The sequence below is a fragment of the Coregonus clupeaformis genome, chromosome 12 (assembly GCF_020615455.1).
Source record: "Coregonus clupeaformis isolate EN_2021a chromosome 12, ASM2061545v1, whole genome shotgun sequence".
NCBI lineage: Eukaryota > Metazoa > Chordata > Actinopteri > Salmoniformes > Salmonidae > Coregonus > Coregonus clupeaformis.
Genome location: NC_059203.1, coordinates 26,016,922 through 26,161,100, shown reverse-complemented (window position 1 = coordinate 26,161,100; position 144,179 = coordinate 26,016,922). Strand labels below are relative to the sequence as shown.

General features: G+C 44.1%; 4 protein-coding genes across 7 annotated transcripts; 3 read left to right on the top strand and 1 right to left on the bottom strand.

Moving 5' to 3' along the window:
• Positions 1-59,045: 59,045 nt before the first annotated feature.
• On the top strand, positions 59,046-63,004 carry LOC121578134 (G-protein coupled receptor 37-like 1). The gene is made up of 2 exons (XM_041892255.2): positions 59,046-59,951; positions 60,901-63,004. Exons 1-2 carry the CDS (start codon positions 59,256-59,258, stop codon positions 61,870-61,872), a joined length of 1,668 nt encoding a protein of 555 aa, XP_041748189.2. The 5' UTR covers positions 59,046-59,255; the 3' UTR covers positions 61,873-63,004.
• Positions 63,005-88,954: 25,950 nt separating this feature from the next.
• LOC121578131 (ADP-ribosylation factor-like protein 8A) lies at positions 88,955-101,241 on the bottom strand. The gene is made up of 7 exons (XM_041892251.2): positions 100,775-101,241; positions 91,535-91,615; positions 91,293-91,366; positions 90,996-91,089; positions 89,811-89,878; positions 89,643-89,713; positions 88,955-89,540 (listed from the first exon to the last, which is right to left on the bottom strand). Exons 1-7 carry the CDS (start codon positions 100,895-100,897, stop codon positions 89,485-89,487), a joined length of 567 nt encoding a protein of 188 aa, XP_041748185.2. The 5' UTR covers positions 100,898-101,241; the 3' UTR covers positions 88,955-89,484.
• Positions 101,242-101,490: 249 nt separating this feature from the next.
• Positions 101,491-107,723, top strand: LOC121578130 (bombesin receptor-activated protein C6orf89 homolog). Of its 2 annotated transcripts, none has more exons than XM_041892250.2 (8): positions 101,491-101,810; positions 102,360-102,649; positions 103,011-103,176; positions 103,298-103,446; positions 103,659-103,807; positions 105,785-105,920; positions 106,031-106,197; positions 106,329-106,417. In XM_041892250.2, exons 2-7 carry the CDS (start codon positions 102,461-102,463, stop codon positions 106,187-106,189), a joined length of 948 nt encoding a protein of 315 aa, XP_041748184.1. In that variant the 5' UTR covers positions 101,491-101,810; positions 102,360-102,460; the 3' UTR covers positions 106,190-106,197; positions 106,329-106,417. The 2 variants fall into 2 exon arrangements, with proteins under 2 accessions (XP_041748184.1, XP_041748183.1); XM_041892249.2 differs by having other exon boundaries at positions 101,495-101,810; positions 106,031-106,154; positions 106,329-107,723.
• A 5,430-nt stretch (positions 107,724-113,153) lies between these two features.
• LOC121578129 (zinc finger protein 76) lies at positions 113,154-122,122 on the top strand. Of its 3 annotated transcripts, none has more exons than XM_041892248.1 (13): positions 113,154-113,225; positions 116,375-116,474; positions 116,603-116,686; positions 116,804-116,881; positions 117,081-117,271; positions 117,504-117,689; positions 117,979-118,180; positions 119,525-119,704; positions 120,150-120,353; positions 120,452-120,540; positions 120,797-120,958; positions 121,088-121,201; positions 121,306-122,122. In XM_041892248.1, exons 2-13 carry the CDS (start codon positions 116,402-116,404, stop codon positions 121,393-121,395), a joined length of 1,653 nt encoding a protein of 550 aa, XP_041748182.1. In that variant the 5' UTR covers positions 113,154-113,225; positions 116,375-116,401; the 3' UTR covers positions 121,396-122,122. The 3 variants fall into 3 exon arrangements, with proteins under 3 accessions (XP_041748182.1, XP_041748180.1, XP_041748181.1); XM_041892246.1 differs by having other exon boundaries at positions 120,449-120,540; XM_041892247.2 differs by lacking the exon at positions 113,154-113,225 and having other exon boundaries at positions 115,670-116,474; positions 120,449-120,540.
• Positions 122,123-144,179: the final 22,057 nt, after the last annotated feature.

Sequence of the window (144,179 nt, the reverse complement as noted above, 5' to 3'; positions counted from 1 at the left end):
ATCACTGGACATTAATCACCGGATCGCAACTAGCTAGCCGCAACCGAATGGATGTTGCTGTCTGGCTAATCACCACTGCCCCCGATGCAAGCACCAGTTAGCCTCGAGCTAGCCTAGAGCCAGGCTCATATCTACCTCTAGGTCTACTGGACGGGAGTAGCCAGCCAACTAGCTGCTTGCTATCAGCTACCGTTAGCAGTTTTTCACCATTGTCCGTGGCCTGCACCACCCACCAGCCAGCTCTAGTCTGGACTATTATTCGGCCAGTCTGCACTGTCTGCACAGCGCGTTATCGACCCAGAACATATCAGTTTTTCTGCCGGAATCACTGAATCACTGGACCTTTAACTCCGGATTCATCGCTACCAGCTAGCTGCAACAAAATGGACATTGTGGTCTGGCTAATCATCCTGAGCTAGGCCCATCTCCCGGCTATCTACCTCTATGTCAACCGGACGGGACCACCTATTGTTGACACGGAGCCCCGCCGATCCTACACGACTGGTCTGCCGACGAAATCGTCTGATGTGATTACAACAGGCTTCCCGTTACCACGTCGACCACGAAGATTCCATCTGCTAGCCCCGGCCCGCTAGCACACGCTAGCCGTGGCCTCTTGCTCGCTAGCGCTTTAGCAGCCCCCGAACTACCTCCGAACTATCCTATTGCTGTTCACCGGACCTTATGATAACTCAGCTATACAGCTGATGCCTGCTGGACTGTTCCTTTTTACGGTACCGCATCCTGTTTATGTTTAGCCTCAGCCCAAACTGTGTCGTCATTACCAGCTGTTGTCTTAGCTCTCTCAAATTACACCCGTGATTGCTTTATGCCTCTCTCCCATCTCAATATGGTTAGCTTATTGTTGTTTCGGTTATTTCTAATTGTACTATTTCACTGTAGATCCCCCAGCCCAGCTAAACCTACCTTAGATAGCTCCTTTGTCCCACCCCCCATACACGCGGAGACCGACTCAATTGGTGCCTCCAGTGATGCTATCTCTTTCATTGTTACCCAACGCTTAGGTTTACCTCCACTTTACTCATATCCTTCCATATCGTTGTCTGTACATAATGCCCTGAATCTTTTCTACAACGCCCGGAAAACTGCCCCCTTTATTCTATGTACCCAATGCACTAGAAGACCAGTTCTTAAAGCCTTTAGCCGTATCCTTATTCTAGTCCTCCTCTGTTCCTCCGGTGATGTAGAGGCTAACCCAGACCCTGCAGCCCTCAGTATCACTCCTACTCCCCAGGTGCTATCATTTGCTGACTTCTGTAATCGCAAAAGCCTTGGTTTCCTGCATGTAAATATCAGAAGTCTACTTCCTAAGTTTGAGTTATTCACTGCGTTAGCACACTCCGCCAACCCTGATGTTCTAGCAGTGTCTGAATCCTGGCTTAGGAAGGCCACCAAAAATTCTGAAATTTCCATCCCCAACTATAACATTTTCCGTCTAGATAGAACTGCCAAAGGGGGTGGAGTTGCAATCTACTGTAGAGATAGCCTGCAGAGCTCTATCATACTATCCAGGTCTGTGCCCAAACAGTTTGAGCTTCTACTTCTAAAAATCCACCATTCCAGAAATAAGTCTCTCACTGTTGCTGCTTGCTACAGACCCCCTCAGCCCCCAGCTGTGCCCTGGACACCACATGATAATTGATTGCCCCCCATTTATCCTCAGAGTTCGTACTGCTTGGTGACCTAAATTGGGATATGCTCAATACCCCGGCCATCCTACAATCCGAACTAGATGCCCTCAATCTCACGCAAATTATCAACGAACGTACCAGGTACAACCCTAAATCCGTAAACATGGGTACCCTCATAGATATCATCCTGACTAACTTACCCTTTAAATACACCTCCGCTGTCTTCAACCAGGATCTCAGCGATCACTGCCTTATTGCCTGCGTCCGTAACGGGTCCGCGGTCAAACGACCACCCCTCATCACTGTCAAACGCTCCCTAAAACACTTTAGCGAGCAGGCATTCCTAATTGACCTGGCCCAGGTATCCTGGATGGATATAGATCTCATTCCGTCAGTAGAGGATGCCTGGTTGTTCTTTAAAAGTAATTTCCTCTCAATCTTAAATAAACATGCCCCATTCAAAAAATACAGAACTAAGAACAGATATAGCCCCTGATTCTCCTCAGACTTGACTGCCCTTGACCAGCACACAAACATCCTGTGGCGTACTGCATTAGCATCAAATAGCCCCCGCGATATGCAACTTTTCAGGGAAGTTAGGAACCAATATACACAAGCAGTCAGGAAAGAAAAGGCTAACTTTTTCAAACAGAAGTTTGCATCCTGTAGCACTAACTCCAAAAAGTTTTGGGACACTGTAAAGTCCATGGAGAATAAGAGCACTTCCTCCCAGCTGCCCACTGCACTGAGGCTAGGAAACACTATCACCACCCGATAAATCTACAATAATCGAGAATTTCAACAAGCATTTTGCTACGGCTGGTCATGCTTTCCACCTGGCTACCACTACCCCGGCCACCAACTCTGCACCCTCCGCTGCAACTTGCCCATGCCCCCCGCTTCTCCTTCACACAAATTCAGACAGCTGATGTTCTGAACGAGCTGCAAAATCTGGACCCCTACAAATCAGCTGGGCTAGACAATCTGGACCCTTTCTTTCTAAAACTAGCCGCCAAAATTGTCGCAACCCCTATTACTAGTCTGTTCAACCTCTCTTTCGTAATGTCTGAGATCCCCAGAGATTGGAAAGCTGCCGCGGTCATCCCCCTCTTCAAAGGGGGTGACACTCTAGATCCAAACTGTTACAGACCTATATCCATCCTGCCCTGCCTTTCGAAAGTATTTGAAAGCCAAGTTAACAAACAGATCACCGACCATTTCGAATCCCACCGTACCTTATCCGCTATGCAATCCGGTTTCCGAGCTGGTCAAGGGTGCACTTCAGCCACGCTCAAGGTCCTAAACGATATTATAACCGCGATCGATAATAGACAGTACTGTGCAGCCGTCTTCATCGACCTGGCCAAGGCTTTCGACTCTGTCAACCACCGCATTCTTATTGGCAGACTAAATAGCCTTGGTTTCTCAAATGACTGCCTCGCCTGGTTCACCAACTACTTCTCAGATAGAGTTCAGTGTGTCAAATCGGAGGGCCTGTTGTCTGGACCTATGGCAGTCTCTATGGGGGTGCCACAGGGTTCAATTCTTGGGCCGACTCTTTTCTCCGTGTATATCAATGATGTCGCTCTTGCTGCTGGTGACTCTCAGATCCACCTCTACGCAGACGACACCATTTTGTATACATCTGGCCCTTCATTGGACACTGTGTTAACAAACCTCCAAAACGAGCTTGAATGCCATACAACACTCCTTCAGTAGCCTCCAACTGCTCTTAAACACTAGTAAAACTAAATGCATGCTCTTCAATCGAACGCTGCTGGCACCCGCCCACCCGACTAGAATCACCACTCTCGGCGGGTCTGACCTAGAGTATGTGGACAACTACAAATACCTAGGTGTCTGGTTAGACTGTAAACTCTCCTTCCAGACTCACATTAAGAATCTCCAATCCAAAGTTAAATCTAGAATCGGCTTCCTATTTCGCAACAAAGCCTCCTTCACTCATGCTGCCAAACATGCCCTCGTAAACGGACTATCCTACCGATCCTTGACTTCGGCGATGTCATTTACAAAATAGCCTCCAACACTCTACTCAGCAAATTGGATGTAGTCTATCACAGTGCCATCCGTTTCGTCACCAAAGCCCCATATACTACCCACCACTGTGACCTGTACGCTCTCTGGTCCTCACTACATATTCGTCGCCAAACCCACTGGCTCCAGGCAATCTATAAATCACTGCTAGGCAAATCTCAGCCTTATCTTCCTCACTAACTTCAAGCATCAGTTGTCAGAGCGCCTTACCGATCACTGCACCTGTACACAGCCCTTCTGAAATTAGCCCACTCAACTACCTCATCCCCATATTGTTATTTATTTTGCTCATTTGCACCCCAGCATCTCTATTTGCACATCATCTCTTGCACATCTATCATTCCAGTGTTAATACTAATTGTAATTATTTTGCACTTTGGCCTATTTATTGCCTTACCTCCATAACTTGCTACATTTGCACACACTGTAAATATATTTTCTGTGGTATTTTTGACTTTATGTTTTGTTTTACCCCATATGTAACTCTGTTGTTTTTATCGCACTGCTTTGCTTTATTTTGGCCAGGTCGCAGTTGTAAATGAGAACTTGTTCTCAACTGGCTTACCTGGTTAAATAAAGGTGAAAAAAAAAAAAAGTTTTTACTAACCTGTTATACATCTGCAATAAAAAACAATAGATTTGCCATATAATACATTTTCTCAAATGAAGTTAAAAGTCAATTGAAACCATGTTCCTACATATTCATATTGACCAATGTATTTATTTGGTGCAACATTTCCAGAAAAGAGGGCATACCTTCTCAAATCTGTTGACTCGGTATAAACAGACTCTGTTGGCTCAAATTGTCAACACCTGACCCTTCACAATCTGCCACTTCTACATCAGACATGTCCATATCTTCCACGCTAGGGACTTGACCTGCGCCATCAACTTCCAGAACACCTTCCAGGACCTCTCTCTAGGCTGACAGAATTAACTGATTCACCCTCTTTGCTGCTTTTTTCCTCAAATTACTTCCGGCATTGTAATCCAATTTACTCCCCTCCATCTTATTTATACAAAAATAAAAAATAAAAAGTATTTAGTCAGCCACCAATTGTGCAAGTTCTCCCACTTAAAAAGATGAGAGAGGCCTGTAATTTTCATCATAGGTACACGTCAACTATGACAGACAAAATGAGAAGAAAAAAAATCCAGAAAATCACATTGTAGGATTTTTAATGAATTTATTTGCAAATTATGGTGGAAAATAAGTATTTGGTCAATAACAAAAGTTTCTCAATACTTTGTTATATACCCTTTGTTGGCAATGACACAGGTCAAACGTTTTCTGTAAGTCTTCACAAGGTTTTCACACACTGTTGCTGGTATTTTGGCCCATTCCTCCATGCAGATCTCCTCTAGAGCAGTGATGTTTTGGGGCTGTCGCTGGGCAACACAGACTTTTAACTCCCTCCAAAGATTTTCTATGGGGTTGAGATCTGGAGACTGGCTAGGCCACTCCAGGACCTTGAAATGCTTCTTACGAAGCCACTCCTTCGTTGCCTGGGCGGTGTGTTTGGGATCAATGTCATGCTGAAAGACCCAGCCACATTTCATCTTCAATGCCCTTGCTGATGGAAGGAGGTTTTCACTCAAAATCTCACGATACATGGCCCCATTCATTCTTTCCTTTACACGGATCAGTCGTCCTGGTCCCTTTGCAGAAAAACAGCCCCAAAGCATGATGTTTCCACCCCCATGCTTCACAGTAGGTATGGTATTCTTTGGATGCAACTCAGCATTCTTTGTCCTCCAAACACGACGAGTTGAGTTTTTACCAAAAATTTCTATTTTGGTTTCATCTGACCATATGACATTCTCCCAATCCTCTTCTGGATCATCCAAATGCACTCTAGCAAACTTCAGACGGGCCTGGACATGTACTGGCTTAAGCAGGGGGACATGTCTTGCACTGCAGGATTTGAGTCCCTGGCGGCGTAGTGTGTTACTGATGGTAGGCTTTGTTACTTTGGTCCCAGCTCTCTGCAGGTCATTCACTAGGTCCCCCCGTGTGGTTCTGGGATTTTTGCTCACCGTTCTTGTGATCATTTTGACCCCACGGGGTGAGATCTTGCGTCCCAGATCGAGGGAGATTATCAGTGGTCTTGTATGTCTTCCATTTCCTAATAATTGCTCCCACAGTTGATTTCTTCAAACCAAGCTGCTTACCTATTGCAGATTCAGTCTTCCCAGCCTGGTGCAGGTCTACAATTTTGTTTCTGGTGTCCTTTGACAGCTCTTTGGTCTTGGCCATAGTGGAGTTTGGAGTGTGACTGTTTGAGGTTGTGGACAGGTGTCTTTTATACTGATAACAAGTTCAAACAGGTGCCATTAATACAGGTAACGAGTGGAGGACAGAGGAGCCTCTTAAAGAAGAAGTTACAGGTCTGTGAGAGCCAGAAATCTTGCTTGTTTGTAGGTGACCAAATACTTATTTTCCACCATAATTTGCAAATCAATTCATTAAAAATCCTATTTTTTTTCTCTCAATTTTTTTTCTCTCAATTTGTCTGTCATAGTTGACGTGTACCTATGATGAAAATTACAGGCCTCTCTCATCTTTTTAAGTGGGAGAACTTGCACAATTGGTGGCTGACTAAATACTTTTTTTCCCCATTGTATGTTGCCATTATATCGCAAGCCACAATCGGCTCAAATGTGGCCTGCCATTATGAATACAGAATTGTTTGCTGTATTTGGCCCACTGTTGGCCCACTTAGAACTGGCCGCTGCTGAGGCAAAGCCAGCAGTGCCAAACAGTTGCCGCAAGTGGCCCAGAATCGTCTGCTATCAGGGTAGGCAGTATGTCTACAATAGGAGCATAAGACTTTAAACAGCAATAAAACTACAGCTGCAGTTATATAATACAATGAAATGTGTGGTTTCAAGCAACTATATTAATTTTCTAGTGCATTTCTTTAATATAATTCACACATTACATCAGTCCAGAAATTATGCAAACACACACACACACGCACCAGGGTCTGGCTTTTCCTGTCTCACCATAAACGTTCACAACTGACCACACACCCTTCTTTTAATGATCTTCAAAATTCATTTTGGGGCAGATAAAGGATCCGTTTGCTTTTACTATATTGTATGGACAAGGGAGACCTGGTCAGTGATCCTCAATCTGCCCTCAGGCTTTGAGAATGCATGCATGCCTACATCGTCCATATCATTTATGTGTAAGTGCACCCGGTCATCTGTTTGTTGATCATGCATGTAGGTTTGTAGCCTGGCTGACGCGACCCACGTGACCACACAGCGAGGAAGAGCTGTGACTCACTGGTCTGGACAGGAGGCTGTTTGTTAATGCAATATTCGCTCAGAAATTGTGCGGACTCATTGATTGGTTCTGTCAACATCGTTGTTTGGATTTGAAAATCCAATAGTTGTAATGGAAGGAGGTGGAGCTCAGGGGCTGTGTGTGACTGTGCATGTGGGTGTTTGAGTGAGAAAGACACTGAGGAGAACCAACCAGTAAAAGCACAGCCCCCTTCATTATCAGCGCATCGTGCCGACAACATCAAAACAGCCTTTCCAGGCTCTGAAGCTAGGAGGACTTCAAGTTTAGGTGTTAGACTAGTAGGTTCGAGCCTTTGGCTATAAATCTCTTTCACTCTACTCCATAATCATAAAGAGCTGCAGAAAACCTCTCACATTAGACCTCTTTCAAAAAGGCCCAGTGGGACACAGTTTATTTTAGGTTATAATATATTGTGTATGGTTACTAGTGGCCTACAGGATTAATCTGCATTTGAGGCTAATGCAAACCAGCCCCAAAGAACAAAGGTTCTGTACCAGGCCAATTCTTTAACGGAAGGTGGTAGCACATTACTGCCTTCTACTGGATGAAAATGTGTACGACACAGCGGTATTCTGCACATACACTACAATTCATAATTTTTTTTTTACAATGATGTAACTTCAACATATCTCAGATTTAAAATTGGATACCTTATTGTACATACAGTAACAACACATACAGGTAACTGCCAAAATAATGGAAACACTTGAGGAAATGAGGGATACAAAGTATATTGAAAGCAGGTGCTTCCACACAGGTGTGAGTTAATTAAGCAATTAATTAATTAAGCAATTCACATCCCATCATGCTTAGGATCATGTATAAAAATGCTAGGCACACCATTATTTTGGATACCATGGCTATGCCCCCATAGGATGACAATGCCCCCACCCACATGGTACAAGTGGTCACTGAATGGTTTAATGAGCATGAAAATGATGTAAATGGCTGTCTCAGTGACAAGATCTCAATTCAATTGAAGACGTATGGGAGAATCTGGAGCAGCGCCTGAGACCGCATTTTCCACCACTATCAACAAAACATCACATTATGGAATTTCTTGTGGAAGAATGGTATCTCATCCCTCCAATAGAGTTCCAGACACTTGTAGAATCTATGCAAAGGTGCATTGAAGCTGTTGTGGCTCGTGTTGGCCCAAAGCCCTATTAAGACACTTTATGTTGGTTTTTACTTTATTTTGGCAGTTACTTGTACACTCTTAGAAAAAAAGGTGATATCTAGAACCTAACAGGGTTCTTCAGCTGCCCCCATAGGAGAACCCTTTGAAGAACCATTTTTGGTCACAGGTAGAACCCTTTTGGTTGCAGGTAGAACCCTTTTGGGTTACATGTAGAACCCTTTCCACAGAGGGTTCTACATGGAACTAAAAAGGGTTATCCTATGGGGACAGCCGAAGAACCCTTTTGGAACCCTTTTTTTTAAAGAGCGTACATAAGCATAATAACACAGTCTGTATCATATTTTAACACTTCATCCAAAATGCTTTACCTTAAGACTTACAAACAGGCCAAAAAAAAAAGGTAATGCTAGCTGGATGGTGAATTCATTTGGGCAGGAGTGAATAGATGTGTAAAGAAAGTAAATGTCATGAAATCTAATTTTGTCTTAGCTTGGATCACAGGTAAAATGCAGCAATTATATTCACTTTTACTACTCGTCAAGAGAAGGATGGGAGGTAGGGGGAGAGATAGTTTATTCAACCAAACCCACCCTGATGTGGACAACTATTCACAGGCAAACAATTTGAAAATGTCTAGGACAGGGAAGGAGAGGAGGGTCTCAGCTGAGGTCCAAGCATTCTGATATGTTCTGTCCAGTTGTCCCTCAAACAGGCTTGCAGGTGCCACCAACCAGCCTACATACCATCTGTGAGTGAAGTGTGAGGATGGTCAAGACAGAGAGAAAGAGAGCGAGAGAGAGAGAGACATAGAGAGAAAGAGATCAATAATCACTGTTGAGCATTCCATTTAAAATAGTGTAAAACTGTTCTAGAGTCATATTGTTTCAGCACAGTATGGTACAGCAGGGTTACAGAGATATGCTGACTTACAGTCATGGGGCCAGGCTTACTGCTTCTCATCTTGGTGTTGTAGGAGGCGGTAGTACAGGACCTTGAGAGCATCATGTCCACTGGATAGTGAATGAAACTGTGTGTGTGTGTGTGTGTGTGTGTGTGTGTGTGTGTGTGTGTGTGTGTGTGTGTGTGTGTGTGTGTGTGTGTGTGTGTGTGTGTGTGTGTGTGTGTGTGTGTGTGTGTGTGCCTGTGCATGCGTGCGTGTGTGTGTGCACGTTTTGTTAATCAAAAATCTAAACTATTTTTGTATTCACAGACTTCACCCTCCTTACACCGCTGATTAATATAACTGGAAACCTGTTCGATCACCATGCACTGCAAAATCATTCTGGCTATGGATACGAAGGATATCAACACATTAACACGCCAGAGAATGTACTGATTGAATTTGGAGCTCTGATGGGAGTTTAGCTCATATTTTGATTTTTGAACTCTGCTTTGCCATTAAAATCATAATAAACACTGACAACTAAATGATTGTGTTATTGTTGTTATGCTGATTAATTATAATAATAATGGGGGGAGGGTAAAAAATTAACCCCAAAAGGTTATTCGAGGAACCATTAAAGGGGGTTCTTTGAGGAACCCTTTTAAAGGGTTCTTTGAGTAACTTATAGAGGTTCCCCCACAGTTTCAATTTGAAGAACCCCTAAAAGATCTTCCAAGTACCTTTTCTTTTTAGAGTGTACATTCTGAGAAGAAAGCCAATTGTCTTAGCAATCATTTTGTTCATAACTGAAGAGTGTAGCCTACATCTGTCAGTGAGCAGGAAAGGATGTTTGTGAAGTATACCATACCAATAAAAAGGCTGATTTTAACTTACTGTAACTACATGAAGTTCATGATGATCTGCCCAGATGCCATACTGTGCCCTTCTCCTGTGGGAGCATTGAGAACACACACACACACACACACACACACACACACACACACACACACACACACACACACACACACACACACACACACATCAGCACTAACTAGCTTAATTGGATATTGTTGCATGTGTAAGCAATAGCTACGTTAGCTATGCATTGTGCCAGATAGGTAAAAGTGCCAGATAGTAACTGTAGTTGATTATTACTCAGTCAATAAGCACCATCAGCCAGCCAGAAGGTCTAGCAAAGTAAGCTACAGAAAGTAATGGAGAAATATCACCTTTCCTCAGCAAGTAGCTCTGGCCGGGCAGCTTCATCTTGTAGCATGTTGAGGGACTAACTTTCTTCCACTAGCTACTACTAGCTAGCATGACTATAGCCAGTAGCCAGGTAGAGCTAGCCAGCATGCTAGCTAGTCAGTAGCCAGCCAACTTTGTTCAGTTGTTGTTAAGTTTGTTCTACTGGCATGCCAACTTCATGATAAGTTCTGTATCTTAGCCAACGAGAAATAAAAAATTGAATAAAATGTGTTGTTATTTGTTTTCTGTTATTCCATGTCCAGTTTTGACACAATAAATAAGAAATCAAGGCAATTTCAGATTTTCGTTTTTTAAATGCAGAAACCAAAAACGAAAATCTAGGCATTTTCCACTTTTCCACTTCATCTTTTAAATAAAATAACCAATTATTGGATGATACACAGACCTAAATGACACATGTTGTTTGCTTAGGTAACTAGCTTGCTACGTGCCAAATGGATTGGCTACCCTCACATATCATAATTAGAAATGTGCTCTTCAAGAGGTGGTGATATTAAAACCAAATAGTTATAAAACTAATTTAACAATCCCTTGAAACCGCAAAATAGTTTTAGCGGAGCTGAGGGTCTCATTGCCCCCCAGCAGCCAAAAGATGTGCAATACACCTCAATATACGTGAGTGGTTACTGCCCCAATATCCTGTCCGGCCCACTGGTTACAGATGTCCTTTGCCTCCCTTCATCTTTCTTTATGTCCACTGTGTGTTTACCTGGTATCTGATTGTCCCCCGTTCAGGTCAACTGAATGAGCTGCAGGAACACCCTGATTGTACTCATTTAACTTGGATTGTTGTCAGGAGTAACGTGGCTACTTAAATATACCAAGGTTTCTCCTGATGCTTCATTGAACCCTGACCCCTAACCCTTACTCTAACTCTAACCCATATTGGCACTTAGCTAGAGTTAATTTCCCAACCCTTAATTTACTTGTTCTAAAATGGGCATTCAGGTACATCCGGACCAATATATGAATTAGGTCACGGCTCAATGCCTCCCTTGAAGTCAACAGTCATAAAGTCTGGGATAGAATACAATTACTGGTGCTGTGTGGGAGGGATGAATGTTTGATCAGGCAAGTAGAGAAGGAGCAGCCACTTTGATTTTACACGTGATCCACAGCTATCAGTGGGCACGTGCACAGATAGGGGTCTAGCTGTGCCGAGCACATGCCACTTTGCCTTCCCACTCACCAAGTGCCCTTTTGGGTGGTGGTATATACATTTACATTACATTTTAGTCATTTAGCAGACGCTCTTATCCAGAGCGACTTACAGTTAGTGAATACATATTTTTTTATTCTGGCCCCCCGTGGGAATCGAACCCACAACCCTGGCGTTGCAAACGCCATGCTCTATCAACTGAGCTACATCCCTGCCGGCCATTGCCTCCCCTACCCTGGACGACGCTGGGCCAATTGTGCGCCGCCCATGAGTCTCCTGGTCGCGGCCGGCTGCGACAGAGCCTGGATTAGAACCAGGATCTCTAGTGGCACAGTTAGCACTGCGATGCAGTGCCTTAGACCACTGCGCCACTCAGGAGTGCCTTGATAAAGTATTTGGTGGTGGTAGTGTGATGGTTTGGGGATGCTTTGCTGCCTCAGGACCTGGACGACTTGCCTTAATAGAAGGAACCATTAATTATGCTCTGTATCAGATAATTCTACAGAAGAATGTCAGGCTATCCATCTGTGAGCTGAAGCTGAAGCGCAGCTGGGTCATGCAGCAAGATAATGATCCAAAACACACAATTAAGTCTACATGAAAACATCTAAAAAGCAACAAGTTTGATGTTTTGGAACGGCCTAGTCAAAGTCCAGACCTAATCCCAATTTAGATGTTGTGGCAGGGCTTGAAATGAGCAGTTCATGCTTGAAAACCCACAAATGTCGCTGAGTTAAAGCAATTCTGCATGGAAGAGCGGGCCAAAATTCCTCCACAGCGACTGATCAACAACTACAGGAAGTGTTTGGTTGGATTAATTTCAGCTAAATGTGGCACAACCAGTTATTGAGTGTAAGGGGGCAATTATTTTTTCACACAGGGGCATTGGGTGTTGCATAACTTTGTTTATGAAATAAATGAAATAAGTATGTAATTGTTGTGTTATTTGTTCACTCAGGTTCCCTTTATCTAATATTAGGTTTTGATGGAAGATCTGATAACATTCAGTATTAAAAATATGCAAAAGTAGAGAAAATTAGAAAGGGGGCAAATACTTTTTCACAGCACTATATATATTTTAAAAAATGTATACAGTTTTTGTCCTTGTTGTTCTGAACCCACTGCCCGCAAGTCGTCGTGATGTCAAGTTTGCCGCACTCCACTCCCACCCAGTCAGTTGGTTGTGCCTGTTGGTCTGCCCTGTACGGAGATTGCGCACGCCCAGTGTGTGTGTGTGTGTATGTGTTTGTGCATATTGTGTGTGAGAGTTAATGTGTGAGCAAGTGTGTGTGCTAAGGTGTGAAGAGTCAGTGCAAAGGGACTATTGGTGTCGTACTTAATATACTAATACTAATATACTACATATACTAAATACATGTGCTAACTAGAAGTCGTTTTGGATAAAAGTGTCTGGTATGACCGTGTTAGGAACATGAAGAGGAAGTAGCAGAGAGAGTTGAAAATGTCTGTGCACTGTGAAATACACAATTTTTCACACCTGCAAGAGGATGTTGTTGTAGTCTACACTCTCCACCTCTGTCAATGTGCAAGAAACCAATAGACGCACACTCCCATTTCCAAATCATAGTATACGCTCATGTGAGTGTGATTGATGACACATCCTTGCCATGACACACACACACAAACTATATGGGCACAAGGAACTGCAAAGCCTGCAAAGCCTCGCCCAGTGGAGTTGCTCAATTCTGGAAAAGACAGAAAAGAGTCACCAGAAACTCCCTGACAGTGACATGAGTGACAGACGTGCTACACTTAAAGAGACAATAAAGACAAAGACTAACAAGTTAATTGCCATGCGTCAATCCAATAGAGAATAGACTACCAAGGCAAACAAGTTACGATGAGGCAATACAGATCATAATATATGTTTTAAAACGGTTCTGTGAGGACATGCTAACAAAATGGATGCTTTTAACAGCCCCTGGAGCCTGAAGATGATGACAGGATGATTGACAGCTGTTGGTTACTGTGTGGGACGGAGGGAGCATGACATGTCATGCGTTGTCTTGTTTTTGTCTTAGGATAATAGTGAGTGGTGTTCACTTGAAGAATGTTTCACACACTGATGATATGGTACACTGAATTTCCCTCCACCTCTGCTCTGTGTTGATAATTGTTGTTCTAACGCAGCATTAGGAGTGTGTCAGATAGAGATATGGAATAGATATGGTTCTTTACTTTCCATTCAACATGCCAAATTAACTTTAGGCCGACTGAGCGTATCAACCATTCCCCATTATTTTCCATCTATCACATTTCTATATTTACCTCTCTCTGAGAGTTTGTCTTTAACACATTGTTCCTCAGTCCTAGTGCTGGAGACCCACAGGGTGTGCAGGCTTTTTTTTACAGCCCAGTACTAACTCACCTAATTCAACTATTAATCAAACCCTTGATTAGTTGACTCCAGTGTGTTAGTACTGGGTGTTGTGTTATGCCCTGTGGGTCTCCAGAACCAGGACTTGGTCTCTAGTGCCATGGGTCTCTAGTGAAAGTAACAGATTCTTATCTCTATCCAGTGAAAGTGGGATTATGTTTGACTGTGTAATTTAGTCTTCATACTGCCCTACTTGTTGTACAATTAATGTGCCCTGTGACTGGTGAGCCCTCAAGCCCTTCTTCTCAGTAACATTAACGGTGAATCCCAAACCAGCCCCACGGCACCTACCAACTCGTTCAGGGGGCCCTCCGTTGTCATGTGTTGGTGACGAAACTCTTGAGGGTGACTTCAATAGTGTGGTGAGGAAATCAATAAACCCATCAATTTCTGGACACACTCGTGACTTGAACGATGCTCCACATTTAAATATTAAAACGGGCATGAAATTCAAATTCCCCTGTCGTTTTACAAGATATAAACCTCAGAAATAGTTAAACATTTCATTTGGGAGGTATTTCATTGTTTTATGTGTCAAGCCTCGAAATCAGACACAAACAACACACGTGTCAATTAGGCACGCCACTCTATTATTTTGTATGAAATTGCACAAACTCCAAACATATCGCGGTGCATGTTGGGATAGCACTTCGCTCTGGAGTCTTGGTCCTTGCTATCAGGGATCCTTGGGACGTCCCTACCCCATTGAAGTTGAAATGTAAAATTATTAAAGTAAGGTTAAAGTGGAACTGACAGCGTTTTAACTACTTTGCAGATATTAGTAAAAAAAGATCAAATTCCCAGTTTATGCTTCAAAACCAATTAATAAGAAGTTTTAAAAATAGGTTATATTTGACATTGTTGGCAGAATAAATGGATGCAGTTCAATGCATGATTAATATAATTCACCAATACATTTCTTGGTAGTCCAAAAAATATTGCTATCAGGTTGTAAATCACAGCTGGCCGGGTACATTGTTTGCTGCCTCCACCCATTCGGGATGCACTGTTTCAGTTTCAATGACTCAATATTTTGAACAAAAATGGACGACTGTAACTAAGGCTGGGAATGTCAATACAATCAAACTGGCAAAGGGAAATTATCACAAGTCATAACGTGGCTAATAGGCTAATGCACGTGTCAAACACAAGGCCTGCAGGCCGAATAGGACACACAAGCAAGTATAAATGAGTCAACAGTTGAGTAATCTACTTTATGGAATTACAGCCTGATGCGCTCGTATCTGTGAATTCAACTTCAATTGGCTATTATTATTATTACTTTTTTTATCAAGGGAAGCCAAATGCTTGCTGGCTTCCGTTGCATTCAATGCTACGGGCGGCAACAATGTCATACTCTTTTTAACCAGACAGCATCAGATAGATGGCCTACACATACTGAGACAGAGGGGAGTTTTTTCACTCGCTCGGACGCTTTCTCCGGTGAGATACATTCAGCCTCTTGTGAATTGAAGGAAAATTATGAAAGACAGAGACGAAAGATAATTGTTTATGGGTTTTTTTGTCAAGTTTTTGGGGAAGCCTGGCTTCCCTTAGCATCCATGAATACACGCCACTGTGAGTGACCAACTTTTTTCCCTCATATAATTTTTCGTTGGCTACAGCTAGAGATGAAAGTGTCATTTAGTTAGCTAGCAAGAAATGTGTTAGCTAGATATGCTGAACTTGAACAGTTAGTATATTTCTTAGTTGTCAATCAAATGTACAGTTGAAGTCGGAAGTTTACATACACCTTAGCCAAATACATTTAAACTCAGTTTTTCACAATTCCTGACATTTAATCCTAGTAAAAATACCCTGTCTTAGGTCAGCTAGGATCACCACTTTATTTTAAGAATGTGAAATGTCAGAATAATAGTAGAGAGAATTATTTATTTCAGCTTTTATTTCTTTCATCACATTCCCAGTGGGTCAGAAGTTTACATACACTCAATTAGTATTTGGTAGCATTGCCTTTAAATTGTTTAACTTGGGTCAAACGTTTCGGGTAGCCTTCCACAAGCTTCCCACAATAAGTTGGGTGAATTGTGGCCCATTCCTCCTGACATAGCTGGTGTAACTGAGTCAGGTTTGTAGGCCTCCTTGCTCGCACAAGTTCTGCCCACAATTGTTCTATAGGATTGAGGTCAGGGCTTTGTGATGGCCATTCCAATACCTTGACATTGTTGTCCTTCAGCCAATTTGCCACAACTTTGGAAGTATGCTTGGGGTCATTGTCCATTTGGAAGACCCATTTGCGACCAAGCTTTAACTTCCTGACTGATGTCTTGAGATGTTTCTTCAATATATCCACATAATTTTCCTTCCTCATGATGCCATCTATTTTGTGAAGTGTACAAGTCCCTCCTGCAGCAAAGCACCCCCACAGCATGATGCTGCCACCCCAGTGCTTCACAGTTGGGATGGTGTTCTTCGGCTTGCAAGCTCCCCCCTTTTTCCTCCAAACATAACGATGGTCATTATGGACAAACAGTTCTATTTTTGTTTCATCAGACTAGAGGACATTTCTCCAAAAAGTACGATCTTTGTCCCCATGTGCAGTTGCAAACCGCAGTCTGGCTTTTTTATGGCGGTTTTGGAGCAGTGGCTTCTTCCTTGCTGAGCGGCCTTTCAGGTTATGTCGATATAAGACTCATTTTACTGTGGATATAGATACTTTTGTACCTGTTTCCTCCAGCATCTTCGCAAGGTCCTTTGCTGTTGTTCTGGGATTGATTTGCACTTTTCGCACCAAAGTACGTTCATCTCTAGGAGACAGAACACGTCTCCTTCCTGAGCGGTATGGCGGCTGCGTGGTCCCATGGTGTTTATACTTGCGTACTATTGTTTGTACAGATGAACGTGGTACCTCCAATTGACTCAAATGATGTCAATTAGCCTATCAGAAGCTTCTAAAGACATGACATCATTTTCTGGAATTTTCCAAGTTGTTTAAAGGCACCGTCAACTTAGTGTATGTAAACTTCTGACCCACTGGAATTGTGATACAGTGAATTATAAGTGAAATAATCTGTCTGTAAACAATTGTTGGAAAAATTAATTGTGTCATGCACAAAGTAGATGTCCTAATCGACTTGCCAAAACTATAGTTTGTTAACAACAAATTTGTGGAGTGGTTGAAAAACTTTTAATGACCCAAAACGTGGGTTGGGACAAGCATGCATTGGCAGGCAAGCTGCAGAAGGATGAGCAGGCTACTATTCCCCATCGTTTCAGTGCAATTTTGACAGCCAACTAGCTTAAAAAGTTTGAGAGGGTTTATCTAATGTTCCCTCGTTAGATTTTAGCTTATCTCGCTCTGGCTAGTATTAGCTGTTGATCTTGCTGTTGTTGATGTGCATGGGCAACTGACGGAGAGGGAGCCTACCTTTTCATGGTTGTTTGATCAATATAACTTTGAAGTTCCCAAATGTAAGAGGACCCATGGTATTTATGTATTTGCAGAAATCCATTCAGGTTTATTTTGTTGCTTTTGGCGAATGCGAATGCGTTCTAATGATCTAAAGTCGCGCTGTTGCTACTGCCTGTAAACACACAGTCCAGTTCAAAGTGAATGATGGCAGGCTTGTGTGGCAAATGGCTTATTTGCATATAGGCCTACTATAGCTCTGATTGGCTATGGCGCACTGGTTTGCGTAGACTCAAGTCCTGGACAAGTGTCACGGCCGTCTACGGAAGGAGTGGACCAAAGCGCAGCGTTTGTAGCGAACATGACTTTATTAAAGTTAAAGTGCACGAACGAGAAAACAATAAACAATGACGGGTAGTGAAGTCCTCAGTACACAGACTGAAACATGGAACATCTAGCGGTGGCAGCTAGAATTCCGGAGACGACGAACGCCGAAGCCTGCCCGAACAAGGGAGAGAGGCAGCCTCGGCCGAAACCGTGACAACAAGACAGATGTTTTTATTAGGTTTTATTTACTGCAGTGTCTATTAATTGTCCAAATGCATGGCCGTTTTCCCACTCTATATTGCTATAGAATATTCACAAATGCCATACTATATGTAATTCCCAAACATTCTATGAGTTTATGAAAATGTGAAAATTACCATATCTACAATAAGTGCTCGCTGTCAGTTCCACTTTAAGGTTAGGGTTAACCCTGGAGACTGCAGCCTTGCTGGCTTGGTCGAAGTGGCTATTGGAGGGTCTAATTAGCCACTACACCCTCGATAATTTTCACTCCTTCAGCTTTGGGACACTTATGCATATGGTGAAAGTGCGCGTGAACGTGCAAATGGTGGGCCGAGGGGGAAGGGGATGGGACCGGTTTGGAATTCAGCATAATGCATAATAAAAATTAGAACAATGGAGCCTGTTATGAGGAGACAAAACCATTTCAGCTGGTGTCAGATTATCAGTCATGACCCGACCAGTCGAGAGAAGATCATCAAGGACCTCATTCACCAGAGCCACGTCCTATTCACCCCGCTACCATCCAGAAGGCGAGGTCAGTACAGGTGCATCAAAGCTGGGAAGGAGAGACTGAAAAACAACTTTTATCTCAAGGCCATCAGACTGTTAAATAGTCACCACTGGCCAGTCTCCGCCCAGTACCCTGCCGTGAACTTTAGTCATTGTCACTAGCCGGTTAACACCCTTTACACAACCCTGCACCTTAGAGGCTGCTGGCTTATGTACATAGTCATGGAACACTGGTCACTTTAATAATGTTTACATACTGTTTTACCCACTTCATATGTATATATTGTATTCTAGTCAAGGCCTATCCTATTTAACTGTTGCTGTACATATACTTTTCTATCCTACGTATTCTACAGATATACTATATATTCTATCCATATACATTCCATAATGTCTATACATCCCATCATATACATATATATTTATACTTCAGACTCCGACATTGCTCTTCCTAATGTTTATATATTTCTTAATTCCATTCTTTTACTTTTTAGATTTACGCGTATTGTTGTGTATTGTTAAATATTACTGCACTGTTGGAGCTAACAAGCATTTCGCTACACCCGCAATAACATCTGCTAAATTTGTGTATGTGACCAATACATTTGATTTGATTTGATTTGAGACCAGAACAACCAGTCTGAGAAACGAGATGAGAAGAGAACCTGACTGACTGACACATCTCACCTGCTTACACTGAGAGATGACAATACCACCGCAGACAGACAGACCTACAAACAGACAGACAGAAAGACATGCCACTTCACTCTAATGACTTGGTCTGACCCTCCAAACAATAGCATAGCTGTAATGTTTAAATACTTTTTGAATTTTAAATGTGAGGAGTACAGGGTTTCACCTGTTCCTTAATCTGAGAATCTGGAAAAACTGGATAGAATAGTAATGTTTTATCTTCTATTGGCAGATTGTCCCTATGAGAAGAGATAAAGAGAATACATCCCAACTATAACATGAATGTACAGAACCAGGCCTGACATATACACTGAGTATACAAAACATTAAGAACACCTGCTCACTTCAATCAGTGTAGATGAAGGGGATGAGACAGGTTAAAGAAGGATTTTTGAGCCTTGAGACAATTGAGACATGGATTGTGTGTGTGTGCCATTCAGAGGGTGAATGGGCAAGACAAAATATTTAAGTGCCTTTAAACGGGGTATGGTAGTAGGTGCCAGGCGCACCAGTTTGTGTCAAGAACTGCAACACTGCTGGGTTTTTCATGCTCAACAGTTTCCCGTGTGTATCAAGAATGGTCCACCACCCAAAGGACATCCAGCCAACTTGACACAACTGTGGGAAGCATTGGAGTCAACATGGGCCAGCATCCCTGTGGAACGCTTTCGACACCTTGTAGAGTCCATGCCCCAACAAATTGAGGCAGTTCTGAGGGCAAAAGGGTGGGGGAGGGGTGCAACTCAATATTAGGGAGGTGTTCCTAATGTTTGGTACACTCAGTGTATTGAACTTATTATTTAAAAGAAATGCTTTGTCACCTGATGGATTTTGCCTGACAAGCTGATGTAATTTTGATTAACTAGGTCAGGCCTCACCTAGAGGCATGCAAGCGATCATCATAGTGAAACTGCACTCAGGTCCAGACACGCTCAGAGTGCCAGGGTCCTGGCATTCTGCCCAGATAGAGAGCGAGACATTCAGGAATGCTCACTCAACCTGACCGATGTTGAGTCTCTGTGAAACCAGGTCTAGGTGAAACCAGAATCAGATGAGTTACTTCACACCCCGGTAAGCCCAACTGAAATCCCCTTAGGGAAAGAGCACCCACACACTGTCATTCCTACAGACACATTCTTTTCTCTCCCTCCTCCCACCCTAACTTATATACCACAGGGTATAAGCGGTTGTAAGACGGCAGCCAGCTCCTTGTTGAGATGGGAAGCAAGGCTCGATCCAGAAATCAAATCAAATAACATTTTATTCGTCACATGCGCCGAATATACAGGTGTAGACCTTACCGTGAAATGCTTATTTACCAACAATGCAGTTTTTCAAAATACTCTGAGTGACAAGACTGTCACTGTGTTTGTGTGTTTCCATTATTCATTCACAGGAGAGAGTGAGTGGGCTTTGTATGTGTGTCTGTGTGTCTGTGTGTGTGTGTGTGTGTGTGTGTGTGTCATCAGTATGCATGTGTGTGTGTGTTTTGTGTGTGTGTCTGTGTGTGTGTGTGTGTGTGTGTGTGTGTGTGTGTGTGTGTGTGTGTGTGTGTGTGTGTGTGTGTGTGTGTGTGTGTGTGTGTGTGTGTGTTGGAGTGTCAGTGTAGTACATATGAGTGTGTGGTTAGAGTCCAGTGAGTGTACATGGAGCCTATACAAGAGTGTCAGTGCAAAAAATGTAAATAGTCCGGGTAGCCATTTGATTAACTGTTCCGCAGTCTTATGGCTTGGGGGTAGAAGCTGTTAAGGAGCTTTTTGGTCGCAGACTTCATGCTCCGGTACCGCTTGCCGTGTGGTAGCAGAGAGAACAGTCTATGACTTGGGTGGCTGGAGTCTTTGATCATTTTTAGGGCCTTCCTCTGACACCGCCTGTTATAGAGGTCCTGGATGGGGCCTCCCGAGTGGTGCAGTGGTCTACGGCACTGCATCGCAGTGCTAGAGGCATCACTACAGATCTGGGTTCGATCCCAGGCTGTGTCGCAGCCGGTCGCGACCGGGAGACCCATGAGGCGGCGCACAATTGGCCCAGCGTCGTCCGGGTTAGGGGAGGGTTTGGCCGGCTGGGATGTCCTTGTCCCATCGCACTCTAGCAACTCCTTGTGGCAGCCGGGCGCATGCACGCTGACTTCGGTCGCCAGCTGTACAGTGTTTCCTCCGACACATTGGTGCGGCTGGCTTCCGGGTTAAGCGGGCAGTGTGTCAAGAAGCAGTGTTGCTTGGCGGTCGTGTTTCAGAAGACGCATGGCTCTCGACCTTCGCCTCTCCTGAGTCCATACAGGAGTTGCAGCAATGGGACAAGACTGTAACTACCAATTGGGGAGAAAAAGGGGTAAAAAATAACATTGAAGTCCTGGATGGCAGAAAGCTCGGACCCAGTGATGTAGTGGGCAGTACGCACTACCATCTGTAGGGCCTTTCGGTCAGATGCCGAGCAGTTGCCATGCCAAGTGGTGATGCAACCAGTCAGGATTCTCTCAATGGTGCAGCTGTAGAACCTTTTGAGGATCTGAGGTCCCATGCCAAATTTTTTCAGCCTCCAGAGGGGGAATAGGCATTGTCGTGCCAACTTGACGACTGTCTCGTTGTGTTTGGACCATGATAGGTCTTTAGTGATGTGCACACCAAGGCACTTGAAGCTCTCGACCTGCTCCACTACAGCCCCATCGATGTGAATGGGGGCGTGCTCGGCCCTCCTTTTCCTGTAGTCCACGATCAGCTCCTTTGTCTTGCTCACGTTGAGGGAGAGGTTGTAGTCCTGACACCACACTGCCAGGTCTCTGACCTCCTCCCTATAGGCTGTCTCATTGTCGTCGGTGATCAGGCCTACCACAATTGTGTCGTCGGCAAACGTAATGATGGTGTTGGAGTTGTGCGTGGCCACGCAGTCGTGGGTGAACAGGGAGTACAGGAGGGGACTAAGCACGCACCCCTGAGGGGCCCCCATGTTGAGAGTCAGCGTGGCGGATGTGTTGTTGCCTACCCTCACCACCTTAGGCAGGTTACCAACCCTAACCTCTGAACCCAGCCTCCAGGATGCTCACACCCACATGCACTCCACACACACACAAACAAACATTACCTCAACCCCCCTTTGCTTTCCACTCTACGTATGGTATTGTGTAACAGCATCCTGGCACTGTAAACTTAGACCGCCCCTCCTCATCAATAGAAACAGCCACAACAATTGCTGTCGTAACGCTATTGTTGTCCCCCTATTCTACCTGTCCGCCAGGATTAGCACAGAGTTTGGGGAAAAGGGTTCCTCTTTCATCCCTCGGTTCCCACCGGCAACTCAGAGAGGGAGTAAGATTACAAAAGCGTCATAATTTAGGGGGAGGAATAGTTCTGTGAAACTCTGCGAAGTGTGAAAGGAATGGGTTATTCTAGAGGCCTGGGCGGTGAGACCTGAGATGGAGATACTGAGACGAACAATGTATTATTCCTTGATATGATACGACGGAGCGCTTCTTTTGTGTACTTCTTTGTTATTATATCCCGGAGTGTTTCTTTTTATATCCACTTCTGGGATGCAATACTATAGTGAATAATGACATGGGGTGTTAGATTAGCATTTACAGTAACACACACAACACTGTTGATCTGATTCCAGTCATTTGACAGGCAGGCCACGAAATGTTGTAAGCATTTACACAGAAATGACTGACACAATAGGACAATACTCAAACTTAACAATTCATAGAATGGGACTTATTGATTCTAATGACTCCCTAAAAAAGAGTGGGCTGGACCAACATTAACACTTATGGGGGTGCCAACAGTAATACTTTCAACACTTACCACTGGGCACAGACGTCAATTCAACATCTATTCCACATTGATTAAACCAGTTTGTGCCCAGTGGGTTAACACCTCAGACAAAATGAGAAGCCTGAATTAAAACAGTAAGTAATCACATCATGACAATGATTATGAATGTCATCCACCATGAGCATCTGTATTTTTTACGTAATCTAGCTATCAACTGTTTTGCAAGCGCAACAAAGATAAACAAAACTACCATGTGTACCATTTCCTACAAAACATCGTGTTTTCATTACAACCCATACACAACAGACAAACTGTATGTATTTCTGAATGTCATACCTAATCGACGCCTCTCTACTGAATGGCACCAGGTGTCATGTTGAAATATTGTTCTCTATTGAAACTGGTGTTGAAACTGTTGTAGAGATGGTTTAAAATGGATTCTCATTGTCCTAACCTGTATTCTGATTCTGAAACAGAAATGAGACAGAGACCAAAATTATTTTGTGTGTGTCTGAATAACCCATAAATCACAGTGAGAAACACAAAACGAGCAGCAGATAGGATCACAGTCAGGCCACAGTGTCCAGGAAAGGTCAATGTTTGTCTGAGAGTGTCTGTTCACAAAGCCGGAGCGGAACCAGATAGTGTGGCTTCACCACTGTGAGAGATGGCACATCATACGATTGGAGGACTATAGGGTTATTCATTATTCCTTATGTCATTCACCAGACAGGGTGACAAACTTAATTTGTAGGTACATGACATGACAAATGGGTCTCTAACACAAGAGGCATTGATTCATCTAATGTACCAGGGGTGTTTGGAATTCCATCCACAGTTTTTTTATGAGTGAAGTCATACCGTATCATGACAGCTGTGATGGAAACAGGTAGTTTCGGTACAATTTTATAAATGCTGACAGATCATTTGTAATAATACAATAATATAAATAATTGGTAGAGCATGGCACTTGTAACGCCAGGGTAGTGGGTTCGATCCTGTCACGATTGTCATGAGCCCTCTCACTCCACCGGGTTACCACCTTAATTGGTTTCCACTATCTTCCACTCTGCTCACCTCCCTCTCTCTACTCAGCCTAACTAGCTCCACCTGTCCCTGCTCGGCTCGGCTCTAATTACTCTGCCAGCTGCGCTGCATTACCCACTAACCTCTCCCAGTATTTAAGGCCCTGTCTTTCAGCTCTCCGGTGTCAGATCGTCTGCAAAGCTCACACCCGGAACCTGTTTGCTTCGCGCTTCTGGCTCACCCTGGTTTTGTGACCCCGGACCTGCCTGTTTTTTGGATACTCTTCTGCCTCAGGAGATCCAGACCTGCTTCTGCCATTACGACTCCTGACTACTCTTCAATCCCGGTAACTCTGACCAGCCTTCTGCCTTGCTACTACGTATTTTGGATTTCCCTTGAACTGTACTGCTGCCTGGTTTCATTCCGCCCCGTTGTGTCTGTGTTTCCTCCCCCCAGGACTTCTGGACCACCAACCACCGGCGTCATCGGACGCATCGCTGCCACTGGGGGAGGCACAGACCCAGCACATCGGACGGGATAACCCCTGGAGCCTTCACTCACTCCCTACATCCCTTTCCCTTTAAGTTTAAATAAACTTTCTGGTGTGACGCAATTGTGGTCCTCTTGTCGTCTGTCTGAACCGTGACAGTACGATCTGACCATCATGGACTCAGCGCACACTTCCCCCGACATGGAAACCGAAGAGCCTGAGCAACCCACCGCCATGCTACGCCTGGAACACACTGAGAGAGAGCTAGGCCGCATGAGCGGCGTCATCTCCTCTCTGCTTCAGGTCGGCCACCAACAGCATCAGCAGTTCCAGCAGCACCAGCAGCAGTCCCAGCAGCTGCAACCAACACAAGTCGTTCTGCCAGCCCCCAGCCGGATTGCTGCAGCCCCTGCCTGTGCCCAGGAGTCCGCTGGTCCCTGCTGCGCCTTGTCCTCCTCCTCCACGGCTCGTCGATGGTGGTCTGGTTTACACCGTCCGCCGCCTGCTTCGGTCCAGACGGAGGGGTAGGGGTCTCCAGTACCTCATTGACTGGGAGGGCTATGGACCTGAGGAAAGGACCTGGGTGCCAGCTAGTCGGATTGTGGATAGGACTCTCATCACCGCTTTCCACCAACGGCATCCTGATCAACCTGCAATCCGTAGGGGCCGCCCCAGAGGGATCCCTAACCGTCCTGCCCGCTCGGCTTCCTGTCCTGTGCCTGATCCTGTCTCGGGACCTGTCCCATCTCCCGACCACGGCCCTCCGGCTTCCTCCGAGGATGAGACGTTCGCTCGGACCGTTCGGAGGAGTTCTAGCCCTCCTCCGGCTCCCCTCCTCCCGCCCGGCGTGGTGTTGCTCTTGGGACTTCTGGGGCCGTCCCTTGGGGGGGGTTCTGTCATGAGCCCTCTCACTCCACCCGGGTTACCACCTTGATTGGTTTCCACTATCTTCCACTCTGCTCACCTCCCTCTCTCTACTCAGCCTAACTAGCTCCACCTGTCCCTGCTCGGCTCGGCTCTAATTACTCTGCCAGCTGCGCTGCATTACCCACTAACCTCTCCCAGTATTTAAGGCCCTGTCTTTCAGCTCTCCGGTGTCAGATCGTCTGCAAAGCTCACACCCGGAACCTGTTTGCTCGCGCTTCTGGCTCACCCTGGTTTTGTGACCCCGGACCTGCCTGTTTTTTGGATACTCTTCTGCCTCAGGAGATCCAGACCTGCTTCTGCCATTACGACTCCTGACTACTCTTCAATCCCGGTAACTCTGACCAGCCTTCTGCCTTGCTACTACGTATTTTGGATTTCCCTTGAACTGTACTGCTGCCTGGTTTCATTCCGCCCCGTTGTGTCTGTGTTTCCTCCCCCCCCCCAGGACTTCTGGACCACCAACCACCGGCGTCATCGGACGCATCGCTGCCACTGGGGGGAGGCACAGACCCAGCACATCGGACGGGATAACCCCTGGAGCCTTCACTCACTCCCTACATCCCTTTCCCTTTAAGTTTAAATAAACTTTCTGGTGTGACGCAATTGTGGTCCTCTTGTCGTCTGTCTGAACCGTGACAACGATTGTTTAAAGATTGGTCGAACCAAGGCGCAGCGTGATAAGCGTACATATTTATTTAAGTACTGAACACGACAAAACAACAAACAAACTATACGTGAAGTCTTAAGGTTACACAAAACAAACCTATACAGAACAAGATCCCACAACTAACAGTTGTCAAAAGGCTGCCTAAGTATGGTCCCCAATCAGAGACAACGAGCTACAGCTGCCTCTGATTGGGAACCACACCGGCCAACATAGATCTACACATACTAGATCTCAACATAGACATAACCACAATGAATATACACAACAAGGAAAATCACACCCTGACTCAACAAATAAGAGTCCTCAGAGTCAGGGCGTGACAGATCCCCGGAACCACCCATACGTAAAAATGTATGCGCACATGACTGTAAGTCGCTTTGGATAAAAGCATCTGCTAAATGCCATATTATTATATTATTATTTGGTAGCATTGACTTTAAATTGTTTACTTGGGTCAAACGTTTCGGGTAGCCTTCCACAAGCTTCCCACAATAAGTTGGGTGAATTTTGGCCCATTCCTCCTGACAGAGCAGGTGTAATTGAGTCAGATTTGTAGGCCTCCTTGCTTACACACGCTTTTTCAGTTCTGCCCACAATTGTTCTATAGGATTGAGGTCAGAGCTTTGTGATGGCCACTCCAATACCTTGACTTTGTTGTCCTTAAGCCATTTTGCCACAACTTTGGAAGTATGCTTGGGGTCATTGTCCATTTGGAAGACCCATTTGCGACCAAGCTTTAACTTCCTGACTGATGTCTTGAGATGTTGCTTCAATATATCCACATAATTTTCCTTCCTCATGATGCCATCTATTTTGTCCCTCCTGCAGCAAAGCACCCCCACAACATGATGCTGCCACACCCGTGCTTCATGGTTGGGATGGTGTTCTTCGGCTTGCAAGCCACCCCCTTTTCCCTCCAAACATAACGATGGTCATTATGGCCTATTTTTGTTTCATCAGACCAGAGGAAATTTCTCCAAAAAGTAGAAATGTGCAGTTGCAAACCGTAGTCTGGCTTTTTTATGGCGGTTTTGGAGCAATGGCTTCTTCCTTCCTGAGCGGCCTTTCAGGTTATGTTGATATAGGACTCGTTTTCCTGTGGATATAGATACATTTGTACCTGTTTCCTCCAGCATCTTCACAAGGTCATTTGCTGTTGTTCTGGGATTGATTTGCACTTTTCGCACCAAAGTACGTTCATCTCTAAGAGACAGAATGCGTCTCCTTCCTAAGCGGTATGATGGCTGTGTGGTCCCATGGTGTTTATACTTGTGTACTATTGTTTGTACAGATGAATGTGGTATCTTCAGGCATTTGGAAATTGCTCCCAAGGATGAACCAGACTTGTGGAGGTCTACAATTTGTTTTCTGAGGTCTTGGCTGATTTCTTTTGATTTTCCCATGATGTCAAGCAAAGAGGCACTGAGTTTGAAGGTAGGCCTTGAAATACATCCACATGTACACCTACAATTGACTCAAATGATGTCAATTAGCCTATCAGAAGCTTCTAAAGCCATGACATCATTTTCTGGAATTTTCCAAGCTGTTTAAAGGCACCGTCAACTTAGTGTATGTAAACTTCTGACCCACTGGAATTGTGATACAGTGAATTATAAGTGAAATAATCTGTCTGTAACAATTGTTGGAAAAATGACTTGTGTCATGCACAAAGTAGATGTCCTAACCGACTTGCCAAAACTGTAGTTTGTTAACAATACATTTTGTGGTGTGTTTGAAAAACGAGTTTTAATGACTCCAACCTAAGTGTACAGTGGGGGAAAAAAGTATTTAGTCAGCCACCAATTGTGCAAGTTCTCCCACTTAAAAAGATGAGAGAGGCCTGTAATTTGCATCATATGTACACGTCAACTATGACAGACAAATTGAGAAAAAAAAATCCAGAAAATCACATTGTAGGATTTTTAATGAATTTATTTGCAAATTATGGTGGAAAATAAGTATTTGGTCACCTACAAACAAGCAAGATTTCTGGCTCTCACAGACCTGTAACTTCTTCTTTAAGAGGCTCCTCTGTCCTCCACTCGTTACCTGTATTAATGGCACCTGTTTGAACTTGTTATCAGTATAAAAGACACCTGTCCACAACCTCAAACAGTCACACTCCAAACTCCACTATGGCCAAGACCAAAGAGCTGTCAAAGGACACCAGAAACAAAATTGTAGACCTGCACCAGGCTGGGAAGACTGAATCTGCAATAGGTAAGCAGCTTGGTTTGAAGAAATCAACTGTGGGAGCAATTATTAGGAAATGGAAGACATACAAGACCACTGATAATCTCCCTCGATCTGGGGCTCCACGCAAGATCTCACCCCGTGGGGTCAAAATGATCACAAGAACGGTGAGCAAAAATCCCAGAACCACACGGGGGGACCTAGTGAATGACCTGCAGAGAGCTGGGACCAAAGTAACAAAGCCTACCATCAGTAACACACTACGCCGCCAGGGACTCAAATCCCGCAGTGCGAGACGTGTCCCCCTGCTTAAGCCAGTACATGTCCAGGCCCGTCTGAAGTTTGCTAGAGTGCATTAGGATGATCCAGAAGAGGATTGGGAGAATGTCATATGGTCAGATGAAACCAAAATAGAACTTTTTGGTAAAAACTCAACTCGTCGTGTTTGGAGGACAAAGAATGCTGAGTTGCATCCAAAGATCACCATACCTACTGTGAAGCATGGGGGTGGAAACATCATGCTTTGGGGCTGTTTTTCTGCAAAGGGACCAGGACGACTGATCCGTGTAAAGGAAAGAATGAATGGGGCCATTTTGAGATTTTGAGTGAAAACCTCCTTCCATCAGCAAGGGCATTGAAGATGAAACGTGGCTGGGTCTTTCAGCATGACAATGATCCCAAACACACCGCCCGGGCAACGAAGGAGTGGCTTCGTAAGAAGCATTTCAAGGTCCTGGAGTGGCCTAGCCAGTCTCCAGATCTCAACCCCATAGAAAATCTTTGGAGGGAGTTGAAAGTCTGTGTTGCCCAGCGGCAGCCCCAAAACATCACTGCTCTAGAGGAGATCTGCATGGAGGAATGGGCCAAAATACCAGCAAAAGTGTGTGAAAACCTTGTGAATACTTACAGAAAACGTTTGACCTGTGTCATTGCCAACAAAGGGTATATAACAAAGTATTGAAAAACTTTTGTTATTGACCAAATACTTATTTTCCACCATAATTTGCAAATAAATTCATAAAAAATCCTACAATGTGATTTTCTGGATTTTTTTCTCATTTTGTCTGTCATAGTTGACGTGTACCTATGATGAAAATTACAGGCCTCTCTCGTCTTTTTAAGTGGGAGAACTTGCACAATTGGTGGCTGACTAAATACTTTTTTTCCCCACTGTATGTAAACTTCCGACTTCAACTGTATATGCAGGGGAGCAACTTTGGTTTTACAGGTGGGGGGGACATAATATATATATATATTATTTTTTGGGACTGGATGAACACTCCAAACAGCCTACCCGACCACTGTTGTGTATGGGTTGTTATGAAAACACTATGTTTTGGAGGAAATGGTACACATGGTAGCTTTGTTTCTCTTTGTTTCGGTTGCAAAACAGTTGATAGCTAGATTACGTAAAACACAAATGCTCATGGTGGATGACATTCATAATCACTGTCATGATGTGATTACTTACTGTTTTCATTCAGGCTTCTCATTTTGTCTGAGGTGTAAATCAACACCTGCATAGTGACTTAGCAACCTAACATGGGATGAACATTAACTGTACTTAAACCCTTTATCAAATCTACAGTGGAACTACAAATAATACAATGACTCACCCTTAACTCAGATCTTTGAGTTGCCTCACGATTAGACACTTACCTGTATGTTGACTTGTCCACAAACTCAACAATAATACAGTCACTCTTAGTATCGTGTGGCTCGAGTGACTCTGTACGATGCTTTTTTTCTACTGTACACAACTAGCTGACAGTAAATGTTCCTAGAACATATAAAGGAATGTTTTCATATGGTTACTGATCTCGCCATCAAATATAAGACCTGTTTTTCTGTAAGTTAGATAAGTTCTAACTGAAACACTTTACTCTATTGTTTCACGGTGTGAATTTGAACATTCTATACATTGTACACCTGTGACCGACCCCATGCTACAACAAGCAACAGATTAAAGTGCTACAGATATTGGATCTTAATTTCATCACCCTGTTACAGGATAGCTTTCCTGCAATTCAGGAAATGTCAAACTTGTCGTGTATTTGAGGTTTAAAAACCCCTAGAGTCGATGCCCGCCCCCCTGCTGAGATCTAATTAGCATAATTAAAAAATCCCCATAAGAATCTGTCTGTTTAAGCTAGAGATATATTGGATGTGCTGCGTCTCAATCAACCGCATCCGCTGATGTCGGCCTTCCGCATCTCCTGTGAAAGATGCCGAGTGGCGCAGTGGTCTAAGGCACTGCATCGCAGTGCTAGCTGTGCCACTAGAGATCCTGGTTCAAATCCAGGCTCTGTCATAGCCGGGGCGGCGCACAATTGGCCCAGCGTTGTCCAGGGTAGGGGAGGGAATGGCCGGCAGGGATGTAGCTCAGTTGGTAGACCACTTGTGACCTTCTCTCATTGGGTTAAGCCACAAAAGACGAGTAGCCAGCAGTTAAAGCTTACATGTTTCTGCGTCGGTAGGCCTATTCTGTCTGGGGTGGAAAGGTAGGCCTAACTTTTGAAAGTACCATGCTCAGATTCCTAATTATTTGCAAACAGGGACAGTTTCGTTGAAAACAAGACACACTGATTTGGTATTGGAGAAATATGATAAGATGAACACATAGGCCTATCTCTCTGTCCATTCTTAGCCTGTAATTTCAGTTCTTTGTGTGGTATTAAAACATATTCTGCTATTATGTTAAATGACATAGAATTGCATGAAATGTTTATATTTTCTCGGAACTGCAAATACGATGATAGATTCATACTTTTACTATAAAGGAAATCTTTCCACCCCGACTTGTCCACGGTGGTCTGTGAAACCACAACCTTCTGGCCCACAGCCCTGTGCTCTATAAAAATACCTGCGTTGCTTACAGTACGAATAACAGTTTCTAAAACTGCATATCTAAGGCTATGGTCAAATATATTTTGGAGGGCCATCCATTTTCATTTCAGAGAAGTCCGATTTTCTCCATGTAACCCTTACTATAAATAACGTTCACTCCAGAGCAACAATAGGGCTCCAGAGATGTGGCTGCTCTGATTCCAGAGCTGTGTTCGAATATCCATACTAACATACTGTATACTACATACTTAATGAGTATATACTACATACTATATATATTAGTTCATTTTAGTATACTGTAAACGAACAATATCCTTTCAGTTGAGTGTACTAGCGCTTCGCCTGTCTACCGGAAGTTGATGCTGTTGCTATGCAACCTCTTGCTAGCTTGTTAGCATAACAAATTACTAACTAGACTTCGGGTGTGTTTGTAAATTCAATCTGGAGTGCCAGAGTGGGCTCTGGCCGTTCGTAAAATTCAGGGCGTTGTCAGATTGTCCTTTCGTAAATTCAGTGTTTCACTCTCGGCGCGTTCAGCGCGTAAACTGGACGCTCTGGCCGAGGAGTAGGGTTGATTGAGCGTTCAGACCTCACTACGGCAGTCAAGCACCCAAGCTAACTGGCTAACTTTCTAGCTACTTCCAGACACAAATGAGAGAACACCTCACTCTGACCATTTTACTCGCCCTAGCAGAGCTGGTTAGGCAGTTTATGTTATCCAGAGCGTTTGGTGACGGTAACTGTGCTGCTAGCAACAATTTAATTATGCTTTTTTGATGACGTTTACTGACACCGGCCACATTTAACGGGTGTTGAGCATTCGTAAATTCATCAGTTATTCTGCGCTGTGGCACAGTCAGCGGAGAGTGCTCTGAAATCGGAGTAGATAGCCAGAGCAAATTTATGAACACACCCGAACCACTATACCACTTAGCTAAGCTATGAATGACATGAATAATCACCTCAATAAATGTTGGGTAGTTAGATAGCATAAAGTAAATTTACTGGCAAGTTCGATGTATTAGTAGCCAACTAACGTTACAGTAGGTTTGTCATTTGTATCCGATCTCGTCGGACTTCGGCTGCATATTTTCCACCATTTTCTTCAAATCTGAAGAAGCCACGCCCATTTCTGAATAATTGCATTATGGGCCCTAAAAGTACGGAAATAGTGTCCATTGCTTGTATACTGTCACGTAGTATAAGGATTTGAAGACAGGCGCAGGAATACATAATAGGGGTTTTATTTTCTCCACCCAACACAAGGTACATCATGAACAACGACGGGGATGAAGCCCAAAACAAACACGTGTACATATATATATAACTCAGGGATGTAACCAAACAAAAGAGCGAGGTGTAAACCTCTAAACAATACGCGGGACGAGACCCGTAATAACAAGCACACAATACATGGTACTCACAAGACCAACGGACATGGGACAATAGGGAACAGAGGGCACATATATACACATACTAATCAGGGGGAATGGGAACCAGGTGTGCGTAATGAGACAAGACAGTCCGGGGTTGGTGGTAATGAACCAGATCAGTGACACCTACAGTGAGGGAAAAAAGTATTTGATCCCCTGCTGATTTTGTACGTTTGCCCACTGACAAAGACATGATCAGTTTATAATTTTAATGGTAGGTTTATTTGAACAGTGAGAGACAGAATAACAACAAAAAATCCAGAAAAACGCATGTCAAAAATGTTATAAATTGATTTGCATTTTAATGAGGGAAATGAGTATTTGACCCCTCTGCAAAACATGACTTAGTACTTGGTGGCAAAACCCTTGTTGGAAATCACAGAGGTCAGACGTTTCTTGTAGTTGGCCACCAGGTTTGCACACATCTCAGGAGGGATTTTGTTCCACTCCTCTTTGCAGATCTTCTCCAAGTCATTAAGGTTCCGAGGCTGACGTTTGGCAACTCGAACCTTCAGCTCCCTCCACAGATTTTCTATGGGATTAAGGTCTGGAGACTGGCTAGGCCACTCCAGGACCTTAATGTGCTTCTTCTTGAGCCGCTCCTTTGTTGCCTTGGCCGTGTGTTTTGGGTCATTGTCATGCTGGAATACCCATCCACGACCCATTTTCAATGCCCTGGCTGAGGGAAGGAGGTTCTCACCCAAGATTTGACGGTACATGGCCCCGTCCATCGTCCCTTTGATGCGGTGAAGTTGTCCTGTCCCCTTAGCAGAAAAACACCCCCAAAGCATAATGTTTCCACCTCCATGTTTGACGGTGGGGATGGTGTTCTTGGGGTCATAGGCAGCATTCCTCCTCCTCCAAACACGGTGAGTTGAGTTGATCCCAAAGAGCTTGATTTTGGTCTCATCTGACCACAACACTTTCACGCAGTTCTCCTCTGAATCATTCAGATGTTCATTGGCAAACTTCAGACGGCCCTGTATTTCTTGAGCAGGGGGACCTTGCGGGCGCTGCAAGATTTCAGTCCTTCACGGCGTAGTGTGTTGCCAATTGTTTTCTTGGTGACTATGGTCCCAGCTGCCTTGAGATCATTGACAATATCCTCCCGTGTAGTTCTGTGCTGATTCCTCACCGTTCTCATGATCATTGCAACTCCACGAGGTGAGATTTTGCATGGAGCCCCAGACCGAGGGAGATTGACAGTTCTTTTGTGTTTCTTCCATTTGCGAATAATTGCACCAACTGTTATCACCTTCTCACCAAGCTGCTTGGTGATGGTCTTGTAGCCCATTCCAGCCTTGTGTAGGTCTACAATCTTGTCCCTGACATCCTTGGAGAGCTCTTTGGTCTTGGCCATGGTGGAGAGTTTGGAATCTGATTGATTGATTGCTTCTGTGGACAGGTGTCTTTTATACAGGTAACAAGCTGAGATTAGGACCACTCCCTTTAAGAGTGTGCTCCTAATCTCAGCTCGTTACCTGTATAAAAGACACCTGGGAGACAGATATCTTTCTGATTGAGAGGGGGTCAAATACATATTTCCCTCATTAAAATGCAAATCAATTTATAACATTTTTGAAATGCGTTTTTCTGGATTTTTTTGTTGTTATTCTGTCTCTCACTGTTCAAATAAACCTACCATTAAAATGATAGACTGATCATTTCTTTGTCAGTGAGCAAACGTACAAAATCAGCAGGGGATCAAATACTTTTTTCCCTCACTGTAGAAGGCCGGTGATGTAGACCTACGGAGCTGGTGAACGGAATTGGCAGCTGTACCGGGGGGATCCGTGACATTTACTTTCTTATTTTGGCGAATGTAGTATGACATCTGGGAACTTTTGGCATACTAACTATATCCATACTATGACTAATAAGCATACTACATACTCAATTTACATCACAAATAGTAAGGTTAGTGCGGTTAGTATGAGTATTTGAACACAGCTCAGGGCTCTGTAGAGAACGACACGCTGACACCAACGCTGTAATCAACCAAACCTGACAGGCTGTCCACAGTTAACTCTCTCACACACACATGCTTACACTCACATGCACTCACGAACACACACACACACTCACTCACTCATGCATGCACGCAGGCACACACACACAAACAATTTACTCTGAGTGACAAGACTGTCACTGTGTTTGTGTGTTTATCAATATTCAATCACAGGAGAGAGTGAGTGGGCTTTGTGTGTGTGTGTGTGAGTGTGTGTGCATGCGTGTGTGTTTCAACAGTCTTTTATTTGCATTAATAGTCAAATGGTTCAGACAACATCTGCTTGTGTCCTCTCTAAAGCACAGCCATTTTGCAGTCAGAATTTGGATAGAAAATACATTTTCTATGAGATAGGTCTATACAAAGTGTTACAATGTTGTGAAAGGTACAGTTGTGACGCTTTTTCAGGGCCACTGCCAAGACATGGCGGGTAGATATGCCCAGGTATTCACCCATAGGAATGAGAGCAATATCACACACATAAACACACACATTTTTATCATAACAGCAATCATGTAAAGCATCTTTCCAGTATGTGGCCTCCTACATGGCCCAGTCAAAGGATGCGCAACATGTCAGGAATGGATTTGGGTTGTTGTTTTGGGGTAAAGACTGGTTTGGCGAGAGACTAATTGCTTGTTTACAGTTAACATGGACCTGTTTCCAATCAGGTAATATCTGATCATCTAAAGAAGCAGCCAATCAGCTTCCACACATCTCAGATCAGCTCAGTTCAACCTGATCACCTTGGAGTTCAGTTTAGTTTATTTCCAGGATGGAATGGCAGGGAATCAGTATTATTGTTAGATATTACTGCATTGTTGGAGCTAGGAACACAAGCATTTCGCTACACCTAAATATGACAATGCAAAGTTGACAGATTTTTATGGGGATTTTTTTTATTATCCTAATTTTACTTGTAGAATTGTGCGAAAATGTCGGCAGTCAGACAATGCGCCGAACGATCCGCAGAAGAACGGTAGATCAACGTTTGGTGCGATGTGTGGTCCTTTATACCAACTGGGTCTAGTGGATTTTAGCCAGGGTAATCTGTGTTTTATATGGCACTCAAGCCTCACTTAGGAAGAATCTGTCTTGGTTTGCAGTGCATCCAGAGAGAGTCGATTAGATTACATTTCTTTTCTAAATGACTATTTACAAATGATTAACTGATATTATAAATAAGGTATCAATGATTAACTAACCATTCTTTCATCCAATTCGATCTGCCTCCTAACAAAACCATGTCTTCAGCAACTGTTCTTAATATAGTGCATAATTGTGTGATTTATGTTTAAGGATAAGGAAGGGGGTTAGACATTAGGTGAATGTTAGTGATTAAAAATGACAATGACATTGTTTTGTGATTTATGGTAAAGGTTAGTGATATAAACATATTTATGGTGACAAAATGCCTCTGTCTTCTGTGGCCAGATAATGATGAAAGATATTTAGGTCAGTCCCTAGATAGTGATGAAAGGTATTTAGGTCAGTCCCCAGGTAGATTCCTCTTAGTTGATTAAAACACCATCATGAGGTTTGCTGCATCATGGGACAGCAGGCAGGTCACCCGTGATACAAGTCAGTATTCGACGTCCATCCATGTCTGAGGACATCAGGAGATGAAGTGGAAACTGGCCACTAGGTTTCAGTTTTGCTAGTGCATTTGGGATGGGGATGGGTTTACGCATCTGCCTCTGTTTAAAGGTTGATAAAAAGTGTTTTTGATATTTTGGTTTTAAGCGTATCCCAAACCTTAACCCTTACCTTAACCATTCGGAGTTAATGCCTATCCTTAAGAATTCTGTGTTAATGCCTAAACGTAACCCTAATCTTAAAAATGTGAAGTTAATGCCTAAATTTAAGCTTAAACACTTTGAAATTTGACATTTTGAACAACTTCGAAATTCGACGTTTGAGAAACACGGATGAATGTCTAATTCTGACGTGAGACTGTGAGAGCTTGTAGGGGACAGAGAGATGTGTGTATTCCTTAAACAGACAGATAAGGGATTAGCAAAAACCAGAGAATCCAGTTCTGTCCGTTTCGGGGAAAGTGAAAGACAATTAGTGCGATAAACTGAGGGGGGTGTTGAACAAAGGCATTCTTCTCTGCACTCATTTCTCTTCTAACAAACCTGCACGAACGCACACACACACACAAAGGCCTACACACGGACCAAACAATGCCAAGTCTGTCAGGGTTATCTTTTTTTTAAACTTTAGGTTCTCTCTCCTGCTTCCTGATAGAAGCTGCTGCCTTCTTCTATATGGTTTGATTAATTGGGAATTAAACAGTGGCCAGAACAGTGATACCGAAAATAACATCTACAATAAGCTCCCTTTCATAATAAAAGTTACGGTGGTGGCTATATTTCTTCCAATGCAGTAGTGCATTAGAAAGAGGGGTTTTATCCATGAAATGATTGCATACAGAAAATATTGGAAGTTTGGAAGTCATCTGCCGTAACAAGAATAAAACTATAAATTTTTGGTGAGTAAAGAGCATGACTATCTTTGTCATATCTAAGTAGATGGCAAGTATCCTTAGTTGAACACAGAGAGAAATAGAGAGACGGAATTAGAGAGAGAGGGAGGAGACAGCATCTTACACTGCCTCTGTGTGGCCGTATTGTGTAATTACATGACAGGTGACAGGGGCTGCTTTCAAATAAGTGTGGGGGGGAATACCTAGTCAGCTGCGCAACTGAATGCATTCAACCGAAACGTGTCTTCCGCATTTAACCCAACCCCTCTGAATCAGAGAGGTGCGGGGGGCTGCCTAAATCGACATCCACGTCATCGGCGACCAGTTGTTGTTGTGGGTTAACTGCCTTGCTCAAGGGCAGAACAGCATATTTTTCCACCTTGCCGGCTCAAGGATTAGAACCAACGACCTTTCAATTACTGGCCCAACCGCTAGGCTACCTGCCACCCCTACAATAAAATGTGAGTCACATGATTAAACCATTATAAACCCGGACGCTTATAAGAAATCCCGCTATGCCCTCTGACGAAACATCAAACAGGCAAAGCGTCAATACAGGACTAAGATTTAATCGTACTACACCGGCTCCAACGCTCGTCGGATGTGGCAGGGCTTGCAAACTATTACGGACTACAAAAAGAAGCACAGCCGCAGCTGCCCAGTGACACGAGCATACCAGACAAGTTAAAATTACTTCTATGCTCGCTTCGAGGCAAGCAACACTGAAGCATGCATGAGAGCATCAGCTGTTCTGGACGACTGTGTGATCACGCTCTCCGTAGCCGATGTGAGTAAGACCTTTAAACAGGTCAACATTCACAAGGCTGCAGGGCCAGACGGATTACCAGGACGTGTACTCCGAGCATGCGCTGACCAACTGGCAAGTGTCTTCACTGACATTTTCAACCTGTCCCTGACTGAGTCTGTAATACCAACATGTTTCAAGCAGACCACCATAGTCCCTGTGCCCAAGAACACTAAGGTAACCTGGCTAAATGACTACCGACCCGTAGCACTCATGTCGGTAGCCATGAAGTGCTTTGAAAGGCTGATCATGGCTCACATCAACACCATTATCCCAGAAACCCTAGACCCACTCCAATTTGCATACCGCCCCAACAGATCCACAGATGATGCAATCTCTATTGCACTCCACAATGCTCTTTCCCACCTGGACAAATGGAACACCTACATGAGAATGCTATTCATTGACTACAGCTCAGCGTTCAACACCATAGTAACCTCAAAGCTCATCACTAAGCTAAGGATCCTGGGACTAAACACCTAACTCTGCAACTGGATTCTGGACTTCCTGACGGGCCGCCCCCAGGTGGTAAGGGTAGGTAACAACACATCTGCCACGCTGATCCTCAACAAGGGGGCCCCTCAGGGGTGCGTGCTCAGTCCCCTCCTGTATTCCCTGTTTACCCATGACTGCCTGGCCAAGCACGACTCCAACACCATCATTAAGTTTGCCGACGACACAACAGTGGTAGGCCTGATCACCGACAACGAAGATACAGCCTATAAGAGGAGGTCAGAGACCTGGCCGTGTGGTGCCAGGATAACAACCTCTCCCTCAACGTGATCAAGACAAAGGAGATGATTGTGGACTACAGGAAAAGCAGGACTGAGCACGCCCCCATTCTCATCGACGGGGCTGCAGTGGAGCAGGTTGAGAGCTTCAAGTTCCTTGGTGTCCACATCACCAACAAACTAACATGGTCCAAACACACCAAGACAGTCGTGAAGAGGGCATGACAAAGTCTATTCCCCCTCAGGAGACTGAAAAGATTTGGCATGGGTCCTCAGATCCTCAAAAGGTTATACAGATGCACCATCAAGAGCATCCTAACTGGTTGCATCACCGCCTGGTATGGCAACTGCTCGGCCTCCGACCGCAAGGCACTACAGAGGGCAGTGCTTACGGCCCAGTACATCACTGGGGCCAAGCTTCCTGCCTTCCAGGACCTCTATACCAGGCCGTGTCAGAGGAGAGAAGACTCCAGCCCCCCTAGTCATACACTGTTCTCTCTGCTACCGCACGGCAAGCAGTACCGGAACGCCAAGTCTAGGTCCAAAAGGCTTCTTAACAGCTTCTACTCCCAAGCCATATGACTCCTGAACAGCTAATCAAATGGCTGCCCGGACTATTTCCCTTGTCCCCCCCACACTTCGACTAACCTGTGCCCCCACACATTGACTCTGTTCCGGTACCCCCTGTACATAGCCTCGCTACTGTTATTTTACTGCTGCACTTTAATTTTTTGTTATTTTTCTATTCTTTCTTATTTTTTTATTTTTCTATTTTTTACTTAACACTTATTTTTCTTAAAATTGCATTGTTGGTTACGGGCTTGTAAGTAAGCACTTCACTGTAAGGTCTACACCTGTTGTATTTGGCGCATATGACAAATACAATTTGTCACATGCAAATTGTCCCTGCCTTACACAGGAAGCGGCACAGGTCCTAATCCAGGCACTTGTCATCTCCCGTCTGGATTACTGCAACTCGCTGTTGGCTGGGCTCCCTGCCTGTGCCATTAAACCCCTACAACTCATCCAGAATGCCGCAGCCCGTCTGGTGTTTAACCTTCCCAAGTTCTCTCACGTCACCCCGCTCCTCTGCACACTCCACTGGCTTCCAGTTGAAGCTCGCATCTGCTACAAGACCATGGTGCTTGCCTACGGAGCTGTGAGGGGAACGGCACCTCCGTACCTTCAGGCTCTGATCAGTCCCTACACCCAAACGAGGGCATTGCGTTCATCCACCTCTGGCCTGCTGGCCCCCCTACCTCTGCGGAAGCACAGTTCCCGCTCAGCCCAGTCAAAACTGTTCGCTGCTCTGGCACCCCAATGGTGGAACAAGCTCCCTCACGACGCCAGGACAGCGGAGTCACTCACCACCTTCCGGAGACACTTGAAACCCCACCTCTTTAAGGAATACCTGGGATAGGATAAAGTAATCCTTCTACCCCCCTTACCCCACCCAAAAAATAAATAAAAATATATATTGTAAAGTGGTTGTCCCACTGGCTATCATAAGGTGAATGCACCAATTTGTAAGTCGCTCTGGATAAGAGCGTCTGCTAAATGACGAAAATGTAAATGTAATTTGATGGGCCATTCTGGCTCAGACAAGGCTTACTTGTCCAAGGCATACTACTTATTGATACATTTCTTTAAGAAAGTTAATCATTCAATTTAAAGATAAGCATTTACGCAACTCTCATACCCACAGTGTTATTTTGAGAATTTGTTATTGTCCTTGAACCCTATCGAAACTACAATTATCAGTACTTCACAGATGGAATAACTGCTTCATATTGGGACAATGGAAAAGCTACGTTTAAAGTCATCTTTAACGTAAAGGGGGGAAATCCTAGACGTTGTCAATAGTTACGATACCAACATCTCAAACCCCTCCAGGTTTGAAATTGTAACATAAACAGGAACAGCTTGAGGCACATTGAGAGTTGAGTCACACTCTTTAACTCCATACCATCCATCCTTGCCATACCATAACACGTTACACACGTCACACCATCACATAATGTCACTATCTAAGGTTAAGAATAGCTCAGGGTCAGGGACTTTTTACTCTACAAATAGCAGCCCCACCCTTCTACCTCCACCTGCAGCTGTATGCAGGTTATACTTCGATCACGGAGCTGGTAAATATAGCTACAGGGTATCAGTCACTTAAACTCTCCAGACTTACACAATCCTGCCATGACATAGAGTATGTGGGGGGAAAACCTGTGGGTGTAGGGGTGGGGCGAGACGGGGGCAGGTTTGTGTGTAGAAGGGGTTTGGAGCGGTTTCAATGCCAACAGAAATTGTATTTTAATTTTATAATTTTGAATTTGTGTTAGGATATTGAATTTGAATTTTATAATTTTGAATTTGTGTTAGGATATTGAATTTGAATTCAATATTTTTGAATTCGTAATCCACAAATTGAATTATTAAATTCCTAAATTGAACTTGTATTTCATGATTTTAAACTGAATTGAATTAATATTGCATTCCGTTTTAAAATTCAATTAAAATTCAATTAAATATTCAAATTAAATATTTACATATTCAGTTTCAATATTGTAGATATTGAATTCAGTTTCTGTGTATCAAGTTTACAAACTATAATTTCAAGTTTATCAAAGTTTCATATATTCAATTTCTCAGATGCATTCAGATTCAGTTTTCAAATTCAGTTTTCAAATTCAGTTTCTAAATTGAGTTTATACATTCAGATTCAAAACTGCTCTCAACAACATCCTGGTACCTTACCAGCCAGGAAAAGTAGAAAAACAGTGATAAATCTAACTCCCTTCCAGCCAATCGCAAAGTAAAACAGGCTACCACCTGACCTCATTAATGGCTGTTGCATTGACTGTCTTTGCTGCATGGCAGAAGAAGCAAGATACAGTAGTGATCACTTAGCAGTCATATTAACTAACTCTTCTAAGAAAGGAATCGTCTTTGATATTACACCCAGGGGCGGTGTGTTCATTAGGGCGATATGGGCGACGCACTGCCAAACGGGAAAAGGAAGGGATTTTTTTTCTAATCAATTATATCACGGCAACAGTAGTTTTCAGTGTTCTAATCTAGACGTCTGATCTGCCACTAAATGTCCAATCAGGCTAAAGTCGTGCTTCAAATGGCCCCGCCCCTTTTGGGGCGATTTCAGTCAGGTTGAAAATCGCCCAGGAGTCTCTCATAGACTATCATGTAAAATGTTTTTTTTTCAAATATCAGAGCTTTCAATACAATCTCTATGGGTTCGGGGAGGGCTTGCACTTACGCGCTTTCGTCATACGTAACATAAGTAACCATGAACATAACTAAGAAAAGAGCGGGTAGCAGCGTCAATCAATTCACGTACAACTGTCAAGATGGCTAGCTTTGCGAGGCAAAGATGAAACTGAGGGCTCCACCAACCCTGGTATTTTTCTTGGACTTGTCAACTTTGTGGCACAATTAGATGAGGTGTTTGATGACCATTTTAAAAATGCTAAAGTTTTCAAGGGCACATCAAAGACCATTCAAAACGAGCTACTGGAGTGTATGCTAGCGGTCATGAGGGAACATATTGTGGAGGAGGTGAAGTCGGCGAACTTCGTAGCTATCCAAGCTGACGAGACCACGGACGTTTCTACACAGACACAGCTGGTGCTTGTGCTGAGGTACATAGATAGCAACCACAAAGTGCAGGAGCGCTTTTTTGAGTTCCTTCCCATCTCGGAATCAACCTCAGTCTCAATCGCCAGTGTGCTTTTGGAGAGACTGAACGGTCTTTTGCCGACGACGAGAAAGTCAAACTCATTGCGCAAGCTTACGATGGAGCCAGTGTGATGAGGTGAGAGAAGGCTGGTGTGCAGCAAAATGTGCGTGAGCATTTCAAGAATGCCCATTACGTGCATTGCTATGCGCATCAGCTGAATTTGATCATGCAGCAAGCTAGAACAGTTTCAGTACAAGTAATGTAGCCTCTCTCTCTCTTTGTCCCTCCCTGTCTGTCTCTTTAACACACACACGCCCACACACACGCCCAAATCAGTTCACAGTTGATGTTGTTTAAAAATAGTTATTTTTCATTTTTTTTAAAGTTTAAAAAAATAATAATAATCTGTTCATGTTCATTTTTACAAATCTATACAATTGGCCAGAATATGGTTGTTCATATTTACAAATCTATACAATTGGCCAGAATAAGCCATACAGATAGCTGTGTTTACCTTTTCTATAAATTATTTTCAAATTCTGTTTTCAGGCAAAATGTCTATCACTGTTCATTTTCACAAATCTATACAAGAGGGCAGAATATGGAAGTCTATAAAAATGTCTTATTACCAATAACTCGCATCAATGTTTTCAGTAGCCTCTATCAAAAGCTCCTGCTTGCTTGTTGTGAATTATGCTCAGGTGCACATATTTCCAATTCAACCATGAGGCCTTTTTGAAGCAAGTAATGTGTATATCAGTATTGACTTATATGCTGCCCCTGTCTTCATGTTGTTGCTGGACATATCTTTTTTTAAATGTGTGTAGGTCACCTAAATCATCAGAAAAATTGCCCCACCTGAGAATTTTTTCAGGAGCCGCCACTGATTACACCTGATTATTTTTGATATTACACCTGATCAAGCACAATGACAATGTGGCGCGATGCCACTGTACCACCACTGTCAACGGTAAGTTTTAAATGTCTGTCATACTTTGATCACTTGCGACGCTAATTAGTGGAATGCAGAATAGGGGGTAACATTAGCTAGCTAGCTAGAATAGGTCAAAATAAAATAAAATATTTTTTAAAGCTTGCGATCGCGTAGATAACTTAGCTGCTTGTCAACTGCAATGTAAACTCTTGGGATAACTAAAACTAAGAGAAACTGTAACACATTGGTTGATGTTTAATTGTATTTAATCAGAGCAACCAAAACGGCACAAAACAGGCTTCTTATGAAGGTAGCTAGCAATGCTAGCAACAGTTTACCCCATACCATGGCCTGGTTAGCCAGATCCAGATGTTGAGATGTGTTAACATGCGGCCATGGTTTACCCCCCAGTCTCATACAGTAACATGTGTCTCATACAGTAACATATGTATACTGTTTGTTTGCAACCAGACTGTACCCTGCCTCCTAGAGTTTGTTTAGCAGACAAAGAAAGAAGCCAGACACACACTCCAACTCAGCTTAAAGTGGGCAAAATGGTCAGATGTGAAGACTAATAAACTTGAAAACTTGCTGAAGCTTGTTAAATAATAGGCAGATTTATCTAACCAAGCCAACCCCATATGTATGTGCATTTGGCTGCTGATCCAGCCTCTCCAACTAATGTGTGTTTGTTTGTGTGTGTGTATACATTTCTGTATTGTCCGGATAATAAAGTATTATAATTCTATTTTTTCTTCTTCTTCACAACAGCTGCAGATATAAAGGACAAATTCCGTATCATAGGATTAATCTACAGCAGGCAGGTCAAAAAGGAGGAGGTCTGCCGGCGGTCAGGGGCAGAGGCTGATGCTGCTTACACCCTACGATGGGTACACTTCACCGGGCTGGACTTCCTGGGGGACACATTTAGACCATGGTAAAGCTAGGACAATATGGCCACACATTCATCTCCATCTACAAGACCGGTAAGTGTTCCTTGTAAAAAAATCTGTCTCTCAATCCATTCCAAAACAGTAGTCAACAAATAAACGAACAGCTGAACAGTCAGTCATTCCTTATTTCATTAAAGCTGAGATGTGCAAAAGGTGAATCAGCATCACTGATCGCCCCAGGCTCATTTCTTATTGTTTTGTTAATCAAATGGAGGAGATGAGCATCCAGCGTTGGGGTAAAAAGAAAATGTAGTACGTACTCTGCTGTTCTATCGAGTGTGCATTGATGTCCAAGATAAACATGTTTTACGGTGTTTCTTTGTTTAAAGTAATGTCTTTATTGTTATAGTATCGCAAACGGACGTGGCAGTTTCACCACAACTTATTAAATCCGACCCTTGAAGTCCTCTAGGAATTTATTGAGAAACACTGATTTAGATCATGTGTTTAAACTACTGTTAGCTACTGTTATAAAATGCCTTTGGAAAAAACGTTATTTTACACACATCATTTGTTTTGCTTTTCAGAGAGATGATAAAACGCACAATGAGCCCGGAAGACCCCCCGCAGTGCAAGCACCAGTCCAAGCCCCAGTGGACTAAGCACAAAGTGGGTCAAGTCCCAATGGAGAGACACCCAAGACCTCCAGAAAGAGAGTCCATCCCAGTGTGAATGATCAGGCAAAGAAGGAGGTATATGCCGAAATTCTTGCTTGCCTACGTGAACCAGCACCCACAGCCTGATCCAGCTGCAGTTTTTGGGATGCTACCAAGGGGATGCTACCAAGACTTAGATAGATGGCCAAAAGTGGGCATCCAGCAATTGCTGCTAAAGTATATTTTTAAATATTTAAGTAGTGAGTGAGAATTGAAAGAGCAGAGATATTGAAATGTTGAATTAAATGTTTATTTGTGTTTATGTATTTATTGTGCATACATTAGTAAATTATTAAATCGATTAACCTACAGTTCTGACTCATACTCTATGCTTTAAATTTTTATGATGATGGGATAAGTAACAAAAATAATAATAATGCATGAGATGGAATTCAATAGATTTTCATTTATATAGGCTACAAAAAGTTGACAAACTAGTTTCTGAAATAATTAGGGCTACAGCAAGATGGTGTTAAAGTGTGACAATGATAATTGAAAAGGTTCCACTGCCAGCTGACTGCACCCTCCGGTGAGTTGAAGTAGTCTTTGTTCTTGTCTCTGACATTCTTGGCTTCACTGGCGTAGTTATTGCTGGAACCTGCCGTGATATCCAGCATGGACTCTGTAGCGCCACTGGCCAGGCACCACCACTCCACTCCCCACTTCCTCCCTGTCCAACTCTGGAGGTGAGTAAACCTTTTATATGCTCTTCTGCAACCTCAGGAAGTTGTGAAGAGCTGTTGCGGCCAGGACAAGATCAGAACCGATCTGACCACTCACCACCGGTTGGTCATGATGCCAAAGGCATTTTCCACACAGCGCCTTGCTCTTGAAAGCCTTGCTGGAATAAATAAAAAAACATGACATTTTTATTTTTTGCATTTGGTGTTGTCTTTATTGACAATTATAGGAAAATAACCAAGGTTAGTGCTCATCTGCAATTGAAGATTCTGTTCTCGTCTACCAGCTAGGTTCTTGGGTAGGGCTTCAGAGTGTTGGCTTTCAGGGTGAATACCTTATCGCCCACCACAACATATGCCGCTGGCTTTGTTCTTAGGCAAGGGGACTGGGTCCGGCATGTCCAGGGTCCCATTCCTAAGGGCTCGGGTGATGGGATACAGTCTGCAGTTCGCTGTGCGTCCTCCTCCTTTTTGTGGCATCATTACGTCAATGGTCCCCAAGGTCCTAGCGCCTGTCTCGAGAGAGGAGATTTCCTCTCTCCTTCAAAAGCAGGCTATTTTGGGCCAGAAGTACAGAGAGGTTGGTACAGCCGGTACTTCTTAGTTCCCAAGAGCGATGGAACGTTGCATCCCATCCTGGACTTGTGTGTTTTAAACAAGCACCTCAAAGTTTGCAAGTTCAAAATTCTCACACTTCAAATCAAATCACATTTTATTTGTCACATACACGTGTATAGCAGATGTTATTGTGGGTGTAGCGAAATGCTTGTGCTTCTAGCTCAGACAGTGCAGTAATATCTAACAACTAATATCTAACAATTTCACAACATATACCCAATACACACAAATCTAGTAAGGAATGGAATTTAAGAATATATACATATATGGACAAGCAATGACAGAGTGGCATGGACTAAGATACAGTAGAATATTATAGAATAGAATGCAGTATATACATATGAGATGAGTAGTGCAAGATATTTAAACATTATTAAAGTGACTAGTGTTCAATTTCTTAAAGTAGCCAGTGATTTCAAGAGGCAGCAGCAGCCTCTAATGTGCTAGTGATGGCTATTTAACAGTCTGATGGCCTTGAGATAGAAGCTGTTTTTCATTCTCTCGGTCCCAGCTTTGATGCACCTGTACTGACCTCGACTTCTGGATGATAGCGGGGTGAACAGGCAGTGGCTCAGGTGGTTGATGATCTTGTTGGCCTTCCTGTGACATCGGGTGCTGTAGGTGTCTTGGAGGGTGGGTAGTTTGCCCCCAGTAATGCATTCGGCAGACCGCACCACCCTCTGGAGAGACCTGCGGTTGTGGGCGGTGCAGTTGCCGTACCAGGCGGTGATACAGCCCGACAGGATGCTCTCAATTGTGCATCTGTATAAGTTTGTGAGGGTTTTAGGTGCCAAGCCAAATTTCTTCAGCCTCCTGAGGTTGAAGAGGCTCTGTTGCGCCTTCTTCACCACACTGTCTGCGTGGGTGGACCATTTCAGTTTGTCAGAGATGTGTACGCCAAGGAACTTGAAGCTTTCCACCTTCTCCACTGCGGTCCCGTCAATGTGGATGGGGGGGTGCACCCTCTGCTGTTTGCTGAAGTCCACGATCATCTCCTTTGTTTTGTTGACATTGAGTGAGAGGTTATTTTCCTGGCACCACACTCCCAGAGCCCTCACCTCCTCCCTGTAGGCGGCCTCGTCATTGTTGGTAATCAAACCTACCACTGTTGTGTCGTCTGCAAACTTGATGATTGAGTTGGAGGCGTGCTTGGCCACGCAGTCATGGGTGAACAGGGAGTACAGGAGGGGGCTGAGCACACACCCTGTGATGGCGATTGCATCGTCTGTGGATCTATTGGGGCGGTAAGCAAATTGAAGTGGGTCTAGGGTGACAGGTAAAGTAGAGGTGATATGATCGTTGACTAGTTTCTCAAAGCACTTCATGATGACAGAGGTGAGTGCTACGGGGCGTTAGTCATTTAGTTCAGTTACCTTTGCTTTCTTGGGTACAGGAACAATGGTGGCCATCTTGAAGCATGACTGGGAAAGGGAGAGATTGAATATGTCCGTAAACACTCCAGACAGCTGGTGTGCGCATGCTCTGAGGAGTGGCTAGGGATGCCATCTGGGCCGACAGCCTTGCAGGGGTTAACATGCTTAAATGTCTTACTCACGTCAGCCACGGAGAAGGAGAGGCCACAGTCCTTGGTAGTGGTCCTCGTCGGTGGCACTGTGTTATCCTCAAAGCGGGCGAAGAAGGTGTTTAGCTTGTCTGGAAGCGAGACTTCGGTGTCGGCGACGTGGCTGGTTTTCCTTTTGTAGTCCGTGATTGTTTGTAGACCCTGCCACATACGTCTCGTGTCTGCCGTTGAATTGCGACTCCACTTTGTCTCTATACTGATGTTTTGCCAGTTTAATTGCCTTGCGGAGTGAGTAGCTACACTGTTTGTATTCTGCCATATTCCCAGTCACCTTGCCATGGTTAAATGCAGTGGTTCGCGCTTTCAGTTTTGCGCGAATGCTGCCATCTATTCACGGTTTCTGGTTAGGGTAGGTTTTAATAGTCACAGTGGGCACAACATCACCTATACACTTCCTGATAAATTCAGTCACTGTTTCAGTGTATTAGTCTAAATTATTTTCTCAAGCTACCTAGAACATATCCCAGTACGCGAGATCAAAACAATCTTGAAGCGTGGATTCCGATTGGTCAGACCAGCGTTGAATAGTCCTTAGCACAGGTACTTCCTGTTTGAGTTTCTTCCTATAGGAAGGGAGGAGCAAAATGGACTCGTGGTCAGATTTGCCGAAAGGAGGGCGGGGGAGGGCCTTATAACCATCCCGGAAGTTTGAATAGCAATGGTCGAGGATTTTAGCAACGCGATATGTTGATAGAACTTCGGCAGCCTAGTCCTCAAATTTGCTTTGTTAATATCCCCAGCTACAATAAATGCAGCCTCGGGATTAGTGGTTTCCAGTTTGCATAAAGTCCAGTGAAGTTCTTTGAGGGCCGTCGTGGTATCGGCTTGAGGGGGGATATACACGGCCGTGACTATAACCAAAGAAAATTCTCTTGGGAGATAATACGGTCGGCATTTGATTGTGAGGTATTCTAGGTCGGGTGAGCAAAAGGTTCCTGTATGTTACTACAATTACACCATGAGTCGTTAATCATGAAACACACACCTCTGCCCTTCTACTTCCCGGAGAGATATTTATTCCTGTCTGCGCGATGAACTGAGAACCCATCTGGCTGGACCGATTTCGACAGAATATCCCCAGAGAGCCATGTTTCCGTGAAACAAAGTATGTTACAGGCCTTGATGTCTCTCTGGAAAGAAATCCTTGCCGGAGCTTGTCGAGCTTGTTAACAAGAGACTGAACATTAGCGAGTAGTATACTTGGAAGCGGTGGGTGGTGTGCGCGCCTCCTAAGTCGAACCAGCAGGCCGCTCCGAGGTGCCTCTCCTCCGCCGGCAATGTTTTGGGTCAGCCGCTGGAATCAGTTCAATTGCCCTGGGGAGAGCAAAGAAAGGATCTGCTTCGGGAAAGTCGTATTCCTGGTCGTAATGCTGGTGAGTTACCGCCGCTCTGATATCCAATGTTTTTCCCGGCTGTATGTAATGATCCAAAACACTTTCTGAGCTAATAATGTAAAAAATAAAACATAAAAAAAAAAAAATACCGCAAAGTTTCTTAAGAGCTAGTCGCAAGGCCGCCATCTTCGTTGGCGCCAGTTCAACAGGAAGGCTGGGATGCAGTCCTATCTCTACGGAGTGGAGACTGCACCCCTCAGTGAGATGCCCAGATATGGGACCGGTTCAGCAGGATGGAGACTGCACCCCTCGGTGAGATGCCCAGATATGGGACCGGTTCAGCAGGATGGACGTAGATCTTTACGCATCGCGAGAAAACATGCATTGTCGTCTATTCTTCTCAATGAGGGATCTGGACACTCCGTTGGGAACGGATGCTTTGGCGTATCAGTGGCCTCGAACCCGATCTATGCATTTCTTCTGGCAGACCTGATTCAGGCCACTGTGGAGAGGGTCCGTCAGTTGAACCCTGGTTCCCGAAGATCATCCGCCTGTTGGGTGGGATCTGGTTCCTTGTCATTGGGATCTATTGTCCCAGGCACATGGGAGAGTTTGGTACCCACAACTGCAGATATGAGATCTGTGGGTTTCGCCCTTGAAAGGTTGAATTTAACGGCTAGGAGTTTACCCTTGAACTTGATTACGACTATACAGTCGGTGCATGCACCCTCTAAGAAAGGATTGTATGCATATAAGTGGCGCACATCTGAGGGTTGGTGTCCGGTTAAAGGAGTTTCTCCTTTTCAGAGCTCTTTGGTGGACATTTTGATGTTCTTGACAGAGCTTTTTGAGCAGGGCCTTTTTCCACATTGAAGGTTTATATGGCAGCCATCTTGGCAAGTCATGTAAGGATTGACGACTCTACCCCGGGATCTCATCCTCTGGTTGTGCGGTTCCTAAAAGGTGTGTGTTGGCTCAGACCAGTGTCTAAGCCTATGGCACGGACCTGGGACCTGGCTTTGGTCCTGGACGCTCTGTGTGAGCCTCCGTTTGAACCATTGGAGTCTGCGGACCTGAAGGTCCTTTCCTACAAGACTGCCCTGCTCATGGCCTCCACACGCTATCAGTACACCCTTCCTGTTTGGAGTTCACACCTGGCGACTCCAAAGTGATGTTACATCCTAATGCAGCTTTTTCTCCCAAGGTTGTGCCTATGTCTTACAGGTCCCTGGCTTTTGAGCTGTTCCCTTTCTCACCTCTTCCGTTTGGTTTCAGTGAACAACGGAGGTTGCATGGCCTGTGTCCAGTGCACGCTTTACGCACGTATATGGATAGGACCAAAGATATCTGTGTTTGTGACCTGTTTTTTGTCTGTTTTGCTAATCCAGCTCGGGGTAGTGCGCTTTCTAAGCAGCGTCTTTCTCGTTGGATTGTGAAGGTGTAACGATCTCGGTTCGACAGACGCTGGGAGATGGGAAGCAAGTACAGGGTGATTATTTAATCAATAAAAGACATGGAGCAAAACATGGACAGCGTCTGGACAGGGGAAACGAAACAACATCAATGCAGACACAGGGATCAAACAGGGGAATAGACAGATATAGAAGGGGCAATCAACAAAGTGAAGGAGTCCAGGTGACAGGTGTGCATAATGATGGGCAGCCTGGCGCCCTCGAGCGCCAGGGAGGGGGAGTGGGAGCAGGCGTGACAGGAGGCATATGAGAGCAAAGGACAAGTGTTGCCTAGTGGTTTGCGTAATCACTCCACTAGGGGTGTGGCGGCTTCTTGGGCATTGTTCAAGGGCATGACACTTGGTGATATCTGTGCTGCAGCGAGTTGGGGTTCCCCACATACCTTTGTGAGGTTCTATCGCTTCGATTTAACTGCTCCCATTGTGGCTCATAGTCAAATCAATTTTTATTTGTTACATGTACCGAATACAACAAGTGTAGACTTTACCGTGAAATGCTTACTTACGAGCCCTTTACCAACAATGTAATTAAAAAGTAAGAACATTTACAAATAGATAAAAAGAGTAACACAATAAAATAACACAAAATTATAATAACAAGGCTATATACAGGCTATATACAAGGAGTACCGGTACCGAGTCAGTGTACTGGGGTACGAGGTAGTTGCGGTTATTGATTGAAGTAATACTGTATGTACATGTAGGTTTGGTTAGGTGATTGATTGAAGTGCTATGTAAATGTACAGTCGTGGCCAAAAATATTGGCACCCTTAGACTTTTTTCAAATAATGCACAATTTCTTCCAGAAAACTGTTGAAATTAAGAAATATTTTGGTATCCACATATTATGTCTCCGGTGTGCAGTTGGAAAACATTTTTTACAATCTGATTTATTTACTAAATCTTAGCTTATTCCACAAAGAAGTCCTAAAATGGCCCTGACAATATTATTGGCACCTTCTAGAAGTAGTTAGAAATAATTCAATTTCAAGCAGGTGATTGTCTTTTACTTTGGAATTGAACTCACCTGTGGTGAGTTGCAGGTGCCTGCAATATAGAAATCACGAATTCAACCAGTTTGAATAGAGAAAATGACTAATTTTCCTGTTTTGTGTCACTGTTTGTACTGCAATGAACATGGAGAAAATAAAGAAAACCAGAGAATTAGACACAAGCATGGACAATCTCAAGGCTACAAGTCCATCTCTAGAGACCTTGATGTTCCTGTTTCCACCGTACGTAATGTTATAAAGAAGTTTAAGGCCTGTGCCACTGTAGCCAACCTCCCTGGACGTGGCCGCTAGAGAAAACCTGATGGAAGATTGCAGCGGATTGTTCGAATGGTGGAGAAAGCACCTCGGTCAACTGCCACACAGATTCAAGCTGACCTTCAGACACAAGGTACGACAGTTTCAACTCGCACCATCTGTTGTCAACTCAATGAAAGGGGGTTATATGGTAGGCGACCCAAGAGGACCCCACTGCTTAGAGAAAGACATAAGAAAGCCTGACTGCAATTTACCAAAACACACCTGAACATGCCAAAATCCTTCTGGGAGAATGTCCTGTGGACAGATGAGACCAAATTAGATATTTTTGGTAAAGCACACCATCTCTATGTTTACAGAAAACTAAATGAAACCTTCAAAGAAAAGAACACCTTCCCTACAGTCAAACACGGAGGAGGTTCAGTGATGTTTTGGGGTTGCTTTGTTGGCTCTGGCACTGGGTGCCTTGAATGTGTGCATGGCATCATGAAATCAGGTGAATGCCAAGGCATTTTGGAGCGCAATGTCAGACCCAGTGTCAGAAAGCTGGGTCTCCAGCAGGACAATGACCCCAAACACACTTCAAAAAAGCACCAAGGAATGGTTCAAGACAAAACGCTGGACTGTTCTGAAGTGGCCAGCAACAAGTCCAGATCTAAATCCCATTGAAAACTTGTGGAGAGATCTGAAAACAGCACTTGGGAAAAGGCACCCTTCAAATCTGGGAGAATTGGAGCAGTTTGCACAAGAGGAGTGGGCCAAACTGCCAGTACAGAGGTGCAGGAAGCTCATCGATGGCTATAGGAAGCGCTTGATTGCAGTTATTTTGACCAAAGGCTGTGCTACCAAATATTAAGTCTAGGGTGTCAATAATTTTGTCAATGCCATTTTAATTTTCTGATTTAAACGGATATATTAGGTTCTGTAATATTAACAGTGAAATAAAGAATTGTGGAGACCAAATACTTTGTTCAATTTCAACTTATTTTTTGCGAAAATTGTGAGTTACTTCAAAAAAGTGCAAGAGTGGCAATATTTTTGGCCACGACTGTAGGTAGGGGGTGATAAGCAGAGAGTCCTGGTAGCCATTTAATTAGCTGTTCAGCAGACTTATGGCTTTGGGGTAGAAGCTGTTCGGGAGCCTTTTGATCCCAGACTTGGCGCTCCGGTACCGCTTGCCGTGCGGTAGCAGAGAGAACAGACTGACTTGGGTGTCTGGACTCTTTGACAATTTTTAGGACCTTCCTCTGACACTGCCTGGTATAGAGGTCCTGGATGGCAGGAAGCTCGGCTGTACGCACTTGTTTATGTGAATGGGGATGTGCTTGGCCCACTTTTTCCTGTCTCATGAGGCTCTGACAGTTCAGGCTTCTCGGGTAAGTATTAGGGAAAAAAGTGGCTTCTGTAACCCCTTTTTGGAGCCGGTGGAACCTGTGTGTGCTTGTGCTGCCGTGGGCCTCCTAGTTGGGTATCTTCTGAGCCGGCTTGGGGCATGATTGTATGTCCCCATAATACATGTATGTTATACCGAATGACTGCCTGATAGGGAACATACAGTTATGAATATAACTACTGTTCCTTGAAGGAGGGAATGAGGTATAACATATTAGCTAAAAGTGTTAAGGTTAGGGTTAGGTTGTAAAGTAGCTAAAAAGTAGTAAGTAGTTGAAAAGTTGCTAATTAGCTAAAATGCCAAAGTTGTCAGTGATGAGATTCAAACTCGCAACCTTTGGGTTGCTAGATGTTTGCTTTACACACCTGACCAACCACCCAACTTTCGTATTTGCCTTAACCGTTTGACATGGACGATCACATATTTGTGATCATTGTTGAGTGTTCCCTGCAGCGTACCATCGCAAATATGTGATTGGAACAGTAGCAACAGAACCTATGATCCAACAAATGCGTCTAAACAGCATTGTTGTCTGAAAAACATCTAAACAATGTTTTGTACTGATGGGAAATAAAGGTCTTCACAACTTTATTCCTCAATTTCACCTTTTATTGTAAAAGAGCATCACACGGAACACATCCACAGCCAAACTCATTCCATAAACCAGTCTAAATAACAGGTGCTATGATAAAAAATAAAACATAAATTAGCAACCTAATAGTTAGACTTGTTTACAATGTACCGAATCACTGGTGAGCACAAGGAAGAAATGTAATATTGTTTAGAAAAGAGATGTGTGTCAGCTAACAGCAGCTAAATTCTTTATGATGGCAGCCACGTTTGTTTATGTTTGACAAGCAAAAACTCCCTAATCCCAGAATGCCATTAACTGTAAAATGCAAATAAACAAAGTCAAAGATGGCTGCGCCCATTGCCCAAAAAATATGAACTTAGTTTGGCCACTTTTCAGCATATTACAAATCTTCGATGTACTTGTTACAGTGTATACAAGAACCGGAGCACATGACTTGACAAGTCGTTTACACAAATCACAAAGCAAATAAAATGTTATCACCTCACAGATCATCACCCCAAATACAAGCCTACTACCTAGCCTAACCGTAGCTCGAAAGCTAAACAGGGTTGCCAGATTTGGCTGAAACTGTTTTAGGGGGGTTTGTGGGGGGATTTGTTCAATTTTTGGGGGATTTCAAGTCCATGGGGGGTAGAAATGGGGGAAGGTATCGTGGGGGGATATGATGCAGGAAATATACTATGATGGGGGATTTATCAATAAATGGGGGGCAAACACAGGAGAAGTTTATAAACTAAATAAAAATAAAACCCTGGAAAGATGGATCTGAGCTGGCAAACCTGAGTAACGATAGTTACAATCTAAGTCAGTCGACTGAACCATCCCTTCACCTCGTTTTATTATAACATCTTTGGTCTGACAGACGTTTACGTGACAACCAGAATGCATTGTATGATGTCAACAAACATGGTGCCACACATAGCTGCCATTTAGCTTAGCATTAGCTCATTATAATCAGTACAACCTTCCAAAAAGTATTTTACACACATCATATGTGTACATTAAAATCTATGCAAGAATCAGAATGCATGATTTGTCACAAGCACTTGAAAACATGTGAATAAAACAGTAAATACATTATGCTCCATACATACCTACGGGATGCTACAGTAGAAACAACAACACGATATACAGTGTTGATAGAAACGCACACATGTCCAAGGTTATTATTAGTAAGGAAAACAACAATGAAGGCAATGTGGGCGCCAGCTGGAAAATGTGGCAGGGGGAAAACGTTTGTGCAAGTTCTTTTCTGACTGGAAATACAAAAATATCTGCATACTTGATCTAGGGAAACAATGGGGAAGTGCTTGGGCTCTGGTCGAAGAGAGAAGTTTGTCTGGCTCAGTAAAGCCTCAAACATAAATTGTCCGCAACAGTGAAATGGGCTACTTCTATGTACGCGGAACACGCCTCAATCAAACTGTTGTTAGAAAATAAAACATGGTAGAAAATAATTTCAAATTGACAAGGTGAAACATAGCTTATAGATAATTAGCAGGCACCGTGCCTTGGTTTGAGGGCAGCGTGGTTTAACTGTCCTGTTGTGTAACAATCACATTTTGGAACAGTGAGTGCATTCTGACATCAAACGTACAGTTGAGCGGCCTGTGTGTGTATGTACAGTTGAAGTCGGAAGTTTACATACACTTAGGTTGGAGTCATTAAAACTCGTTTTTCAACCACTCCACAAATTTCTTGTTAACAAACTATAGTTTTGGCAAGTCGGTTAGGACATCTACTTTGTGCATGACACAAGTAATTTTTCCAACAATTGTTTACAGACAGATTATTTCACTTATAATTCACTGTATCACAATTCCAGTGGGTCAGAAGTTTACATACACTAAGTTGACTGTGCCTTTAAACAGCTTGGAAAATTCCAGAAAATGATGTCATGGCTTTGGAAGCTTCTGATAGGCTAATTGACATCATTTGAGTCAATTGGAGGTGTACCTGTGGAAGTACTTCAAGGCCTACCTTCAAATGCACTGCCTCATTGCTTGACATCATGGGAAAATCTAAATAAATCAGCCAAGACCTCAGAGAACAAATTGTAGACCTCCACAAGTCTGGTTCATCCTTGGGAGCAATTTCCAAATGCCTGAAGATACCACATTCATCTGTACAAACAATAGTATCTACAGTGAGGAAAAAAAGTATTTAGTCAGCCACCAATTGTGCAAGTTCTCCCACTTAAAAAGATGAGAGAGGCCTGTAATTTTAATCATAGGTACACGTCAACTATGACAGACATGTTCTAGAGCAGTGATGTTTTGGGGCTGTCGCTGGGCAACACGGACTTTCAACTCCCTCCAAAGATTTTCTATGGGGTTGAGATCTGGAGACTGGCTAGGCCACTCCAGGACCTTGAAATGCTTCTTACGAAGCCACTCCTTCGTTGCCCGGGCAGTGTGTTTGGGATCATTGTCATGCTGAAAGACCCAGCTACGTTTCATCTTCAATGCCCTTGCTGATGGAATGAGGTTTTCACTCAAAATCTCACGATACATGGCCCCATTCATTCTTTCCTTTACACGGATCAGTCGTCCTGGTCCCTTTGCAGAAAAACAGCCCCAAAGCATGATGTTTCTACCCCCATGCTTCACAGTAGGTATGGTGTTCTTTGGATGCAACTCAGCATTCTTTGTCCTCCAAACACGACGAGTTGAGTTTTTACCAAAAAGTTCTATTTTGGTTTCATCTGACCATATGACATTCTCCCAATCCTCTTCTGGATCATCCAAATGCACTCTAGCAAACTTCAGACGAGCCTGGACATGTACTGGCTTAAGCAGGGGGACACGTCTTGCACTGCAGGATTTGAGTCCCTGGCGGCGTAGTGTGTTACTGATGGTAGGCTTTGTTACTTTGGTCTCTAATGATCGGCTATGAAAAGCCAACTGAGATTTATTCCCGATTATTATTTGACCATGCTTGTCACTTATGAACATTTTTGAACATCTTGGCATGGTTCTGTTATAATCTCCACCCGGCACAGCCAGAAGAGGACTGGCCACCCCTCATAGCCTGGTTCCTCTCTAGGTTTCTTCCTAGGTTTTGCCTTTCTAGGGAGTTTTTCCTAGCCACCGTGCTTCTACACCTGCATTACTAGCTGTTTGGGGTTTTAGGCTGGGTTTCTGTACAGCACTTCGAGATATTAGCTGATGTAAGAAGGGCTATATAAAATAAAATTGATTGATTGATTGATTGGTCCCAGCTCTCTGCAGGTCCTTCACTAGGTCCCCCCGTGTGGTTCTGGGATTTTTGCTCACCGTTCTTGTGATCATTTTGACCCCACGGGGTGAGATCTTGCGTGGAGCCCCAGATCGAGGGAGATTATCAGTGATCTTGTATGTCTTTCATTTCCTAATAATTGCTCCCACAGTTGATTTCTTCAAACCAAGCTGCTTACCTATTGCAGATTCAGTCTTCCCAGCCTGGTGCAGGTCTACAATTTTGTTTCTGGTGTCCTTTGACAGCTCTTTGGTCTTGGCCATAGTGGAGTTTGGAGTGTGACTGTTTGAGGTTGTGGACAGGTGTCTTTTATACTGATAACAAGTTCAAACAGGTGCCATTAATACAGGTAACGAGTGGAGGACAGAGGAGCCTCTTAAAGAAGAAGTTACAGGTCTGTGAGAGCCAGAAATCTTGCTTGTTTGTAGGTGACCAAATACTTATTTTCCACCATAATTTGCAAATAAATTCATAAAAAATCCTACAATGTGATTTTCTGGAGAAAAAAAATCTCATTTTGTCTGTCATAGTTGACGTGTACCTATGATGAAAATTGCAGGCCTCTCTCATCTTTTTAAGTGGGAGAACTTGCACAATTGGTGGCTGACTAAATACTTTTTTCCCCCACTGTATATCCACAGTAAAACAAGTCCTATATTGACATAACCTGAAAGGCTGCTCAGCAAGGAAGAAGCCACTGCTCCAAAACCGCCATAAAAAAGCCAGACTACGATTTGCAACTGCACATGGGGACAAAGATCGTACTTTTTGGAGAAATGTCCTCTGGTCTGATGGAACAAAAATAGAACTGTTTGGCCATAATGATCATCGTTATGTTTGGAGGAAAAAGGGGGTGCCTTGCTAGCCGAAAAACACCATCCCAACCGTGAAGCACGGGGGTGGCAGATTCATGCTGTGGGGGTGCTTTGCTGCAGGAGGGACAGGTGCACTTCACAAAATAGATGGCATCATGAGGAAGGAAAATTATGTGGATATATTGAAGCAACATCTCAAGACATCAGTCAGGAAGTTAAAGCTTGGTCGCAAATGGGTCTTCCAAATGGACAATGACCCCAAGCATACTTCCAAAGTTGTCGCAAAATGGTTTAAGGACAACAAAGTCAAGGTATTGGAGTGGCCATCACAAAGCCCTGACCTCAATCCTATAGAAAATGTGTGGGCAGAACTGAAAAAGCGTGTGTGAGCAAGGAGGCCTACAAACCTGACTCAGTTACACCAGCTCTGGCAGGAGGAATGGGCCAAAATTCACCCAACTTATTGTGGGAAGCTTGTGGAAGGCTACCCGAAACGTTTGACCCAAGTTAAACAATTTAAAGGCAATGCTACCAAATACTAATGTATGTAAACTTCTGACCCACTGAGAATGTGATGAAAGAAATAAAAGCTTAAATAAACTATTCTCTACTATTATTCTGACATTTCACATTCTTAAAATAAAGTGGTGATCCTAACTGACCTAAGACAGGGTATTTTTTACTAGGATTAAATGTCAGGAATTGTGAAAAAACAGAGTTTAAATGTATTTGGCTAAGGTGTATGTAAACTTCCGACTTCAACTGTATAAAAAAATCTCACGCTGTGGGTGACCGTTAGAGATATTTGGAACTCATGCGTGAAAAGGTTAATTAAGGATCTGTCTTATGTAACCATACCAAATGTAACAAATCATACTAATTTGGGTGTCCCAGATTTACATTTACTATGTTACATCTAGTCTATGAGACCAGGCTGGTGTAGTTGCTGATTGAAAATACAATCTATCAGGAAATAACACTGATCAAATGTTTTTCACACTTTTACATTGTTAGTTTCATCAGCTGTTGTACAATATGATATAAAACACAGGAACAACATACTTTTGACTGCATTGGGCCTTTAAAGTTAATAAATACCCTGTATAATATATACATGTACATTCTAGTAGGATATAAGAAAGAAAACTGCTCTATTAAATAATATATCTATCTAACATTTCCTGTCCACAGGACATTATGTTTTTGTTTATTTTCCAGCCATTTTAGTGGGAAATATGGCCGATATGGGGGTTCCCAGATAAAGATGAATTGACTTGCTTTGATTGAACTGAACTAGGCGTTTTCTCTGAATACAGGGTTTGAGGTCCTTGCCTCGTCTATCTAGGCCACCAGAGGGCGGCTGTGGTCTCTTCAATCTGCAGAGCATTAATGAATAACGGGCATGCAAGTTTGAGCCAGACAGACACTCAAAATTGTACACCAGGACGGACCAGCCGACGGATGGAAGTTTGGACACTCTTTTAAAACTATTTGTGGATATATTAGACTTAATCTTTTTATACAGACTGGAATGATCCTTTTTAAACTAGCTCAACACTTGCAGAATATAGAACTACTTTGCTCTGAGCATTCTATCAAGGTAAAAGACAATCATATTTAAACTCTGAAAATGACTCCTCTTTTTGCTTTGTTGCTACTTTTCCTGAGCGCTGCGGAGCCCCGACATGTCGGTCCTGGTTACACAGTGCTGAGGACTCAGAAGAGGGACGGGGCTGCAGGTGCACTGACCAAGGGGACCGGGGAGTCAGACTCAGGGGTGAATCTGAATCAGATTGGAGGTGATATGGGATATATAGAACCCCTGATGCATGAATCAGACGCTAACCAAAAGAGAATCCCCCGGGGCGCCAAGGATGGGAGCTCGAGGAAACGGGACCAGCAGTCTCCCCACAGCTACCAACACCCCAGACCGTATGAACCGGAAGGCTACTTCACCACGCCCAAGGGCCCACACCTGGCCAACAGCACCTCGGACAGGGACGGCAGATCCCGGGGAAACTCTTCCAAGAGCTCGGTGCTGCTCCACAACCCGCTCTACCCGGTAACCGACAGCTCATACGGGGCTTACGCAGTGATGCTACTCGCCCTCATCCTATTCGCCATGGGCATCGTTGGTAACCTCGCGCTCATGTGTATCGTTTGGCACAATTATTACCTGAAGAGCGCGTGGAACTGCATCCTGGCCAGCCTGGCATTCTGGGACTTCCTCGTGCTCTTTTTCTGTCTGCCCGTGGTCGTCTTCAACGAGCTCACCAAGAGACGGTTGCTAGGGGACCTGTCCTGTCGGATCGTGCCCTACATGGAGGTAAAAAGTTCACATTGAACGTCCACGCACGTGAGGACATTTCGGCCGTGTGCATTAACAAGCCAAAGAGATGCACCTGTTGCGTCACGCGCAGGTGTCCCGTTATTTCTGCATCACACCTCTAGCTTTCCTCGTTCTCCCATTATTTAATAGTAGGCCAGTCATACACACAAGTTATCATACTTTGTAATTAATAAAAATGATTATACCTACACATATAGGGACGACAGGATGGTGGTTATAACCTACTATTCATATATTTTTGAATATCCTCCCTGTGTGAGTGCACTGGGGACTCTGCCATTAGGGCTGGAATAGTGCACTTGCAGGGTTGATGGTGCAAGCCCTGCTCTGGCTGTTCCCTTAGTCTGGGTATTTCCAATATATTTCAGACTCAACCTGTACTTAAATCACTATGATGTGTGTGTTTTATAGTTGTAATTACACTATGTGCACCACCGTGTATATAGCTGTCTTCATACCGCCCCAGTCTGCCAGCCACCTCTGTGTTATGGTAGTTAGCCTACTGTTATGCTAACGAGCGCATCACGTTAACTCTGTGTTATGGTAGTTCGCCAATTGTTATGCTAACGAGCGCCTCACATTAATTGTCTGGCGGGTGTGTGTAATTAATTGAGGTTCTTAGGAACTCTTATCGAGGAGGGGATCTGGGTCAGACAGACCGTTCTAATGCTAGTCTATATGCTCTTTTCAATCTGGCTGAATAGGTTAATTTGCATATTCCTAGGGGCATTTATTTGGAGCAGTAGTGTTTCCCAAAGTTTTTTTCTTGAGCATCTTCTATTGAAACCAGTGTCACTCAATCCCATTCCTTCTCCTTCTCTCCTTTCCCCTGTCCGCTTCTTTTCTGTCCTTCTTTGCCCTCACCTGTCTCGCCCATCTTCCCTCTCTGCCTTCTTCCCCTCCCTTTCTCCCCCTCTCCCTCCAGGTGACCTCTCTGGGAGTAGCTACATTCAGCCTGTGTGCGTTGAGCATCGACCGGTTCCACGCAGCGACCAGCCCCCAGCCCCAGGCCCCGCGGGTGGAGCCCTGCCAGTCCATCCTGGCCAAGCTGTCTGTGGTCTGGATCGGCTCCATGGTCCTGGCTGCTCCAGAGCTGCTGCTGTGGCAGCTCACCCAGGAGGTCTCCGTCCAGCCAGGGGGCTATGTGGTGGACCTGTGTGTCCGGAGGCCCTCCCTGAGCCTGCCTGAGTCGGTCTACTCCCTGGTGCTGACCTACCACGAGGCCCACATGTGGTGGTACTTCGGCTGCTACTTCTGCCTGCCGCTCCTCTTCACCCTCGCCTGCCAGCTGGTGACAAGACACGTTGTCGCTGAGGAGGCACGGACAAAACAGGGGAGCAGCACAGTAGTAGGAGGAAAAGGAGTACGCCCTTCCTCCTCTTTCTCTTCGTCGTCCTCCTCCTCCTCTCCCAAGAAGCAGCAGCTGAAGAGAGACCGTAGGTTGAGTTCTACAGTCGTGGCGTTGGCCATCGTTTATGCCGTGTGTAACCTGCCCGAGAACGTCTGTAACATCGCCCTGGCCTATGTCGCCAACCCCGTCTCCACGACGACTGAGGCCCTGCTGGCTCTGATTGGCCAGTTCCTGTTGTTTGTCCGTTGCTCGGCGACGCCGGTGTTGTTCCTGTGTCTGTGTCGTTCTCTGGGCCAAGCCTTCATGGACTGTTGCTGTTGTTGCTGTGAGGAGTGTCTACCCAATGGAGCCTCTTCATCATCATCATCCTCCACTACCGCCACCACAGTCTCCACCTACCCCTCCTCCCTTTCATCCCCATCATCACTCTCTCCATCCTCCACCAAGGAGGAGAAGCTGAAGATTGTGTCTGGAACCATACCAGCCATCTTCTATGACAAGGCCAAAGACAGCTCCTCTCTCATGGCCATCGGAACACCCTGCTGAGACCCTCTCTCTGCCTTCTCCCTGCCCAGCCAGGAGTCACCTCATTGGGGAACAGAGCGACCATGCTACCCTTGGACCTCAAGAACCCAGCTCTCTTACCCCAACATCTCTCTGCCCACACTGGCTGTGCTGGGCATTGAACTGAATGAAGATAAAGGATCTCTATAATGCTGGGTCCGTAGAGAGACACTTATTTTACCTTTATTTTACCAAGAAGACTCTTGAGATTAAAGGTAGACTCAGCACTATGTACATCCTGCTTAAAGACACCTCTTGAGATTAAGGTCATTTGTTTTGAGAGACTTGTGGTTACAGACAGACTACTGAATAAACTCTTGGCTAGGGCTTTGGTTGTCTTCTATCCCTCCTAGCTGTGAGATAAGTTATGAAGATCATTACAGATGGTCCATTATGACGAGACAACATATCAATTGTAGTGGCACAGCTGAATGCTAGGAGAGATCCAGAGCTGAATCCACTGACATGAACTTTTCTTGACTTTTTTGTACTAGTTATATTATATATATATATTTTTTTTAATACTCAATTATCCAGACAAAAAAAGCAAACAATTATCTTAGCTGTGAATTATGGTCTGGATTCTTGGTGTGTTTTCTAATTTCCTGTGTTTTATTAGTGGAGATTAACAACAGAAAGAGCTATTGAGGGATCCTCTGTCTTTTCTGTGGGCTAATTGTTCTCTCTCTAACTCCCCTCTAACCCCCTGGCCTGCACTCCGTCTCACAGTGATCTACAAGGGAAGGAATGTGGTCGAATGGTACCCTTCAAACACACATCATAACCCCCACCACCGCTGGTGACTGACTGTTTACATGTGGAGTAAATATTCCTTGTCATTATCTGAGTAAATAACAACCACTACAGTGTAGTCTTCCTACGATTTCTCCAGAAATTGGGTGCAAATCAACTGTCTGGTGTGTTAAGAATTCACTGTTGTGTTGTTGTATTTTTGTGTAGCTCAGGGTTTTCTCAACATATTGCACCTCAAGAACCATGCTATTGCTGAACATCTTCTGCAGAGCTACTAACATTGCTCAGGGCCCGTATCCACAAAGTGTCTCAGAGTAGGAGTGCTGATCTTGGATTAGTTTAGCCTTTTAGATCATAATTGGCCCAGCGTCGTCCAGGGTAGGGGAGGGAATGGCCGGCAGGGATGTAGCTCAGTTGATAGAGCATGGCGTTTGCAACGCCAGGGTTGTGGGTTCGATTCCCACGGGGGGCCAGTATAAAAAATATATATGTATTCACTAACTGTAAGTCGCTCTGGATAAGAGCGTCTGCTAAATGACTAAAATGTAAATGTAAATAATGAATAATATTATATGGCCTGATCCTAGGTCAGCACTCCAATCTGAGACGCTTTGTGGATACGGGCCCAGATCCTAACACCACATCTATTCTACAGATAAACATTATTAATTATTATTAAAAGCTTTTAATGTAACCACTAGTCCACACAATGGCTCGTGTCAATATGTTGATAGAAGTCGAGATAGAACCTAACCAATCCCTATAAAAATTGTGAATCTGTGTACAGTACAATCTGACTGATACAATGCTGATATATTGTGTTTTACTGTCATGTGACACAACAGTGGAACATTTTGACCTGCTCAGATATCAGGACCCAATGAACAACTTTCATTGTCCTCAATATTACCGTGTACATGTATACAATCTGTACTTCTTCGGATAACTTTCCTTCCTCAAAAAGAGATCAGTCAAATCATATGAATGTAGTAAAAAATGATCAATAAATCCATTGTTAGTTTTGGGGGGAATTGGTATGTATTCTCTTGTATTGTGAATATACTGTAATTATGTCTGGTTTGAATTTAACATAGTGTATCTGAGATAGTATTTAGTATCGGAACTGACTGTATTTCAGATGTTTTGTCTTTTTTATTCAGTTGTACCCAATAAACACTGAGACAGTGTCTGTGGTCTTGTTTTTCACTGGAAAATAAATAATGGCTGAGGGAAAGCATGCATCTATCAGTGCATGAACAAGTCAGTGTCAAGTTAAAGAGACCACCATGTCTGCCCACACACAATGCACACACGCATACACATTCTCTCTAACAGACACACATACTCATCCGTCATCCCACTCGCACAAACACACACTCACAGCAGAGGGGATATTGACCGTGAGGATTTTTCGTCTGGTTGCCCCTGTCCTGTGTGTTGCGTCTCTGCTCCCTGAGCTGAAATATTTGTTCTCCCACTTAGTTCTGCCTGGGCCTGAGAGAGGGACTCTCATAAGAAGAGCATTGTTCCTCAGTCCTCTCCCCTCTCCCCAGCCCCAGCCCCAGCTCCAGCCCCAGCCCCCTCACTGCATATCAATGGCCAGCCACCGGGAGAGTTGCCAAGCTACCGTCACATTCAAGTCCCCCTCACAGTCACCAAACAGAAGCAAGAGAGAGAGACGAGAGGAGAGTGGGAAGAAAGAGGGGGAAGAGGGCAGTAGAAGAGGGCACTAGGCAACCAAAACAACCCGCACTTTCCCAAACCCTTCAGTTCCCCTGTGGTTTCCATGACAATGGATGAGGGGCCTTTTTTGTCTGGTCTCTCGTTTGTTCAGGCCAGACGCTCAGTACTGCCCCATACACCAGTCCTCGCCTCATGTACGTTGCTGCACATTCAATTATATTCTGCCTACCAAGCCACCATTGAGTGTCTGAGGCTGCATAATGGGAAGGTTCATTAAAATGAGAGGCCTCTCAGACTGCTTACATTTCTCATCAGACAAGGTTTTAAAACCTGATCTGCATTTGAGATGAAGTGAGGTGGGTTTGAAGTGACTCTTGAAGTAGGTTAAGGTGCCAAAGCGCAGCAATGAATACCTGGCCAGGAGGAGGGCACAGTTATTTAAACTGTGATCCACATAAAGCTGTTGGAGTGTTCTGGTGACCCACCAAGTGAACAGGTTCTAGCCAGCTAGGAGCCAGTCTGCATGGGAAACAGCTTGGGAAAACAATATGGAGATGGTTCCTCCTAGCTCTCCAATAGCTCAGAGTAGAGATTCCACCATAGAGCTTTCATCTAATCAGTGCTTTCAGATTAGCAAGGGTACGAAAGAAGAGCATGGTTTCAGTACAGACTTCTGAAATTGAATAGCCTAACAGGACAGGACAGGTGAAAGCATGGTGGGATGCCAACTGTCAATGTGCTTTCCCCTGTCCAGCTCTTTCTCGTCAGTGCAGATTAAGGAAAGGAGATTAGAAGAGAGAAACGGTTTAGACCATTGAGATGCAGTCAGTGTGGAAATGTGCCATCTGTGTTTAGAAAGGCCACAGATCCCCACTGTATCACAATAAGGCTGCTTCTCAGCTCTGAAGGGAGAGATTGTGACTGAGACACGTTCAATAACACAAGCTGTCTATGAAGTTAAAGCGGGGTCTTTGTTGGGACACACATCTGTCCACTTATTTATGGTCCTACTCACATGTGTATGTATTTTTGGCAAGTTTATGTACATTTATTCATAGTCGTGAGAGAGAACGGATGGGAGACAATAATATATAGAGTGAGAGGGAGAAAAAGATGGAAACAGAGAGCGCAAGAGTGTGTGTGTGTGTATGTGTGCTCAGCCTCCCCCTATGTGTACTGACAGTGTTAAGGCCCTCTGTTTGTCATGTTCCCTCCAGGCTCAGCAGGCTCAGGAAATACATCCTCTGATCAGAGCCCTATCTACACGTTGCCATGGCTACAGCCTAGCAGCCAGCTCCAGAACGCTGGAGAATGCCAACAGAACCAGTTCTGGGGGTCCAGTGCTCTGCAAGCCTGGGGATAGAATCCTGCAGAGAACCCTGGACCCAGTTCCCAGAGGGGGCAGAGGTTCTGGACTTCTCCGTCTCCATGTGTCCCTTCTGTCAGCAGAACACAGAACCAGCCCAGTCCGCTCTGTCACTGTCCTGTCATTGTCACGGCTGGGGGTGGAACCGGACCAGAGTCCGGACAGCAGGGGGGAACTATATGTGAGTGACTGGGGTTGTTTTTCACTTAGGACTAGTACCAGTGACGGACCACCACAGGACACTTCCTCTGTGAGGGTGTTTGGCTTTGGTTTTAAGGGACATGGGAAACATCAATAAACCTCTGAAGACAACACTGAGATCCCTTACTATCCCAGTTCAAACAGTTATTTCACTGGCTCTATTCACTGGTTCACAGGTTTACATAGTAAGGCCTCGGAAAACCAACATCTATTGAGAGAAAATCCAACAAACAGGCCTTTTAAGATTAGACTGTTGTGGATTAAATGGTGAACAAGTGACATGTTTTCTTTGCTAAATGCCTCTACAAGGCATCTCATCAGCACCCATCTGTGTCGGACATTTGTAATCTTGATGTTCCTTCATTCTCTTGCTCTTGGTTCCAGTGCCAACTAGGCTGGACCCATAAACACTACTTAATGAGTTTGGTGAGTCTATTATGTATGTGAATGTGAGAGAGAGAGAAAGAGAGAAAGAGAGCGCGAGAGAGAAAGTCAGAGAGACAGAGCGAGAAAGAGAGAGAGAGAGAGAGAGAGAGAGAGAGCGAGAGAGAGAGAGAGAGAGAGAGAGAGAGAGAGAGAGAGAGAGGGAGAGACATGTTTTCTATTGGCAGTAGTACTGTAGACTACTTTATCACTGACCTCAACCCAGAGTCTCTCAGAGCGTTCACAGTCAGCCCACTGACAGCCCTAACACAGACCATAGCAAAATCACAGTCTACTTGAACAGAGCAATACTCAATCATGAGGCATCAAAGCCAAAGGAACTGAATAACATTAAGAATGCTATAGATGGAAGGAAAGTAGTGTCAAAACCTACCAAAAAAATATTAGGCAATAACAAATTCAATCAATCAATCAATCAATTTTATTTTATATAGCCCTTCTTACATCAGCTAATATCTCGAAGTGCTGTACAGAAACCCAGCCTAAAACCCCAAACAGCTAGTAATGCAGGTGTAGAAGCACGGTGGCTAGGAAAAACTCCCTAGAAAGGCGAAAGCCTAGGAAGAAACCTAGAGAGGAACCAGGCTATGAGGGGTGGCCAGTCCTCTTCTGGCTGTGCCGGGTGGAGATTATAACAGAACCATGCCAAGATGTTCAAAAATGTTCATAAGTGACAAGCATGGTCAAATAATAATCAGGAATAAATCTCAGTTGGCTTTTCATAGCCGATCATTAAGAGTTGAAAACAGCAGGTCTGGGACAGGTAGGGGTTCCATAACCGCAGGCAGAACAGTTGAAACTGGAATAGCAGCAAGGCCAGGCGGACTGGGGACAGCAAGGAGTCACCACGGCCGGTAGTCCCGACGTATGGTCCTAGGGCTCAGGTCTCTCAGTTGGCTTTTCATAGCCGATCATTAAAGAGTTGAAAACAGCAGGTCTGGGACAGGTAGGGGTTTCGTAGCCGCAGGCAGAACAGTTGAAACTGGAATAGCAGCAAGGCCAGGCGGACTGGGGACAGCAAGGTGTCATCATGCCCGGTAGTCCTGACGTATGGTCCTAGGGCTCAGGTTCTCAGAGAGAAAGAGAGAACGAGAAAATTAAATCCCTTTTAGACAACTTCCTGGACAAAAAGTTCCACTGTAATAGTGAAGGTGTAAACTTGACTGTAGAAAACCTAAACAGTATATTTGACCTCTCAGCTTCCCTATCAAATCGAAAAATCTCTAACAGAAAACCGAAGAAAAGTAACAACAATGACAAATGGTTTGATGAAGAATGCAAAAACCTAAAAAATAAATTGAGAAACCTATCCAACCAAAAACATAGAGACCCAGAAAACCTGAGCCTTCACTATGGTGAATCACTAAAACAATACAGAAATACACTACGGAAAAAGAACGAACAGCATGTCAGAAATCAGCTCAATGTAATTGAAAAATCCATAGACTAACCACTTCTGTGGAAAATTGGAAAACACTAAACAAACAACAACACAAAGAGCTATCTATCCAAAACGGAGATGTATGGGTAAACCACTTCTCCAATCGTTTTGGCCCTATAACAAAGAACAAACAGCACAGAAATATACATGATCAAATACAAATCTTAGAATCAACTATTAAAGACTACCAGAACCCAATTACATTGAATGAACTACAGGACAAAACACAAACCCTCCAACCCAAAAAGGCCTGTGGTGTTGATGGTATCCTCAATGAAATGATAAAATATACAGACCACAAATTCCAATTGGCTATACTTAAACTCTTTAACATCATCCTTAGCTCTGGCATCTTCCTCAATATTTGGAACCAAGGACTGATCACCCCAATCCACAAAAGTGGAGACAAATTTGACCCCAATAACTACCGTGGGATATGCGTCAACAGCAACCTTGGGAAAATCCTCTGCATTATCATTAACAGCAGACTAGTTCATTTCCTCAGTGAAAACAATGTACTGAACAAATGTCAAATGGCTTTTTACCAAATTACCGTACGACAGACCACGTATTCACCCTGCACACCCTAATTGACAAACAAACAAACCAAAACAAAGGCAAAGTCTTCTCATGCTTTGTTGATTTCAAAAAAGCTTTTAACTCAATTTGGCATGAGGGTCTGCTATACAAATTGATGGAAAGTGGGGTTGGGGGAAAAACATACGACATTATATAATCCATGTACACAATTGGCAAAAAACACACACATTACTTTCCACAGGGCCGTGGGGTGAGACGGGATGCAGTTTAAGCCCCACCCTCTTCAACATACATATCAACGAATTGGTGAGGGCACTAGAACAGTCTGCAGCACCCGGCCTCACCCTACTAGAATCTGAAGCCAAATATCTACTGTTTGCTGATGATCTGGTGCTTCTGTCACCAACCAAGGAGGGCCTACAGTAGCACCTAGATCTTCTGCACAGATTCTGTCAGACCTGGGCCCTGACAGTTAATCTCAGTAAGACAAAAATAATGGTGTTCCAAAAACGGTCCAGTTGCCAGCACCACAAATACAAATTCCATCTAGACACCGTTGCCCTAGAGCACACAAAAAACTATACATACCTCGGCCTAAACATCAGCGCCACAGGTAACTTCCACAAAGCTGTGAACGATCTGAGAGACAAGGCAAGAAGGGCCTTCTATGCCATCAAAAGGAACATAACATTCGACATACCAATTAGGATCTGGCTAAAAATACTTGACTCAGTTATAGAACCCATTGCCCTTTATGGTTGTGAGGTCTGGGGTCCGCTCACCAACCAAGAATTCACAAAATGGGACAAACACCAAATTGAGACTCTGCATGCAGAATTCTGCAGAAATACCCTCAGTGTACAATGAAAAACACAAAATAATGCATGCAGAGCAGAATTAGGCCGATACCCGCTAATTATCACTAGTGGCCGGGGACTTTAATGCAGGGAAACTTAAATCCGTTCTACCTAATTTCTACCAGCATGTTAAATGTGCAACCAGAGTAAAAAAAAACTCTAGACCACCTTTACTCCACACACAGAGACGCATACAAAGCTCTCCCTCGCCCTCCATTTGGCAAATCTGAGCATAACTATATCCTCCTGATTCCTGCTTATAAGCAAAAACTAAAGCAGGACGCACCAGTGACTCGGTTAATAAAAAAAGTGGTCAGATGACGCAGATGCTAAGCTACAGGCCTGTTTTGCTAGCACAGACTGGAACATGTTCCGGGATTCTTCAGATAGCATTGAGGAGTACACCACATCAGTCACTGGCTTCATCAATAAGTGTATTGATGACGTCGTCCCCACAGTGACCGTACGTACATACCCCAACCAGAAGCCATGGATTACAGGCAACATCCGCACTGAGCTAAAGGGTAGAGCTGCCGCTTTCAAGGAGCGGGACTCTAACCCGGACGCATATAAGAAATCCCACTATGCCCTCCGACGAACCATCAAACAGGCAAAGAGTCAATACAGGACTAAGATTGAATCGTACTACACCGGCTCTGACGCTCGTCGGATGTGGCAGGGCTTGAAAACTATTACAGACTACAAAGGGAAGCACAGCCACGAGCTGCCCAGTGACACAAGCCTACCAGACGAGCTAAATCACTTCTATGCTCGCTTCGAGGCAAGCAACACTGAAGCATGCATGAGAGCACCAGCTGTTCCGGATGACTATGTGATCACGCTGTGTGTAGCCGATGTGAGTAAGACTTTTAAGCAGGTCAACATTCACAAGGCCGCAGGGCCAGACGGATTACCAGGACGTGTACTCCGAGCATGTGCTGACCAACTGGCAAGTGTCTTCACCGACATTTTCAACATGTCCCTGACTGAGTCTGTAATACCAACATGTTTCAAGCAGACCACCATAGTCCCCGTGCCCAAGGACACTAAGATAACCTGCCTAAATGACTACCGACCCGTAGCACTGATGTCTGTAGCCATGAAGTGCTTTGAAAGGCTGGTCATGGCTCACATCAACACCATTATCCCAGAAACCCTAGACCCACTCCAATTTGCATACCGCCCCAACAGATCCACAGATGATGCAATCTCTATTGCACTCCACACTGCCCTTTCCCACCTGGACAAGAGGAACACCTACGTGAGAATGCTATTCATTGACTACAGCTCAGCGTTCAACACCATAGTGCCCTCAAAGCTCATCACTAAGCTAAGGATCCTGGGACTAAACACCTCCCTCTGCAACTGGATCCTGGACTTCCTGACGGGCTGCCCCCAGGTGGTAAGGGTAGGTAACAACACATCCGCCACGCTGATCCTCAACACAGGGGCCCCTCAGGGGTGCGTACTCAGTCCCCTCCTGTACTCCCTGTTCACCCATGACTGCATGGCCAGGCACGACTCCAACACCATCATTAAGTTTTCCGACGACACAACTGTGGGAGGCCTGATCACCGACAACGATGAGACAGCCTATAGGGAGGAGGTCAGAGAGCTGGCCGTGTGGTGCCAGGATAACAACCTCTCCCTCAACATGACCAAGACAAAGGAGATGATTGTGGACTACAGGGAAAAAAAAAGAGAACTGAGCACGCCCCCATTCTCATCGACGGGGCTGTAGTGGAACAGGTTGAGAGCTTCAAGTTCCTTGGTGTCCACATCACCAACAAACTATCATGGTCCAAACACACCAAGACAGTCGTGAAGAGGGCACGACAAAGCCTATTCCCCCTCAGGAGACTGAAAAGATTTGGCCTGGGTCCTCAGATCCTCAAAAAGTTCTACAGCTGCACCTTCAAGAGCATCCTGACTGGTTGCATCACAGCCTGGTATGGCAACTGCTCGGCCTCTGACCGCAAGGCACTACAGAGGGTAGTGCGTACGGCCCAGTACATCACTGGGGCCAAGCATCCTGCCATCCAGGACCTCTATACCAGGCGGTGTCAGAGGAAGGCCCTCAAAATTGTCAAAGACTCCAGCCACCCTAGTCATAGACTGTTCTCTCTGCTACCGCACGGCAAATGGTACCGGAGCGCCAAGTTTAGGTCCAAAAGGCTTCTCAACAGCTTCTACCCCCAAGCCATAAGACTCATGAACAGCTAATCATGGCTACCCGGACTATTTTCACCACCACCCCATATTTTTACGCTGCTGCTACTCTGTTAATTATTTATGCATAGTCACTTTAACTCTACCCACATGTACATATTACCTCAACTACCTCAACTAGCCGGTGCCTCCGCACATTGACTCTGCACCGGTATCCCTTGTATATAGCCTCCCTACTGTTATTTTATTTTACTTCTGCTCTTTTTTTCTCAACACTTTTTTGTTGTTGTTGTTTTATTTTACTTTTTTATTAAGAAATAAATGCATTGTTGGTTAAGGGCTGTAAGTAAGCATTTCACGGTAATGTCTACACCTGTTGTATTCGGCGCATGTGGCAAATACATTTTGATTTGATTATCAAAATCCAGAAAAGAGCCGTTAAATTCTATAACCACTTAAAAGGAAGTGATTCCCAAACCTTCCATAACAAAGCCATCACATACAGAGAGATGAACTTGGAGAAGAGTTCCCTAAGCAAGCTGGTCCTGGGGCTCTGTTCACAAACACAAACAGACCCCACAGAGCCCCAGGACAACTACACAATTCGACCCACCCAAATCATGAGAAAACAAAAAGAGAATTACTTGACACATTGGAAAGAAATAACAAAAAAACAGAGCAAACTACTGACAACTGTGACTGACCCAAACTTAAGGAAAGCTTTGACTATGTACAGACTCAGTGAGCATAGCCTTGCTATTGAGAAAGGCCGCCGTAGGCAGACCTGGCTCTCAAGAGAAGACAGGCTATGCACACACTGCCCACAAAATGAGGTAGAAACTGAGCTGCACTTCCTAACTTCCTGCCAAATGTATGACCATATTAGAGACACATATTTCCCTCAGATTACACAGGTCCACAAAGAATTCGAAAACAAACCCAATTTTGATAAACCCCCTTATCTACTGGGTGAAATACCACAGTGTGCCATCACAGCAGCAATATTTGTGACCTGTTGCCACAAGAAAGGGGCAACCAGTGAAGAACAAACACCATTGTAAATACAACCCATATTTATGTTTATTTATTTTCCCATTTGTACTTTAACTATTTGCACATTGTTACAACACTGTATATAGACATAATATTACATTTGAAATGCCTTTATTCTTTTGGAACTTCTGAGTGTAATGTTTACTGTTAATATTTATTGTTTATTTCACTTTTGTTTACTATCTACTTCATATGCTTTGGTAATGTTAACATGTGTTTCCCATGCCAATAAAGCCCTTAAATTGAATTGAATTGAGAGAGAGAGAGAGAGAGAGAGAGAGAGAGAGAGAGAGAGAGAGAGAGAGAGAGAGAGAGAGAGAGAGAGATAGAGATAGAGAGAGAGTCAGAGAGAGACAGAGTCAGAGAGACAGGGAGAGACAAAGAGAGAGAGAGAAAAAGAGTGAGTGTTTAATGAACAAAGTTCAAGGATGAGAAGAGAGAGTTCCACCCATATGACTTTTCCCAAGCCTCTCCCTCCCCTAATCACGCTGCCTCTCCATCTGAAACCTGATCCTATACCTCCTCCTGCTGGCTCTAGTGGAGAATTACATCCATTGCGCAGTAAAATAACTGTTCTCATCTGTGCAACACATACTGTTGGCTACTGGACAAGTGAAAGCAAATGTAACTGTACTTACCATGGAAAATATATTCCGACAAAGAAACTCCAGATTCATTTGTAGAGGGTCTGCACTCAAAAAATAAGTTGTAAGTTCCCTGCAGTCGAAAAGATGACAAATAGTTTAATCTTGTTGCAAACATATAATACAATATAGTCATATGGCGGGGACTAATGTGCAGATAATGTTGTGTTTCTGTTAAACAGAATAAATAAAAGGGAAACAGGAGGAAACGGTTAAATTTGTCACAGGCGTCTTCCTCTGTTGTTAGGGGAGACACAAACTGTCCTTTTTCACGCTCAACAGTTTCCCGTGTGTATCAAGAATGATCCACCACCCAAAGGACATCCAGCCATCTTGACACAACTGGGGGAAGCATTGGAGTCAACATGGGCCAGCATCCTTGTGGAACACTTTCGACACCTTGTAGAGTCCATGCCCGACGAATTGAGGCTGTTCTTAGGGCAAAAGGGGGTGCAACTCAATATTAGGAAGGTGTTCCTAATGTTTTGTACACTCTGTGTATAGGGTAAGTGTAAGCCATGAAGGTGTGGTAAGGTGTGGATGGTAAGTATGAAGGTGAATAGGGCTTGAAAGGTGGTGGGATGTAGTGACGTGGGAATTCCCAAACTGGCATAGGTGGTGCTCCATAAACCCCCACAGTATTAACTGCTGTGTGTGGTTGGAATGAAGGCTGGCCTAGGAACTGGTATGTCAGTGGCTGAGTGGGCCTTCGGTCTCATGTAGATCTTCTGACTGGGTAAGTCTGAGGGTCATTTGTTGGGGGGATCAGTGTTAGGCTGTATTCCTGTGTAGGTCGGGTATCTTCTCCTCGGTTGCTCACTGGATCGGACAGTGCTCGCTCAGCAGGCAAGTATTCTTCCACTGATTCTCTCCCCTCAGCTTGTTCCAGGATTTCTCTGGATGCTCTTCTAGGGATTGAATTAATCTGTTGTCTACTGGTAGGTTGTGAGTGTTCTGTTCTCTCTTCTCTCCTTGCAGGTATCCTTAGCCAGCACTGTGTGCTTTCATTTTCAGAGTCTGTTGTATCCCTGTTCTGTGTTGTCTCCCTTCCCCTTCTGACTCTCATGTTTCGGTTTCTCGTCCTTCTCTCTCTGGGTGGTGTCTTCGTTGACTGCAATGCAGCAGGCTGTGCAGGTAAGTCAACAGGTAGGTCGTTAGCAAGGTGGTGCAGGTTTCGATGGAGAGTGTGGATCTTCGTGCCACCAGGCTCTGGACATACTTTGTACACAAGGTTGTCACTCACTTGCTCTTTGACAACATAGATGGTTCTTTCCCAGTAGGACCTTACTTTTCCAGGACCACCTCCTTTCGTTCAGGACTCGATCACCTGGGTGGAGCGCTACACCTTTCATCTGTCGGTCATAGTACAGTGATGTTCTTGAGTGACCCACTCCTGTCAGTTGCTGCAGGGTTTTGATAAGATTGTTCTCAAATTCTCTACCCTGGTCTTGGTGTAGCTTCGAGGGGTATCCAAACCTCTGTATGAAGTAGAGACCTTCACGAAATTGACCTGGGGCTTTCCCATCCGGACCCGATATGCATAAATACATAAAAAAATATATAGGGACCTGTGCCGAATGGACCCGAGGACAACTAGACCCGTTCCATATAGATCTGGTTGGATCCAGACACTGTCCGATCCGAGTGAGAGAAGCAACAGGAAAGTACATTTTGAAGCTACTTTATTAACCAGAGCTGATAAAGCGCGAGGGAGAGGAGGTAAAAAGGTGACGCTCTAGCAGGGGCCGTGCTGTGTGTAGGCTACTGTGAGTGTGAGCGAGTGACCGGTGACATTATTTAGAATTCTGGATCCGGACCTGCTCGGTTCCCGGATCAGGTCTCAGTTATTCGTGTAGAGGTGGAGCCGTGAAGACCTCTAGTATGGTTTCGTTGAAGATTCTTTCAGCCGCTGTTTTACCGGACTTGTTGTTTGTCGGATAAGCCTGGGAGAACCTTGTTAAGTGGTCTACAACCACCAGGATGTATTCAAAACCACCTCTGCTGGGTTCCAGGTGCCACATCTTTCCTTTTTGCTGCTTGACTCCCTTCCCATGTTGCACGGACCATTTCACCTGGCAGCTCTTTGGTGCATTCAGCCACGTACTTGGTGATATCCAGGGGACAACGAGAGAGGGTGTCTGCGTCGACATTGACTTTGCCTGGTCTGTATCTGATATCGAAAAGGAAGTCAGCGAGTTCTCCAACCCATCTGTGGCCCACTGCGTTCAGCTTGGCTGTGCTCATGACATGCAGTACCAGTCAAAAGTTTGGACACACTTACTCATTCAATGGTTTTTCTTTATTTTCACTATTTTCTACATTGTAGAATAATAGTGAAGACATCAAAACTATAAAATAACACATATGGAATCATGTGGTAACCAAAAAAGTGTTAAACAAATCAAAATATATTTTATATTTGAGATTCTTCAAAAAGCCACCCTTTGCTTTGCACACTCTTGGCATTCTCTCAACCAGCTTCACCTGGAATGCTTTTCTAACAGTATTGAAGGAGTTCCCACATATGCTTAGCACTTGTTGGCTGCTTTTCCTTCACTCTGCCATCTGACTCATCCCAAACCATCTCAATTGGGTTGAGGTCGGGGGATTGTAGAGGGAAATGAACCCACAACCCTGGCGTTGCAAGCGCCATGCTCTACCAACTGAGCTACAGGGGACTAAAATAGCCCTTACACAGCCTGTTGAAAAACAAATGATAGTCCCACTAAGCCCAAACCAGATGGGATGACGTATCGCTGCAGAATGCTGTGGTAGCCATGCTGGTTAAGTGTGCCTTGAATTCTAAATAAATCACAGACAGTGTCACCAGGAAAGCACCCCCACACCATAACACCTCCTCCTCCATGCTTTCCGGTGGGAACTACACATGCGGAGATCATCCGTTCACCCACACAGCGTCTCACAAAGACACGGCGGTTGAAACCAAAAATCTCCAATTTGGACTCCAGACCAAAGGACAAATTTCCACCGGTCTACTGTCCATTGCTCGTGTTTCTTGGCTCAAGCAGGTCTCTTCTTCTTATTGGTGTCCTTCAGTAGTGGTTTCTTTGCAGCAATTTGACCACAAAGGCCTGATTCACACAGTCCCCTCTGAACAGTTGATGTTGAGATGTGTCTGTGACTTGAACTCTGTGAAGCATTGATTTGGTCTGCAATTTCTGAGGCTGATAACTCTAATGAACGTATCTTCTGCAGCAGAGGTAACTCTGGGTCTTCCATTCCTATGGTGGTCCTCATGAGAGCCAGTTTCATCATAGCGCTTGATGGTTTTTACAACTGCACTTGAAGAAACTTTCAAAGTTCTTGAAATGTTCCAGATTGACTGACCTAAATGTCTTAAAGTAATGATGGACTGTCGTTTCTCTTTGCTTATTTGAGCTGTTCTTGCCATAATATGGACTTTGCCTTTTACCAAATAGGGCTATCTTCTGTATACCCTTATCCCTTTACCATTATCCAATCGAGTGTCGATGAGCCTCTCAAGGAATGTCTGGTGTTCCTCCGTCCATCTCACTGGAGTTCTGGATAGCAACTGGGTACCTTTCCCCTTCTCCTTGTGTGGCTTAACAGCTGACACTTCTGCTGTGTGACCTTTCACTTGGAGTAGTTCATAGAGGGGTTTTGCTACTCTGGAGAAGTCCTGGATGTAGCTCCGATAGTAGCTTAGGAATCCCAGCAGTTTGCGAACACCTCCGATGGTGTTGGAGGTTTGATCTCTAAGGGCTTGAACTGCCTCCATGTCTTTTGGGTCGATCCTGACTCCATCTGCAGACACTAGTTGTCCCACGTATCTGATCTCCCTCCTAAACAGCTCACACTTGGTTGGTCTTAGCTTCACCACATGGCGTTGTAGTGTTCTCAGAACTCTCCACATTCCCTCAACATGATCTTCAAAGGACTTGAGCTAGCAGAAAACGTCATTCGGATAAGGGATACAGCACTCATCTCACAGTGAGTCCAGCATCTCCTCCATGCTCCTTTGGAATGCTACAGGAGCGTTTGTCAGCCCAAAGGGGATCCTCACCCACTCATAGAATCCCCACGGTGTAATGAAGGCAGTGAGATGGTGGGAGCCTTCAGCCATGAAGCCTTGGTGGTAGGCCTTTCCTTGGTCCAGATACAATAACACTCCAGAAAGCCAAAGTTGGGTTTACAGAGTGGGACATGTTTTATTTCATTCTTCATCTCAAGATAACAATAGCCACATATACAGAGTAGTAGACACTGACAGACAGACAGAGATATTTAGGTAAAGTCACTCGTGTCCTCAGAGAAACCTAGACTTTGTGTTTTATCCGACCATGTCGACCACATCGACAGTTATCAAAGAATACAGTGCCTTGCAAAAGTATTCATCCCCCTTGGCGTTTTTCCTATTTTGTTAAAATTTCAACCTGTAATCTAAATGGATTTTTATTTGGATTTCATGTAATGGACATACACAAAATAGTCCAAATTGGTGAAGTGAAATGAAAAGAATAGCTTGTTTCAAAAAATTCTAAAAAAGTATTAACGGAAAAGTGGTGCGTGCATATGTATTCACCCCCTTTGCTATGAAGCCCCTAAATAAGATCTGATGCAACCAATTACCTTCAGAAGTCACATAATTAGTTAAATAAAGTCCACCTGTGTGCAATCTAAGTGTCACATGATCTCAGTATATATACGCCTGTTCTGAAAGGCCCCAGAGTCTGCAACACCACTAAGCAAGGGGAACCACCAAGCAAGATCAAGGAGCTCTCCAAACAGGTCAGGGACAAAGTTGTGGAGAAGTACAGATCAGGGTTGGGTTATAAAAAAATATCAGAAACTTTGAACATCCCACAGAGCACCATTAAATCCATTATTTAAAAAATGGAAAGAATATGGCACCACAACAAACCTGCCAAGAGAGGGCCGCTCCCCAAAACTCACGGACCAGGCAAGGAGGGCATTAATCAGAGAGGCAACAAAGAGACCAAAGATAACCCTGAAGGAGCTGCAAAGCTCCACAGCGGAGATTGGAGTATCTGTTCATGGGACCACTTTAAGCCGTACACTCCACAGAGCTGGGCTCTACGGAAGAGTGGCCAGAAAAAAAGCCATTGCTTAAAGAAAAAAAATAAGCAAACACATTTGGTGTCAACCAAAAGGCATGTGGGAGACTCCGCAAACATATGGAAGTAGGTACTCTGGTCAGAGGAGACTAAAATTGAGCTTTTTGGCAATCAAGGAAAACGCTATGTCTGGCGCAAACCCAACACCTCGAGAACACCATCCCCACAGTGAAGCATGGTGGTGGCAGCATCATGCTGTGGGGATGTTTTTCATCGGCAGGGACTGGGAAACTGGTCAGAATTGAAGGAATGATGGATGGCGCTAAATACAGGGAAATCCTTGAGGGAAACCTGTTCCAGTCTTCCAGAGATTTGAGACTGGGACGGAAGTTCACCTTCCAGCAGGACAATGACCCTAAGCATACTGCTAAAGCAACACTTGAGTGGTTTAACGGGAAACATTTAAATGTCTTGGAATGGCCTAGTCAAAGCCCAGACCTCAATCCAATTGAGAATCTGTGGTATGACTTAAAGATTGCTGTACACCAGCGGAACCCATCCAACTTGAAGGAGCTGGAGCAGTTTTGCCTTGAAGAATGGGCAAAAATCCCAGTGGCTAGATGTGCCAAGGTTATGGAGACATACCCCAAGAAACTTGCAGCTGTAATTGCTGCAAAAGGTGGCCCTACAATGTATTGACTTTGGGGGGTGAATAGTTATGCACGCTCAAGTTTTCTGTTTTTTTGTCTTATTTCTTGTTTGTTTCACAATAAAAAATATTTTGCATCTTCAAAGTGGTAGGCATGTTGTGTAAATGAAATGATACAAACCCCTCCAAAAATCCATTTTAATTCCAGGTTGTAAGGCAACAAAATAGGAAAAATGCCAAGGGGGGTGAATACTTTCGCAAGCCACTGTAGTTCAATGATGTCGTCAAATTGTGGAATATACAGTGCATTCGGAAAGTATTCAGACCCCTTGACTTTTTCTACATTTTGTTACGTTACAGCTTTATTCTAAAATGGATTACATTAGATTTTTTTTCCCTCATCAATCTACACACAATAGCCTATAATGACAAAGCAAAAACAGGTTTTTAGAAATTTTTGCAAATGTATTACAAATAAAACACCTGAAATATCACATTTACATAAGTATTCAGACCCTTTCCTCAGTACTTTGTTGAAGCACCTTTGCAGCGATTACAGCCTCAATTCTTCTTGGGTATGATGCTACAAGCTTGGCACACCTGTAGTTGGGGAGTTCTCCCATTCTTCTCTGCAGATCCTCTCAAGCTCTGTCAGGTTGGATGGGGAGCGTCGCTGCACAGCTATTTTCAGGTCTCTCCAGAAATATTCGATCAGGTTCAAGTCCAGGCTCTGGCTGGGCCACTCAAGGACATTCAGAGACTTGTCCCGAAGCCACTCCTGCGTTGTCTTGGCTGTGTGCTTAGGATTGTTGTCCTGTTCGCCCCAGTCTGAGGTCCTGAGCGCTCTGGAGTAGGTTTTCATCAAGGATCTCTCTGTACTTTGCCCCATTCATCTTTCCCTCGATCCTGACTAGTCTCCCAGTCCCTGCCGCTGAAAAACATCCCCACAGGATGATGCTGCCACCACTATGCTTCATCGTAGAGATGGTGCCAGGTTTCCTCCAGACGTGATGCCAAAGAGTTCAATCTTGGTTTCATCAGACCAGAGAATCTTGTTTCTCATGGTCTGAGAGTCCTTTAGGTGCCTTTTGGCAAACTCCAAGCGGGCTGTCATGTGCCTTTTACTGAGGAGTGGCTTCCGTCTGGCCACTCTACCATTAAGGCCTGATTGGTGGAGTGCTGCAGAGATGGTTGTCCTTCTGGAAGGTTCTCCCATCTCCACAGAGGAACTCTGGAGCTCTGTGAGAGTGACCATCGGGTTCTTGGTCACCTCCCTGACCAAGGCCCTTCTCCACTGATTGCTCAGTTTGGCCGGGCGGCCAGCTCTAGGAAGAGTCTTGGTGGTTCCAAACTTCTTCCATTTAAGAACGATGGAGGCCACTGTGTTCTTGGGCACCTTCAATGCGGCAGAATTTTTTTGGTACCCTTCCCCAGATCTGTGCCTCGACACAATCCTGTCTCGGAGCTCTACGGACAATTCCTTTGACCTCATGGCTTGGTTTTTGCTTTGACATGCACTGTCAACTGTGGGACCTTGTTTAGACAGGTGTGTGCCTTTCCAAATAATGTCCAATTAATTGAATTTACCACATGTGGACTCCAATCAAGTTTACATTTACATTTACATTTACGTCATTTAGCAGACGCTCTTATCCAGAGCGACTTACAAATAGGTGCATTCACCTTATAGCCAGTGGGATAGCCACTTTACAATGTTTTATTTGTTTATTTTTTTTATTTTTTTCATTTTTTATGTTTTTTTTTTGGGGGGTTGGAGTAAGGGGGGTAGAAGGATTACTTTATCCTATCCCAGGTATTCCTTAAAGAGGTGGGGTTTCAAATGTCTCCGGAAGGTGGTGACTGACTCCGCTGTCCTGGCGTCGTGAGGGGAGCTTGTTCCACCATTGGGGTGCCAGAGCAGCGAACAGTTTTGACTGGGCTGAGCGGGAACTATGCTTCCGCAGAGGTAGGGAGCCAGCAGGCCAGAGGTGGATGAACGCAGTGCCCTCGTTTGGGTGTAGGGACTGATCAGAGCCTGAAGGTACGGAGGTGCCGTTCCCCTCACAGCTCCGTAGGCAAGCACCATGGTCTTGTAGCAGATGCGAGCTTCAACTGGAAGCCAGTGGAGTGTGCGGAGGAGCGGGGTGACGTGAGAGAACTTGGGAAGGTTGAACACCAGACGGGCTGCGGCATTCTGGATGAGTTGTAGGGGTTTAATGGCACAGGCAGGGAGCCCAGCCAACAGCGAGTTGCAGTAATCCAGACGGGGAGATGACAAGTGCCTGGATTAGGACCTGTGCCGCTTCCTGTGTAAGGCAGGGTCGTACTCTCCGAATGTTGTAGAGCATGAACCTACAGGATCGGGTCACCGCCTTGATGTTAGCGGAGAACGACAGGGTGTTGTCCAGGGTCACGCCAAGGCTCTTCGCACTCTGGGAGGAGGACACAACGGAGTTGTCAACCGTGATGGCGAGATCATGGAACGGGCAGTCCTTCCCCGGGAGGAAGAGCAGCTCCATCTTGCCGAGGTTCAGCTTGAGGTGGTGATTCGTCATCCATACTGATATGTCTGCCAGACATGCAGAGATGCGATTCGCCACCTGGTTATCAGAAGGGGGAAAGGAGAAGATTAGTTGTGTGTCGTCAGCGTAGCAATGATAGGAGAGGCCATGTGAGGATATGACAGAGCCAAGTGACTTGGTGTATAGCGAGAATAGGAGAGGGCCTAGAACTGAGCCCTGGGGGACACCAGTGGTGAGAGCACGTGGTGCGGAGACAGCTTCTCGCCACGCCACTTGGTAGGAGCGACCGGTCAGGTAGGACGCAATCCAAGAGTGAGCCGCGCCGGAGATGCCCAGCTCGGAGATGGTGGAGAGGAGGATCTGATGGTTCACAGTATCAAAGGCAGCAGACAGGTCTAGAAGGACAAGAGCAGAGGAGAGAGAGTTAGCTTTAGCAGTGCGGAGAGCCTCTGTGACACAGAGAAGAGCAGTCTCAGTTGAATGACCTGTCTTGAAACCTGACTGGTTTGGATCAAGAAGGTCATTCTGAGAGAGATAGCAAGAGAGTTGGCTAAAGACGGCACGCTCAATAGTTTTGGAGAGAAAAGAAAGAAGGGATACTGGTCTGTAGTTGTTGACATCAGAGGGATCGAGTGTTGGTTTTTTTGAGAAGGGGGTGCAACTCTCGCTCTCTTGAAGACGGAAGGGACATAGCCAGCGGTCAAGGATGAGTTGATCAGCGAGGTGAGGTAGGGGAGAAGGTCACCGGAGATGGTCTGGAGAAGAGAGGAGGGGATAGGGTCAAGCGGGCAGGTTGTTGTGCGGCCTGCAGTCACAAGTCGCAAGATTTTATCTGGAGAGAGAGGGGAGAAAGAAGTCAAAGCATAGGGTAGGGCAGTGTGAGCAGGACCAGCAGTGTCATTTGACTTAACAAACGAGGATCGGATGTCATCAACCTTCTTTTCAAAATGGTTGGACGAAGTCATCCACAGAGAGGGAGGGGGGATTCAGCAGGGAGGAGAATGTGGCAAAGAGCTTCCTAGGGTTAGAGGCGGATGCTTGGAATTTAGAGTGGTAGAAAGTGGCCTTAGCAGCAGAAACAGATGAAGAAAATGTAGAGAGGAGGGAGTGAAAAGATGCCAGGTCTGCAGGGAGTCTAGTTTTCTTCCATTTCCGCTCAGCTGCCCGGAGCTCTGTTCTGTGAGCTCGCAATGAGTCATCAAGCCACGGAGCTGGAGGGGAGGACTGAGCCGGCCGGGAGGATAGGGGACATAGAGAGTCAAAGGATGCAGAAAGGGAGGAGAGGAGGGTTGAGGAGGCAGAATCAGGAGATTGGAGGGAGAAGGATTGAGTAGAGGGAAGAGATGCAGAGGAGATCGGAATAAAATGAACTAAACATCTGGGAAAGGAGAGAGCGGGGCCTCCCTCACCACAACTCCCAAATATAACTCTCCCAACTTCCACCTCAGAAACTATACTTGTTGTAAACTACAGCGGTTCAATGTTTTCTAGGAATAGACTAACCTAGTTTATTCAGCTAGCTAACTAGGTGCAGTATTATTCCGTGAAAAACGTCCGGGCACCTCGTCATAAGACGCCACAGCCAGCTAGCATGCCAGTCTCCAACAGCAGGGTTTAGCGCCAATACTCAGCCACAACAACCACCAGTGTATCAACACACAAGCAGATCGTTCGTGTCCGTGTCTAACGTTGTGGGTTAGTCCCGACAGCTTGAGCGAGTCCGTCGTCAACTTATTCAGCCGGTTAGTTAGCTAGAATAGTTAGCAAACTAGCTAGCCATTGCTTTCAGACAAAGAAGAACCCCTCCTTTCACGGCACGAACACACAGAGAGAGCCAAACTAACGTTAACTAGTCACCCATGTCCCGAATTCCTTGAGCGACTCGGGCTATCAATATGTAAAAAACAAAACACAAGTGTAGGTTATGACTTACCCCTAGCAGCTACTGTTAGCTAGCCAAGTGCAAAGCTAGCCACTGAATTGACTCAGCCAGTTCGCGTCTGTTCGCTCAGTCGTTCCAGCTATTGTGTACAAGTAGCTATCCAGGTTGCAACAAGCTTGCTAATTTTCAAGCACAGTAGCCACTTGCTGCCTAACGTTAACGGTTCAGACAATGAGGTTAGAAAACAGCTGAATGGTAGGCAATTATTGTATGTAATTATTGTAGGCAGCCAGCTGGCGTAATTACAGGCACTCTCAGGCGTGAAACAACTATACCGTTGCTAATAGCTACTCGCCAGCTAGTCCAGGTGGTGAGTTAGCTTGCTAGCTAGCTTCGTGCTACACCCGGCACCGCCAAATACAATACTAACCTACAATAATTACATACAATAACTACCTACAACAACCCACGATACCTACCTACAATACCTAACTACAATCTAAATACATAGTTTAAGCCTTACTCGACAAAGCCCAAGCTATGTATAAAGCCAAACTTACCCGACGCCAAGCTCCAAGCTCTAATGCCATTTACTAAGTTGTAGAAACATCTCAAGGATGATCAATGGAAACAGGATGCACAATGCTCAATTTCGAGTCTCATAGCAAAGGGTCTGAATACTTCTGTAAATAAGGTATTTCAGTTTTTTATTTTAAATCAATTTTTTAAAATGTCTAAAAACCTGTTTTTGCTTTGTCATTATGGGGTATTGTGTGTAGATTGATGAGGAAAAAATGTTATTTAATCAATTTTAGAATAAGGCTGTAATGTAACAAAATGTGGAAAAGGGAAGGGGCCTGAATACTTTCTGAATGCACTGTAGATGTTTTTTTGTAGATTCACACTGGCCTTTAGTTCGACTGGCTAACCATGTATTTTGTCCTTAGGACCGTGGTTCCACAAACAGCAGGTTGGAGGTCGGGTTCCAGAGTTAGATGAATCACTCTCTCCTTCTTATGCTGGGAGCATGGAGTAAAGATTGGTTTACCGTGGTTCACAAGGTTTACTGTAGTTTACTGGTGCTGCAGAGAGATTCATGAACCATGATGGGAATATTTTAATATGTAACAATATGAGATTATATATTCAATGTGTTAATGTAGCCTTATTGGTCTTTTATTTGTGAATTGGTCTGTTTGGTTTCATTTATATTGTGTATTAATACATGTATATTATGTATTAAGAAAGAGAGAGGGGAAACAAACAGTTTTGTGCTTCTCAACGGCAGCAGTATTTCAGATGTACTAGCAACTGAGAAAGATACACCATCCACTCATCAAAAATCACAAGTTCACTCACAGAAGACAGACACAGAGACAACCCATCATCTCACCTACTAAAAATGACATACATTTTATCATAATGCCTTTGTAACAATGTCACAATGATGACATAACAGCTATCATAACAGATTATTGTGGTCCCAGACAGCTGCTGTAAGAAAAGTGTTTGTATTTTTGCATTAAAAGAATGATCGTATTCTTCAGGCCTGATATTCAGGAGAGTTGTTTTGGTTTAAAGCGGCTATGTACAACATCCCATCTTAAAGTATTACAAACACTTAATACATAGAGTTATGTTTCTTAGTACTGATTCCAATTCATGAGGAATATGCATATTCTCCCAAAAAGCATTGTCAGGTGTATTATAAACATTAACCTGAAATTAATTTTAGAAAATACAGAATAGACTAAATAAAGACAGAGTTAATTCCAGCAGACAGGAATGATATGAGACAGGGTTGGGGTCAATTCCATTTTAATTCCAGAAAGTTTAGGAAGTACACTGAAATTCATATTCCAATTCTCCTCAATGCTTTTCAATTAGTACAATTTGGAATTGGAATTTGGTTAACTTCCTGAATTGAAATGGAATTGACCCCAAACCTGACTCATATCATCAACCCAACACAACCAGGGCCCAGTTTCCCAAAAGCATCTTAAGGCTAAGTTCATCTTTAGAACATTCATGGGAGCATCGTTAAATCTCAGACATGTTTCCCAAAACCAATCATTATTAACGTTGTAGTTGGTTGTTGAAACGCTCATAATCTAACGCCTGCCTCAGACCACTCGTAGAACAGCTAAGTGCCTCGTTAGATGCTTTTTTGTCCTCCCGCGTCACTTTATACACAGAAGATCTATGCTAAACATAGAATCATATGGTTGATCCGTCTCTCTGTGACTGCCGATAACTTCAGAACAAAGTTAACTACAAATACAAAGTTGCCAATGGCTTTTCAATTGATACAAACAAGTGACGTATAACATTGAAATAAATTCATTAGGCCCTAATCTATGAATTTCACATTACTGGGAATACAGATATGCATCTGTTGGTCACAGATACCTTTAAAAAAAGGTAGGGGCGTGGATCAGAAAACCAGTCAGTACCTGGTGTGACCACCATTTGCCTCATGAAGCGCGACACATCTCCTTCGCATAGAGTTGATCAGGCTGTTGATTGTGGCCTGTGGAATGTTGTCCCACTCCTCTTCAATGGCTGTGCGAAGTTACTGGATATTGGCGGGAACTGGAACACGCTGTCGTACACGTCGATCCAGAGCATCCCAAAATTGCTCAATGGGTGACATGTCTAGTGAGTATGCAGGCCATGGAAGAACTGGGACATTTTCAGCTTCCAGGAATTGTATACAGATCCTTGCAACATGGGGCTGTGCATTATCATGCTGAAATATGAGGTGATGGCGGCGGATGAATGGCACAACAATGGGCCTCAGGATCTCGTCACAGTATCTCTGTGCATTCAAATTGCCATCGATAAAATGCAATTGTGTTTGTTGTCCGTAGTAGCTTATGCCTGCCCATACCATAACCCCACCATGGGGCACTCTGTTCACAACATTGACATCAGCAAACCGCTCGCCCACACAATGCCATCTGCTCTGTACAGTTGAAACCGAGATTAATCCGTGAAGAGCACACTTCTCCAGCGTGCCAGCGGCCATCAAAGGTGAGCATTTGCCCACTGAAGTCGGTTATGATGCCGAACTGCAGTCAGGTCAAGACCCTGCTGAGGACAACGACCACGCAGATGAGCTTCCCTGAGACGGTTTCTGACAGTTTGTGCAGGTATTCTTCAGTTGTGCAAACCCACAGTTTCATCAGCTGTCCGAGTGGCTGGTCTCAGACGATCCCGCAGGTGAAGAAGCCGGATGTGGAGGTCCTGGACTGCCGTGGTTACACGTGGTCTGCTGTTGTGAGGCCGGTTGGACGTAGTGCCAAATTCTCTAAAACAACGTTGGAGGTGGCTTATGGTAGAGAAATTAAGAATACATGTTCTGGCAACAGCTCTGGTGGACATTCCTGCAATCAGCATGCCAATTGCACGCTCCCTCAAAACTTGAGACATCTGTGGCATTGTGTTGTGTGACAAAACTGCACATTTTAGTGTCCTTTTACTGTCCCCAGTATAAGGTGCACCTGTGCAATGATCATGCTGTTTAATCAGCTTCTTGATATGCCACACCTGTCAGGTGGATGGATTATCTTGGCAAAGGAGAAATGCTCACTAACAGAGATCCTGAGAGAAATAAGGGTTTTGTGCGTATGGAACATTTCTGGGATATTTTATTTCAGCTCATGAAATATGTGACGAACACTCTACATGTTGCATTTTATTTTTGTTCAGTGTATCTCATGATGTGTAACCTTACGTGCATAATGCATTTTTATTGGGTAGCCTAAGCATTAGCATAAGCCGTAGGTGGTAATATCTTTCTTGGAGCTGATTCGTCGTCAGTATTGTGAAATAATTCTAATGTCAAGGTAAGATTTGAATGGAGAAAGCTGATCCAAAAACAGTGCTCCCTTTCTTTTAATCCTATCTGTATTGACACATGCTCCAACCACGCACTTATCAATCATTCTCTCAGCGCGGTGTTTAGCCGTTGTAGGAAAGATGCAAAGTTAAAACACTCGTAAGCCTAAATTCCATCGCTTTTGTGAAACTGGGCCCAGGCCTGTTCAGCATTAGGCAAAAGACTCCTGTTTTCAGGCAGAGGAATAAGACGAAGCTGGTCCTTCACTGTCAACCAATAACACTGAAACACATCACTGTCTGTTACTGTAGCAGCAGGGTAGTATGGCAGGTGCATTGTAGAACAAAGTACACCTTTCACTTCATTTTAGAGACAAGACCATTTTTACTTTGCGGGCATCAAGCCAATTCACTCATTGTACATTCTGTCAGGTACAAACATTCAACTTAAAATAACAAATAGCAATACGTCAATGGAGTGGTGTTGAAATGAATGATGGAACTAGGAGGTTGCATCTCAATATTCTGAAGGGGCTTCCTCTACTCATCTCCTCTCCCTCATCTGCACTGATCTGAAAAGACAGCATGTGTGTAAGCAATATGTAGTTCTGTCATGTCTGTGCGGATGAAGGAAAGGAGGAAAGGATAAAAAGAAGAGGAAGCCACTGTAGACTACTGGGAGGCACCCTACAGCTGCATGACACTACACTAAAGGCGAAGCTGAAAACTCAAAATCCAACAGGGAGGAATTGTAGAGGAGTCAATGGCTTGATTCATATTTAGGGAGTGAATTATCAGACAAAACCTGCTGAAAACAAAACAAACAAGTTGGTTATTGTGTGCTTTACATAATCTCTGTGCTCCATGAGATATGTTTAGAACATGATTTTAGTACTGCATCTTTTTCGTGGTTATGTTCAAAGTTCAAACATAAAAACAAAGAAAACCTAACACTAACATAGTTAATAAATATGGCCTTATGAATATTAAACATTGTTATATGAGATGGCTTGTGAATGTCAATGCATGCTAATGTCAGGTGACATAGAAATAGCCAATTAGTTGCAGTTGTCATCTTCAAATATCATTAAATAACATTAGGAATAGCTAGCTAAAGTATCTGAGAAACTCTTTGAAGGTTGCAATGGTTACACTTTCCTTGACCCCTCCATCAATCCTCTCCAATTCCATCAGTTGCCATAAGCAAACATGACTGTTTGACATGGTCATGTAGGCCTTCTAAAGGAAGGTTCAAGTAAAAGGTTGTAATTATAGTTTAAACTGATATTGATAAGAATATGTACAGCTCAAATCAGCGTCCAAATCTACCCCAAATAACACGATATCAATCGTATATAACATTGTTTCAATTCCAAACGAAAAACAGACTGACTCTGATATGAGAAAATATGTTCAAATAGAGCAGCATTAAGGTGAATAATATGTTTGTTTGGATAAGATGACCATCAAATTGTTTTACTTATTGTTAAGGATATCAAACCTGTATAAAACATTATTGATTTCTGTTGCATCAGTATGGAACAATTCTCTGTGATGTCTTGCAAACTTGTGAGCTGACCTCTATATATGTCTTTCATATTGAAGCGGAATGCATTTCCTTTCAGTTAGGTAACATGCAAGAGAAATGAGAAATGACTGTGTTCAATAAAATATCAAATCATTGGTCAGAGCTTGTCACCTGATCAGGTGAAGAGACAAAATGGCAACCACGTTGCTATGGGAACAGCTGTGAAGCTGCAGGTTAGTAGACAAGAGTGAGTGAGTGTGTGTGAGTAGTTTGCACTTTGAACAACACATTATTCATTTAAGCAAGAGAAAATAGATTACCTCCTTGTCCAAAACCTCATCAAAATCAGACCCACACTGTACAAATATAGTACATATATATTTAAAAAAGAAACAAATCTATAACAGTCAATGAAAACAAGAGTTGCTCGATGGGTGACTGTCAAGAGTCCACTTTATCCAGTCTGAAGTACATGGTGTAAAAAATGCATATAGGTAGAATACAAAACAATTTAAACAGTGCAAATCATAGTTTTTCACACACTCTTTACAAGAACGGAATCAGGTAGAGAGGAGGAAGGGCTGTTTTTAAAGAGTAAAATATAGGGATCACAGATGGGTAAGAAGAAAGGAGAGCTGAGAATGAGAGGACAGCCCCTTCTCCTAGTCTCTATCTATTCCATGTTCACAGATCTGAAAATATTAGATATGTATACATTTGATTTGATTTGTATAAGCATTGTGATGATGGGTCCATATTCTGACATATTGCTCACACCTATCCAACCCTCTCAGATCTGTTAACACCCAAAGGTGTAGGAGATAAAGGAAGGGGCTGGAAATGGAACCAGGGTGATAAGAGAAGGGAGGAGAAGAGGAAGAGAGAAGGAGGGGTAGGGTTGGTCTTAGGGTAGAGGTCCTGGAGGGGGAGGAAGGGGAGACGGGGTCGTCCAGGGAGTTGAGCCCTCATGTTGTTGTCTTCCTGGTTCTGGAATGCTGGATCAGCCACTGTAGTGCGATGTCTGCCAGAGGATAGAAAGTCAATTTGTTTCAGATACTCCAAAGAAACAAAAAGTAATTCTCAGGTAATTAGGTAGTTTTGAATTGACCATTTGTTTTCTCACCAATATTGTCTTTTTCCTTACAGGAGATAGAGTAACAGCAGATCTCTCTGTCCTGGATGGCTGACAGGTTCCTAAGTGAGGCATAGAGGGCAGTGTTATAGAGATGAAAACTCCACACACACGGTCAGCTTCATTTACAAAAGGAAACATCAGAGCGCCCGTACTCACATCCTCTCAATCAGCTCCTTCTCATCCAAGGCACCTGGAACATCTCTTTTGTTCCCTAAAACCAGTACCTGAGAGAGTCCAAGGGAAACCACATGAGTGTTGTCTTTGCCAATGTACCTGCCTGTAGGCTTTTCTCCTGCAAACCCATTCCATTTCAACTTTACATTCCACAGGCTTTATAACACACTAACTAGAGGTGATCATTACTGTTGAAGGCCAATATCTGTTAGAGTGGAGAAACAAAGGCAGTTCATGAGAATTGCTGTGAGTGGGGGAGTAGCTAGCTAGTGTCAGACAAACTGCGTTACTCATCTTCCCTCTCTCATTTAAAATGGTTGACAGCCACACTCCACACTGCCTTAAATAAACATATCTTCACACTGGTCAGCAGTAGCATCTGTAGTTAGGGTGACAGTATGTTAATGCTACTCCTGCCATCCATTCCCTGTGTGTTAGTCTCCTATCATCATCTCAATGAGAGCAGTGATATGTGTTTAGAGTCGTAAGGAGGATACCTCTCCTCTCCCCTAACATTACTCTGAGGATCATCCTGTATGGATCTCACTGCACTGCACAGGCCTGCTAATGGTCTTCCCCCCAGTCACTACACGTCTGGACCCAGACAGACACACACACACACTCCCCTCCCTCCCTCCCTCCCCTCCCTCCATCCATCTTTCCAGCAATTCTACGGCACTAGCCTTGGAGATGCTAGTAAAACATGAAGCATCTGCAATGCTCAAGCACCGCCCACTGGTTCTCTCTCTCTCCATTCCTCTCTCCCCTGTCTCTCTTAAACCTTTCTTTCTCTACCTCCTTACTCCCCCTCTACTTATGTCTCTCTTACCATCAAACTTTCCCTCCCTTCTCTTTCTGTCTGTCTTTTCCTCCCTCTCCCCTCCATCTGTCCCTCCCTTTGGTTCGATAAATCAGACCCACATCACTCAGACACACATTCATTATTCATGTCTGGGCTACAGAGAGAGGAGAGAGATCGTTTTTGTGTGTGTGTGTGTGTGTGTGTGTTGGGGAGGGGGTTGTAGGGATGTGACAGATGCCACACACCACCATGAGTCTACAGCTCAGCTCAGGGTGAGCCTCTGATGTCCAATACCTCCACTCATATCGACCTCTTCCGTAACATCAACACTCACAACACACCGATAGCAACATAATTGTACTCACTGGGATCCCCTGTAGCTGGGGTTTGTCTAGGAGGTTGTGTAGTTCGTTCTTCGAGGCCTCAATCTTCTCTGGGTCTGCAGCATCTACCATGTAACTGAGAGAGAGGAGAGAAAAGAGAGACACATGGTGAGCAATATGTTTAGAACATCGAATCGCAACAGAATTACAGTATCGGATCGCAATACATATAGAATCGTGAGAATTGCAATACATATCGTATCGGCACCTAAGTATCGTGATAATATCGTGTTGTGTGGTCCCTGGCAATTCCCAGCCCAAGTGTGTGCATGTACTTACACAATGGCACTGACACCTCGGCAGTATCTCTCCCACATGCTCCGGAATCGAGGCTGACCCCCAATATCCCACAGCTGGAGAACGACAGAACACACACACACACCACTTCAGTCTCAAAAGGTAGGCGTACAAACAGACAGACACACACGATCAGCAATACTATCAGCATGAGTACCAAGGATAAGTGCAGCTCATTATCAAAACATTGAGTGTGCACTCATCATCAAGTCTGATGCTCTGACCTTAATGGTGACATTGCCCTTGGTGATCTTCCTCATGTTGAAGCCCACTGTAGGAATCATGTCCTCACTGAACTGCCCTGACTGGAGGAAGGGGGGGAAGAGAGAGATATACTGTTCAGCAGAGTAACAAACACATTAATCATAATAATGAGTCACCAATTATGTGGAATTCTGACACATTTACATTTTACATTTACATTTTAGTCATTTAGCAGACGCTCTTATCCAGAGCGACTTACAGTTAGTGAGTGCATACATCATTTTATTTTTTTTCATACTGGCCCCCCGTGGGAAACGAACCCACAACCCTGGCGTTGCAAACGCCATGCTCTACCAACTGAGCTACATCCCTGCCGGCCATTCCCTCCCCTACCCTGGACGACGCTGGGCCAATTGTGTGCCGCCCCATGGGTCTCCCGGTCACGGCCAGCTACGACAGAGCCTGGATTCGAACGAGGATCTCTAGTGGCAGAGCTAGCACTGCGATGCAGTGCATTAGACCACTGCGCCACTCGGGAGAACACATGACAACAGGTCACCTGATCCCAACAACGAGTGCAATGCAAATAGTCTGGGTAGCCATTTGATTAGCTGTTCAGGAGTCTTATGGCTTGGGGGTAGAAGCTGTTAAGAAGCCTTTTGGACCTAGACTTGGCACTCCGGTACCGCTTGCCATGCAGTAGCAGAGACAATAGTCTATGACTAGGGTGGCTGGAGTCTTTGACAATTTTTAGGGCCTTCCTCTGATACCATGGCTACAGATGTGAGTGCTACGGGTCGGTAGTCATTTAGGCAGGTTACCTTAGCGTTCTTGGGCACAGGGACAATGGTGTTCTGCTTGAAACATGTTGGTATTACAGACTCAGAGAGGGAGAGGTTGAAAATGTCAGTGAAGACACTTGCCAGTTGGTCAGCGCATGCTCGGAGTACACGTCCTGGTAATCCGTCTGGCCCTGCAGCCTTGTAAATGTTGACCTGTTTAAAGGTCTTACTCACATCGGCTACGGAGAGCGTGATCACACAGTCGTCCGGAACAGCTGATGCTCTAATGCATGTTTCAGTGTTACTTGCCTCGATGCGAGCATAGAAGTAATTTAGCTCGTCTGGTAGGCTTGTGTCACTGGGCAGCTCGCGGCTGTGCTTCCCTTCGTAGTCTGTAATAGTTTGCAAGCCCTGCCACATCCGACCAGCGTCGGAGCCGGTGTAGTACGATTCGATCTTAGTCCTGTATTGACGCTTTGCCTGTTTGATGGTTTGTCGAAGGGCATAGATGGATTTCTTATAAGCGTCCAGGTTAGAAGCTCTACCCTTTAGCTCAGTGCGGATGTTGCCTGTAATCCATGGCTTCTGGTTGGGGTATGTACATACAGTCACTGTTGGGATGGCGTCATCGATGCACTTATTGATGAAGCCAGTGACTGATGTGGTGTACTCCTCAATGCCATCGGAAGAATCCCGGAACATATTCCAGTCTGTGCTAGCAAACCAGTCCTGTAGCTTAGCATCTGCTTCATCTGACCACTTTTTTATTGACCGAGTCACTGGTGCTTCCTGCTTTAGTTTTTGCTTGTAAGCAGGAATCAGGAGGATAGAATTATGGTCAGATTTGCCAAATGGAGGGCGAGGGAGAGCTTTGTACGCATCTCTGTGTGTGGAGTAAAGGTGGTCTAGAGTTGTTTTCCCTCTGGTTGCACATTTAACATGCTGGTAAAAATGAGGTAAAACAGATTTCAGTTTCCCTGCATTAAAGTCCCCGGCAACTAGGAGTGCCGCCTCTGGATGAGCGTTTTCCTGTTTGCTTGTGGCTGTATACAGTTCATTGAGTGCGGCCTTAGTGCCAGCATCGGTTTGTGGTGGTAAATAGACAGCTACGAAGAATATAGATGAAAACTCTCTTGGTAGATAGTGTGGTCTACAGCTTATCATGAGATACTCTACCTCAGGCGAGCAAAACCTTGAGACTTCTTTAGATATCGTGCACCAGCTGTTGTTTACAAATATACATAGACCGCCACCCCTTGTCTTACCAGAGGCTGCCGTTCTATCCTGCCGATACAGTGTATAACCCACCAACTGTATGTTATTCATGTCTTTGTTCAGCCACGACTCGGTGAAACATAAGATATTACAGTTTTTAATGTTCTGTTGGTAGGATATTCGTGCCTGTAGTTCGTCCACTTTATTATCAAGCGATTGTAAATTGCCCAATATTCAAGAGGTTTTGCTTTAAACAGAATGGAGACATTGAGTTGTTTCAGACGATCGTTATGAGAGTAAGCTGACAAAAACTAACTGAAATAGCTTACAGGTTCCACGCTGAAACACTGTGTCAAATTCCTGGTTGATGTCTCATGCTAGGTGTCACTGTGTCTGTCTGGATCACAGTGTTGTTGAGGCTTTAAAAAGGTTGACATTTTGGTGCAGGGTGAAGTTGCCCCTAGATACTGATCTTGGGTCAGTTTAGCATTTTCCCCAATCCCCACTAATGGTTAAAGGTTAGGATTGGGGGAGGGGAGAGGAAGCTGAACCTAGATCTGTACTGAAGATCTGTACCTAGGGGAACTTCTCCCTGGAGCTGACATTTCTGACTAGTCATTAATCTGCAGAGCACTGACACTAGAGGTCAGTCTAGACAGCACTACTAGACCGTAAACGTTTAGGAAAACATTGTATTTAGTTTATCTGATGAGGAAAATATGGAAATGTTCAAATATATGCAGTGTTAATGTCCTTTTAATCTCCCATTCTAAATCAGTTTACAAATATAAACCTTCCTGTAATATCTGATAGTGAAAGTATGAATTGCATTATCAAAGACTCCATTTGAGGCACTTGTAGGTTAACTCAAGAAGAAAGCCTTCATCTTGTACTGTCAGAATGCTGCTACTGTACTGTCTGTGATGAACAACCTTTTCAAGTTGAGAGCATCACGTGCAGCCATTTCCTCTGCTTCCTATTAAATTAACTCAAAAAACGCCTCCGCTGCTGTTGTCCTTGGGCCATAATTAGAAAACAGGTTATTCCACACCATCACCTGATGTACTTCGTTTTCTAAGTCAGTTCTCGAGGCAAGGTTAAAGCAGTATACTAAGCACAAGTAAGACACTGCTAGCCTATACAGCACAAGGCCATATCTCTACTTGACATCAATATTACACTTTCTCAATATAGGCCTTGAGCCTAGTGCAATTTCCTTCCTCCTGGGCCGATGTGTTGCCCTGATCACATGTTGCCCTGATCGTCCTAATATTTATATATTTCTTAATTCCATTATATTACTTTTATATTTGTGTGTATTGTTGTGTATTGTTAGATACTACTGCACTGTTGGAGCCTGGAACACAAGCATTTTGCTACACCCACAATAACATCTGCTAAATATGTGTATGTGACCAATAAAATGTGATTTGATTTGATTTAGAGGTGTTTCAGACAAGACTAATGCACTGGCGGAGCAATGCAACCAGGAACTATCTTTCAGCCAGACACACCGACACTTTAATACCAAAGAACTGTAAAGCCAAGAGAACAAGTCTCTCAGATTTTTAGAGGCAGGTATGGGGTTCATAAGGTAAATCCATTTGAATTCAATCACTTTTTGAAAGCATCCCATTTGATTTAAACAAAATTTTCCATAAATGTTTCCTCATGTAAGAAGTGGTCAGAAAGTTACTTTTGGGACCTGAATGCCAAAACATTCAAGGGAATGGCTCAAAGTTGACCCATTTGGCAATACCCCACCATACCATGAGACATCCATGTCTTCATTACTGGAAAATATACATTGTTGAGTTTGATATAATTTAAAAGCTTACAAACAGGGTTGTGAAACTATTTTATAATGTCTTAATTTTAAAATATTTTTTAAAATAAAAATGACATTTTACCTTTAACATCAATTTGCATACAGTGGGAAAAAGGTATTTAGTCAGCCACCAATTGTGCAAGTTCTCCCACTTAAAAAGATGAGAGGCCTGTAATTTTCATCATAGGTACACGTCAACTATGACAGACAAATTGAGAAGAAAAAAATCCAGAAAATCACATTGTAGGATTTTTTATGAATTTATTTGCAAATTATGGTGGAAAATAAGTATTTGGTCACCTACAAACAAGCAAGATTTCTGGCTCTCACAGACCTGTAACTTCTTGTTTAAGAGGCTCCTCTGTCCTCCACTCGTTACCTGTATTAATGGCACCTGTTTGAACTTGTTATCAGTATAAAAGACACATGTCCACAACCTCAAACAGTCACACTCCAAACTCCACTATGGCCAAGACCAAAGAGCTGTCAAAGGACACCAGAAACAAAATTGTAGACCTGCACCAGGCTGGGAAGACTGAATCTGCAATAGGTAAGCAGCTTGGTTTGAAGAAATCAATTGTGGGAGCAATTATTAGGAAATGGAAGACATACAAGACCACTGATAATCTCCCTCGATCTGGGGCTCCATGCAAGATCTCACCCCGTGGGGTCAAAATGATCACAAGAACGGTGAGCAAAAATCCCAGAACCACACGGGGGGACCTAGTGATTGACCTGCAGAGAGCTGGGACCAAAGTAACAAAGCCTACCATCAGTAACACACTACGCCGCCAGGGACACAAATCCTGCAGTGCCAGACGTGTCCCCCTGCTTAAGCCAGTACATGTCCAGGCCCGTCTGAAGTTTGCTAGAGTGCATTTGGATGATCCAGAAGAGGATTGGGAGAATGTCATATGGTCAGATGAAGCCAAAATATAACTTTTTGGTAAAAACTCAACTCGTCGTGTTTGGAGGACAAAGAATGCTGTTGCATCCAAAGAACACCATACCTACTGTGAAGCATGGGGGTGGAAACATCATGCTTTGGGGCTGTTTTTCTGCAAAGGGACCAGGACGACTGATCCATGTAAAGGAAAGAATGAATGGGGCCATGTATCGTGAGATTTTGAGTGAAAACCTCCTTCCATCAGCAAGGGCATTGAAGATGAAACGTAGCTGGGTCTTTCAGCATGACAATGATCCCAAACACACCGCCCGGGCAACGAAGGAGGGTCTTCGTAAGAAGCATTTCAAGGTCCTGGAGTGGCCTAGCCAGTCTCCAGATCTCAACCCCATAGAAAATCTTTGGAGGGAGTTGAAAGTCCGTGTTGCCCAGCGACAGCCCCAAAACATCACTGCTCTAGAGGAGATCTGCATGGAGGAATGGGCCAAAATACCAGCAACAGTGTGTGAAAACCTTGTGAAGACTTACAGAAAACGTTTGACCTGTGTCATTGCCAACAAAGGGTATATAACAAAGTATTGAGAAACTTTTGTTATTGACCAAATACTTATTTTCCACCATAATTTGCAAATAAATTCATAAAAAATCCTACAATGTGATTTTCTGGAATTTTTTTTCTCATTTTGTCTGTCATAGTTGACGTGTACCTATGATGAAAATTACAGGCCTCTCTTATCTTTTTAAGTGGGAGAACTTGCACAATTGGTGGCTGACTAAATACTTTTTTCCCCACTGTATGTTGTAGCTTAGACCCTGCTTCACATCATCTGAGGATTTTGTGTTGTGCCCACCATCGGTTGAGACACAACCTGCTCGTTAATACAGGGTTGGTGTAATTTCAGTCATAGAAATATAATTAATAGAATGGACCTATCACCTCAGACCACTGCAATTTAGCTGGTACACCATTGAAATGTAAATGTACATCTTAACTTCTAATTACTACCACAAAAGATGGTGGCCAGTCCACCCACCGTCGAATGTCAACTTAAAATGGTCATGTCTATTCTATTATTTATATTTCTATGATTTCATTAGGTTTCCTATGGAGGATTGGCAGTATAATTTAAAACAGATATTCCCATTAAGTCAACATTCTCTGATGTGTGGACCTCCAACCATCTTTGTGGCACCATTTTAAAATGTTGACATTTCTATTTGATTCCCATTTTAGTACATTTATCAGCCAGAAAACATGTCATCCGCCCTGTATTTAATAGCATGTTGTGTCTCAACTGATGGTGGGGACAACACAAAAACCTCAGATGATTTAAAACAGAGTATAAGCTACACAGTCACTTTCTGAGCAGGTTTCGTTCAAATCAAAAGGGGTGCTGTCAAAAAGTGATTGAATTTAAATGGATTTACCCCATTCACTTGTGTGTATCTGAAGTGTGTGTAGCCTGTTTGTGTATTTCAAATAATAAATAGCCTGATGATCAATTGGGATCAAAATTGGGATCAACAGACACAATGTGATAAGATTTAGGTTATCTGTTGTGTATTTCCTAATGCAAAAGCTGCATATTTCCTAATGCAAAAATATTGTGCTAAAAGATCACATGGAATCAATCAAAACTGTGGTTTTGACCTAAATCCTTATTTCAATGTAAACTTCCATAACAGTCCAAATTGAATGATACAGAAATCACTTTTTTTTTTTTTTTTTACAATTTCTTCAAATGGCAAACATTCCTGGATATATAAACTCAAGCCTGGGAGTCTATGTAGAAGATCAATAGGATTAGCCTACAGCCAACCTATTGATTAGATCATGGAGTGACCCCATATTATCTTGGGAGGAAATAAATGAGGCCTTTGTATCACCTTCATAACCACTGAACAACAACTGACCTTAATATCCCAGAGTATCTAAGTGTATCTCAGAGCATCCCAGAGTATCTCAGAGCATCCCAGTGTATCCCTCTGATCCTCAGGAGAACACTGAAGTAGGGCCATTGTCCTCACAACACGGTATTAACATCACATGAAACTCATTGTTAAGTCAGATGTAATTGTCTGGATATGATGATATAATCAGGGCCCAGAGTTTCCTGACCATGTGACCTGAGTCTATGAACAAGTGCCTATAGTTTTCCCTGGTCAGGTCACATGCTTAGGAAAGACTCAGGCCCCTAGCTATAACATATTGCATTTATATAGCTCTGTTCACTGGGTCCCAGTCTCACATGCTTTACTTGGGGATATGTCACCGCATCTACCCCATCTGATTTAACTCTAAACACATAGCCTATAGCCTAGTCTACAGATCTGTACATGGATTTCTGAGCATCAGTGGGAGTTTGCTTCAATGCTTTCACAACAACCTGGACATAGAAATGTAATGTCTAGAATTGATATGGTCCCCTCTCTATTAAGTGGAACCGAACACCATTTCTACTCTATACATTACATCTCTATCTGAACGTGTCATCCCAAAAAGTTAACGCCTTTAAAGATACACATTCCCACTAAGTGGTCCTACTGCAGTCACCCACTAACTCTGCCTACTGCTCAGAGAATGGCTAAGTTAGCCTCTGGGCTTTCAGTTGTGTAATAAAAGCAGACTGCTAAAGGACACTTAACTGCCGCTCACTGGGACTGTTATGAGATGGATGAGACACCAAAACGCCCAGATGGGAGGATCTGACAAACAAGGACGAGTCACTAAGTCACGGTCTTCCCAAATCCCTGTCTAGGACTCCGTTGGGAGCCAGAGCCAGGGCCGAGCCAACAGCCTTCTCATTCTCACTCCTCCAACAAGACAGCACAACCCCAATCACTGCCATCTGTGGCAGCTCAACAGAAACACCATAAGGATCAGTAACTTAGGTATTGGTCTGTCTGTGAAACCAGACGGATATGGCCCCCAGACAGTGAATTTGAAAGCCATGAACTAAACAGTGGGCCTGGGGATGGGGCCGGGTAATGGGCTGAGGCTGGGGAAGGGGCAGAGAATGGGGCTGGGTAATGGGCTGAGGCTGGGGATGGGCTGGACCTGGGGCTGTGGATGGAGCAGGGGCTGGTTAATGGTTGAGGCTGGGGATGGGCTGGACCTGGGGCTGTGGTTGGAGCAGGGGCTAGGTAATGGCTGAGGCTGGGGATGGGCTGGAGGAGGGGAGGAGGATGGTGATTGGGCTCAGGTGGGGCTAGAGCAAGGGCAGGGTCTGAGGCAGGGTCTGGGGATGTGGCTGGGTGATTGGGCTCAGCTGGGACTGGGCAGGGTCTGAGGCAGGGCTTGGGATGTGGCTGGGTGATTGGGCTCAGCTGGAGCAGGCAGATGCAAGGAGACGAGGTCCAGGTTTAATTTATGTGCTCTGACTGTAAGGTGTGAATTTATACACAGATGACCTTCTTCTGCACAGCCTGGTTTTATGTGTGTTCTCAGTGGGAATACTCATCAGCACCGGTAGCGGGGTGAACACACACATCTACAGTATTAACACAAATTCTAACAATAAAGATAGGGTAATCATTTCCTTTTCATTCAACATACCATTCCTAAACCTGTAGAATTTACAAACCATTATACATCCATCAACCTACTACCATACTTTATGATATCACTGCAGGGATATCACTACAATCCCACAAATCCTCATCAAGCCAACAGAAGTCAAATGAGGACCCACACTGACTGTCTGGTGAGAGGATTGATACAGTGTTGCAATGGAGCAGGTGGAAGGGATGTTGTTGTCACAAAGTAGTAACAAATGAGGAGGTCTGGGTGATACAATGAATACAGTCAAAGAGGCGGCATGTATTTGAGGCTAATATATGTAGCAGCCCAACTGTAATCTAGGCTACTGGTGGTGTCAGAGATAAAATATTGTACGGCCAAGTGTATCCTGCAGCGTGAACACTATGTTACTACAGCCAATGGCCTTGGTCCTTTCTGGTTCCTAGTCTTGGCCTTTTCTAGTTGCTTGTCATACATTCATGTAAGCAGTCTCAGCATCGTAATCCAAGACATTGGCTTGGACATTCCTGAGCAGATTTAGCCTGAAAACATTTTACACTGCAAATAATTATCTAGGTTATGTGTAACTCTGGTGTACAATTAAATAACAGTGCCCCATTTCAAGGTTGTAATGCTCGTATTTCATGACAGCATAAACCAAGATGTCACTTGTGATGTCGTCATCATTACTAGCGAGCACATCATATGATGAAATAGCCAGCCAGTCTCCATCCCTCAATAAATCAAATAGGCCAATTAATTTTGCCTACCATCCGTCCTATTCACAATTAAATCTGGATATTATTCACTCCACACACATATAGTCCATTTGTTTCTGACCAGGACGAAAAGGTCCTGATTATAAATAATACTGCGACACTGTAGCAATTAAAGGGAGGAGCGGCGTTTCAAATCACGGGACCGCTACTATGTGCCACGGTCTATTCCCGTCGTAAATCGATGAACATATGATATGAAGACAGACACAGAGCAGGTCAACGGCGAAATTACCGCTATCACGTTCACGAAGGTGGTCTTTCCCGAATACTGCAGACCGACCAGTGTCAACTCCATCTCTTCCTTCCAAAATAGCTGTTTGAACCAGTCCAACAGCTTGTTAAACAGGGCTATCATCTTGAGAGAGCGACTAGGAGCTGGTAGCAAAATATCAGCTGACTGGCTGTCTTCACCGCCACGGCGCTCAGAAGGGAGGAATGCGAAGATGTAGCCCGTTTCAGTCTTTAATAATCGCAATATAAACGGCAGTGTTTTGATTTTACGCCTTTACTGAATGACAATCGCTTTGAAGCCTCTTATTTTCTTGCGGTCCGTATTGCTTCGCTTCACGTCTTTCCTTCCTCATTGGGTGGGGTTTTAGATCCACGCACAACTGATCCGCGAAACAATGAGCTGAGAGGGGCGCTTTGGTGAAAGAGGTTCAACGGGTCGAGCTTAGTTGTTGCAATTCACTCACGAAAATGCGCCCTCTGCGGGTTGATAAGATGCATATTACACAAAATATTACATTTTGTGACAAGGCAGATTCGTCAACACATTTCTTAAATGTAATAAAATAAAAAATACTGCCAATACAAAAGAAACAAGTGTATAAATAGAGACTAATTTTAATTCATATAATTTTACAAATTATATTGTTTTTTAAATATCAATCTTGAGTTTTGCTACACGAATCTGCTGTTGAGGCTCAAAACGTGAATCTGTCCAACAGCGAAGTCAAGTGACATCGGCAAATTCTGGTTTCCACTAGTTACCACAGCCACAAAGTTGTTTTAAAAAACATTTGGGTTAGGGTTTAATATAAGGTTAGGGTTAGGCATACGGTTAGCAGTGTGGTTAAGGTTAGGTTTAAAATCTGATTTTTAGAAGATCAATTGTAGAAATAGGCGGGGTTGGTTTATGACTTTGTGGCAGTGGTAACTAGTGACGACCGCAAATTCTCAAGCAGCAAGGTGGGAAAAGGTTGCTTGGTCGACACGAAGCTACATATGAACGAGACAATAGATCTGTAAAAAATAAAATAATGACGGTGAGTTCATGATCACTGTTTGAAATATGACGTTTACTTGATCTTATGAAATCTAGCTAGCTATACCTGTTAAAAGTAGCAACGCTAAGTTAGGATCCTAGCCAATTAGCTAGCTAACGTTAGCTTTGTTTATTTGTTTAACCCACTGCTGTCACTGGCACACTCACTTTATGATAATGGTAAAACGACAAAGTTAGAGTAACATAACTATCTACAATGGTTAGATTGACATCGAGTTGAACTTAGTAACGTTAGATGCGTTCTGTACATTGTGGATTTATAAGGACAGATTTCTCTGCCTGCTTAGCTTCTGTCCAACGTTTTTTTAACCTCCCTCAATTGTTTATTGATGTTATTCACACATGCAAATAACGACTACTTATTGCTTACAGTTCACATGGGCCTCTGAATGCATGTGTTGACATTGACAAGGTGTCTGTTTTGACCACAGTCCAAGGCCAAGTTCAGCCATATAATCAGGATTGTTTGTGTATATTCTGTCTGGGACTTTGAAAGTGCTGTCTTACCAACCTCTTCAACTTCAAACAGGAAAGACAATATGAGTGAACAGCTGCAACCCGAAGACTAGAGGCACTGTCCCCCTAAAATGAACTGTTGACTGAAATCAGTTGGACCACATATTGGTTGCCATGGGCACCACACTGAGTGAGCCTTGCATCTACGACAAGCTGTCTGAGAGCATCGATATTCTCCGCCAGTCGGGGTATCGCTATGGCATGTCAGAGAGGGAGATCGAGAAGTTTATCAAACAAGTCTTGGAGACCAACGAGCCTCGAAGAGACCCACCACAATTCCCCATCCTTCGAGCCACCATCAAGGTAAGATGCACACACACACTCATGTAAGATCATACACAGGGATTGTCTAAAAGGCACTCGCCCATCGGGCAAGTCAGGAGTATTTTTGGGTTGCCCAAAGATTATGATCACTTGCAGAAAAATCTTAGATGGCTATTTTCACCTACAAGGGAGGAACCAGGAAGAAGAGACTACTGGAATTATTTGCATTTTGTTTGTTATCAATAAAACAAAATCACCTGCCCAATGGAGAAACCACAGAGCAGGCTCAACTTCTGCGATTGCTCTGGTCACTTGCCCTGGGCAATAAGGCAACCCTTAATGTCAATCCCTGCATTGATGAACCATCCTCTCACTAGTTCCTCTTCTCTCCATCCTGTAGTTTGTTGTAGCAGTAGGCTTTCTGTTGGTGGTGGTGCTGGCCTTCACCTACCCCCAAACTCGGCCCCAGCTAGGTGTGACGTACACAGGGGGACATAACTGGTCCTCCCCCCTCAGCCACATCAGACTGCTGACTCTGCCCATTGCCAAGAAATACAACCTGCAAGGTACAGTAACAGGGGAAAACACTATTTTAGACACTATCCCTAGTTGTTCACTATAGACAATGGGTCTTTGTTCCTAGCCAGTGTGTGTAACAGCAGTTTCCCTACTGTCTCTCTCCTATAGGTTTCCATGAGTGGTGGAGTGCAGGGGCTCTGCGACAGGGCCTGGTCAACTGTTCTGGCTGTGCTGAGGTATCCTCTGTGCTGGAGGTCCCTGAGACCCTCAGAGAGTCTGCAGTCATGCGCAGAGGACCACAGCCTGTGCTGGTCAAGGTATGACCACCACTAACAATAGAGAAAGAGAAAGACACTCATTGAAGTTTAGACTGAAAAACAACAATTTCCCTGAAAGTGAGGGTCCAGTTTGCTCATCGTTTACAGATCCACCACAGAATGATCTTTATTGAGCTAGTTTCATTTAGCTAATATCAGCAGTTAGTCTTGTCTGTGGCTGTGCCTGACATATGTCCTCTGTCTCTGTGTAGGGTGGGGAGTCTCTGTGTCTGCAGAGGCAGCAGCTAGAGGAGCTCTATTCAGCCCACTCCAGCTCCATGAGTATACTACTGGAGGAAGACAACCTACTGTCACATGATGAGGGTTTTCCACAGGGCCCTGCAAACTTTACCCTGCTCTGGTACATTTACATTACATTTGACGTTTTAGTCATTTAGCAGACGCTCATCAGGGTGGGAAATTAGGGTAAAAATATCACCAGCCACGTTGGCGGCTGGTCACACACAGCTTTTGGGAACTGTTTTTTTCAAACCAAAGCCCAAATGTAGAAGTTGGTCAAATTGACCTGAAAGGCTACTAAAGTGTGGCTTTGTCCTCGTGTTTCTTGGCTAGTTGTTCACACGCTAGGTTGTTTTTCAATATTAATTTGAGTTTGCTGCAACTGTCTGACACAGAGATTCTCAATCTCATCTCTGACAGACACTGAGTGCTGTTACCACAGTAATTCTCAAGCAAGCAGCTGAACATTTTTGTGTCACCTAATGACTCAAATATTTGGGGGTACATTGTGCTTGATTGAGCGTGGAACACTGCAAATACCTTTTTATTCATAAACGTTTAGTCATGTCTTATCATTAAAACACTCACATAATTTAATTGTGCTCCTGAATTTATTTGTGTGCTCATAAATATCAACTTATGTACTCCTTGTAAAAACATTCAGCGTTAGAGCCCTGAACTAATGTATTAAAAATAAAATATTTACAGTATTCAGACCCTTTGCTATGAGACTAAACATTGACCTCCGGAGCATCCTGTTTCCATTGATCATCCTTGAGCTGTTTCGACAACTTGATTTGAGTCCACCTGTGGAAAATTCAATTGATTGGACATGATTTGGAAAGGCAAACACACCTGTCTATATAAGGTCCCACAGTTGACAGTGCAAGTGAGAGCAAAAACCAAACTTTGAGGTCGAAGGAATTGTCCGTAGAGCTCCGAGACAGGATTGTGTCGAGGCACAGATCTGGGGAAGGGTGCCAAAACATTTCTGCAGAATTGAAGGTCCCCAAGAACACAGTGGCCTCCAACATTCTTAAATTGAAGAAGTTTGGAACCACCAAGACTTCCTAGAGCTGGCCGCCCGGCCAAACTGAACAATCGGGGGAGAAGGGCCTTGGTCAGTTCCTCTGTGGCCAGACAGAAGCCACTCCTCAATAAAAGGCACATGACAGCCCACTTGGAGTTTGCCAAAAGGCACCTAAAGGACTCTCAGACCATGAGAAACAAGATTCTCTGGTCTGATGAAACCAAGATTGAACTCTTTGGCCTGAATGCCAAGCGTCACGTCTGGAGGAAACCTGGCACCATCCCTACGTTGAAGCATGGGGGTGGCAGCATCATACTGTGGGGATGTTGTTCAGCAGCAGGGACTGGGAGACTAGTCAGGATCGAGGAAAAGATGAACGGAGCAAAGTACAGAGAGATCCTTGATGAAAATCTGCTCCAGAGCGCTCAGGACCTCAGACTGGGGTGAAGGTTCACCTTCCAACAGGACAACGACCCTAAGCACACAGCCAAGACAACGCAGGAGTGGCTTCGGCACAAGAATGTCCTTGAGTGGCCCAGCTAGAGCCCGGACTTGAACCAGATCAAACATCTGAAAATAGCTGTGCAGTAACGCTCCCCATCCAACCTGACAGAGCTTGAGAGGATCTGCAGAGAAGAATGGTAGAAACTCCCCCAAATACAGTTGTCCCAAGCTTGTGGCGTCATACCCAAAAATACTTGAGGCTGTAATCGCTGCCAAAGGTGCTTCAACAAAGTACTGAGTAATGGGTCTGAGTACTTGTGTAAATGTGATATTTCCGTTTTTTATTTTTTTAAATTTGCTTTGTCATTATGGGGTATTGTGTGTAGATTGATGAGGGGAAAATACAATTGAATCCATTTTAAAATAAGGCTGTAACATAACAAAATGTGGAAAAGGTCAAGGGGTCTGAATACTTTCTGAATGCACTGTAATGAGCATGACTTGGTAATTTAGAAAACAGGTCTCAAGGAAGGAAGAAAACAAGGACGCATTTTTGTCTGTTATTGTCATCTGACTACATCCCCTCCTCTCGCCTCCCCACCTCCTCCACCCTCCATTCCCTAGGAGGTTTGCATCTGGGGCCAGAGAGAAGGTGTTGAGGTGGCTGTTCCCCAAAGCTGAGCTATGCCCCCTACTGGACAGCGCTGGAACAACACTGCAGCGTTGCCTGGTCACGCATAGTGCCAACTCTCAGAGCAGAGTGAGTCTGGCCTCTAACACAGCCCAAATATACAAACAAGCCTGTTTGTTGTTATGGTTTTGGGTGTGATTCAGCAGTGTGTTGTTAGTGGTATTGTGTGTGTTTTTTAGGGGGTGCGAGTGCTGGGCTGGCTGGTGGTAGGAGAGGGGCTACCCACGGTTCGAGTGGTCCCTGTCCACCGCTGTCAAAAACACTGTAGCTCCTTCAACCTCTGGCTGGGACCAGGAGATATGGGTGAGAACGAACACACACACTCGCACGTATGCTAGTATACTGTGTAAGTATACTGTGATTATTATTTGAATCAGATGTGTTTGTGCTAGGCTGTAACAAAAGCTTGATTTTAGACCTATACAAGTTTGCATTTAGTTTGACCTGATTGTGACCTTTGTACTTTGATCCTGCCAGTGTATGCTGACCCGCGCTACTGGCAGATGGAGCTGTTCCCCGGCCGAGACCAGAACATTGTTTGTGACGGCTCAGCTTTCTGAGGGAGGAGAGAAACAACTGAACGAGACAGAATTGGAGGAAGAGGGAGAGAGTAAAGGGGAGGAGGATGGAGGGTTTGGACTTGCCATCCAGAACTCTTAAACCCTCACCCCAGTCCAGACTTCATCCTACTTGCTGAGAATATATCCCTTCCTGTGATTGGACCTTTTAACTGTCCATTGCAGGCTAGTCTCGCCCTCCTCTAGGTCTGGTAAAGTACACTTTCCACAGGCACAAAAGAGACTGAAGAGATTCCCCTAATACTACAAGCATCCCTAGCCCCTACCGTTCTCTTGCCTAATACCAAACCAATCCCTAACCCTTACCCCTCTCTGGCCTGATACCAAACTCATCTCTAGCCCCTACCTGTGCCTCTTCGTTGATATCCCGTCACAGATCTGCGACAACTGGATGGTTATAAGCAGGGAGGGACCACTCTCAGGCTGGGAGGTGTGTGTCGGTGAGGAAAAGGCTGGAACGTTCTCCCACTCTTGACTGTTCGCCTCACAGATCAAGAGGTGTGTATCAAGCCCAAAGAGGAGAAATGGAGAGAGTGACTGATCAAATTTTTTTGGAACATCAGAAGGCCTTTGCCTCTATGCTGTGTTCAGTTGGAATGTTCAAGATGTTTTCGGTTATGTATTTTAGTTGTGATCAAATCACACTGGTACAATGGGACAGTTTTGTGATGCTGCCCTCCCTCATCTACTCACTCTTAAACTGGCCTGTATTCATCATCTAAGTTCAAAATGTCGCTGCTAGTGTAACAATGACAGTTGGTTAGGAGGATGTATAAAATTGATTTATACATTTAAGGTGAATTGCTTTTGATAACTGAAAGTGCAGATATTGTATTTTAATATATAGTTGACGGTAAGTGCTTGTGCCATAATTTTAACAGGAGTTAAATGCTGTTTGTTAATGTTCTTTTCACTGACTGTTTTGTCTATGCTTTTTTCCCTGTCGTCCAGTCGCCCGTGTAAGCACTTTAACTATCCAGAACTTGTTGACGATGTCACAGTGTTTGATGTTGTGTCACACTGTCGATGTTCTGAGATTTTATCCAGTTCTATTGCTCAACATAGTCATGTCAACATAATATTTATGCAGTTTTAATCTCTCAGAATTCACAATTTTACACATCTTCAGGTTATGACCTTGTTGTTAAGCTATACATTGTCACCATTTAAGTTAATCTGTTTTTAGACTTCCCTGTCACTTTGGTTTTCTGAATGCATCAATAACAACGTGATTATGTACTGGTAACTGCCAAAATAAAGGAAACACTTGAGTAAATGAGGGATACAAAGTATATTGAAAGCATTTGTGGTTCCTGAGTTAATTAAGCAAATAACATCCCATCATGCTTAGTCATGTATAAAATTGCCCAGTTGCCCATTATTTAGCTACCATGGCTAGAAGAAGAGATGTCAGTGACTTTGAAAGAAGGGTGTCAAAGGAGCATAGTTCCAGACACTTGTCGAAATTATGCCAAGGCGCATTGAAGCTGTTCTGGTGGCTCAACACCCTATGAAGGCACTATGTTGGTGTTTCCTTTATTTGGGCAGTTACCTGTATATTTTGAAGGGGATTTTGTTTTTTATCAGAGCTACTTTCTTTTATCAATATTTAATGTGTCATGTTCAAATGATGTCCATGTAAAGTGCCTTCAAAGGTATTCATCCACCTTGGCGTTTTTCCTATTTTGTTGCATTACAACCTGTAATTTAAATGGATTTTTATTTGCATTTCATGTAATGGACATACACAAAATAGTGTAATGAAAAAAATTACTTGTTAAAGAAAATCTCTAAAATAAATAACGGAAAAGTGGTGCGTGCATATGTATTCACCCCCTTTGCTATGAAGCCCCTAAATAAGATCTGGTGCAACCAATTACCTTCAGAAGTCACATAATTAGTTAATGTCCACCTGTGTGCAATCTAAGTGTCACATAATCTGTCACTTGATCTCAGTATATATACACCTGTTCTGAAAGGCCCCAGAGTCTGCAACACCACTAAGCAAGGGGCACCATGAAGACCAAGGAGCTCTCCAAACAGGTCAGGGACAAAGTTGTGGAGAAGTACAGATCAGGGTTGGGTTATAAAAAAATATCAGAAACTTTGAACATCCCACGGAGCACCATAAAATCCATTACTAAAAAATGGAAAGAATATGGCACCACAACAAACCTGCCAAGAGAGGGCCGCCCACCAAAACTCATGGACCAGGCGAGGAGGGCATTAATCAGAGAGGCAACAAAGAGACCAAAGATAACCCTGAAGGAGCTGCAAAGCTCCACAGCGGAGATTGGAGTATCTGTCCATAGGACCACTTTAAGCCATACACTCCACAGAGCTAGTCTTTACGGAAAAGTGGCCAGATAAAAGCCATTGCTTGAAGAAAAAAATAAGCAAACATGTTTGGTGTTCGCCAAAAAGGCATGTGGGAGACTCCCCAAACATATGGAAGAAGGTATTCTGGTCAGATGAGACTAAAATTGAGCTTTTTGGCCATCAAGGAAAACGCTATGTCTGGCGCAAACCCAACACCTCTCATCACCCTGAGAACACCATTCCCACAGTGAAGCATGGTGGTGGCAGCATCATGCTGTGGGAAACTGGTCAGAATTGAAGGAATGATGGATGGCGCTAAATACAGGGAAATTCTTGAGGGAAACCTGTTTCAGTCTTCCAGAGATTTGAGACTGGGACAGAGGTTAACCTTCCAGCAGGACAATGACCCTAAGCATACTGCTAAAGCAACACTTGTGTGGTTTAAGGGGAAACATTTAAATGTCTTGGAATGGCCTAGACCTCAATCCAATTGAGAATCTGTGGTATGACTTAAAGATTGCTTTACACCAGCGGAACCCATCCAACTTGAAGGAGCAGGAGCAGTTTTGCCTTGAAGAATGGGCAAAGATCCCAGTGGCTAGATGTGCCAAGGTTATAGAGACATACCCCAAGACACTTGCAGCTGTAATTGCTGCAAAAGGTGCCTCTACAAAGTATTGACTTTGGGGGGGTGAATAGTTATGCACGCTCAATTTTTTTTTTTTTTTTGGGGTCTTTATTTCTTGTTTGTTTCACAATAAAAAATATTTTGCATCTTCAAAGTGGTGGGCATGTTGTGTAAATCAAATGATACAAACCCCCCAAAAATCCATTTTAATTACAGGTTGTAAGGCAACAAAATAGGAAAAATGCCAAGGGAGGTGAATACTTGTGCAAGCCACTGTATTGAAGCCTAAACTATTAACAGTGGTTATTACTGTTAGACTTCATGACTGCGGATGTATTGGCATGTACTACAGCCATATTGCATATACATACTGTGGATGCAACAGTTCTTTGGTAGGACACATATCCAATTCCCTTCATATGAACTCTGGGGATAGTGCCAAAAATGTCCTTATTTGAGTAAATTCTCTGGGTGGATAATCCAGTCTGAAACCCAGTTGGGTGGTTTTCTATCTCTTCACTCTGAAGCCCAGTTGGGTGGGTGAGATATCTTTATCATTACGTCTTCTTTGCTGCTCAAAATATATATGTGGTTCAAGGCTTCTTTGTGATGAAAACAGGGTAATGTATGTCACTGGCTTTAAAGCTGCAATACGTAACTTTCTGGGCCACATGACCAAATTCACATAGAAATGTGAGTTATAGATCTGTCATTCTCATTGAAAGCAAGTCTAAGAATCGGTAGTAGAGCTGTTATGTGCACTATTTATATGCTTCCCGTTCTTACGTTTTGTTTTTGCGTCTTTTACTTTTGGTTTTGTACACCAGATTCAAACAGTTGAAAATACAATATTTGTGGTTATGGAAGATATATTTTACAGCAGTTTCGATGGTACAATGATTTTCTACACTATAGTTGCTTGTTTTGTCACAAACTGAAACTATTAGAATTTTAGCAACCAGGAAATAGCTGAGCGATTTCTGCATAGTGGACCTTTAAATGTGATTGCTTTGGTGAAAGCAGACAATTCAACTTGTTTAAATTGGCTTTGAATAATAGCTTTGTATGATCAAATTGCAATGTGAGTCATGAATTAGACACTTGTTTTGGTGTGTGTGTGTGTGTGTCTAATAGGTGTCATGGAAATCAACACTGATTTGACCCTTGTATTTTCAGATATCCCTTGACAAAATGAAACCTTATAAAATGTGCAATAATTTCTGTGTTGGATCTTAAAATCAGAGTGCATTATATCAAATAGTTTGATTTCATGCACTCTTGTCAGATGCTGAAGGTTTATATAATGTTTATAAATAAAAGTTTTCTGCTCTACTCTGTGTGCTGTGTTGCTTGTCAGTTATGCATGCAGAGATTAACAAAAAATGCAGTACTTTCAGGGCTTTTTCCTAAGTAGCTACTTTACTAATGCTGCAGACATTTGTTTTTGAAGCAGTATCCAAATCCATTGAATGTAGTGATCACAATATAGTAGCCATATCTAGGAAAACCAAAGTTCCAAAGCTGGGCCTAATATTGTGAATAAGAGGTCATACAATACGTTTTGTAGTGATTCCTATATTGTTGATGTAAAGAATATATGTTGGTCCGTGGTGTGTAATGAGGAGCAAACAGACACTGCACTTGACACATTTATGAAATTGCTTATTCCAGTTACTAATAAGCATGCACCCATTAAGAAAATGACTGTAAAAACTGTTAAATCCCCTTGGATTGATGAGGAATTGAAAAATGGTATGGTTGAGAGGGATGAGGCAAAAGGAATGGCAAATAAGTCTGGCTGCACAACCGATTGGCAAACGTATTGCAAATTGAGAAATCATGTGATTAAATTGAATAAAAAGAAGAAGAAACATCACTATGAAACAAGGATAAATGACATAAAGAATGATAGTAAAAAGCTTTGGAGCACCTTAAATGAAATTTTTGGGAAAAAGGCAAACAGCTCCATCATTCATTGAATCAGATGGCTCATTCATCACAAAACCAACTGATATTGCCAACTACTTTAATAATTTTTTCATTGGCAAGATTAGCAAATTTAGGCATGACATGCCAGCAAAAATTGCTGACACTACACATCCAAGTATATCTGACCAAATTATGAAAGACAAGCATTGTAATTTTGAATTCCGTAAAGTGAGTGTGGAAGAGGTGAACAAATTATTGTTGTCTATAAACAATGACAAGCCACCGGGGTCTGACAACTTGGATGGAACATTTCTGAGGATAATAGCGGACGATATTGCCACTCCTATCTGCCATATTTTCAATTTAAGCCTACTAGAATGTGTGTGACCCCAGGCTTGGAGGGAAGCAAAAGTCATTCCGCTACCTAAGAATAATAAATCCCCCTTTACTGGCTCAAATAGCCGACCAATTAGCCTGTTACCAACCCTTAATAAACTATTGGAAAAAATTGTGTTTGACCAGATACAATGCTATTTTACTGTAAACAAATTGACAACAAACTTTCAGCATGCTTATAGAGAAGGACATTCAACAAGCACAGCACTTACACAAATGACTGATGATTGGCTGAGAGAAATTGATGATAAAAAGATTGTGGGGGCTGTTTTCTTAGACTTCAGTGTGGCTTTTGACATTATCGATCATAGTCTGCTGCTGGAAAAACTTGTGTTATGGCTTTACACCCCCTGCTATAATGTGGATAAAGAGTTACTTGTCTAACAGAACACAGAGGGTGTTCTTTAATGGAAGCCTCTCAAACATAATCCAGGTAGAATCAGGAATTCCCCAGGGCAGCTGTCTAGGCCCCTTGCTTTTTTCCATCTTTACTAACGACATGCCACTGGCTTTGAGTAAAGCCAGTGTGTCTATGTATACGGATGACTCAACACTATACATGTCAGCTACTATAGCAACTGAAATAACTGCAACACTTAACAAAGAATTGCAGTTAGTTTCGGAATGAGTGGCAAGGAATAAGTTAGTCCTGAATATTTCCAAAACTTAAAGCATTGTATTTGGGTCAAATCATTCACTAAACCCTAAACCTCAACTACATCTCGTAAAGAATAATGTGGAAATTGAGCAAGTTGAGGTGACTAAACTGCTTGGAGTAACCATGGATTCTAGACTGTCATGGTCAAAGCATATTGATACAACAGTAGCTAAGATGGGGAGAAGTATGTCCATAATTAAGCGCTGCTCTGCCTTCTTAACAACACTATCAACAAGGCAGGTCCTACAGGCCCTAGTTTTGTCGCACCTAGACTACTGTTCAGTAGTGTGGTCAGGTGCCTGATGCAAGCATTAGAATCAGATTTTTTTTTTTAAAACAGGTAAAAATACACCTTATTGAACAACGGGACTGTGAAGAGACACACACAAGGGTATAGACACATGCATACGCACACATTGTGATATTGTTGTATGGTGGTATTAAACATTTTGTATTGTAGATAGGTAGTGGTATAAAAATGTCATATAATGTACTGTTTTATATTTTGTTTTATATGTAATGTAAATGCTTTAATATGTTTGGACCCTAGGAAGAGTAGCTGCTGCCTTGGCAGCAGCTAATGGGGATCCCTAATAAATACAAATACAAATACATATTTTCCAGAAGTTAGTTTGATTATTTTCGCCTTTTACACATCTAAGCAGCCTGCCTCAGAAATGGCTGATCCTAAAAATGATCTATAACCAGTCCTTCGCACCCAGGTATCAAACCCTAGCCTTTGAGGTCTGTAAAACAAAACTGACCCTAGATCAGTCTGGTGACTGGTGTAATGACCCAACTCGTTTTCACACCATTCAGGTTCCCGGGTGCTTCTGTGGTGACTGGTGCATGGCGGTCTGCTGGAGGTGAGTATCCCAGTTTGCGCTGCAACTTGTCAAGCCGAGGGAGAGATGGGATATAAAAATGGGGGATAGGGAGAGGAAAATAAGAGCTTGTGATTTTCTGGAATTCTTTTGAGTTTGAGAAGAAATATCAAGATATAGAAAACGCTTTGTTAGGGATCGATTATCGGCGTTACGGATGGGAGTAACCCGGTTGCGTTGCAAATGTCTGATTCAAGCGCAAACGTGTTGTAGTGAATGAGGCCTGGTTGTATTTCCACTGCCGTGCGCCTTATCTAACGTTAGCTAGTTAGTCACGTCAAAATACATATTGCAAACGTAGTCAATGTTGGGGCGTTAGCTATTTACTATTAGGGATGTTTATGATATTTGACTTAGTTGGCGAAGAAAAGGTGTTTTAAGTTTTCAAGCTAGCCATAACACCAAAAGCCAGCCAGCTGCTAGCTAACTTTGCCATTCAGTGTAATGGCGACGTTAGCTTGCTAGATACCTAGCTGTCACTCGACCCCTAGCTTGTTGGTTAACCAGTTAGCTTGCCATTTGAAATATACTATTTGAGTCCACATTTATTCTTGACTAGCTAGCTATAGGATTCATGGCATAATGTTATACTATATTCCCAGTAATTATTGACTCGAATGAAAACTAGCTGTGTGGTCTGCCCAGAATGGCGTTTAGTCCGCTAAAGTAACCAGCTGTAGAATAGTGAATTCAACCATTCACAAATCTATCCCTCATTCCCAACAAAGAACCCATTTAAACCGATAGTGACAATTAGTTGTAGTGGTCCCTGTAGTATACACTGAGTGTATAAAACATTAGGAACGCCTTCCAAATATTGAGTTGCACCCCACTTTGTCCTCAGAACAAAACATGTTGACTCCAATGCTTCCCAAAGTTGTGTCAAGTTGGCTGGATGTGCTTTGGGTGGTGGACCATTCTTGATAAACACAGGAAACTGTTGAGTGTGAAAAACCCAGCAGCATTGCAGTTGACACACTCAAAGACACTTAAATATTTTGTCTTGCCCATTCACCCTCTGAATGGCACACATACACAACCGGTCTCAAGGCTTAAACATCCTTTAACCCGTCTCCTCCCCTTCATCGACACTGATTTAAGTGACATCAATGAGGGATCATAGCATTCACCTGGTCAATCTGTTATGGAAAGAGCAGGTGTTCCTAGTGTTTTGTACACTCAGTGTACACTATATGGCCAAAAGTATGTGGACACCTGCTCGTCAAAGATCTTATTTCAAAATCATGGCCATTAATATGGAGTTGGTCCCCTTTGTTGCTATAACAGCCTCCACTCTTCTGGGAAGGCTTTCCACTAGATGTTGGAACATTGCTGCAGGGATTTGCTTCCATTTAGTCACAAGCATTAGTGAGGTCGGACACTGATGTTGGGCGATTAGGCATGGATTGCAGTCGGCGTTCCAATTCTTCCTAAAGGTGTTCTATGGGGTTGAGGTCAGGTCTCTGTGCAGGCCAGTCAAGTTCTTCCACACCGATCTCGACAAACCATTTTTGTATGGACCTTGCTTTGTGCACGGGGGCATTGTCATGCTGAAACAGGAAATGGCCTTTCCCAAACTGTTGCCACAAAGTTGGAAGCACAGAATCGTCTAGAATGTCATTGTATGCAGCAGCGTTAAGATGTCCCTTCACTAGAACTAAGGGGCCTAGTCCGAACCATAGAAAACAGCCCCAGATCATTATTCCTCCTCCACCAAACTTTACAGTTGGCACTATGCATTGGGGCAGGTAGCGTTCTCCTGGCATCCGCCAAACCCAGATTCGTCCGATGGTGAAGTGTGATTCATCACTCCAGAGAACGCGTTTCCACTGCTCCAGAGTCCAATGGCGGCGAGCTTACACCACTCCATCCGATGCTTGGCATTGCGCATGGTGATCTTAGGCTTGTGTGCGGCTGCTCGGACATGGAAACCCATTTCATGAAGCTCCCAACGATCAGTTCTTGTGCTGATGTTGCTTCCAGAGGCAGTTTGGAACTCGGTAGTGAGTGTTGCAACCGAGGACAGACGATTTTTACCCGCTTCAGCACTCGCCAGTCCCGTTCTGTGAGCTTGTATGGCCTACCACTTCGCGGCTGAGCCTTTGTTGCTCCTAGACGTTTCCACTTCTCAAAACAGCACTTACAGTTGACCGGGGCAGCTCTAGCAGGGCAGAAATTTTACAAACGTACTTGTTGGAAAGGTGGCATCCTATGACAGTGCCACGTTGAACGTCACTGAACTCTTCAGTAAGGCCACTCTATTGCCAATGTTTGTCTATTTTTTTTATATATTTTTATTTTTATTTCACCTTTATTTAACCAGCTAAGCCAGTTGAGAACAAGTTCTCATTTACAACTGCGACCGTCTATGGAGATTGCATGGCTGTGTGCTCGATTTTATACACCTGTCCGCAACGGGTGTGGTTGAAATAACCAAATCCACTAATTTGAAGGGGTGTCCACATACTTTTGTATATATAGTGTATAACGTTGCGTTATTAAGCTAAGTGACAACCTGATGGAAATGCACTCAATAATGGCACAGTGACAACCGGATGGAAATGCACCCAATGATGGCAAACTGCTTATGCCATATTCTAAACTTAATCATAAGCAGATAGCTATGTCCATTGACAGTAAAATAATAGTCTGCCCTCCCTATAGACTCATCTTGAAACTAACCTAGGTGCATACACATAATACACATTTTATAATTTGCAATATTCACTGGTTGAGGGTCCATGCCAGCCACATTTTGGGAACAAACATCACTCGCCTCCCTTTCTCTTCTATGACGTATCAAGCTACCACACAACCCCTAGGTCATCATCACTGCAATGAGGTCACATCAGCTGACCCAGGGAATCTAACCTTGCTACAGAGCAAGATGTTAGGACAATAGCTAGCCTACATAAATATGAACAATGCAATGCAGCAGTACACAGGATTGCTGGGGATCCTCCATAGCGTGTGTGTGTAGCAGAAGAGCGTCAGCTCAAGGCAACTGCCTGTCTCGGCAGTGGAGTATCCGTAGCCCTGTGTGTGTGTGTGTGCATGTCTGCAGTTCAATGTCTGTGATTGCCACTGTTTCAGTAGCTAAGTGTGTGTGTGTCTCCCTCTCTTATTGTCAGATAGAGCATCTGTAGCTGAGCAGAAGGATGGAGAGTTTGGGATTGCAGACTGTTGCCCTCAGTGACGGCTCCACTGCCTACATTGAACAAGCCATCAAAGGTGAGAAACCCACACATTCACGCACACTACTGAAAAATAATGAAACGCACAACTCAAAGCTAACATTCACATGTCCACCAGAGTATGTATGGCTGCCACTGATATCAACAATATACTGATTTCTTCAGATGGCAACCTAGTGGAAGGCGATACAATTCAGTTGGAGGATGGTACTACAGCCTACATCCACCAGGTCACTGTACAGCAGAAAGGTCAGTCTACACCCTCAGAACAACATGTCTGCCGGAGGGTTTGTGAATAACCATTTGTGTCTTCTGTGAGCTCATGTCTCGCTCCTGATGCTGGCTGTTTTCCTGTCCTCTCCCAAGAGCCCCTGCCCTTTGAGGACGGACAGGCAGTGCAGCTCGAGGACGGGACCACCGCATACATCCACCACACACCCAAAGGTATATTAACATCTAACTAGATGCTGTATTCACCACTCTAGTAAAGGTTGGCTTATTGAAGCAATAAGGCGGTCGTCATCTTGTTTTCTAATTGTCCAATCACACATCAATTATTATTACTTCTACAAAGGATGGAAGGAAAGTGATTTCAAACATTTTCAAACAGGACCATCTAACCTCTGACCTCTAACCCCTGCAGACGGGTATGATCCCAGTGCGGTGGAGGCGGTGCAGCTGGAGGATGGCAGCACAGCATACATCCACCACCCCTCGGGCCTGCAGGCTGGCAGCACCATCCTGACTTTGCAGCCAGGGGGTGCCCTGGAGGAGCTGGCTGCAGACGACACTGTGGACACAGACACCATCACCACCCTGGAGAACTATGCCAAGGTCTCTCTCTCTCTTTTTCTGCTGTTGTATCACTCATGTGTTCTATCACTCACTGTTTCGTGTGAATTCTTTCTCAGTTAATTTTCTTGCAAGCTCTGTTTTTCCCCCCACGTCTCTTTCTCTCTCTCTCACAGATACTATGCAGTTGTACTTGTTGTGGTGGAATAAGCAATGTAGGACTTTTAATCATTATAATGCTCTCAAACTCTGTTCTCCCCTGTTTTCTCCCTAGATGACGGGGTCTGAGGTGGAGGTGGATGAGACCATGAGCAGTACCAATGGACTCCAGGACATAGAGCCTATTGTACAGGTGATGGGGTCATGGGGTTCCCCTAAGGGTCAGCAGACGGCTGAGAAGACATTCCGCTGTGACTACGAGGGCTGTGGACGTCTCTACACCACAGCACACCACCTCAAGGTACCACACACACACCCTCTACATCACAACACACACACACCCAATACATCACAACACACACACCCGCTACATCACAACACACACACACCCTCTACATCACAACACACACACACCCTCTACATCACAACACACACACACCCTTTACATCACAACACACACACCCTCTACATCACAACACACACTGACCTTCCACAACAGTACACCACCTTAAGATACCAGACGCATACACACATTTGTTACCACTTGATAAGATATTCATGTTATATTAACGTTGCCCCTGTCTTGTCAGGTGCATGAGAGGGCTCACACGGGTGTCCGGCCATACAGGTGTGATGTGCTGACGTGTGGAAAGGCATTCGCTACGGGTTACGGGCTGAAGAGTCACCTGCGGACACACACTGGAGAGAAACCATACAAGTGTCCTGAAGACATGTGCTTCAAGGCCTTCAAAACATCCGGAGACCTCCAGAAACACGTCCGCACACACACAGGTAGTAGGACACACAGGTAGTAGGACACACAGGTAGTAGGACACACACAGGTAGTAGGACACACAGGTAGTAGGACACACACAGGTAGTATGAGACGCAGGTAGTAGGACAAACGCAGGTAGTAGGACACACACAGGTAGTAGGACACACACAGGTAGTAGGACACACACAGGTAGTAGGACACACACAGGTAGTAGCACACACAGGTAGTAGGACACACACAGGTAGTAGGACACACACAGGTAGTAGGACACAGAAACACAGGTAGTAGGACACACAGGTAGTAGGGCACACACAGGTAGTAGGGCACACACAGGTAGTAGGACACAGACACACAGGTAGTAGGACACACAGGTAGTAGGACACACAGGTAGTAGGACACACACAGGTAGTAGGACACACATGTAGTAGGACACAGAGGTAGTAGGACACAGACACACAGGTAGTAGGACACACACACAGGTAGTCGGACACACACAGATAGTCGGACACACACAGGTAGTAGGACACACAGGTAGTAGGACACACACAGGTAGTAGGACACACATAGGTAGTAGGACACACACAGGTAGTAGGACACACACAGGTAGTAGGACACACAGGTAGTAGGACACACAGAGGTAGTAGGACACACACAGGTAGTAGGACACACAGGTAGTAGGACACACAGAGGTAGTAGGACACACAGGTAGTAGGACACACACAGGTAGTAGGACACACAGGTAGTAGGACACACATAGGTAGTAGGACACACACAGGTAGTAAGACACACACAGGTAGTAGGACACACAGGTAGTAGGACACACACAGGTAGTAGGACACACACAGGTAGTAGGACACACACAGGTAGTAGGACACACACAGGTAGTAGGACACACACAGGTAGTAGGACACACACAGGTAGTAGGACACACACAGGTAGTAGGACACACACAGGTAGTAGGACACACAGGTAGTAGGACACACAGGTAGTAGGACACACAGGTAGTAGGACACACACAGGTAGTAAGACACACACAGGTAGTAGGACACACACAGGTAGTAAGACACACACAGGTAGTAGGACCCCCTGCTTCTTTCCCCCACTACTACTTTTCCTATTTTTCTGTCATTTTCTCTTTTCTTCAGTCTCCTCATCTCTCCGTATATCTCCACTGTCTAGTCCTCTCTCTTTCTCTCCCTCGTTTTTCTCCTGCCTCTCTTCCCCTCCTTGTTTCCCTCCCTCTTTTTGTTCGATGGGACAATGTTTAGATGCTCTTTCCCCATATCTAATATCCCCCTTCTCTCCCTCTGTCTTTCATTCCTTCTCTCCATATCTCCCCCTTACACTTCTCCCTCTGTCAGGTGAGAAGCCGTTTAAGTGTCCGTTTGAGGGGTGTGGCCGTTCCTTCACCACCTCTAACATCAGGAAGGTCCACATCAGAACACACACGGGAGAGCGCCCCTACATGTGCCCTGAACCCTCCTGTGGACGAGGCTTTGCCAGTGCCACCAACTACAAGAACCACATGAGAATACACACAGGTAAGACACACACACACACACTACTAAAATCATATGAAAATACACACAGGTAAGACACACACACACACACTACTAAAATCATATGAGAATACAAACAGGTAAGAGGTTACATTACTAGATACTTAAGCAATAATGCCAGAGGAGGTGTGGTGTATGGCCAATATACCACGGCTAAGGACAGTTCTTAAGCACAACGCAATGCGGAGTGCCTGGACACAGCACTATTGGCCATATACCACAAACCCCAGAGGTGCCTTATTGCTATTATAAATGTTTTGTCATACCCATGGTATACGGTCTGATATACCACAGCTGTCAGCCAATCAGCATTCAGGGCTCAAACCACCCAGTTTATAATTGACATTAAATAAGTGCTCCACTCTTTCTCTCTCCCCTGCTCCCTCCCTCGCTCTATATCTCCCTCTCTGCCCCCTCTCTCCTCTAGGAGAGAAGCCCTACCTGTGTACAGTGCCTGGTTGTGGGAAGCGATTTACAGAGTACTCCAGCCTGTACAAGCACCATGTGGTTCACACACACTGCAAACCTTACACCTGCAACCACTGTGGCAAGACCTACAGACAGACCTCCACGCTGGCAATGCACAAACGCACCACGCATGGAGACTTTGAGGCCACAGAGGACGGGGAAGGTATGTAGACACACACACTCATGTAACAAACACCAGATGAGGACAGAATTTACTCTTGAAGGACTGAACAGTATTAATTCATTAATTGGTTGCAGAAGCGATGGATGACCAATCACAGGCTTCCTTCCTGGAGGGGGCGGTGCAGAAAGAGGATGGGTCGGATTCCCAGGTTATCATCGGTTCTCAGGTAGTTAATAATTTCCTATCTAGTAATTAAACTTGTGTGATCTAGATAGAAAAGAGCTTAAGCTCTCAGCTGTCCCACCAAAGACTTTGTGGATGCAGTCAACTCCTGAAACATTCCATTCCCATTCTTTTGATTGCAGCATGCTCCGGTTTAGTACATGCTGTCAAAACAGTCTCAAGCTGTTGCATTTATTAGAACTGTATTATAAAAACGGTTGGTTCTCTGTCCTTCACTTTGACCGGTTCTGTTCTGGCAGGTGGGTTTGTCGACAGAGGACCTACAGGCACTCAGCACGGCCATCACCATGGTAACACAGGACGGCACAACCATTTCCCTGCCGACCCACCAGACGGACATGACCGCCATGGGACACCACCACATCACTATGGTTACAGGGGAGGGCAAGGAGCTGCAGCCGGTATGTTGCACACACACACACCTTAGCCCACACGAAGCTATCTGTGTGAAGCAGTATTTGCTCTTGCTGTCAGTGTTTGTACTGTAAAGTGGATCATCATGTTATTGGTGGTTTGTCTTTCCTCTCCAGGTTGCCATAGTGACATCGGAGGGTATTATGACAGGCGGCTCGCAGGGCTCTGGCCCTCACTACCAGCAGGTGGCGCTGCTGGCCACAGCTAACGGCACCCAGATTGCTGTTCAGGTCAGTACAGAGTACACACACCGAGATTAACAACCTGTCAAGTGGCACTCTGAGCATTACACTGATTGTTAATACTGTGTGTGTGTGTGTGTGTGTGTGTGTAGCTGGAGGAGCAGCAGACGTTAGAGGAGGCCATCAGCATGGCGACAGCTGCCATCCAGCAGGGAGGGCTGGTTCAGGATGAGGAAACATGAGAGGAGGGCTGCTGAGACACACCTACCCCCAAACAGAGCATCTTTCCCAGGGTACAACACAGCACCTGCTCCCCTTAGCGCCAACCAGCTCCACCCACTCCTGGAGCCCTGTCTCCTGCCACAAACACAGAGTGAGCGGGACTCCTATCTCGGAACTCAGAACCAATCAGAGAGAGAGAAGCCGTTGTCATGGAGACTGGGTTAAGAATGTTCAGATGTGAGCATGAGCAGATCATTCTTTGTTTGTTTGTTTTAGCATATTCATCCTGCTGCTTCTGAGAAGCAGCACCCGCACTAAAGCTAGTTCCAGTTTAGATTTGACCTCTAGTCTTCATAATCATGATACAATAATGGATAAAAGCGTCTGCTAAATGGCATATCATGATACAAGAACGTTTGTTTTGGTTTTGTATTTCTCTGACTGCAAGGAGTTTTCCAGAACCAGTACTGTTTACTTCTGCGTCTACTCACGGAGCTCTAAAACTCTGAAGTTTTGGTTTGGAGAGTTCTCTTGAACAGATGGATTCTTTCAACTGAAACACTTGTGAAACTGTTTACAGAGGTAGACTTTCCGTCTGAGGAGCTAAAGGTTAGCTTGTCTACGTCATTGAAGAAATGAACTGCAAAACTACAGAGCCCAATATCAGTGGTATCAAGCTGTGATGTGTATCTGGATCTATGCTGAAGTTGCTGAGGTGTACATTTGTCAATAAATAGCTTTACCTTTGCTGTGCGTGGATCTCTCACAATGCTTTGCTGGCTAATATTTTTAATCTGATCATTGTCTTTTCACCACCAGAGGGCAGACTCACACCTAAAATACCCTCAACAAAGAAAATGTTTTTGAGGAAGACCTGTCAGCTATTGTATTTTCCTTCTTTCAGAAAGATTAGCTTCTTGTCTTTGAGTATCTTTACTGACTTAAGTCTCTCCTATGAGATGTTTTGTTCGCAGCATAATGTACATTTTTTAAAGTATTTTCTTTTTTTAACAAGACAAAGACAGTAACACACCATAAAACGTCACTGAACACAGTGCATCTTAATGTAATAATAGGTCAAGGAAACAGGAGAGACAGATGAGTCTTCAATGATTCTAGTCAATGATAATTCACTCATTCATGCATGTTTTAATGAAACAACTCAAATCATGGCTAAAGAAAGAAGGGTGGGAAAATAAACTGGGAATATAACATAGAGGGAAGACGAAACATGACATCACCGTTGAATCGTTGCATTCCACCGCTGGCTGTCTCCACCTCTCTCATTTGTTATGAGTTGCCACTTGTTGTGCCCACACCCTCCAGCCTGCCTGCCTCTCACACAAAGAGGCAGATGGCTAAGCAGCAACCCAGCCCAGCCCTCTCTCCTCAGGATCAGTGCATTCCAGCCCCGCCACACTCCAACTATTCCCCCCTTTATCACGACTCTCGTGGTGGTGGTAGTTGTGGCAGAAGGTGGATGTGGCCTCACCTATTTCATATAAGACTCACAGTCAAGGACCTGTGTGTTGTTTACATCTTATGAAATCAGTCCAGGGGAATATGATGATAAACACTGGGCTTGGCTAGGCTCCTTGAAGAGTTGATTGTTCAGGCCAGGAAAATAAACTAAACACAGAGGTATGGTGATCTGGATCTCATCGCTGTTCACAAGGAGGAGGGCCTTTAACTACAGGGTTTTTTGGTTGCATTCCCCTGCTCGGACGTTGCATGCATCAACCAATGGTCATATGCCACGTAATTGACTGACAGATTGCTATAACATATGTTGTGGTTATCTGATACGTAAAATACAGTACCTATCCAGGTGTAGTAAGATCTGGCATGCGTCAGCAACGTCTGGGCAGAGGAACACACCCATAATCTACACCAACTCCCACCCTTCCTCCTCCCCTCTCCACCCCTCCTACTTTCTTTCCTCTGCTTTGTTGCTCTGTTCTCCCTCGACAACAGCACCTGATTGGCGGGGGGTGGCTGTGACATAACGCCTCATCGGGACCAACAGCTGCAGTGAGAGAGAAAGAGAGAAGGTAGAGAGAGCAGAGGCGAAGGAGTGGATGTAAACGGAGAGAGACAGGTGAAAGATGACTGAGAAACAGAGTAAATAGAGAGATTTGAGACAGGAGAACCGAGGAGAGGTACAAAGAAAGACACGTAAGAGGAGGTTAGGAGAAATATAGAGCAGAGCCAGAGAGAGAGGAGCTTTGCACAACCTGCGTTTCCTCTACTCTATTGTGGGCCTCCCAGCTCTCCGTGCTCCCTTGCTTCCTGTAGTTATTGTGTTTACTGACACGTGTTGGAGCTACCTTGGCTGCATCCTGTCTCTGGGAGAGGAGAATGGGGAGAATAGGACCTACGCCTAGTACCAACACACACAACTACACACACACACATCTCAAAGCCTAGTACCAACACACACAACTACACACACACATCTCAAAGCCTAGTACCAACACACACAACTACACACACACATCTCAAAGCCTAGTACCAACACACACAACTACACACACACATATCTCAAAGCCTAGTACCAACACACACAACTACACGCACACACATCTCAAAGCCTAGTACCAACACACACAACTACACACACACATCTCAAAGCCTAGTACCAACACACACAACTACACACACACATATCTCAAAGCCTAGTACCAACACACACAACTACACGCACACACATCTCAAAGCCTAGTACCAACACACACAACTACACACACACACATCTCAAAGCCTAGCACCAAAACATACTCAAATCTCACACACTTTCCCACACACAAACTCCCTGAAGCCTAACACTCAGCGAACGCCCCTTATAGCCTATAATCACCTCCTCCTTCAGCTAAGTGATGCCAGACTAGTTTCCTAAATAGTGCGTTGGGACTGGTGGGTTGGGGAGGATTCCCTTCCGGTTACAATTTCAGACTACTTTCAGATTACTTCCTGACTAAACATTGGTTTTGTTGACTTGGTGGCCTAGAAGCATTAAGTGGGTCTCAGCAACAACAACAAAAATGTTTTCGATTGGGCTGGTTGAAATTAGAAGACCTCTTATCTGTCGTACTGGGGGCTGATAGGGTGGCTGGCCCTGGCCATAACTAAAACAACAGACCTCTCCGGTGGTATAATCAGCTGTCATCTTGGTTTACTAATCTGATGAACAAAGAGACATTCACAGGAGCTGGCTTCCTGCCACAGGTGTACAACGCACCCTGGGTAGGATGTCGAGTTACAACCTGTAACCAGCAGGAGTGGCCTAGGCTCCTCCCTCTGATGTTGATCAGATCTGAGTGGTATGAATCTGTGTGTTGAAATAATGTGCTGACACACACACACACACACACACACACACACACAAACATGTGCAATATCTCTCATTTACTCATACACAAGCATGCTGACACACACAATTCATTTTAGAAAGGCTTATTCACTAGTCATGTAGGCTTATTCACTAGTCATGTAGGCTTATTCACTAGTCCTGTAGGCTTATTCACTAGTCATGTAGGCTTATTCACTAGTCATGTACGCTTATTCACTAGTCCTGTACGCTTATTCACTAGTCATGTAGGCTTATTCACTAGTCCTGTAGGCTTATTCACTAGTCATGTAGGCTTATTCACTAGTCCTGTAGGCTTATTCACTAGTCATGTAGGCTTATTCACTAGTCCTGTATGCTTATTCACTAGTCATGTAGGCTTATTAACTAGTCCTGTACGCTTATTCACTAGTCATATAGGCTTATTAACTAGTCCTGTACGCTTATTCACTAGTCATGTAGGCTTATTCACTAGTCCTGTAGGCTTATTCACTAGTCATGTACGCTTATTCACTAGTCATGTAGGCTTATTCACTAGTCATGTACGCTTATTCACTAGTCCTGTATGCTTATTCATTAGTCATGTAGGCTTATTCACTAGTCATGTACGCTTATTCACTAGTCATGTACGCTTATTCACTAGTCATGTAGGCTTATTCACTAGTCATGTACGCTTATTCACTAGTCATGTACGCTTATTCACTAGTCCTGTATGCTTATTCACTAGTCATGTAGGCTTATTCACTAGTCATGTACGCTTATTCACTAGTCCTGTAGGCTTTGTCACTAGTCATGTAGGCTTATTCACTAGTCATGTACGCTTATTCACTAGTCATGTAGGCTTATTTACACCTGTACATTTAGCTTATTCACACACCCATACATTTTGGTCATAGTATGGAAAGGGCACCCTAGTTCTTAGGGCTACTTCTTTATCACTGCAAATTAAATGCAAAAAATGGGTCCTAAAACACTTCTGTTGGTCAACCTGATGGTTCCTCATGCTACCTTGTTTACCCCACATCATGACCTCTATTGTCTGTGAGCTGTGCCTTCTCCAAGGGGTGCTTACACACAGACACACTTGCATACACATATACAGTGTGGTGAAAAAGTATTTGCCCCCTTTCTGATTTTCTCTGTTTTTGCATATTTTTGATACTGAATGTAATCAGATCTTCAACCAAAACTTAGTATTAGATAAAGGAAACCTGAGTTTAGAAATAACAATGACAAAAAATATACTTATTTTATTTATTTAATTAACAAAGTTATGCAACACCAATTTCCCTGTGTGAAAAAGTAGTTGCCCCCTTCAAGTCCTGCCACAACATCTCAATTGGGATTAGGTCTGGATATTGACTAGGCCATTCCAAAACGTCAAATGTGTTACTTTTTAGCCATTTTCATGTATGCTTGATTGTGTGTTTTTGATCATTGTCTTGCTGCATGACCCAGCTGCACTTCAGCTTCAGCTCACAGACGGATGGCGTGAAATTCTCCTGTAGAATTCTCTGATACAGAGAAAAATTCATGGTTCCTTCTGTTAAGGCAAATCGTCCAGGTCATAATGGCATAATGGGACCCATGTCATCCAAAGTTTGCCAAAAAGCACCTGGAAGCACCTGGATGATCATGAAGACTCTTGGAAGAATGTTCTATGGACAGAAGATTCAAAAGTATAACTTTTTGGACAACATGGGTCCCATTATGCCTGGCGAAAACCAAACACTGCATTCCACAGTAAGAACCTCATACCAACGGTCAAGCATGGCGGTGGTAGTGTGATGGTTTGGGGATGCTTTGCTTCCTCAGGACCTGGACGACTTGCCTTAATAGAAGGAACCAGGAATTTTGCTCTGTATCAGAGCATTCTACAGGAGAATGTCACGCCATCCGACTGTGAGCTGAAGCTGAAGCGTAGCTGGGTCATGCAGCAAGACAATGATCCAAAACACACAATCAAGTCTGCTAGGAAAATAACCTCTCCCTCAACGTCAACAAAATGAAGGAGCTGATCGTGGACTTCAGGAGACAGCAGAGGGAGCACGGCCTTATCCACATCGATGGGGCCGCAGTGGAGTAGGTGAAAAGCTTCAAGATCCTTGGCCAATCTGAAATGGTCCACCCACACAGACAGTGTGGTGAATAAGGCAGAACAGCGCCTCTTCAACCTCAGGAGGCTGAAGAAATTTGGCTTGGCCCCTAAGACCCTCACAAACTTTTACAGATGCACCATTGAGAGCATCCTGTCGGGCTGTATCACTGCCTGGTACGGCAACTGCACCACCCACAACCGCAGGGCTCTCCAGAGGGTGGTGCGGTCTGCCCAACACATCACCGGGAGCACACTGCCTGCCCTCCAGGACATCTACAGCACCGATGTCACAGGAAGGCCAAAAAGATCATCAAGGACTTCAACAACCCGAGCCACGGCCTGTTCACCCCACTATCATCCAGAAGTTGAGGTCAGTCCAGGTGCATCAAAGCTGGGACAGAGAGACTGAAAAACAGCTTCTATCTCAAGGCCATCAGACTGTTAAATAGCCATCACTAGCCGGCCTCCACCCAGTATCCTGCCCTGAACTTAGTCACTGTCACTAGCCGGCTACCACCCGGTTACTCAACCCTGCACCTTAGAGGCTGCTGCCCTATGTACATAGACATGGAATCATTGGTCACTTTAATAATGTTTACATAGTGTTTTACTCATTTCATATATATATATACTGTATTCTAGTCAATGTCATCCTATTAAACTATTGCTGTATATATACCATTCTATCCTACTTATTCTACAGAAATACACATGCGCCGAATACAACAGGTGTAGACCTTACCGTTAAATACTTACTTACAAGTCCTTAACCAACAATGCAGTTTTAAGAAAGATAAGAGTTAATAAATTGTTTACTAAATAAACAAAGTTAAAAAATATATATATACATATACTGTATATAAATATATATACAGTGAGGAAAAAAAGTATTTGATCCCCTGCTGATTTTGTACGTTTTCCCACTGACAAAGAAATGATCAGTCTATAATGGTAGGTTTATTTGAACAGTGAGAGACAGAATAACAACAAAAAAATCCAGAAAAACGCATGTAAAAAATGTTATAAATTGATTTGCATTTTAATGAGGGAAGTAAGTATTTTACCCCCTCTCAATCAGAAAGATTTTTGGCTCCCAGGTGTCTTTTATACAGGTAACGAGCTGAGATTAGGAACACACTCTTAAAGGGAGTGCTCCTAATCTCAGCTTGTTACCTGTATAAAAGACACCTGTCCACGGAAGCAATCAATCAATCAGATTCCAAACTCTCCACCATGGCCAAGACCAAAGAGCTCTCCAAGGATGTCAGGGACAAGATTGTAGACCTACACAAGGCTGGAATGGGCTACAAGACCATCGCCAAGCAGCTTGGTAAGAAGGTGACAACAGTTGGTGCGATCATTCGCAAATGGAAGAAACACAAAATAACTGTCAATCTCCCTCGGCCTGGGGCTCCATGCAAGATCTCACCTTGTGGAGTTGCAATGATCATGAGAACGGTGAGGAATCAGCCCAGAACTACACGGGAGGATCTTGTCAATGATCTCAATGCAGCTGGGACCATAATCACCAATAAAATAATTGGTAACACACTACGCCGTGAAGGACTGAAATCCTGCAGTGCCCGCAAGGTCCCCCTGCTCAAGAAAGCACATATACATGCCCGTCTGAAGTTTGCCAATGAACATCTGAATGATTCAGAGGAGAACTGGGTGGAAGTGTTGTGGTCAGATGAGACCAAAATCGAGCTCTTTGGCATCAACTCAACTCACCGTGTTTGGAGGAGGAGGAATGCTGCCTATGTGGTCCTCTGTAGCTCAGCTGGTAGAGCACGGCGCTTGTAATGCCAAGGTAGTGGGTTTGAACCCCGGGACCACCCATACACAAAAAAAAAAAAATGTATGCACGCATGACTGTAAGTCGCTTTGGATAAAAGCGTCTGCTAAATGGCATATTATTATTATTATTATAACACCATCCCCACCGTCAAACATGGAGGTGGAAACATTATGCTTTGGGGGTGTTTTTCTGCTAAGGGGACAGGACAACTACACCACATCAAAGGGACGATGGACGGGGCCATGAACCGTCAAATCTTGGGTGAGAACCTCCTTCCCTCAGCCAGGGCATTGAAAATGGGTCATGGATGGGTATTCCAGCATGACAATGACCCAAAACACATGGACAAGGCAACAAAGGAGTGGCTCAAGAAGAAGCACATTAAGGTCCTGGAGTGGCCTAGCCAGTCTCCAGACCTTAATCCCATAGAAAATCTGTGGAGGGAGCTGAAGGTTCGAGTTGCCAAACGTCAGCCTCGAAACCTTAATGACTTGGAGAAGATCTGCAAAGAGGAGTGGGACAAAATCCCTCCTGAGATGTGTGCAAACTTGGTGGCCAACTACAAGAAACGTCTGACCTCTGTGATTGCCAACAAGGGTTTTGCCACCAAGTACTAAGTCATGTTTTGCAGAGGGGTCAAATACGTATTTCCCTCATTAAAATGCAAATCAATTTATAACATTTTTGACATGCGTTTTTCTGGATTTTTTTGTTGTTATTCTGTCTCTCACTGTTCAAATAAACCTACCATTAAAATTATAGACTGATCATTTCTTTGTCAGTGGGCAAACGTACAAAATCAGCAGGGGATCAAATACTTTTTTCCCTCACTGTATATATATATATACAGTACCAGTCAAAATATTGAATACACCTACTCATTCAAGGATTTTTCTTTATTTTTACAATTTTTTACATTGTAGAATAATAGTGAAGACATCAAAACTATGAAATAACAGATATGGAATCATGTAGTAACCAAAAAAGTATTAAACAAATCTAAATATATTTGCCTTGATGACAGCTTTGCACACTCTTGGCATTCTCTCAACCAGCTTCACCTGGAATGCTTTTCCAATAGTTTTGAAGGAGTTCCCACATATGCTTAGCACTTGTTGGCTGCTTTTCCTTCACTCTGCCATCCGACTCATCCCAAACCATCTCAATTGGGTTGAGGTCGGGGGATTGTGGAAACCAGGTCATCTGATGCAGTACTCCATCAGTCTCATTCTTGGTAAAATAGCTCTTACACATCCTGGAGGTGTGTTGGGTCATTGTCCTGTTGAAAAACAAATGATAGTCCCACTAAGCCCAAACCAGATGGGATGGCGTATCGCTGCAGAATGCTGTGATAGCCATGCTGGTTGTGTGCCTTGAATTCTAAATAAATCACAGACAGTGTTACCAGCAAAGCACCCCCACACCATAACACCTCCTCTTCCATTCTTTACGGTGGGAACTACACATGCGGAGATCATCCGTTCACCCACACCACGTCTCACAAAGACACGGCAGTTTGAACCAATATTCTCCAATTTGGACCAAGCAGGTCTCTTCATCTTATTGGTGTCCTTTAGTAGTGGTTTCTTTGCAGCAATTTGTCCATGAAGGCCTGATTCACACAGTCCCCTCTGAACAGTTGATGTTGAGAGGTGTCTGTTACTTGAACCCTGTGAAGCATTTCTTTGGGCTGCAATTTCTGAGGCTGGTAACTCTAATGAACTAATCCTCTGCAGAGGTAACTCTGGGTCTTCCATTTCTGTGGCTGTCCTCATGAGAGCCAGTTTCATCATAGCGCTTGATGGTTTTTGCGACTGCACTTGAAGAAACTTTCAAAGTTCTTGAAATGTTCCAGATTGACTGACCTTCATGTCTTAAAGTAATGACAGACTGTAGTTTCTCTTTGCTTATTTGAGCTGTTCTTGCCATAATATGGACTTTGTCTTTTACCAAATAGGGCTATCTTCTGTATACCCCCCTACCTTGTCACAACCCAACTGATTGGCTCAAACTCATTAAGAAGGAAAGAAATTCCACAAATTAACTTTTAAGAAGGCACACCTGTTAATTGAAATGCATTCCAGGTGACTACCTCATGAAGCTGGTTGAGAGAATGCCAAGAGTGTGCAAAGCTGTCATCAAGGAAAAGGGTAGCTATTTGAAGAATCTCAAATATAAAATATATTTTGATTTGTTTAACACTTTATTGGTTACTACATGATTCCATATGTGTTTTGATGTCTTCACTATTATTCTACAATGTAAAAAATAGTAGAAATCAAGAAAAACCCTTGAGTAGGTGTGTCCAAACTTTTGACTGGTAGTGTATATACAGTTGAAGTCGGAAGTTTACATACACCTTAGCCAAATACATTTAAACTCAGTTTTTCACAATTCCTGACATTTAATCCTAGATAAAATTCCCTGTTTTAGGTCAGTTAGGATCACCACTTTATTTTAAGAATGTGAAATGTCAGAATGACAGTAGAAATAATTATTTATTTAAGCTTTTATTTCTTTTGTCACATTCCCAGTGGGTCAGACATTTACATACACTCAATTAGTATTTGGTAGCATTGCCTTTAAATTGTTTAACTTGGGTCAAACGTTTCGGGTAGCCTTCCACAAGCTTCCCACAATAAGTTGAGTGAATTTTGGCCCATTCCTCCTGACAGAGCTGGTGTAACTAAGTCAGGTTTGTAGGCCGCCTTGCTTGCACACACTTTTTCAGTTCTGCCCACAGATTTTCTATAGGATTGAGGTCAGGGCTTTGTGATGGCCACTCCAATACCTTGACTTTGTTGTCCTTAAGCCATTTTGCCACAACTTTGAAAGTATGCTTGGGGTCATTGTCCATTTGGAAGATCCATTTGCGACCAAACATTAACTTCCTGACTGATGTCTTGAGATGTTGCTTCAATATATCCACATAATTTTCCTTCCTCATGATGCCATCTATTTTGTGAAGTGCACCTGTCCCTCCTGCAGCAAAGCACCCCCACAGCATGATGCTGCCACCCCCGTGTTTCACAGTTGGGATGGTGTTCTTCGGCTTGCAAGCGAACCCCTTTTTCCTCCAAACATAACGATGGTCATTATGGCCAAACAGTTCTATTTTTGTTTCATCAGACCAGAGGACATTTCTCCAAAAAGTACGATCTTTGTCCCCATGTGCAGTTGCAAAGCGTAGTCTGGCTTTTTTTATGGTGGTTTTGGAGCAGTGGCTTCTTCCTTGCTGAGCAGCCTTTCAGGTTATGTTGATATAGGACTCGTTTTACTGTGAATATAGATACTTTTGTACCTGTTTCCTCCAGCATCTTCACAAGGTCCTTTGCTGTTGTTCTGGGATTGATTTGCGCTTTTCACACCAAAGTACGTTCATCTCTAGGAGACAGAACGCGTCTCCTTCAAGAGGTATGACGGCTGCGTGGTCCCATGGTGTTTATACTTGCATACTATTGTTCGTACAGATGAACGTGATACATTCAGGCATTTGGAAATCGCTCCCAAGGATGAACCAGACTTGTGGAGGTCTACAATTTTTTTTCTGAGGTCTTGGCTGATTTCTTTTGATTTTCCCATGATGTCAAGCAAAGAGGCACTGAGTTTGAAGGTATACCTTGAAATACATCCACAGGTACAACTCCAATTGACTCAAATGATGTCAATTAGCCTATCAGAAGCTTCTAAAGCCATGACATCATTTTCTGGAATTTTCCAAGCTGTTTAAAGGCACAGTCAACTTAGTGTGTGTTAACTTCTGACCCACTGGCATTGTGATACAGTGAATTATAAGTGAAATACTCTGTCTGTAAACAATTGTTGGAAAAATGACTTGTGTCATACACACTGTAGATGTCCTAACCGACTTGCCAAAACTATAGTTTGTTAACAAGACATTTGTGGAGTGGTTGAAAAACAAGTTGTAATGACTCCAACCTAAGTGTATGTAAACTTCCGACTTCAACTGTATATATATATATATATATATATATATATATATATATATATATATACTAATCCCAATTGACATGTTGTGGCAGGACTTGAAATGAGCAGTTCATGCTTGAAAACCCACAAATGTCGCTGAGTTACAGCAGTTCTGCATGGAAGAATAAGCCAAACTTCCTACACAGCGACGTGAGAGACAGATCAAACACTACAGGAAGCGTTTGGTTGGAGTCATTGCAGCTAAAGGTGGCACAACCAGTTATTGAGTGTAAGGGGGAAATTACTTTTCAAACAGGGGCATTTGGTGTTGCATAACTTTGTTTATGAAATAAATGAAATAAGTATGCAATTGTTGTGTTATTTGTTCACTCAGGTTCCCTTTATGTAATATTATGTTTTGGTTGAAGATCTGATAACATTCAGTATCAAAAACATGCAAAAGTAGAGAAAATTAGAAAAGAGGCAAATACTTTTTCACGGCACTGTACATACACACTCACACACTCACAGCATCAAGGACCCCACACACCCCAGCCACAAGCTGTTCACTCCCTTACCGTCAGGCAGACGGTATCAGAGCATGAGAATGATACCATCAGGCTAAGAGACAGTTTCTATCTACAAGCCACTTGAAATGAACTGAAAATGAACTGACCACCTGCAGCTGCACCTGCACTGACTCTCCGCAACTTAGCACACAGACACACACACACATTCATGCTACACACACATCACAGCTGCTGCTACCAGACTCTTATTTACTATTGCTAATACTACACAATTTAAACACTTGCCCCCCAATACCCCCTTCCCTGATACATGTATACTGTATATATTGGACTATAAATTATACCTTCCTGTATTATACTTAAGCTAATATGCATTTACTTTATGTTCGTAGTCTTATGTTTTATTATTTATTATTGTTGTTGCATTGTCGAGAAGGAACCTGCACATAAGCATTTAGTTGGACAGTGTATACCATGTGTATCCTGTACATACGACTAATACAACTTGAAAACACACAAACACATACTGTTACTCTGACGTAGAGTAGTTTGGCTGTTGTTCGGTCACCTCAGAGGTCTGGGTTTGATCATATCACCCTGACCCAATAAGCTGATGACAACAGCTCAGGGGGGAGATAGGAGGGAGAAACAACACCCTGCATGTCACGACCTGGGGGAACACGACCTGGGGGACCAGCCTAGTCAGTCCAAATCTAAATCCACTCCCTACAGGGAAGGCCCTGCTAAATACTGTGTGTTGACCCACATCTTGTAGCCATTCTGCTGGCTTATTATTGTTTGCCAGTGGGTTAAAACCCAGACGGCTGCTCTCTGATGTCGGAGCTGTTATCAGGGCCAGAGAGGAGAGAAGGGCCTGGGTGTGGTGGCGGGGCCAGTGGTAAGGCCCACTTAAGTGGAGTAGTGTTTGTTTTTGAAGCACTCAACATGCTTGTTTTCCATAAGGGTTCCCCATACCCCTATCCTCCTCTCCATCAACACAGTCAGAGAAAATCTGTCCACCACACACACCTGTGCGCACACACACACATGCACAGACACAAAGGCCCACACCACATTAGCAGGAACACCTTTAGCAGACCTGACCTGAAGACCACCAGTTGTTCATAGACACAGTGGAAGATACAGTATGATATACTAAGAGAAAACATGTACTTGCTAACTTATTTCCCTCTCTCTGTAACAGTAACTCATGATAGCAGGTCAAATGATATCTTTTGACGCATATACATAGACTGTCATCTAACCAGGTGTGTATCAGTGGGTTGATGTCACGGTACAGAACATCCTATTTGTTTTCTTCTCAGTTTCACAGCTACTTCCTGTGATTGACAGTCTTGACTCACCACATCCTCCCTCCTCCCCCATGCTGTCTAACATGATGGAAAACCCAGCAATAGAGAAAAACAAACCACACTGTGTGGTTGTTCTTTTGTATGTGTGTGGCTTAGTCGGATTCTGTACATTTAGGTAGTTTTTGTATGAACTTTTTGTAATGTGTGGTCCTCTGTAGCTCAGCTGGTAGAGCACGGCGCTTGTAACGCCAAGGTAGTGGGTTCGATCCCCGGGACCACCCATACACAAAAATGTATGCACGCATGACTGTAAGTCGCTTTGGATAAAAGTGTCTGCTAAATGGCATATTATTATTATTATTATTAATGTCATGAGTTTTGTATTAGTATTGTGTATGTCTGTCTATGCATAGGTGTGTAAGCATGTATATGGCACCTTCGTGTGTTTAGGTGAGTGTGTGGGTGCCACTAAGGGGTTAACAGGGCGAGGAGGACTGCTCAGTGAGCTACAGCTGGAGAGTGTTTGGCTAGTGGAGGGGGGTGGAGGGGACTGCCATGTGGGGGTTGTTTTGGGACGGGGAGATCAGGGGGGACGTGGGAGGTTGTTAAGGGGGAAGACCGGGGAGGGGAAGGATTTGACCGGAGTCTGGGAGGGAGTCTGGGACGGGGTGGAGGGGGCACCCCTTTAATGTCTGACCACAAGCCCCCTGTGTGTGTGTGTGTGTGTGTGTGTGTGTGTGTGTGTGTGTGTGTGTGTGTGTGTGTGTGTGTGTGTGTGTGTGTGTGTGTGTGTGTGTGTGTGTGTGTGTGTATATAGCTACGCTGTGTGTGTGTGGAGAGGGTGTGGAGATTTATTCAGACAGCTGCCCTTGGATTGGGTCGAGTTCCCGGCATCAACAGGGAACAATCTAGGCTTTGTGAGGTGAGGGGGCTGGGGGGAGTGATGGCGGGGGATTTAGGGGGTGAGAGAGAAGTGGGGGACATGGTCAGAGGGCCAAGAGGAGGGAGAGTTGGTAAACAGCTGCTAAAAACTCACACCACTCATAAAACTCAGCCTGTCCTTTTAAAGTCTCACCTTTGCACCTTTACTGTGGCCTATTTCTGGAGTTTACTGCTGTTTGACTAATGTCTCCCTGTTCCAGTGGGCTTGGCTTTAGGGCCACAGGTAGCTGCTAGGGTGATTCAGGACCATGAAACTGTTCAGTTAGGTGACATTTTCTGTTCTACACAATACATTTCCATCTGAACGTTCTGTTATATGAGAATAAAAGTCCCAATTTTTACATCATGTTTAGCACTGAGACTTAGTGATCAGAACTGTCTGGGACAGAGCTAACTGTAATATATTTTGATTCATATTCAAACTAACTCACTAAATCCTGTCTTTCTTACTCATTGTTATTAGTTTGAAAAACAAAGATGAAGTGAAGATCTAATCTGTATATACAGTAGATAATGTGGTTGTTTCTATGTTTCTACTTATTAAAAAAAACTCTGGGTTGGGTTTTGTACGATTGTACAAGTGAGATGAGTGAAATGAGTTCCCTGATAAAGAAGAAACATATAGGGTTTTCGTGAAAACATGAGTCATGCTCCTACACTTTTGTTTAGTTATCTGAGGTAAAATCCCAGCACAAAGATAAAGAACATGGGTCATCTCTAGACAGATAGGAGAGAAAGTCATGGAGGTACTTTGTGTTCTACAGTTGTTTACAGTAACTCTCCAGTAGAAACAATAAAAAAACTTCCATAAAAGTTAAAACCTGCATTTTTACTGTTAACAACACCCAGCTTCCCTCCATAGGGGCTTCCCCTAGTTAGCATCACAGATACAGTCCGTCTCAGTTCCCTTCTGCCATTTTGACGATAGGCTACATGAGAAGTGAGATAGGTGGGCGAAAGAAAGACCAAGCCCAACAGAGACATAATGGTTTCACATGAGATGGAACACATAAGAGATGGAGAGATTATGAGTGGGAGAGAATAGGAGAATGAGAAGGTTATTGAGAGGCACTTCTAGTCAATTTCTCCCTTACACACACACGCACACACACACACACACACACACACACACACGCACACACATACGCACACACACACACACACACACACACACACACACACACACACACACACACACACACACTCTCAGACAGCCGAGTTATAGAGTGAGAGACAGTACTTGGGTCTATTGTAATGTATGGCGCAGGGAGGTAAACCTGTAAATACAGTGTCGAGAGCCATCGTTCACACTTTGACATCAAACGGTCCCTTAGGAGATGGGTCACAGAGGAAGGAACTCTGGGTGTCATTACAGTCATAACCAAGGTCATACGACTAATAACCTATGGGCCTGTTGCTCTATCTTCCCCTTCAGACAGTGGCTTCCTAACAGTTTTCTGTTATGAACTACTTTAGGATTATCGAAATAAACAAAAACGAATTTCTTGCCACTTCTCTGTCTCCAGCTGCGACTGGGAAACACAAGTGTCAGCAGTATCTTTCTACTGTGTTTTCCGGGAAACAAATGAAATGGTGTTTTAGGGAGATTTAGATGAAGGAAGCGAAAGTTTCATTTATAGCCCAAACAGGAAATGATATGTTGGCATGGGGTGAGAGAGAGACAGATTGAGAAATAATTTGCCATTTCAACCAACATGTTTTTGGACCAGTGAATAGGTTACAGTCATATTTATTATGTAATACCACCGTACAAACATGATTTTGTGAATCATATAAATTACAATCAATTTTTGATTGTATTGATTCAATTGCATATCTGGATGATATGCATATTTCAATAAACTCAACCATCTCTAAACTAATGTACTACACCCAAACAATAGATAGGCCCTACTGTCCAGTGGAGACTTGGAGCTCTATTCAATCTGTATCACTGAAGCGTTACAGATTGCGTGATAGAAATGTAAAGGTCATTTCTGATTGAGCAGATATATGCAGTGTTTCCCGTGAATGCAGTCTCCACTAACGCGGGAACATTGCCTAAAATGTCAATCACAATGTAACGCTGAACTTCCGCAATACGGATTTAATAGAGCCCACAGTTCCACTGTTGACCCAACTACATGTGGGGACAGCTCTGTCAAATAAGCTGTTGAATCTCTATTTCACTGGGGGAAGAAGAGACCCCTTAAAAAACAAAACAACAACAAACCCTGACATTCTCCAGTAATGACACAGAAATTAAACCATTGTGAAGTGCCAGACCAATTATCCCCATGCCTCAGGGTCGGGGTAATCCTGGAGGACTGAGCTGGCCAGCCCTCAATGTCGAGGGGCCCCCAGCCCGCTGGCTGGCCCAGCTCCTCAGCCCACTCTGGGGTAATTGGGGGGAGAACGTCTGGTCTTTACAGTACCCAGCACCAGGGATTAGCCAAATGGCCTCAAAGGGGATCGACCCAACCACCCACCTGCCTGCCTGCCCGCTCACACTGCACACCAACTGGTGTCCCCCCCTCCACACTGGGATGGTCTGGGGTGGCCAAGGCCAAACAATGGCCAAACAACTCTGAGTTATGGTGTGTTGTGGGAGGGGTGTGTGTGTGTGTGTGTTTTTGCGTGCAGACTAGGGGATGAAGCCTGAGCTGAGATAACACACTGGTAGCCTCGGGGCAGGGAAGGGTAGCATAGAGGTGAATGAGAGAGATGAATGAGAAAGAGAAAGAGCTTTAAGATCCTATAGCTTAGGGATTCTAAATGAAGATGATTATAGGGTAACCCAACTACATGTGGGGACTGCTCTGTCAAATAAGCTGTTGAATCTCTATTTCACTGGGGGAAGAAGAGACACACTAGCATTACTGTTTACTATCTCTCTACTTCTATAAGTGACTGTTAGTAGCACATACAGTAGCATGAAGAACCAGTTTTCACTTTGTTGTGGGAATTGTGAGTCACACATAGAAACGGAGACAGAGACAAAGACACAGAGAGAGAGACAGGGAGAAAGAAAGAGACAGAGCAAGGCACAGAGAGAGAGACAGGGAGAAAGAAAGAGAGAGAGCAAGGCACAGAGAGAGAGACAGGGAGAAAGAAAGAGAGAGAGCAAGGCACAGAGAGAGAGACAGGGAGAAAGAAAGAGAGAGAGCAAGGCACAGAGAGAGAGACAGGGAGAAAGAAAGAGAGAGAGCAAGGCACAGAGAGAGAGACAGGGAGAAAGAAAGAGAGAGAGCAAGGCACAGAGAGAGAGACAGGGAGAAAGAAAGAGACAGAGCAAGGCACAGAGAGAGAGACAGGGAGAAAGAAAGAGAAAGAGCAAGGCAGAGAGAGAGAGACAGGGAGAAAGAAAGAGACAGAGCAAGGCACAGAGAGAGAGAGAGGGAGAAAGAAAGAGAAAGAGCAAGGCACAGAGAGAGAGAGAAATAGAGACAGAGACAGAGAGAAGCAAAGAAAGAGGGGGAGAGAGAAACCAAGAAACCTGCCTGGATACCGCCATCAGCCAACGAGAAAGCAGACAGGTCTATAAACAAAGTTTGACTGGCCCCAGCAGCTGCCTACAGGTCAGAGGTCATCCATTCAGTTGTCAATGGGCCCTTTAACCCACAGAGCGCTGGCTGGGAGAACGAGAGGGGGAAGGAGGGCATGGATCCATTACACACACAACAGGGCAGACTGGGGCTTTTGTTTAGGGAATGACCTACAGAAATGTACACACTTTCTGGTCAACATACACTATACATTCAAAAGTATGTGGACACCCCTTCAAATTAGTGGATTCACCTATTTCAGCCACACCCGTTGCTAACAGGTGTATAAAATCGAGCACACAGCCATACAATCTCCATAGACAAACATAGAATGGCCTTACTGAAGAGCTCAGTGACTTTCAATGTGGCACCGTCATAGGATGCAACCTTTCCAACAAGTCGGTTCGTCAAATTTCTGCTCTGCTCTGCTGTAAGTGCTGGTATTGTGAAGTGGAAACGTCTAGGAGTGGTAGGCCACACAAGCTCACAGAACGGGATCGCCGAGTGCTGAAGTGGTTGCAACACTCACTACCGAGTTCCAAACTGCTTCTGGAAGCAACGTCAGCACAATAACTGTTCATCGGGAGCTTCATGAAATGGATTTCCATGTCCGAGCAGCCGCACACATGCCTAAGATCACCCTGTGCAATGCCAAGCGTCGGCTGGAGTGGTGTAAAGCTCGCCGCCATTGGACTCTGGAGCAGTGGAAACGCGATCTCTAGAGTGATGAATCACGCTTCACCAACTGGCAGTCCGACGGACTAATCTGGGTTTGGCGGATGCCAGGAGAACGCTACCTGCCCCAATGCATAGTGCCAACTGTAAAGTTTGGTGGAGCAGGAATAATAGTCTGGGGCTGTTTTTTACGGTTCGGGCTAGGCCCCTTAGTTCCAGTGAAGGGAAATCTTAACGCTACAGCATACAATGACATTCTAGACGATTCTGTGCTTCCAACTTTGTGGCAACAGTTTGGGGAAGGCCCTTTCCTGTTTCACCATGACAATGCCCCCGTGCACAAAGCGAGCTCCATACAGAAATGGTTTGTTGAGATAAGTGTGGAAGAACTTGACTGGCCTGCACAGAGCCCTGACCTCAACCCCATCGAACACCTTTGGGATGAATTGGAACACAGACTGCGAGCCAGACCTAATCGCCCAACATCAGTGCCCGACCTCACTAATGCTCTTGTGGCTGAATGTAAGCAAGTCCCCGCAGCAATGTTCCAACATCTAGTGGAAAGCCTTCCCAGAAGAGTGGAGGCTGTTATAGCAGCAAAGGGGGGACCAACTCCATATTACTGCCCATGATTTTGGAATGAGATGTTCGACGAGCAGGTGTCCACATACTTTTGGTCATGTAGTGTATGATTGTCAGTTTGCCCCCAAACCCATGTGGTTAGGGGGCATTCACAGGTAACTTAAGATGCAGTTTCCTACGATAGAATGCCCTAACAAAGTTAGATAAGGGAGAAGGAGAGGGAGAGGGAGAGGGAGAGGGAGAGGGAGAGGGAGAAGGAGAAGGAGAAGGAGAAGGAGAAGGAGAGGGAGAGGGAGAGGGAGAGGGAGAGGGAGAGGGAGAGGGAGAGGGAGAAGGAGAAGGAGAAGGAGAAGGAGAAGGAGAAGGAGAAGGAGAAGGAGAGAGAGGGAGAGGGAGAGGGAGAGGGAGAAGGAGAAGGAGAAGGAGAAGGAGAAGGAGAAGGAGAAGGAGAAGGAGAAGGAGAAGGAGAAAGAGAAAGAGAAAGAGAAAGAGAAAGAGAAGGAGAAGGAGAAGGAGAAGGAGAAGGAGAAGGAGATGGAGATGGAGAAGGAGAAGGAGAAGGAGAAGGAGAAGGAGAAGGAGAAGGAGAAGGAGAAGGAGAGGGAGAGAGAGGGAGAGGGAGAGGGAGAGGGAGAGGGAGAGGGAGAGGGAGAAAGATGTGTAACGCCTCCAATCCATGTCCCAACCATGGACCAAAACAAACGACAAACTGACTATAATTATCAAATGAGCACATACATACTGAACTACACAATCCCCATTTGTGTTTACTTTTCAAACTGAGAGTGTTCAGTTGTCATCTGAATAAGTAGTAGACCGTTTTAACAACATTCATTTTTTATAGTCTCTCCTATCTGGTGTGTGTGTTCCAGGAAACGTATCAGTCTGGCTTGATAGACTCTGTTAACACACACACACACACACACACACACACACATAGTCTTATTTAACTAACCTTGTGGGGACACACAATTTATAACTATTCAAAATCCTATTTTCCCTAACCCCTAAACCTAACCCTTACCCTTACCCTAACCTTAACCCCAAAACATACTCCTACACACACATACACATACACAGACACACACACACACACTTATACCCATGCTAAGTGGACACAGTATCACTCTGGCCTGTGGAATATTATGGGCAGACTATTCTCTCTCTCTCTCTCTTTCACACACTCAAACAAACACACACACACAGTGCCCCTTTGACTCTGTCCGGTGTGTTGCAGACAGAGAGCCCCCACTGACGTCACTCCTGTCTGTCTCTCTGTAGCAACCAATAGTACAACGTCACAACTATTCTCAAAAGTTACCTTGTAGGAAAAATGCAGACAAACGTAAGCTACCATGGTGAACGTCAGTTGCTGCACGTCAATCTACAAACTAAGCACCTGCCAACAGAGATACCGCAACAGTAATTATTGCATTTATGGGCCAATTTTACGACCCAGCAGGCCAAATCCACAGGGCACTTTAGACAGGAACATGTTGTTGTGCTGACATAACCACTATTATATGAGCAACATGTCCACGGCAAATATTACGTAATACATTATTGTGTCACTCTGCCACTCTAAACCACCTGTTACCTCCCAGGGGCCAAAGCAGATCTTGTGTCAGGGAAGCTGAATGTTCCTTGACCGTTATCATAGTTAGCTTAGAGTATTGCTTGCTTATCTGGGTCTCATTTACAGTGTGCTTTGCCTGTGTGATCCTAAGACACAGGAGTGGCTGCTTCAGACAGTCTTGATTGGGTCACATAGAGAACAATGAGGAGTGTGTGTTATGTGATGTCGTGTTATGTGTGTCCTATGTGAGATGTGACCTAAGATGACGTACAATGATCTATGTAGGATGTGCGTATGTATGTCTCCTTTCCTCTACAATCTATGGATCAAGGGAGAAATATGAAACGTTGGGGTGTGTGTGTGTGTGTGTGTGTGTGTGTGTGTGTGTGTGTGTGTGTGTGTGTGTGTGTGTGTGTGTGTGTGTGTGTATGCGTTTGCGCGTGCGTGCATACATATGATAGGTCTGAATTGGGATGGAATCCACACTGTTACAACAGACAGAGAATCCTAAAGACTCCCTGACATATCTATGTCCCCCTGCTTTACCCTTGCCTCCAGGGAGACACAAGTGTGGCCCCCCCACCAATCACAGACTGTGATGTCACTAAAGTTTCCATGTTGAGCCTGACACCCACAGCCCATTATATCCTTCTTATATCCTCCTTCACACCTACTTTATGATTCAACTGGGTCTTACTGTGAGAACACACACAACAGAGAGCACACACAGACACAGACACAGACACAGACACAGACACAGACACAGACACAGACACAGACACAGACACAGACACAGACACAGACACAGACACAGACACAGACACAGACACAGACACAGACACAGACACACACACACAACCGACACCAGACACACACACAGACACAGACACACGCAACCGACACCAGACAGACACACACACACACATACACACACACAACCGACACACTCAGACACACACACACACACACATACACACACACACACACACACACACACACACACACACACACACATACACACACACACACACACACACACACACAACCGACACCAGACACACAGACACACACACACACAACCGACAGCAGACACACACACAGACACAAACAGACACAACTGTGTCCTCTAAGCAGAGACAAACACGCAGCTCAGTAAATACTCACATACATACATTGGTCTACTCAACTCAAACACAATCCTGAGGGAAACACACATACTGGTCAGACACAAAAAGACAGATGGAGAGAAACAGACACAAACTCTGGCTAATAAACTACCTCCTCTGAGCTCCACCCTAACACCTACATCTTGTTTACAGACTCAATTCAATTATATCCCTCTTCACACAAACTTAATGATTAAATGAGGACCATTTCACTCACTGTTCTGTTCACACCCACACATATCCCCTCTTTCTCTCCCATACATGCATAAATGCCCCGTTCACCCACACACACGCAACACACAATCAATACGCTGTAAATAATAAGGTAGAGATCAACTATTAGATAGTCTCTGTTTGTCCATATTTTATTCGGGTTTTGGTGTGTATATTCTAGTATGTGATGTATTTTGTACCTGAAATCAGATATTCGGATAGCCACAAATTTGACTGTTATAAAAGTCAACTTAATTAAAGAAAACAGTAGTACTTTGACGGTTAGCCATTTACTTTGTAACCCCAGAGGATCAGACCTAAATAACAGCAGCAGGCAAACTTTGGGAAAATTCCACTCTAACACGTCTATTTGTCAATAGGACTTCACCAAAGGCATAAATTACACTGATTCCACTCCTCTGTTTCTCTGCTCAACTCCCCCTCCTATCTCTTTTTTTTCTTTTGCCTCTCCCCCCTCAGTCAAAGCGACCTAATCCACCCCGGGAACTTGTTGCTGCATGAAAAGTTATGTCGAACTCACAGGCCTCTGTAATAGTGAGAGGATGGAAGGAGGGCGGGGGGGTCACTGAGCTGAAAGAGGCCTTTTTCTGGATGTTTAGTGCTGGATGGATGGGGGGGGCGGTGGGCACAGGACGAGGTGGGGATGGGACAGATGGTGCTATGGATACTGTGAGAGGGGGAGCCAGGGATAGAGAGAGAGAGACGGGAGTAGACCCAGGGAGCGAGGCATGCCTTTTTTTATTGTTCCTCTCATCTCCCCCGCCTTTCACAAACACCAGATGCCCCTTTCCTGAAAGGCCCAGCGAAGCGATGCCAATTGTCCCGCTCGCGTGCTGCAAGGGGTCCGGTGCCCCTCGGCTCTTGTCCCTCACCCCTCCTGGGTCAGCAGAGTGAGACGAAAGGGGGAACAGGGATGGATGAGGGAGGGGGTACACCATCCTTCTTTTCACCTTTTAGAGGGTGACCTTTTCAGGTCTTATCTCCCCCTCTCTGCTGCTGGGTTTTAGGGGACAGAAGCGGAGGGTGAAGAAGGCCAGGCGACACTGAGGGTGTGTTCTCATTGACGAGA

Coding starts and splice junctions, on each gene's coding strand:
- LOC121578134 (XM_041892255.2), top strand. CDS start 59,256: ATGACTCCTCTTTTTGCTTTGTTGCTACTTTTCCTGAGCGCTGCGGAG. Junction 59,952..60,900: donor GGATCGTGCCCTACATGGAG/GTAAAAAGTTCA, acceptor CTCTCCCTCCAG/GTGACCTCTCTGGGAGTAGC.
- LOC121578131 (XM_041892251.2), bottom strand. CDS start 100,897: ATGATAGCCCTGTTTAACAAGCTGTTGGACTGGTTCAAACAGCTATTT. Junction 91,616..100,774: donor CCTTCGTGAACGTGATAGCG/GTAATTTCGCCG, acceptor CCCTTCCTCCAG/TCAGGGCAGTTCAGTGAGGA. Junction 89,879..90,995: donor CCCAGCTACAGGGGATCCCA/GTGAGTACAATT, acceptor GGACTCTCTCAG/GTACTGGTTTTAGGGAACAA.
- LOC121578130 (XM_041892249.2), top strand. CDS start 102,461: ATGGGCACCACACTGAGTGAGCCTTGCATCTACGACAAGCTGTCTGAG. Junction 103,177..103,297: donor CAAGAAATACAACCTGCAAG/GTACAGTAACAG, acceptor TCTCTCCTATAG/GTTTCCATGAGTGGTGGAGT. Junction 106,155..106,328: donor GCTGGGACCAGGAGATATGG/GTGAGAACGAAC, acceptor TGATCCTGCCAG/TGTATGCTGACCCGCGCTAC.
- LOC121578129 (XM_041892246.1), top strand. CDS start 116,402: ATGGAGAGTTTGGGATTGCAGACTGTTGCCCTCAGTGACGGCTCCACT. Junction 120,354..120,448: donor GGCCACAGAGGACGGGGAAG/GTATGTAGACAC, acceptor AATTGGTTGCAG/AAGCGATGGATGACCAATCA. Junction 121,202..121,305: donor GCACCCAGATTGCTGTTCAG/GTCAGTACAGAG, acceptor GTGTGTGTGTAG/CTGGAGGAGCAGCAGACGTT.